At 37.8% G+C, this 144,179-nt stretch overlaps 1 protein-coding gene across 8 annotated transcripts; it reads left to right on the top strand.

Moving 5' to 3' along the window:
- The first annotated feature begins 28,059 nt into the window (after positions 1-28,059).
- Positions 28,060-119,794, top strand: KCTD1 (potassium channel tetramerization domain containing 1). Of its 8 annotated transcripts, none has more exons than XM_058176415.1 (6): positions 28,061-28,268; positions 86,418-86,541; positions 87,011-87,189; positions 111,915-112,059; positions 115,222-115,527; positions 116,836-119,794. In XM_058176415.1, exons 2-6 carry the CDS (start codon positions 86,527-86,529, stop codon positions 116,992-116,994), a joined length of 804 nt encoding a protein of 267 aa, XP_058032398.1. In that variant the 5' UTR covers positions 28,061-28,268; positions 86,418-86,526; the 3' UTR covers positions 116,995-119,794. The 8 variants fall into 8 exon arrangements, with proteins under 8 accessions (XP_058032399.1, XP_058032398.1, XP_058032397.1 ...); XM_058176414.1 differs by lacking the exon at positions 28,061-28,268 and adding an exon at positions 63,139-63,844; XM_058176413.1 differs by lacking the exon at positions 28,061-28,268 and adding an exon at positions 63,139-63,844 and having other exon boundaries at positions 86,443-86,541.
- The last annotated feature ends 24,385 nt before the right edge of the window (positions 119,795-144,179 follow it).

The raw sequence follows: 144,179 nt of genomic DNA on the forward strand, positions 1-144,179 counted from the left end.
GGCAGCAAACTAGCGAGCGTCTGCCAAGTGTCTCTGTTATCTCTCTTGATGCCAATGAGTCAGCCAGGAAACCAGGAACAAACAGGACTTCAGCTCTAATTCTCCCTCTATGCAGTTGATTTGCTTGCCACAAAGTGGTATAGCAGCCCTTGCTGCTTTTATATCCTGTGGGGTGTGGCTCCATGACTCAGCACTTCCTAGGCCTGCCCCACCCCTGCTTCTGTTGTTCCTGCCTCTCCTGCCTATGAAACCTAAGGTCCAGCCAGGTCTGATTGCCATCAGCTGGGTCTAGAGGCGTGGCCTGGGGGGGAAGAGTCAGGGGACGAAGGCCTCGTTATCTCCTCCACCTGGCCTGCCTTTGGCTCCTGGAGCTGAGCCAGGGAAGCCGGTGTTTCAGAGGTAAATCCTGATGGCCCTTCTCCCTCACTTTCCGAGTCACTTTCTGGCAGGGGGCCCAGCTTGGGGGGCGCAGACACAACCCTTTGTTACATTTACTTCAATAGTCACGAGAGTTATTGTATCTATCTATATTATAGAATGGCAGCATAATGATGACATAATAGAAAGCTCTTTCTGTACACAAGATATGTCAACAAGACATACAATAACAAATGGTTCTTTCAACCCAATTTATGTTTTAAACATAAATTGTAATAAATTTTAAACATAAACATGGTAAACCGATCCAAACTAGACTGCAGAAAATACGACTTCAGTGACAGAGTTGTCAATGCCTGGAATGCACTACCTGACTCTGTGGCTTCTTCCCCAAATCCCCAAAACTTTAACCTTAGACTGTCTACTGTCGATTTCACCCCATTCCTAAGAGGCCTGTAAGGGGTGTGCATAAGCGCACCAGCATCCTACCGTCCCTGTCCTAATGTGCTCTTTTATTCATATCCTTTACATGTATTTATAATTATGTTTACACTTGTATCTGTCATAAAATACTTGCTTGACGAAATCAATAAAATAAAAATAAAAATATGTTTCCAACTTCGGGGTGCTCTTCTTGATGTAATTTAGAAACCTAGATGAATTCCCTGAAAAATAGATAAAACATTCACAGATAGTAATACAATATTACAAGTGTATCTAAAGCTTATACTGCAGTTCTTTGAAGGTTTGTGCATAATTTTAAAAAAACATAGTTTGGCATGACAGACCTATTTTTTCTTAACAGTCTCTCAAAGTAAAAAGAAAAGAAAGCAGAAGATTAACCAATTGGGATTATTAATTTTCAGGCTTTCGTTGTTCCTAATCAAATGCAGGAAGCAGGTTCACATTTTTATCACAGCATTTGATATAAAAAAAATAGATGTATCCTATTATTCAAAGCAGCAAAATGTTCTACTAATATTGCATTTAATTCACAATGTCAACTAATATACATTTACCATAGGAAAAATAAGAAATGATATTACTTTATTATATTTTCTGCACTTGTTAGAATATGGTTGTTTCCTCATATTTTGTCTGGTAACTATTATTAGCATCTGCCTACATAGATGTTTACCATAAGTTTATGATGTCTCCCCCATATATCTAGGCTACAAAGATTATGAAACAAAAACTGAATTGTATTCATGGGTATCAACACTAAACCAACAAATGTACTACATAACTACAGGATACATAAGCCAAAATAGCTCTATGAGGGTAGTGGCTTCCATTATTTATCTTGACAAACAAGCATATTGGAAACACTACAAGCATATACTGTAGATGTAATTTGATCTTAAATGTTCCAAATCAATTTGTGCTTTTAATATCATTGTAATGACCAAGCATGTATATAATTTAGTTTCATTACTGAAACCAAGGTATGGTTAAGTTGGTTTTATCAATTGCCACATCTCCTGTGTCAGCTATCTCAAAGAGAATGCTGTATTACTCTATTCAGTTCAAACACACATGTTGAAGAATGCTAATGCCACAGCAACTAAGATTAAGAATTGGCCGTAACTCCAAATAAATAAGCAGCTTTCCAAAGATAAGGATACATAAAACCCTGTTGCAGTGGTGAAAGATTCTTTTTGTAAGAATATCTGATTGTTGTATGCTTTACCATTGCTATGAGAAGAAATATTCTATCTCCAAGATTGCAAGAACTCCTATGAGGATTTTTGGATTGAAGCATTAGTGTACTGAATTTGATTCCTTGTTTTTACTGACAACTTTGAATGTACCTACTAGTCTTTGACCATTTTAAAGCTTGTCATCCTGTTGATGTTTATTTATTTTAAATATTAAACATTAATATATCCGCCCATCTTGAACTTTGGCGGGCTTCCAGTCAACAAATATCCCTGCTTTGTTTCTTTACTTTGCTCTGTGTGTGCGTGTGTGTGTGTGTGTGTTTAGATTTATCACACTAAAGTATGCATTCAAACAGGAATCTAAGAAAGAAAATAAATTTGTTTTCATGGGAAATACTTTATACTTTTGTTTATTATACAAGAAATATGTGTAGAAATATCCATCTAACTTTTCCAAGAGAGTTTACAGAACAGAACAGAAACATACTGTGCTGCTATAGACTATAGACAATGCTTTCAAATAGTAAATTACATTTTTTTTTAAAAAAATGGATATATGGATTTACTTAGATTATTTGCTGTATCTATTGTAGTTTTAAAAATATAAGCATGATATAAAGTAATATAAATTTTGGATAGTCTATTTCTTAATTTTTAATTTGGTTACTTGAATTGATGTTTGAACCATACAATATACAAAAACTAATTTGTATAAATTAAAAGTGTTCCATGATAAGGAAATGATCATGTAGGTACCTTGTAATTCATGATGCCACGTGCTATTATTACATAATCTGCAGCAACTTTTGTTGTTGTCAAAAACCTATGGCACATTAAATACTTTTATTGCCACATTAAGTTTATATAGATAAAAAAAGATATTGTTAGGGGTGAGAGGGAAAAAAAAAGCATATACTTAAATAAAGGCATATAGTTAATTACTAAGGGATAATTGGGTAAAGCAGTCCTGATTATGACTGAAGGTAAAATCTCCTTCAAATCATATCTGATTAATAGTGGGTTTCATGGACAAATTCATGTTTTTGTTTTTGTTTATAATCTTAGTACTACCACTATTACTACTACTACTACTTTCTTGTAAACGCCATTACAAATACTTCTCAATGTCAGCCAAGGTCAGCTAGATGCTGGTTACCTTAGCAAGAGCAGTCATTATTTCTCCTAAATAATATGGATTGCATCAAACGACTGGAAGATTCTTTCAGGATAGCGTTACCTATTATGCTACATCAGCTTTGATATTCCTCAGCCTGGATTTTTTTATTTTTTATTATTATTATTATTATTATTATCATCATCATCATCATCATTATTATTATTATTATTATTATTATTATTATTATTATTTATTTGATTTTTATACTGCCCTTCTCCCGAAGGACTCAGGGTGGTTTACAGCCAACATAAAACAAATTATAAATAGAATTAAAAGCATTTTAAAAATCTTATTCAATTTGGCTAACCCCATTTAAAAACTATAATAAAAATGATAAAAAACCCAATTAAAACCGTAGTGTATCAGGCCAGCCCTGCACGGTGAAACAGAAAGGTCTTGAGTTCACGGAGTTTATTTCCTAAAATGAATATATTTTCTCAAAATTTGAAGATGACTCTAACCCGCATAAGCTAATAACAAAAAGCTTAGTGATCAGAACCTGCCTCATGCAACACAAAGGCCACTTAGCTGACTGAGAGTTTCAGTAGATGCTGGAGTACATTAATGTACAAGCAAAGAGAGACAATAGCCAAGGCTAGCTTAGAAACCCACCTTTAACTTCAGCTCATTCATATGCAGGCCTAGCAAGATTATTATTGTTCAGCTGGGGGCATATTTAATTGCTGAATATTCTGCAGATGTCTTGCAGGCTACAAAGATAAAGGCAATGAACTTGCTGGCTTGCCACAATATGTCCTTTTTTTTTTGGTTACTTCAGTATTTCTCATATTTTAAGGATCTCTAAAATTCAATACAGAAAAAGAAATACTACTATATTGTTTGATTCCGGTACTTCAGAGAATTTTAGCAGGGTGAAAAATCACAAAGTGTTTTCATTTTAAAGATAAGCTTTGATTTGAGGAATGTTGCAGTTAAGAATCATTATGATTCATTATTTAAAAAGAAAAAGAAAAATGACCCACTATTAAATGTTGACAGGCACTATCCCTGCACAAAATTATATGCAGATGTCACCACAGACAAGCATCTAATTTTATTTCTTCTATTATTTAAATTATTAAAATATATAACCTCCCAGAACATGGGAGAAATAAAATATGGACTGAGAATGACTTGATTAAAAAGAGAGAAAAAAGCTTTGAAACTACATATTTTGTTGCACAAGAATTCAGATGTGTTGCTTGCCTGGCTGCATGGCATCTTGTGTTTTGTTTTTTCGTCAAGAATCCAATTCTTTTTGGAAACAGCTGCAAAGCCAGTCACTTTGGTGACAGCTAGGAATAAGAGTACATTGTTAAGAGTGGCAGAAAGATTCTGAACTTCCTATTTTGATTAATTTGCAGAGAGCTATGCTTCTTGCCTCTATTGACTGGATTAAAGAAAAGTATTTCTTAAAGAACTGCTGATGAGGATAAATTCCATATTATGTCCAAGTCACCATCAGTTATTGTTCAACAAGGGTACCAGAAAATTAGTTAGTCCGGGCCTTGTGTTTAACAATATCAAGAAAGATTATTTTTAGTAGTTTTATTTCTACAAACGATGCCCCCTTGCTTTAGTAGATTTTTTTCCTCCAGACAGCTCTGAATCAGTTTCATAGACAAAAACTTTTCTTCTATATCTCAACAAGACTATTCATCCTTTCTCCTGCTCAGTTTTGAACATAGACTTAGAGAGATTGTGTATTTTTTGTTTGGAAGACTATAATTGCTTTAGAGTTCAAGATACCAATTCTGTAACTTGCTTGCTTCCATGCATAGAGCACCAACATATTTATAGATTTTAACTTAAGATTAATCGAGACTTAGTATTGTTTCCAAGCTCATTGCGCCTGGCTCTACTTTAGGGCTGAATATTTTTTTCAGCACTAAAGTGACTTGTTTATTTTCTTATACTATCGTGTCCCTTCATTTACCTGGAGGGATTATTTTCATTATTCATTTCCAAAAACAACAATCTACTAACTATCAAAGTTCATGTTTGCTGATTGTACATACCTATATCATGATCTTATCATCAATTTTTTTGCATTTAATAAATCCTTTCCATGTTTCCCATCCTTGCACTACACATAAATAACACTACTTTGTTCCATCAAATTCCTTTGCTAGTAATTTACGAAATGCAAAAAAGCAAAGAAGACATGGGGGCATGAATAGAGGAACCGCACAAGTTCCCAAGGCTGCACTAATTGGCTTCTTTGACAGTGGAGCTGTGACCAAACCCACATAAGCATTTCCTCTTTTGCTCTCTTTGGTGGTCAGCAGCTTTGAACTAGGAATGTAAGCCATGGTTGCCAATATGTGGCATTAATCACTGGAGCTATATTTTCGGTTCCAAAGATGTGTGGTAGCATATTGTCTGGCAGCAAAAGCTGCAAGAAAGTTCTTGGTTTGGATTTCATTTCTGCTGTGAGCTGCCTAAGTAGCCTTAGGAAAATTATGCTTCATTCAGTTCTGTCACTCATCCTGATGTACTGGAGGTGGTCACAAGGGTCTATCGGGCAGTGATAAAACTTATCAGCATATCCGTGAAGAAACTGGAACATTAGGCACAAGTACTTTTTAAAATTAATTATCATGACTTTGTTTTGCAGTTTTCCTATTAGGAATGAACTGTGTCAGAGAGATATAGATAATAGATGAGAGAAAGAAAAAGATGATAGATATGATAGATAGGTGATAGTTAGATAGATATAGAAAATAGATAGATAGATAGATAGATAGATAGATAGATAGATAGATAGATAGATAGATAGATAGATAGATAGATTGATTGATTGATTTTATAATTAAGCTTTTAACAAATTAAGATAGATAAATATTTGAATTAATGAGAAATTATCAGAGGAGGGAAGGAGGGGTCTTTGTTTAGTAGTACATAAATGACAGCAAGCGTCTTTTCCTTTTTTTTTCTTCCTGTAGCAGATTCAGAAAAGAAGCCTTTTGTTATAGTTACATAGGTGTCTGAGGATTTATCAGAAAGCTAGCCATAACTTAGGTAGAAAACTGGACTCCATTAAAAAAACATAAAAGCAGAGGGAGGGGGAGTGAGAGACAACTTGATGTGGCATGGCTCCTAGCAATGAGGAAACATGAGTGCCTACTGAAGCTTCGAAATATAAAGTGATGTCCTCATAAAAATATGGCTCCAGGCTGGTGTGCCACTAGAAATTCTTCTGCCAGTTTAGAATTATTTAGCTCAAAGGGATCTCTACTTTCAAATGTATCTTTTGATGCAAAATAGGCTGCATGGAGTGAGAGAGATAGTGTTCAAGATGAGAAAAAAGCATTTGCTCTCAATTGCCATTTGGGTAAACTGAAAGTATTTGTGTTTGGCTTATGAAGAATGGAAGGGGCAGGTGGATTACCTTACTGGTGTGATGTGGGTCTCCTCCAGGTCCTTGCCTTACAGTCAAGTGTCACTGATATGAGAGTAGTTAAATAATATTGAAAGCTTCAGTGCTGCTGGTTATCAAGGGAGCCTCTTAGCCTAATTTGAAAGCTCAGAGCTTCAGGCAACTGCATTTTTTCACCTTAGTCCCAGCCTGTGTGTTATTTCAATGCAGTATATCGAATCAGTGATGGAATATCACGTACAATGCCTGTTTAATGGGTTTATTTTCTCCCCCTTCTGCCATGTGGTTTATATTTGACTTGTTAAGCTGCCCTCTCCCCCCCACACACACACACACCAAAGAGCTGAGGATACAAAACAGAAGAAGGAGAAGGAGGAGAAGGAGAAGGAGAAAGGGCGAGGGATTAAAAAAAGAAAAAACACCTCAGGTCCCTTGCTGCCAAAATTTCAAACAAGCAAACACATAAGCCTCAGTGCTCAAAGAAATGAAAATAGTGGAAAGTAGAAATACATACATATGTATAGACTTGAACAAAAACATGAGCTGCCGCCATGGCAATCTGGGCTCTGATGTACCAAACAAAAGACGTTATTACTGCGAGCAATCTTCCTACCCTATAGCTTGGGCAAAACAAGAATGAATTTTGATCACATTTGCAGATTTTGCTGTAGAACTCTATAGAACTAACATAGTAAATTCAGCTTGAGATTAAAGAAAAGAGTATTTGCCCAGACTCTTTGGGGTCATCAGTAAATAAGAGAGATCCTTTGGCTCATTTTAATAGAATGACAGTTTAAAAAACTTAAATGGAATATGGGGAGGGGTCACCTTGCATTGAGTACCTCAGGAGTACATTCATTTATTAAAGCAACCTTCTTCAACTTGGTACCTTTTTAAAATGTTAGAACTGCCAGGTCCCAGGATTTCTAGCCAGGATACTCAACAGATGGGCTTCTTGATATAATGACATTCTTCTGCTCTCTTGTTGGGGTTCAGATAATCATTGAGGCTCTTGCCATATTTCAGCAAGCAAATTATTTAGGGAAGAAATTAAAATCATATAGAGCAGGGGTGGAGAATTATGGCCCCTTCATGACCTCTGGACTTCAACTTCCAGAATGGTTGAGCCAGCCATGTTGAAGTCCACATGTCATAAAGGAGCCATACTTCCCCACCCCTGATATAGAGGAACAATTTAACATAAACTATGTTCCTCACCACAAATAAATGTGCAGTATATATTGTTCTTTAAAGATTTAAGGGTTGTTTTCTTCTATTTCTATTGCTTCTATCCCCAATGTGAAAATTCTCTATAATAGTTTTAGGGAGAAATGCCTACAGGCCATATTCACTTCTCCTGCTATAGACATGTGAACTTAGTGTGAACTTAGTGCTGTCTGAACTAATATCATCCTTTAATTTCATGTTAATGATAGAAAAGGTGTTCTTTAGAATCAAGTGTAAATCAGTCTAACATTTCAGAAACAATCATCCTTTTGAGTTTAACGTGGGAAAATATTTCTTTAAAAAAGATCTTCTACTTCTAGTTTTCTTCTAAGATTCTCTAACAAATCCATCTGAAAAAGAAGTTGAAAATGTAAATGGTACCTCTGGACCAAGACTTTTTGCAGCTTAAGATAAACATCATAGGTGACACTCCCCCCCTCCCCAACTTACCAACCTACAAAGAGACTATCCAACTTAATTTGATTTCAAAATTAGTGATAACCAGGGATAAAATGCTCCTGATTCGGACTGGATCGCCTGATCTGGTAGCGATGGCGGCAAGTGGTCTGGAGAACTGGTAGCAAAAATCCCCCACCCACCCCGCATGCCCAGCTGAGTCACGCGATCATCAGAGGTTTTCTTTTTTATTTATTTATTTATTTATTTAATCAAATTTTTATACGCCCTATCTCCCGAAGGACTCAGGGCGGTTTACAGCCCGATAAAAATACAAATATAATACAAGATAAAACACTAATTAAAAAACTTATTTAAATAGGCCAAAATTTAAAATTACAATTAAAATGATAAAACCCCATTAAAATTAAATTTAAAAATTAAAAATCTAGTCCAGTCCTGCACAAATAAATAGATGTGTTTTAAGCTCGCGGCGGAAGGTTCGAAGGTCAGGAAGTTGACGGAGTCCTGGGGGAAGTTCATTCCAGAGGGTGGGAGCCCCCACAGAGAAGCCCCTTCCCCTGGGTGTCGCCAGTCGGCACTGCCTGGCAGACGGCACCCTAAGGAGTCCCTCCCTGTGAGAGCGCACAGGTCGGTGGGAGGCAATCAGTGGCAGCAGACGGTCCCGTAAGTAGCCCGGCCCTAAGCCATGGAGCGCTTTGAAGATAGTTACCAAAACCTTGAAGCGCACCCGGAAGGCCACAGGCAGCCATTTCTTCGGCTGAAAAAATGCTTTTAAAAGTAAAAAAAAGCCTCTGATGATCACGCGGCTCAGCTGGGATTGTCAGATGCTTTTAAAAGCATTTTTTCTACAACCTCTTCGGATGAAATGGTTGTAAAAAAATGCTTTTAAAAGGCTGTGACAATCTCAGCTGAGTTGCCTGATCATCAGTGGCTTTTTTTCCTTTTAAAGACAAAAAAAATGTGTTTAAAACAAAAGCCTCTGATGATCAGGCAACTCAACTGGGATCATCACAGCCTTTTAAAAGCATTTTTTACAACCTCTTCAGCAGACAAAAGCATTTTTTTTACAACCTCTTCAGCAAAAAAAAAAAAAAAGTTGGCCACGCTCACCCAGTCACATTATACCCCCCACCAAGCCACACCCACAGAACCGGTAGTAACAAATTTTACATTTCACCACTGGTGATAACCTAGTTTTTTCACTGTAGTTCAGGCCAGTATATCTGACACAAACAGTGAAGAAAATGTAGCAAAGATAGCTTTGTCCCCTAACAATGTCTGCAGAATCTAGAAAGTTATCTTACATGTCTAATGATAGTTGATTTTTGAGCTCTTATTAGTTCTTGCTCAGAGATCAGTCATAAACTGGAGATAATCATATACTAGAATAGGGGTCTCCAACCTTGGCAACTTTAAGACTTGTGGACTTTCTTCAATTTACCTTACATCTGTCAAATAACATTATTAAAATTATAACTTATATCCAAAATATTAATATTAGCAATGTTATTTGATGGAAATATGAATTATATTTGGGACACTGTTTAAGGAAGAAAGGTATATTATAGAAGAATTTCTGATGAATACTGGAAGATGGAATATCGTTTTGGTCTTGATCGATGAAGATTGGATATTAAAAACTATAAGATTCTGAAGACTTCAGGAGTGGAGTGGATTGATATATATTTGATGTTAATTGATGAAGATTGGATATTAAAAACTATGTATTTTATTGATGAACTGAAAATACTAATTTAATTGGAAGATTCTGAAGATTTTAGGAGTGGAATGGACTGATATATAATGGACTGGAAGAAGAATGTACTTTTTTGTTTCTGGAAGGGGAGTTAAGGTCTTAGAGAGAGGAGTGACTATGGATTTGACTTATGTTGTATTTTAATTTATGATTGTTAATTTTATACCCTGTACTTTGTTCTGGGAAGTCTCGGGGTGGGAGGGGAGGAGGGAAGGGGAGAGGGGAGATGAAGGATCAATGTAAAGGAATGATTGAAGATATGTAATTAAGAAATAGAAATAATTTGAAATGAAAGCGGGCTGCTCAGCTGCCATTTCAGAAGGAATGGAAAGGAGAGGAGGAGTGAAGGAAGAAAGTAGGTAGGAAAGAGAGGTAGAAAAGGGGGAAAGGAGAGGAAGAAGAAAGGGAAAAGAGAGAGGGTTAGAAAGGGTGGAAGAGAAGAGTAGGGAAGGAGGAGAGGATGTGAAAAGCGAAGGAGAGGAAGGACGAAGAAAGTAGAAGAAAGTAGAGAAGGGAGGAGGAAAGGTTTGTTAAGGAAGGAAGAGGTAGCTGGGCAGGTCCGAATAAGTAACAAATGAAAGTTAATGACTAATGTTGAATAAGAGACTGTATATTGAATAGGTTGTTGGAAAATGAAAATAAAACTTTTTACAAAAAAAAAAAAAAAAAGACTTGTGGACTTCAATTTCCAGAATTCCTCAGCCAGCTTTACTGGCTGAGGAATTCTGGAAGTTGAAGTCCATAAGTCTTAAAGTTCCTACGGTTGGAGACCCCCTGTACTAGATGATTATATTACAGCACAAGAGATTGCAAAACTTCACAACTTAAGTTTTCTTACATCTATTGTATAAAAGAATCATAGGTTTATTAACCCTAGAGAGAAGTGGTGGCACAGTGGTTAGAATGCAGTATTGCAGGCTAAATCTGCTGACTGTCAGCAGTTCAATCCTGACCAACTCAAGGTTGATTCAGACTTCCATCCTTCCTAGGTTGATAAAATGAGGACTCAGATTGCTGGGGGCAATAGGCTTATTCTGTAAACCACTTAAAGAGGGTTGTAAAGTACTGTGAAGCGGTTAGAGGCCTTGATCACACAAGTGATCCTGAAACTGAAATCTCACCCTTTTTGGGTGCCATGTATACAATATATGTAAAAAGGGGGGTTTCTATTGTATGGTCATGGCTTGTATTTAAATGTTTTTAACCATACTAAGGATAGTCTGATCATCATATGGTTTGCAAGATATCTATGCAGAGATCTGATTGCAAAATGTGATTCACAGTGTATCTAGGCATGCATGTTGCACCTGTTGGGAACACATTCAAGCAGCCAGCTGCCCTCACCAGCAGATGCATGATCAAAAATACCATTTTGCCCTTCAAATCCAAACTCTGCACAGACCTGAATTCCAAAATATTTTGTTTCTTGCTAATTTGTTCAACACTTCCATTTCAGAAAATGATGATTTATGGCAATTAATGGGCAGAATTGATTCTTCATGTTACTCATCATTAAAGGAATGTTAGTCCTACAAAAAATATTCTCCAAACATTATCAGATTGCCTCTATCCTTTAAAATATTTTTAATTTACTTACATAATCAATTCTTGGTAAAAGTACCACTTCTGCTTCCTCCCCACCCACCAAAACACACAACACACACCTTCCAAATGTGAGGAATAATTCAGATTTCCTTCTAATGATGCTTTAGAGCAGTGCGTTTCAATTTTGGCAACTTTAAGATGTATAGATGTCAAGTCCCAGAACTGGGCGGCTGGCTGGCTGCATGGCTGGTTGGGCAATTCTGGAGTTGAAGAACACGGTTGCCAAGGCTGAGAAACATCGCTTTAGAGAGAGGAGAAAAATGAAGGGCATTGTTGCCAAACCCATAGGAAAACAATTGAGACAATAAAGAGAAATTCATTTTAAACTTAACCCAGCCACTAAAGCTGAATAAGAAGCACATGCAGAAACTGAATCGCAACAGAATTCCACCAAAAGCAGAGGAGATACAAACCTTCCTTATGGCAAGATATGACACAAACGCCAGAGAGGCGGTAGAGGAAGACTGTAAATTCCCTGGCAAGACCAAGTCATGGACACACCACAGATATCAACCTGCAAATAGAAAAGCTATAGAAAGGATCCTTCTCTGAGGGACAAGGGCAGCTTAGAAATAGAAAATTTAAATAAATGAATTAAAATAATTTCCCCCCCAAAATCAAACATGCGATCTGGACCTCTGGGTGGGGCATGAATTCACATAGCCCTCGTGTTTATCTTTCATAAGTGCAGTAAAGCATTTTTCACATGAAAAAAAGGGTGGGGGGTGTCAGAGGAAAGTGACTAGCCAGGAGGATAGGCGTGTGAGCAAGAGGGGGGAGGGGGAGGAGAGCGAGGACAGCAAATAAGTGAGCAGTCAAGGTCTGCAAGTGTGTGGGGAATGACGACAAGCAGCCTCCGGTTGAAAAATGCATGGAGAGGCATGTGTGTGGCCCAGAGAGACAGCAGCATTAGAGATGGCAGTGACAGCCTGGGAGGCAAGCATAAGAGATCTAGAGGGTGTGTGTATGTGTATGTGTGTTTTCTAGAGAGCAAGTCATGCAGGAGATCAAGACAGGAAGGGTAGAAAACATAAACCTTTGTCTTCTGAAGCTGTCAATGGCTCTTTATATACTTCTCATGTAACTATATTAAAGGAGGTTCAAGTTGGAAGTTAATACTTCCCAAAGCAGAACTGCATTTGCATTTTTAAAGATAGTTTAATCCTTTTCTATTATTCATTTTATGTTTTTCGTACGATTCTATTACTGTTCTCTAGCCTATTTGGCTTATGGAATTCTGGGAGCTCAAGTCCACACATCTTAAAGTTGCCAAGTGGGAAAACATTGGGATAGAACATGGCAACTCTATGAATAACCAAAGAATAAACCCCCAGATATGCTGAAATATTTTCAACAGTAAATGACTTTTATAGGGAGGCTTCTCAATATACTATCAGCAAATAAGGGCCGGTTTAGCTCACGCTGGTAAAGCCTGTTATTAAGAACACAGTAGCCTGCAATTACTGCAGGTTCGAGCCCGGCCCAAGGTTGACTCAGCCTTCCATCCTTTATAAGGTAGGTAAAATGAGGACCCAGATTGTTGGGGGGGCAATAAGTTGACTTTGTAAAAAAATATACAAAATAGAATGAGACTATTGCCTTATACACTGTAAGCCGCCCTGAGTCTTCGGAGAAGGGCGGGGTATAAATGTAAACAAAAACAAAAAAATGTAGCTCACCTGCACGGAAAGACTGTCTTTTCACACATAGGTTGCACGGAGCAATTATCAAAAGCCAAAAATAAAATATTGTATGAGTTTAAATGCCCACGATTAACAAAATCTAAGGAAAAGTAGAGCATCAAGGAGATAATTTAAATCCATCAAGGAAATATATTTAAACTCTTTATTGGGTAAATAAAGCTCCTTTGGGGTTCTTCCAGGCTGAGAGCTTTTTAGCTTTGCCAAAATAGATTGTACAGTTTTGGGTTGTTTTTTTGCCCTTTCTTTAACTGATTTTCTATGGTTAAAAAAAAAAAGGAAGAAAGAAAAAAAGATGAAAAAAGTACAGGAGATATTCCAACAAAAGGTAAAACCATCTGAACCAGAAGTGGGTTTCAGCAGGTTCTGACCAGTTCTGGAGAACCGGTAGCAGAAATTTTGAGTAGTTCAGAGAATCGGTAGTGGAAATTTTGAGTAGTTCAAAAAACTGGTAAATACCACCTCTGACTGGCCCATCTATTCTCTGCTTCCCGAGTCCCAGCTGATCGGGAGGAAATGGGGATTTTGCAGTAACCTTCCCCTGGAGTGGGGAGGGAATAGAGATTTTACAGTATCCTTCCCCTGCCTTTGACAGATAAGGAACCAGATATGACCATGTAAAGTTTTCAGCATAGATGCTTAATGTATTGGAAGAGTAAAACCTTCTGTACGTCCATTTCAGGATTCGAGAAAGCGAAAATCAAAAATGAGCGAGATTTTAATAGAATAGAATAGAATAGAATTTTTATTGGCCAAGTGTGATTGGACACACAAGGAATTTGTCTTGGTGCATATGCTCTCAGTGTACATAAAAGAAAAGATACGTTCATCAAGGTACAACATTTACAACACAATTGATGGTCAATATATCAATATAAATCATAAGGATTGCCAGCAACAAAGTTACAGTCATACAGTCATAAGTGGAAAGAGATTGGTGATGGGAACGATGAGAAGATTAATAGTAGTGCAGATTTAGTCAATTGTTTGACAGTGTTGAGGGAATTATTTGTTTAGCAGAGTGATGGCCTTCGGGAAAAAACTGTTCTTGTGTCTAGTTGTTCTGGTGTGCAGTGCTCTATAGCGTCATTTTGAGGGTAGGAGTTGAAACAGTTTATGTCCTGGATGTGAGGGATCTGTAAATATTTTCACGGCCCTCTTCTTGATTCGTGCAGTATAAAAGTAGAAAAAAGTAGAAAAAAGTAGAAAAGTGGAAAAAAGCAGTCACTCAACCCTAACAAGATGTAGTACTTTTGGATCGCCCCACCCCCCACAGCCCACCAGATTAAGAGATTTTTCATATATAACTGTCAACAGGTAGCATTCCCCAGATAGAACTGGTGCACAATTTGGGAGTCTTCCTGGGTTCAGAGTCCCTGCTGAAAGATCAGGTGACAGCCATGGCTAGGAAGTCTATTGCACAAACTTCGTCTGAGACCATGCGAACTGTAACTCATGCCTTAGTCATCTTCTGATTGGATTATCGCAATGTATTCTGCATGGGTCTGCCCTTGAAAAACACTTGAACTGATCCAGAATGCAGCAATGTGCACAGTTCTAGGCATACTAAGGTTCACCCAGGTTTCATCACTGTTGTGCAAATTGCACTGGTTCTCACTGGGCTTCCAAGTAAAATTCAAAGGTCTAGTTGTCATCTTTAAAACCCTGTATGGCAGTGGTGAGTCTCAAAATTTTTTACTACTGGTTCTGCGGGTGTGGCTTGGTGGGCGTGGCAGGGGAAGGATACTGTAAAATATCCATTCCCTCCCCACTCCAGGGGAAGGTTACTGCAAAGTCCCCATTTCCTCCCAATCAGCTGGGACTCAGGAGGCAGAGAATAGATGGGGGCGGGGCCAGTCAGAATTTTTACTACCGGTTCTCCGAACTACTTAAAATTTCCACTACGGGTGCTCCAGAACTGGTCAGAACCTGCTGAAACCCACCTCTGCTGTATGGCACAGGACTAGGTAATTTACAGAATTACTTGTCTGCAGCTCTGACAAAGGAGTATGCTCCAGGTCACCTTTACTAACAATGCCAATTTGTGGGTCCAAGGAGCTGTGTGTTCTGCGTCACAGTGTTGGTCCTGAAACCCAGAAAGCTTGAGCCCTCTTGAAAGGCCATGAAGACCTGGCTTTTCCCTCATGGATCAAGTTGGAGTAAGAGGTAATGGGCAATATAGGTATGGTTGTATGGTTGAGTTCATGATCTGTTTCCTTGGTTATTGGACTTGTTTTACTTTATTGGTTATTTTAATCTTGTTTTCTGCTTGGCGTGTAGAGGTTTTATTATATTATTTTTGTTCATTGTTGTTAGACTCCCTGAGTTCGTATGATAGATGGGTGGCCATATAAACTTTCTAAATAAATAAATGTTCTACATTTTTCTAAATAAATATTTACAAGAAGTACATTATAGGAACTGATAAAGCCTCATGCATAGCTAACTACTTCATATCAGGAGACAACACCAGGAGTCTGGCAGCACCTTGTCTGACTAACAAATTTTATTAAAAGACATATGCTTATTTTTTTTAATATATGAAACCATTTTTGACATTGATTCATACTGCAAATTTTTTATACACCAATGACAAAATTGAATGTAGTTTTTAAAGAGCAGATATACCAGCTGTTGAAATGCCAATTTGCATACTTTGTGGCAATATACTGTAATTATTGGTGAATAGAAATGTTCCTGACAAGAACAGAATTTCTGTATTTAGAGTTTGTATCATTCTATAACTGTCTTCCAGAATTGCTGTGCCTTGTGACAGTGCCATCAGATATTAAAGAATGATCCAACTTTATTATTACATTTCCAGCAATTTTCTTTATATTAGATATTTTGGTAATTAAGACTGGAATAATACCAGCAAATACCAGTTTTACGTTAGTGTAATACTCACTGTAAATGTGATTATTTTTCCTCCATAGTTTCTATTTCTATTGTTTCACATCAATAATTCTGTTTAAATTTTGCATTCAGAGTTTATATTTTATTTTTTTTATTTTTTTATTTTTGTCATAACAATATACATAAGCATCACATAAAAAGATTATATAGTATATAAACATATATATGAGGAAATATAAGGAAATATAAGCATATATATATATATAAGAAAAAAACAATAGGACAGGAACGGTAGGCACGTTTGTGCTCTTATGTACGCCCCTTATAGTCCTCTTAGGAATGGGGTGAGGTCAATAGTAGAAAGTTTTTGGTTAAAGCTTTTGGGATTATGAAAAAGACCACAGAGTCAGGTAATGTGTTCCAAGTACTGATGATTCTGTTACAGAAGTCATATTTTCTGCAATCTAGATTGAAGCGGTTAACATTAAATCTATTGGTTGCTCTTGTATTATTGCAATTGAAGCTGAAGTAGTCTTTAACAGGAAGGACATTACAATAGATGATTCTATGAATTAAACTTAGGTCTTGTCGAAGGCGACGGAGTTCTACGTTTTCTAAACCTAGGATTCCAAGTCTGGTGGGAGAAGGTATTTTGTTGTTTTCAGAGAAGTGGAGAAGTCTTCTTGTAAAATATTTCTGGACACGTTCAATTGTATTGATGTCAGAAATGTGGTATGGGTTCCAGACAGGCGAGTTGTATTCAAGAATTGGCCTAGCAAATGTTTATATATATATATATATATGCTGATAAAATATGATTCAGAAATCAAACAAGTCAAGTATATATGACAGCAATTTTTATGGAGTATGTTGTGTTTTCAGTTTTTCCACATTTCCATTTCATTTTCTGAATTTTCTTGAAGAAAGTACTAGATTTTTATTTTACAACAGAATATAATCAAAGGAAAGCTTTGACTAAAAAGTCACCAGAATACTCTAAAAGTACAATGGCTCTTCTTTTAATTCTGAATTGACCACTTTTTGAATTCTCACAGTATCAGTGATGGGTTTCAAATTTTTTTTATTACCAGTTCTGTGGGTTTGGCTTGGTGGGCCTGGCAGGGGAAGGATATTGTAAAATCTCCATTCCCTCCCCACTCCAGGGGAAGGTTACTGCAAAATCCCCATTTCCTCCCGATCAGCTGGGACTTGGGAGGCAGAGAATAAATGGAGGTGCGGCCAGTCAGAATTTTTACTACCGGTTCTCTGAACTGCTCAAAATTTCCACTACCGGTTCTCCAGAACTGGTCAGAACCTGCTGAAACCCACCTCTGCACAGTATGCTAGGTATTGAACTTACCCAAAATAAACATGTTGTGCAAATGCATCGAGTAACATCAAGCAATAGAAAAAAATTAACAATCTCAAGGGCAACGTTTTTAAAAAGGAATTAAATCTACAAATTTTGCCCTGAGCTATTTTAGAATATCGTATTAAAGAAACAGATGGTTGATATACTTCTGCACAAAATAAAATAAAATATAACTAAAGAAAAATCCCAGACTGTTAAGCAAGAAAAACATACTTATGAAAAATAAGGTTAGTGGGCTTTTGTCTTAAACAAAAAACATACAAGAAAGATTGGAATTCACTAATAAAAATGAGCATACAAAGCATGTCTTGTACACACTATTTTTGAGAATTGATGTGTAGCACCTCCAGTTAAAGGACTTTGGACAGTAGACTAGGAAAGGTCAGGGTGACTTGTATTCAGAAAAATCGTGATTTATTTCTATTTTATTTTATTCACTTATTTATATGCCACTTTTATTATTTTTGCAAATAACTCATGGAGGCCAAGATATCCAACACACCTTCCTCCTCCTATTTTCTCCCCAACAATAATCCTGTGAGGTGAGATGGGCTGAGAGAGAACAATTAGCCAAAAGTCAGCCAGCAGACTTTCATGGCTAAGGTGGGACTTGAATTCATGGTCTCCTGCTTCCTAGCCTTTCTAACCACCAGAACTTACTGGCTCTTAAGTATCCTATAATAGGGTGCATAACATGAGCAATTAGGTGTAGGGCGGGATATTTACATATACATAAGAGGAAACCACTGAGAAGAAAGCGTCCAGCATGATTGCATCACAAGTGTAGAATACGGGGCAAATCTGCTATGTACCCACTCAGTATGAATACTGTATACTATGGACATTGACAAAAAAATACTGGATTAGACTCTGGAGCTATATAATGCAGTATTCTATTCCTATAGTGCAGAGGTGGAGATACCATAGTTTTTCAGTTATGGTGTTGCTGAACTAGACCTCTCAGTGTTTTTCATTACTCAACATGTCAGTAGGGCTACTGGAATTTGTGATTCAGCAATATTTGGATGATGACAAGTTCTCTACTCCTGCATACAGTGGAAAATGACTTGTTATAGGAAGTCCACAAAGGCACAGTTTAGGATTCTTGGCTGCTAGTATTGAAAGGCATAATTGCTCTGATACTGGAATTAATTACCATAGCCAGCAGCTACCGGTATTGATAATCTTCTATAAATTGATGAAATTCTTTTTAAAGTTATTCAAACTTGCAATCATTTCACTATGTTATAGAACCAAATCTGAGAATTCAACCATATACTGAATGACAAAGTATTTCCTTTCATTTTTGTGAATGTCCTATCCTTCAGCTTTATTGGAAGGCACACATTATAGTTTCATATAAAAAAAAAAATCCTTGAAGGACGTTAGATTACTAAAAGGGTTTGCATGGTGAGTATACATGTGAAACATTCAAAACAGGAAAGATGGTTCTAAAATAATTTACTTGTTAATTGGATTAAATCTTTGTTTGGTCTTTTTATTTGTTATATTTCCCCTGTTTCAGTCCCTTGTGGAAGAGAAAAAAAGTCCATTTTATTTATCCAAATACAATCGCTGTTTGCTTGGATATGTTAAATAGGGTTTGTTCCCATATAGATTTGTTCCTTCAGAATTACACACCAATACATTAAATAAACAGCTGTTTTAAAGAGACTTCCAAATGTGCTGTCTTAAATAACTTCTTTACTCTGTTGACTTTCTCTTTCAGAAGCTTTCATTCATGTAGTATATTAGACCATTACTATGATGTACTTTCTGCTTTTCTGTTCCATAATAAAGATGTGCTTCTATTATTAGATGATAATAAACAATAATATTTTTTAAACTGCTTCCTCCTTAATGCAAGGTATCAAACACCATCCATTGTATGATGCCTGTAGAAAAAACATCAACTTGATTTTGAAAAAATCTAACTTTTGAAGTATTTATATATTTGAAGCTTATTCATTATTACTCTACTGTACCTGTTAGCTCAGTAATCAAAAGGTTGAGTATTGTAATTCTACTCTCTACTTGTTCTGATGTTGCTTTTCTGTTACCTGTTATGATGTTTCAGAAGATTAAGAGTACAAAATACTGCATAGAAAATTGGGATAATATATTTAATCTTGTTGAATGTATATATAGTGGGTAGCTGATAGACAGACAGACAGACAGACAGACAGATAGACAGACAGACAGACAGATTATAGTATGTACTGTATGTATGTAGTTTATATAGTATGTATGTGTATTAGGATATAAGTATATATATATTTGTGTATGTGTGTGTGTGTGTGTGTGTGTGTGTATTATATTATATTATATATAGTATGTATATTATATAACCATGATGGCGAACCTATGGCACGCATGCCACTTCTCTACGGGCATGCGAACTATCATCCAGCTCAGTTCCATCATGCATGCGTGTGCACCTCCCACCAGCCAGCTGATCTCTGCGAGAGTGGGGTGCATGTGGGAGACATGCATGCATGCGCGTGGGGAGCGGGATGTGTGTGGTGTGGGCCGGGGTGAAATCTAAAAATTGTCCCTACCGGTTCTGTGGGCATGGCTTAATTGGTGGGCATGGCTTGGTGGTCAGATGACTGGGTGGGCGTGGACAATAACAATAAATAATAAAAATAATAAAGTATAAAAAACAATAAGAGGTACCAAAAACCAACTTTCACACTTTACACACACACAAAACAAAACAACACAACACAACACAACTGACTACATACAATGTAAAAGCAGCTGCACTTCACATTTCACACAGCCACAAAAACCTCAAAAACCAACTTTCACACTTTACACACACACAACTGACACACACACACACACACACAAAAAATACAACATACAGCTTTCTGAGATTTTGTGTGTTTGTGTAGTTAGAGTGAAACACTACAGAAACACACCAAATCTCAGAAAGCTGCACAAATATTTTATTTTATTATTTTATTTTATTTTATTTTATTTTATTGTGGACTTCAATTCCCAGAGTTCCTCAGCCAGACAGCATTAATCACTCAGTGGTGAAATAGATTAGCTAAGTTTAGATTAGTTCTGTCTTGTGCTAAAAGCGAAACTGGGGCTTTCCGGTTGTGAGCAGAGCCATGAGGTCGATCAGTAATCAGGTAAGTAGCTTAGACTCTTTTAAAAGGAGTTTTCTACATGTTTTCTACAGAAAACATGTTTTTTAAGGTTCTGCTGATGAGGAACTCAGGTGAGATCCCCAGAGTAGCCTTTAATTTTAATTTTAAGTTTTAAGTTTAAAGGCTGCCGATCTCAGCTGAGGGGCGGGATCCTCAAAGGCTTTTTTTTTTTACTTTTAAAGGCCTGTTTCGGCTGAAGCAAAACCGGCTTTTAAAAGTAAAAAAAAAACAACCTCTGCAGATGGTGTGGCTCAGCAGAAGCAGGGAGGGTGGGGCCAGGGATTTTTGCTACCAGTCCTCCGAACCAGCAGCCACCATCGCTACCGGATCGCGCTATCCCGTCCGATCCGGGAGCATTTCACCGCTGGTGTGGGCCCCAAGGGACCCATTTTTGGCCCAGGTTTCAGGGAAGCCTAGTAGGCCCAAAATGGGCCATGGGGAGGGTCACCGCGCACATGTACGGGGAGAGTGTGGGGGAGTCATGCATGCATGTGTGGGGGTGGGGAGAGCACAGGGGGTTGTGTGCACATGCGCAGGGGTGCAGGGCATGCACAGGGAAATTGTATTAGGGTGTGGGCACGCGTGCATGTGACCCCCCCTCCCCCCGCTTTTGGCACACGATGGCAAAAAGGTTAGCCATCTCTGTTATATAGTATGTATATTACACAGTATATATGTGTGTATGTGTGTGTATTATATATACAGTATGTATATATAATATAATTTTGCACCTATATTGGAATTACATGACAGTTATTTTCATGGTTAGCTAAACTGAGAATTTCTAACACCCAAAGGATACACAAAGAGATACACTTACATAAATTTATATAGTGCCTTCAAGGCAACTCTGTTGCATTATTAGGTATCTCAGGAACAGTTCTGGTTCAGGCAATAGGACAATGAAGCAAAGCTAAGTGGTTCTATACCAGATGAACTGCAAACAAGACAGATTGTGCTACAAACAGAACTGCCTTCAGATACTCCATAGTATCTTTAAAGTGCTAGATAAAATATATCATTTACACTACCCCCAAGTCGTGAATCACTGTAGATATAGCTGGTTCTAAGAATGGAAGGAGGGTAGTTACTTTACACACTGTAATTTCCATCATTGTATAATTTTTAGACTAAGCTGATTGTCATTTCCATCCCACCCCCAGGATTCAAAACCCCCACCAGAATTTCTTCATGAAATAAATCTTAGTTTACATTAGAATATTATCCTCCTCTGATTTGTCCATTGTACAGTATTTTTTTTTTAAAAAAAAACAAGAACAGTATCCGTTGATGGTTATTTGGGGGAAGTAACTTGTTAAGTAAAGACACTGAATACTGGAATCAGAATGCCAGGAAAAGCCATGGAGTTTCTATATTGGTCCCTGAGAAGCCTGAGGGTAGGAGGAAAATTTATGTTGTCTATAGTGCCAACTTAGTGAGGGCCAGTCCTGATTGCAGTCTCTAATTAGAACCATCTGTCACATAAATCCAAGCTATGTACAAGTGTTTGAACCAAACCTGAGACACACACTAAGCTCTTGCACATTTGGAGATTACAGTTTCATTAAGGACCAGTGGAAAAAATAGTTCTTTGTCATATATAGACATGATACGATATGATATGAGATATGATGTGATGTGATGTGATGATAGAGAGACACACAATGGAGTTGTGTAGGAGGGGGCAAAAGTTACATTCAAACCCGGAATTATATCATTAAGATAACAATTGCTTGGCCCTTGGTTGAAATGGCCAGAAAAGTTATATAAAATTGAAAAGTTCTAGGAAAATATTGGTTTGATACAGCTCCTTTGCTTTTATAATAACATAACATGAGAAGCTCCCTATTATATGTTAAGATTAATAATAAAGGAGGCTGTTAAATCCCATATTTGTGAATAGTCTGCCACCTTCTATTCCATCAATGTATTATCCTTCTTTCTGCTTGGAGGTGGTCAGTACTGTGAACAATCCAATATGGATATCCTTTCTCCAAAAAATAAGTGACATTATTCAAGTTGCATCTGTGTAATAGTGAGAAGTCATGCAACTGTAAAGTCTGATCTCATACTTTATCTTCTTGAATACACATGAGAGGCTAGAAGTGAATAATGACAACTGGTAAGCAAATGTAAAAAAGGAGTAAAAAAGGATCTACTATAGCGGTTCTCAACCTGTGGGTCAGGACCCTATTGGGGGTCGAATGACGATTTCCCAGGGGTCGCCTAAGACCATCGGAAATATGGGAAGTATACTTGCGAGTCGAAGAATCGCGAATTCGGCTTCAGGCACGATGAATTAAAAAAGAGAGAAATCTTTGCTCTGATGTCTCCCTCTCAAGCCAGCTGCAATCACTCCCAATTGCTAGCCTAATCTGGCTTCAGGCACGATAAACTTAATAGGGGAGGAGTCTCTGCTTTAATGCTGCCGTCCTCAAGGCAATCGCAAGCAGTTCAGATTGCTAGCCAATACGGCTTCAAGCGCGATAAATTCAAAACGAAAATAATTTTATGGTTGGGATTGCCACATCGTGAGGAATTGTATTAAAGGGGTCGCCACATCATGGGGAATTGTATTAAAGGTGTCCAGCACTATAAAGGTTGAGAACCACTGATCTACTACCTCATGCTAGCTGGGGGAAGAGATGCTGCCTCCATAAATTTGAAGACGAATTTAGAGAGAAAATTGAAAAGAAACATAACTACTTTATAAGCAGCTCTTAAACGTTAAAGTACACTTTGGACATAGATTGTTAGAGAGAGGTGTTTGCATTTATTTGTATGTTTTCTACTTAAGTGTCATATATTTCTGAGATTAGAGTCAGGTTAATATGATAATATAAAAACCATTGTGACATACTCATAGAGTTAGTTTTGATATTTGTTTTTTTCAAGAAGGGCCAAATAAAAATGCATGGGTTCATATTGTCTGTATCCTTTACAACAGTTTTATCCTAATCTAGTGTCCTCTTCACGCAGTAGGGCAACATCTTCCAGAATTAGTCAAACCCCCTAATATTTGAATGTTGTAAGTACTAGTAGAAGGCTAAGAAAATTTTCTCTTTGAAAAAGTTTCCATTTTGTTGAGGGTTAATATTGATGATGACATATGGGTTGGAGGATATTAGTTTTCCATGAACTAATTATAACCAGATGAGACTTTTTGTAAAAACTCAAAACTCAAATACCTCTCTCAGTTTGAGTTCACAGATTGTTTCACAAACATGTTCCAGATTTATGTAAAATCTACAGGAGGAATGTCCCTTCAAAGTTAATGCCAGATAAAATAAAATTGAACATAGTTTTTTAGTAAAATAATATTCAATAACTAAACAGTACCTAAAAATAGAAACACAGAGCTATGGCAGTTGCTGTCAAGAATAAATTAACTCTTGAATAACAGAGTAAATTATTTCTGCAATAACTATGCTGGCCTTAGTAATGAAGATTTTTCTTCAACAACTTCTGCCTATTCAAAATGCATTCTAGCCATCTTACTGATTTCACATATCTTCAAAAACATCCCCATATGTGCAGAGATGAGTAAATTAACATTTGAAATTAGAGAGCAAGAAGACAAGCAATATTATAAAATATGGGATTTATTTTATCATTGATTTGATGGAAAGATATATTAGAAAAGATAATATAAGATATATGTATGAAAGAGATGTTTATTTTGTGAATGCACAAGAAGATATGTTAATGCACAAGAAGATATGTTAACACCCATGCAGCACATTGTAAATTGTTTTGATTGATTTGATGAGTTTTTTTCCTGTTAAGAATAAATAAAAATATTTTTCAAAAAACAAACAAACATCCCCATGATTTCTCTGACATATTAGGCTACTATATGCTCTTCATTCTCCAGAAAAGCAAGCGTGCCAGAATCAGAAGTACATTACTCTTGAGTAAAGAGATGAGAACTCTTTTAACTCAAGCTTGAGCCTCAGCATCATATGAATACAACCAGATAGGTTGATAGGATATTTGCCAATAGCATGTAGAAGCTGTTTGTCATCACCTTTTTCCAGTATGTTTATCCAACCTCCTAATTTAGCCTAAGCCTTAGGATTTGCAGGGTATTTTCCATATGAGTACTAACAAAGCCCAATCCTACTTCTTTTTGAAGAATACCAATGGTTAGCTACATGCTTTTGGTTGTTTGGATCCAACCGAAAAGACATCTGTCAAAATACAAATGGAAATTAGAATTGGATCACTGATCCTCTCACCCAATATTATTGAAATTGATTGGCAATGACTCTAAGCTTTCAAGCAAACCTTGGGCCTCTGTGGCTCAGACTGGTAAGACAGTCTGTTATTAACACAGCTGCCTGCAATTACTGCAGGTTCTAGTCCCACCAGGCCCAAGGTTGACTCAGCCTTCCATCCTTTATAAGGTAGGTAAAATGAGGACCCAGATTGTTGGGGGCAATAAGTTGACTTTGTATATAAATATATAAATAGGATGAAGACTATTGCTAACATAGTGTAAGCCGCCCTGAGTCTTCGGAGAAGGGCGGGATATAAATGCAAATAAAAAAAGAAAGGTTCATTTCTAGGGATACCAAAGAGTGATAAGTGGATATTCTGTATGCAAATGTATACACTGAGCTCCAGTGCTAATTTTTCTTAAATTAATACACATAAATTGCTGTGTAAATGGAGATAGTCTCATAGAGGTTTTGGTTCCTTGGAAGAAAGGCAGGTTGTGATGGAAATAGTAGAAACAACAGGATGATCTCTCAGGTACCAGACTAGAATCCCAAAGAAAATGGCATGCAGGGCAAATTTCTTGTAAATCTGCCTTAGAGAAATGTATGTGAATACCGATAAATATGGAAAGCTAATAGTGAATCTGCAAGAGGGAATGTATATAGGACAGCACAGATGTCGAAGTGGGATACCCTACTTTAAATAGTGCAGAAAACACAATGCCTGCTGAAGAAATACCTGCAGAAAGGACAAAAGGAATTTATTGGAGAAGCTATTTCTCAATAACGACGAGATATCTTTGTACAAGGTATTGATTGGTGACACTAGGTCTGGTATATTCTGTGTCATGAATTCCAGGCAAAAATTATGAGTTGTCAGGGACAAAATTGGGAGGTATGTAATTGTCCTCAGATGTAAGATCTTACCTTTCCTTGGTAAAATTCCAGTTAATGGAGTTTTACTGATGTTTGATTCACTTGTTCAGTACAGAAAAGATATATGATGTATTAGAACAGGGGTATCAAACTCTTGAGGCAGATGTATCATGCGCTGGCTATGGCTACCCCCAGTTTAGTGAAGGGGGAAAAGGTTGTGATACATCACTTGACGTGTCGTTGCGAGTTTGATACCCCTGTATTAGAAGTATGCTGTTACTATTGGATGCAGAATGTTACATCAGAAAGACAAACTCTTTTGTTTTATCCTCCCAAACTTTGATTCTTTTCAACAGTTTCTTTAGAAAATATGTATATATTTGTGTTTTAATGGCTAGAAGAAATTAATAAACTATTATTTAAATTGATTTTTGTATCAATTATTTGACTAGCCACAAAGATAAAAACAGCATTTTAATACAGTACTTTAATTTTTCTTTTATTACATTTAAGTTAATATATTGTAGATAAACTGCTACTGTAAAGCATGTGTTTAAATTTTCATTTACTTACATGGAAAATAATCTGATTTATTAAATCTGTTCTTGTAAATAACATTGACTAACATATTGAAGTGTACTTTAAAACCATTAATTTCACTCCCTTTTTATTACTTTTCATAATTTAAAATGTTATTTAAATTTTGGGGGAAATAGGGTCTAACATTAAGTATTACTTATAGTAGCTTTAGATGTCCACTTCTAAGACCTTTTAATTATAACAGAATTTAAAATCAATTATCTTTACATGAGATTGGATCATCTAATCCTATCCAAGACTATTTATTAGGTACCTTTAGCTTGAAAAGTTGTCTTACTTCAAGAAACTCAAACTCTTTGCACTAATCAGGCACAATAACACTGCTGAAGAATACAGGAGGTGGGAAGTGACATTGAATTAATAGGAAAAATCCCATTGCACTTGTTTTTAATCATGTTACCTGATTGTGCAAATATGCTGGAACTGTGCATTTAAGTGTTGCAATCAAGTAGTGCTTCTAAGTTTTCCATAATACATGCTATGCACTGTATATATTTTGAATACTGCAATATATATTCTGGTCAATAAGCTGTGGTGAGAAAAATTCTTTGATTTATTTCACTCTGTAGTTACTATAAAGCAGGACCAAGGCCATGGTCACATTTACCCTGCAATTTTTGTCACATCTATGTGCTCTTCATATTATAAACTCAGGTAAAACTCAATCATTTTAAAATTAAATATTCCAGTGACTATAGATTTTAGACAAGTTTAACTTTTGCTATAGGGAAAAAAACTTTAAAAGTTAAGTATTGGGGTAATCTTATTAAAATCAATAAAATCACTCAAGTAGTTAACCGCAGGTTCTTCAGGAAGTAGTTACCAGCCCAGAATAGTTGGAGAACTCTTCCAGTTTAATTAGATAATTGGAGAAAGTTAGCCACAATTGATGACAGGATCATGTCATCCCCTCACGGTGAATTCCTGAGAAGGCTTACAGAGATTTTGTTCTAATTCTGCTGTTTTGGAATAAAAATTCAGTGGAACTCCTTCAATCTTTTTGCAATTCTGCATGGTTGAACATTCAAAATGAGTTTGTGTATCACCCCCAGGCACTGATTCAGACTTGATTGGGGCAAAGCAGACTCCATGTGCTCGTTTTATTTTTTTATATACGTCATTTGGGAAGTCATACAGCCAAAGGATCAGAAAATGCCTGGCTCCTTTGCCAAATCATCACTTATCCTTTATTCAAATTAGAAGGGCATCTTAATCAACAAGTTAGGCGACCTCAATGCAGTGGTAACGTTAGGTCAACTGGGAAAAGCTTACGGACCGATCTAAATGCCCTTTTAGAAAAAGAAAAAGAAACAACCAACAATCCTTATAATTATCATCATCTGCTGCTTTTCCCTCTTCTGGCAAAGAAACACGCCATCCATTTGCAGAAATCGCCCGCGGAAACGTTACATCAAAACTAATCACAACGATTAAAATCAGCTTTTCTGTGCAAGAGGAAAGTAAAAAGCAAGTTGGAGGCTGGAATGAGCCTGCTTTTTCCAAACCAAAAAAAAAAAAATTATCTGGAAAAAATACATACATGTGCGTGTGCATTTTGAAAGAGATCAATTCAATGCCCGTGTGATCAGTTAATTTAATTTAAGTTTTATTTTGGAGATTGATTTAGACTGGAGGTAGAGACATGAGCTAATTGTATCCTGATCCTTGCCTTGAGGGGTTTCAAAACCCCTGGAGCAACTATTCTTTGTATTTTGTTCTGTCTACCTTAGCCAAGCTATTGCATTTCTCTCTGGTATAGCGAAGAGAGCAGATCGCTGCCGGGAGAGAGAAATATCGGAAGGAAGGAAGGAAAAAAGAGAGGGGGGACAAAAAGGACTTGGAAAAAGAGATATACACACTTCGCGGCGTCAATGTTTCAGGTAAGATCTGGATGGGTTTGTTATTATTTGCTAAGAAGGGTCTGCTTGGGACTCTGGGCGCAACTCGCTTTTACGCATGTGCCAGGCAATGGGTGAGCGCCGCACATTCCTAGAAATAGACGAGGAGAGACACCGGACTGGCAAATCTCCAGCCTCCCGGTTCACTGGAACTAGGGCGCTGCGAGTTTGCGAGGGCGGGCTGGGCTGCGACTGGAACGCTCCTCCTGGCATCTCTCCCAGCGGCTTCTCGCGCAGTCTTCTCGCATGCCGAGCTCGCCTGGTCCGAGCGGCTACCGATTTGGAAGTGATCACTTTCTCTCTCTCTCTCTCTTCCCCGGTTCTCCTAACCCTCGTCTCCCCTCGCCGCCCTCTTCCAAAAGGGTGCAGCCAATCCATCCCGTTGCGTGGCGCCGCCATAAGCGGCTGCTTTTGCAATTAGCCGGGCTACCGCGCGCCCGCGCCCGCGCCCCAGCCTATCTCGGTGGCTTTTCCCGGCGGGGCTTCGGGAGGGTTGTTTTTCGCTCGCTCTCCTTCTCCTCTTCCCCGCACACACGCAAGCCGCCTCCCTTTCCGAAGAGCGTCGGAGTAACAAGCGGGGAACGACGGGCCGCGAGCGGAGCCTTAGACTAGTATTGTTCGGCGGCTCTCTCCGCCCCCAAGCGCCCCAGCTGGCTTGCACGAGAGACGCCATTATGGGCGAAAAGCGCGTGCGTGTGTTCAGCTCTTGCCCCGGGGGCCCTTCGCTTTCTGTGTTAGCAGGAGGCACCTTCCCCACTAGGCGGGCTGGCGGGGGCGCGCTCTTCCCCGCGCGCGCGCCAGCTAAAAAGTAGCCCCCTCCAACCCCGCCCCTTCCCTTCCCCTAGCTAGCTTCGGACGATTCTTCCTCTTGCCCTGGTGCAGGTTGAGGCGAAAGAGTAAGGGTCGCCTTCTGCAGGCCGACGGCGACCCGAGCTTTCTTGGGAGAGCCCGCTCCTCCTGCGGCGTCCCTTCGGCTCCCTTTAGCGCGCCGCTCGCGGCTGCCCCCTTCTGGCGGGTTCCTCGGAGAACGGACGCCTCCTGCAACGGCTCGGCGAGTCGCGGAACCTTGGCGAGGCTACCGCTGCCTGTCTTCCTGCTTGCCTGCCGAGCTGTAATACCGGGCATCTTAAAGGGCCAGAGCTTTGCCTTGAGGGAACTAGGCTTGTACGAGAAGACCAGAGGCTGCTTAAAACTCTGAGGAAGGAACTACTAAGGAATCGGCGCAGGCTTTATTCGGTTGCATAGTACGCTACGGACTGTGGTGGAGGGAAGAAAGCCTATTCAAAAACTAGCCGCTGAAAGTGGTGGGTGGTAATCTGTCGGGGATGCAACGCATTCGCAATGCGTCACTGGAGATAGAAATTAGTGGTTTTTAATGGACCTGAATAAGGAAATAACTTGTGGGGGATTTCCTACGGTATAAACATGCTCAAACACGTGTCGTAGGGTAGGCTGGCCGCGCTGGCGAAGTCAAGTCACAGCGTTCCTGATCGTAGGCTTGTGTTTCCCAACCTATTTCTCGTCTAATTACAAACACCCCCAACAATTGTGGGAGGATGATTTGACTGATTGGTTTATTACATTTGTCCGGCTGCCCAATTCAAAACGAGTTTGGGAAGCATACGGGGTTAAAACCAGATGAAAAACAATGATCGAAAGAGATTAATTGCTCGGTACTAGTGGCTGCGTGTTTGCAGGATATTCATAATTTAGTTAACCGCGATTTTATTCCTATCACAGAATATTTATCGGTAAATTAACCACGCATGGTAGGCAAAAAATGGTGGTAGGTTGGTTTCTTGATTTGAGTATTGATGAAGAAAGTTGAAAAATTGAGGTTCAGTATTAGTCAAATTGGAAAGACCGTACTTTTAACAACATACATTTGAAGGCAAGTTTAATATTTTACTGTGACTGAGACTTTTAAGGAGTGCCTTTCAGATCAGGCCTAAAGTGAGGAGCTACATATTTAAGATTGGATGGAGCAATGAAAGTTGCTGCTTGAAGGTAACTATAAGTGGATATACCATCCAGTATAGCTGTGGCTTAAGCTTTCTTCAGTCTCAGTGGCATCAGCTCAATGGATAAAACACAATTAGTTCAAATGAAATGCCTTAATGTTCTTTGGAAAGCATGCAAACAGTTATCTTCAAATAAGTCTTTGCTTGTTTTCCCCCCCTTCTCTCTAATTCCTTCTTTTCTTGAAATAAAGGAAACAGTTATAACATCACAATTCTCTCAGAAATGTTCGCCTTCTGGTTTCAATCAACAAAACTGGCAGACACATACAAGTTTATTTGAGCATACCCTCTGGGCACCAAGCATGCTTGGATTGTTTGAGCAAATTAAAAATAAGGAAAACGGCTTTTACCTTCTCAGCAGTTAGACTCCTACTTTGAAAGTAGAAAAACAAACCAAAAAAATTAGGAAAGAAGGGGATTTCCTAATATACCTAAAATAATTTATATAGCAGATTTGTTTATATAAGTATTTCAGATGCACAGTTAATGAAAGAGTGTAATTGTACAACTTACTTTGAAGTAAGGCCATTTGAATTTAGCAGGACAAGTAAACATACAAAGATACAAGCTGTTGTAGAATTACCTAACACACAACTATGGTAAGTCTAGTCTGTTGGGTGTGTATATGCATCCATAAGACATACCGTACTTTATTCCATAAAATTTAATTAAACCTTTTCTGGATTAATATGCACATCTGGAATTTTGAGAGTGTATTGTGGATTCACTCACAAAATAGCCATCAGAGTGGCCTTAACCAAAAAAAGCAAATTTCTCTTGTTTCCTACCATAATCTCCACCCTCCAGGATGTTCTGTGCTCTCTTTTGAATAAGGATGAGGCTGTCTTTTTTTTTCTTTTCCTCAATGAAGAGCAATTAAACCACAACAACAAGAAGAAAAGTAGAATTAGCATTACAGAACTCAACTATAAATTAGGCAGTTCCAGTGGGGGATATAGGAAATGGGGATTAACTAAAACACCTGAGCCTGAAATAATTACTTTAGTTAATTTGCCATCCTTCTTTTCTATTAAGGTAATTTCCCAGTTTAATAATGGCAGGAACAAGGCACACACACACACGCAAACCAGTTCCATGTTAATACATCTCTGTCCTCCAGAAGAATTTGGAGACTGACACTCCATGTCTTGTGTAGAGTGAGTCCACAGGACTTCCCTTGGTACCCACTAATTCTATTTTTCACATTTCTTAAAGGGAGTCTGAATGAATAAAGTGAAATAATGAGAGAAAAAGAACAATGGTTGGATGAATAGATAATAGGTAGGACACTGGTTTGCTACAATGCACGGGCTCTGAGATATTTCTTTATAAGAATACTTTAATACCATGTTTCCATTGGATGGGAGTGAGCTACTTTCAGGTAAATGGATATTTTATGGCTGGAGATGCTGTTATAGCACCCACTTCCTAATTACATATACCTCATATGGCAGCCATTTTGCACGTTGAGCACAGTCTTTTACAACTTCTAATGTTCTTTGGCCAAGGAACGGTTCAGTGGTGGGTTGCTACTGGTTTTCCCTGGTTCGGGAGATCCGGTAGCGGAAATCTTGATATGAGAGCGAACCAGTTCGCTCCTAACATCAGCTGGGCCCTCCCACCTGTCCCCGTGCTATACCTACTTTTATTCCTTTGTTTTTAGCTCAGCTGTAAGGTGTGGCAGAGTGGATTGCCATGCCTCAGCTGTTTTTTTACTCAATGCACTTGCATGAAATGCTAAGTGCGTGCACGATGCGAACCGGTGGTAAAACTGGTTAGAACCCACCACTGGAAAGGTTGACTATTTTTCTTCTATGTTCTGTGTTTCCTTTTGGCTCCTATGCTCCCTGCTTATTGGAATTTCTCTCTGCTTCTCATAAGCTTCCAGTGAGTCTTTTGAGGTAGGCCAGGTCAGGAAACAGTATTTATTAAGATTCCAAGAATGCTTTATTGTTCTAGGACAGGGGTCTCCTGGAATTTCTCTTTATTGTTCTAGGACAGGGGTCCTTGGAATTTCTCTCTGCTTCTCATAAGCTTCCAGTGAGTCTTTTGAGGTAGGCCAGGTCAGGAAACAGTATTCATTAAGATTCCAAGAATGCTTTATTGTTCTAGGACAGGGGTCTTTAACCTTGGTCCCTTTAACACTTGTGGACTTCAACTCCCAGATTCCCTCAGACAGCAAAGCTGGCTGAGGAACTCTGGGAGTTGAAATCCACAAGTCTTAAAGGGACCAAGGTTGGAGACCCCTGTTCTAGAATATAATAATAGAACTTTGAAAGTTTGCCAAAGCGTCTCCTTATCCCCTCTTATACTAATCAGAATCAAGGCAGACTTCTTGAATTTTTTTTCTCACACCTTTTAATTTTACAGGACTGAGTTTATTAATCAAACTTGTATGCTGCCAATCTCGCCAAAGGTAGGCGGCTCAGAGACATTGAATAAATTGCACCAGAAAACATTAAAATAACAAATAATCTTAAATTTAAATTCAATCAAAATAAAACTAAGCAGGACAGAGAGGGAGAGAGCAAATTGTGCATAGTGGTGGTGTTACCTACTCCATTAGCCACTTCCAAAGTGTCACACTCCCATTGGGACCCCAGACTAATTAACACAACCATGATTTCAAGACCTTTTGGAAGGCCCAAAAGGTGCAAGCAGATCTGACTTGGGGAGGGGGGGAGATTCCAGAGCAGGGGTCTCCAACCTTGGTCCCTTTAAAACTTGTGGACTTCAACTCCCAGAGTCCCTCAGCCAGCAGAGCTGGCTGAGGAACTCTGGGAGTTGAAGTCCATAAGTCTTAAAGGGACCAAGGTTGGAGACCCCTGTTCCAGAAGGTGGGAGCTATGGTAGAACATATTCTTTTAGACCAGGGGTGTCAAAGTTGAGGCTCTCAGGCTGGATGTGTCACACACTGGCCACACCCATACCCGGTTTAGCGAAGGGGAAGTCATGATACATCACGTGATGACACAAGTTTGATATCCCTTTTCTAGACCCTGGCAGCTGAAATTCCTTGGCTGGTAGGGTCTGCAGCATGCAGTGTCTCTTATTTTTCCTTAATGACTCCCACACACTTTCTCCAAACTTGTGATTGCATTTGTCTACAACAATAACAACAGCACTTGGACTTACCGGTATATATCGCTCTAAAATGCTTTACAGCATTCTCTGGGTGATTTACAATGTCAGCCTATTGCCCCCAACAATCTGGGTCCTCATTTTACTGGCCTTGGAAAGATGAAAGGCTGAGCTGGTCAGGATCGAACTACAGACTAGGGAGTGTAATGTAATTCTAATGTAATACTGCACTATCAGGGCTGCCAAATATTTGTCCACATTTCCTTAACTCTGATTGGCCACTAATGTCTTTGTTTTCTTTTCATCATCTCCATTCTCCATTCTTTGAATAAAATAGAATAGAATTTTTATTGGCCAAGTGTGATTGGACACACAAGGAATTTGTCTTGGTGCATATGCTCTCAATGTGCATAAAAGAAAAGATACGTTCATCAAGGTACAACATTTACAACACAATTGATGGTCAATATATCGATATAAATCATAAGGATTGCCAGCAACAAAGTTAGTCATACAGTCATAAGTGGAAGGAGATTGGTGATGGGAACGATGAGAAGATTAATAGTAGTGCAGATTCAGTACATAGTTTGGCAGTGTTGAAGGAATTATTTGTTTAGCAGAGTGATGGCCTTCGGAAAAAACTGTTCTTGTGTCTAGTTGTTCTGGTGTGCAGTGCTCTATAGTGTCGTTTTGAGGGTAGGAGTTGAAACAGTTTATGTCCTGGATGTGAGGGATCTGTAAATATTTTCACGGCCCTCTTCTTGATTCGTGCAGGTCCTCAATGGAAGGCAGGTTGGTAGCAAATTATTTTTTTCTGCAGTTCTAATTATCCTCTGAAGTCTGTGTCTTTCTTGTTGGGTTGCAGAACCGAACCAGACAGTTACAGAGCTGCAAATGACAGACTCAATAATTCCTCTGTAGAACTGAATCAGCAGCTCCTTGGGCAGTTTGAGCTTACTGAGTTGGCGCAGAAAGAACATTCTTTGTTGTCCTTTTTTGATGATGTTTTTGATGTTAGCTGTCCATTTTAGATCTTTCGATATGATAGAACCTAGAAATTTAAAGGTTTCTACTGTTGATACTGTATTGTCTAGTATTGTGAGAGGTGGAAGTATGGAAGGGTTTCTCCTAAAGTCTACCACCATTACTACGGTTTTGAGTGTGTTCAGTTCCAGATTGTTTTGGTTGCACCACAAGGCTAGTTGTTCGACCTCTCGACTATATGCGGATTTGTCATTGTCTTGAATGAGACCAATCACTGTTGTGTCATCTGCGAACTTCAGTAGTTTAACAGATGGATCGTTGGAGATGCAGTCATTGGTATACAGAGAGAAGAATTTTGATAGAAGCTAAACTGATGATCAGAGGTTTTAGAGTGGACAAAATAGACATGTGATTATAAGCTATGACCTATATGTTATGGGATTGCTATCCTTATTTTAGACCCACATTCCTCTGTAGGCTCAATCTCTTTCAGTATTTTTATGGCCTAATAATTTATAGTTGTTCGTTGGAAGTTTTCTATTTAGTTATGCTTCCCTATCATTTGCAAATTTACATTTATGATATTCCAATTATGTAGAAATCTAATTACACTGGGATACTGCAATTTTGCTTCCACATTAAAAGACTTCCTGGATTTAAACACCCACCCCCCAAAGTAAGTCAGATTTAAAGCGGGCATTAATTTCAAATTCTATTTTCTTTAGTTTTATACATGCATACTGATTACTGGTCATTAAATAAATCAGAGACCAGTTATTTTAAATCCACCCTACAGCATTCAATGGGATAAATGCTGTAGATTTATAAATTGCTTTATTTTTGACATTTTGCTCTGGCAGGAATATAAGACACTGTTAGGCAAAGTATTTGTGGTCCTGGATACAAAGGACTGAATACTGCTGGTGACCTTTTGATCATTCAGCTATAAAAATCCAATCACTGAAACTGATCAGACATAGTGCAGAAGGAAAGGTTGAGTTTTTATTCAGTTTTAGTCTGATGCCATTTAAGTTAAGCTGCACACTTAGGAGGACATTTAAACTAATTCACTCTGAGAGACACTTATTTGAAATTTAATATCATGTATGCAAAATGACTGCAGTGAGATTGGTGTATTAATTATGCCTGAAGCATGACACAAGATGTTCTAGCACACACTAGAGGTCTCTCTCGTAGCTAAGATGCGTCTTGTTTACAGTTATTTCTAATCTGAGTTTGAATAATATCAACTAGAGCTGTAATCTTAAAACGCATACATTTATTTCAGTACTTTTTACATAGTGCTGCATAGCATGAAGGTTTATACACATTCACTGAAATATACATTCAGTATATATCCATGAAAGTAGTTGGGAAATACTGCACCTTTAAAATGAAAATACTAGCCATGATTTTAAAAAAAGCCAGGGGAATCTAGTAAGTGGATGTTCTGTATCATGAATATATAGAAATAAGTTAACAGGTTCAATCCAATCCACCTCATAACAAGCATACATAACAATGTATTTTGTTTGCAATAAAGTTCAAGAAAACTAGGAGGGAGATTTAATTATTTATTGTTTACATGTGACTGGATGATTGTTTTAGTCTTTATTAATAATGTTTAGTGTTACTTAGGAATGTATGCAGATGATTTAAAAGATGCAGGTAAATTGTTAACTAAAGTAAATCCAAAGCAATACATCTTTAAGAGACGCAAACAGCTGTTTCTCAAGAACTAATGGATTTGAATTCAGTGATTACACAGTTACAAGATTGTATCATCGCAACTAATACTAACATTTAATTGTAGTTCTTGTGCTTCTTGCATTTACTATCAGCCATTTCAGCAGAGTAAATAGAACAGTACCTACCAGTTCCACATTCATGATGCTACAATATGACTATTTATGTGCTGCTGTATGTACTTTGGTACTCTACATCAGTGGGAATCTTGCATAATTTATGTTTCTGTTGGTACTGAGAGCTATTCAGTGCATATATTTATAGACTACTTCATCACCACTGATTTTCTGTTGTGTGTGCAATAGTGATGGAAAGGTAAAGTGAACTGTAGGCCTTACATTCAGTATATTGTGAATAGTGTTATGAAAAATAGCTCTAATCCATGCCATGCCGTGGGAAATGATAGCTGATTTTTGCAGAAAAAGTTTAGTTAAAGGTACAGGAGCAAGCATACTGTCCTGCCCCTGATCTGTTACATATTTGTGTTTTGCACATGTTCAGATGCTTTCATCCAGGTTTATTTGCATTTTTCTCCTGCTGTTACAAAGCATGCATAAAGAAAAGGCAAAAGATGGCTATTGCCATAAATCCATCTAGTGCACCATCCTGTAATGATGAACCTATAGCTAACTCATAATCCTAGCATGTTGATCCTGTATTTTTCCTGAATTTTCACCACTGCTATGGCATATTTCCTCCTTACATGAATTTATGCAATGAAAACTTTTGTACATTATGAAACCCCTGCCAGTATCATTGGATAAGCAATGTCTTTTCAACAATTATGCTCATGAAGGTATAATCATTTATAAAGTAAGTGAGGGGTTTAAATGTGCCATTTAAAAAAAGTTCCAGCTGTTATGGCATATAGTAAAAATGCTGAGAGTTATAGTTGGGTGAAAGTAAAATTCAGCCATTGCACCCTCTGGCAGATTCATGCTGTGCTACAGTTCAGCAAAAGACAACAAAAGACTACAATGTTTGTAGATTGTCCTTCATGATCTCAAATACAGAATGATCAGAAACACAGATTGTTACATATTTTGCCAGCAATGTTGTTCTTGTAGTTGTTCAACTGTTTATTCTGCATTTGAAGGAAAAAAAAGTCAAGAAAAAAATTATCTCTCCAGTCCCTATTTTCATTCATTCATTCATTCATTCATTCATTCATTGCTACATAGAAGCTCATTGGACTGTTCAGAAGAAGGGGGAAGGCCTTATTTTTGCACCCAGACACACAGTTATTTAAGTGCTTGCTTTCATTATAATTTTACATGTAAGGTTGGATAGCATCTTACTTTTTCTTGGAGCTTCAGTCAGCCTTAGTGTAACAGTTGCTAATGCATAAGAATTATTCTGTCCTACTCTATTACACTTTATTTCCTTGTCCTACTTTTTCTAGGTTATATTCTGCTTTAAAATGCAAATTTTATTGTAATTTTAACTACTTTTGCCCCTTCCCTTTACTGGGGGTCATGACTTTTGCTTCCTGCTTTTTTCTTGAATCTGCTGGCATATTGCTGCCATCCTTGAACAAAAAGAGACAGTGCTCTATCTAGCCCACTTGAACAGCAATACTTAGCAGCAATGCCAAGAATGGATCTGAAATTGAGGCCTGTGCCTTGACTTCAGCCTTGACACCACTGCTGCCACTCAAAAAGGCCACCTTGAATCACTCCCTAAGCCTTGGGTTTTCACGGGTGTTTGTATGTAGGTCTTTGGTTGTTCGGGTTTTCTCCCGTGTAAAATTGGAAATGTCTTGGCAACGTTTCGACGAAGTCTCATTCGTCATCTTCAGGCTTCAGCTTTCCCAGAAGCACGAAGCTGAAGCCTGAAGATGACGAATGAGACTTTGTCGAAACGTTGCCAAGACATTTCCAATTTTACACGGGAGAAAACCCGAACAACCAAAGACCTACATATATATATATGCTTATACCTCCTAATATTTACTCATATATATGTTTATATACTATATAATCTTTTTATATGATGTTGTGACAAAATAAATAAATAAAAATAAACAATGCCCCTTACCTTCAAGCACTCTTTTCCTTCTTTTGACAGACCTCTGTGGCTACCAGAGGCTGCTTCAAGTTGCAGAAGGTCTTTGCTCTTAAAGCAGTTTCAGAGAATGTTTTTCTGCAGGCTCTGCAACCTCTAAAAACTGCATGGAAACACACCCTGTTCTCACACAATTTCAGAGGCCACACGAGAGCAGGGCCTTCTCAAGCAACTTCTGCAGATTCCAGAGGCTATGCAAGAGCACACTCCATTCTCACACAGCCTCTGCTGCCTCCAAAAATCATGCAAGAAAAAAGTGTACTTTCAAGAATAATCATTGTTGGGTGTTGGCGAATACTTGTGTGTTACCCAAAACATAGTGTGTCACTTTTGTCATGTGTGTCATAGGTTTTCCATGACTGATTTAGGGTGTGCAGTATGAGGTTGGTCTAGGAAGTCACAATTTGACTGAATTTTTGAACTGAAACTATGTGTGTGTGTCTGTCTTTGTGTATGTGTGCGCACGTGTTTCAGTTTTTTAATTGAATTTGTCCTGGCAATTTATAGGACTCTTTCAAAAAAGTAGTCAAACAGTTTATTCTGAATCATATTTTCATTAAAGTATGGTGTGTTTTCCTGTATTTAAGTGCAGTTCTGTTCTGTATACTCTTTATCATAAATTGCATATCGATATACAATTATTTGATGTAGAATTTGCAAATAGCCTGATCCACCTTACAGACACCAGGAGATTATTCTTGCTCGCCATCTCCGTTTCAGAAGCATGAATCTGGAAAAATGGATCTCACTGTTTGTTAAAGATAATTATCTCTCCTCTACCCCAATCGTGGGTGCATCTCCCTTAAAATAAAAGTTAGAGGAAAATTAAATGAAGTAAAGATAAACACGAATGGAAAGATTTCTTATTTGGTGATGTTTCTATTTTGTACTGTTTTGGGAACTAAGCTGCAAACCACATCCTGTTGGAAGGAAAGCAATGCATTTTACAGAACAGTTCACTTATGAGATTGTAGTATCTCATAAGCGAGAGCAAGTATAAAGTGCATATGCACAACACTGCTCAGAAGCAAAGCAGTTTCATGAACCATAGCAGCTTCCCAGGGAATCTCGATATACCCATTTGCCCAAAAAGCCTAAACAGTTTAGCCTTCCAGCCAGGGGTGGGTTCTACTTATCTTTACTACTGGTTCGCAACGGGAACACACACACTCGCTCACTTCGCTCATGCACGCTTCTGCACATGCGCAGATTGCCAAATACAGTATGACGTCAGGACGGGTGGGCGGAGCCTCTTGCCACTTTTACTACCGGTTCGCAAGAACTGGAGAGAACCAGGAGCAAACCACCACTGCTTCCAGCCCTTCTATAATGTTTTGACAATAGCATCCTTTTCTTGAGGTGACTTGCAAGAATTTCTCCCAGTGTCAGAAGAAGAAGATGGAAAAGTCCAGACAAAAAGTTTGTGTGATTTTCTCAGGCTTTGTGAGGGAAGGTACTAAGCCAAAGAAATAGCAAATTTAGAACCAAACTATTTTTCCCTCTTGATGCCCTCACCTTTAAAAATATAAAACTTGAAAAATGCTGCTTAAAGTCAATCCTTTTTTCCTTCCCAAGTTTTGGCGTTGCATTACCACATTGCTCTGCCGCTGCAGTTTATGCTGAGGGGTGTCTGAGTTTGACCCATCCTTGAATTAAGATATGGGTGTCAACTTCAAAGAGTGAATGGGCCATATATATATGTATTTTGAAGCTGATCAGAAATAATTTAAACATTAAAAAAAGTTTTATTAAGATAAATTTCTGAAATCTTTTAGAAATTGGGCAACCAGCTACGATGACAGAAAGATGGGAAGGAAAGCCTGGTCTCAGTTCAAAGAATTGCTGATTCAAAAAGGAGCAATTTTTTAAAGCTGCATGAAAAACACATGAAAAGTGAAAAACAGACAGACTAATGCACATTCATAAACAGATTATTTTATTAAAAATAAGTGCACTTTGCAGCAACCAATAGCATTACCAAAAATACATGGCCTTGCTGGAAACCTTATTTTTTTCTACAAGTTATGTGCTTTTCTCTTTTTTTTTTAGTTATGTGCATTTCCTAAATATGATATTACACTGTACTATGTGAATATAGAGCACCATTTGCATATTGGAAATCTCATTACCTCCCACTCAGAATGAGTTCCAAATGTTCTAATCAGATTTGGAGACCTGCTTATTAAAGATTTGAAGGAAATACACTATACTTGAACAGTATTCAAACTTTTTTTTTTGGTTGAAACAATTTCAGGTGAATGGTTTTGAATGGTTATAGCCCATGGACAAGTGAATTGAGCCACATCAATAGTATGTACTTTTATCCAATTTTCTTTTGTTATGCTTTCTTTTTAATCTGGGGGAAAATATGTATGTGTATAAAGAAATCCAAATACTTTTAGGGTATCATATACCAGCTCAGGAAACAATCCTGAGAAGCAAAAAGAAAATCTTTTTTTTTTTTTTTGCTCCTTTTCTGTGTAATGCCTTGTCTCATGGGCAGCACATATTCTCAGTAGTTCAAACTTCAATCTTTGCGGCTAGAAGGAGTGAGATAGTAGAGCTATTTGTAGACAGTAAAAGTTAAGAGTACCAGATGGTCTTATAAGATAGCAGGGCCCTAAGTGTAAAAGGATGAATGAATGAATGTTAATGCATAAAGAGATTCTGACTTGGCAGTTTTTCATTCCATTCATTATTAAGTAAAATTTTGCTAATTTCTTTTTTTTAGAAGTCCTGTATATTTAAGTATCTTTGTCCATTAAATGATAAAGAAAAAAGAACTCATGTTATAAACACTTGATTTATGTATGTAGTCACTGAAAAATAAATTACGATGTGATTTATTAGAGGCATTTATCTCCTTGTCCTACTAGAGTAGAAAATGTCTTAGATAAATTATATAGGATCCCATAGGCCCATTTTTTTCTCCATGATTATGTGCAACGGGCACATAAAGAAGAAACAATCCTTAAATTGAATATAATATATGATCCTATACTTAACATTTCAAAGTTGTTCCGTGGATTGCTGAATTATGGAAACAACAAAGAATTGTGTAACATTCTAAAAATGAAAACATTCATTTTGGCAAAACATTATACAGTCTGGCATCTACTCCATCAAATGTGTATTATCCTGGGTTGTCAAGCATGAATTCATATGGGTGTAGAGAAAGAAAAAATGATAAATAGTACAGTCAAGGGAATCCAAAGAATATAATCTCAACAATTCCATTAATTGACCATTCACAAATTTATGTAACTGGTCCAGAATTTTTTTAAACATCTCTTTACATTCAGTTGCCACTTTACTTGATTATTTATACTTTTCGCCCTCGGGAGCTACCTGTACAAGTACTATGAAGTGATGGTAATGTTTATGCATTTGGATAGACTGTATTCTGTAAGGTTTCAATCGGGTGGGATTCAGTCGGTTCGGACCAGTTTGGGTGAATCGGATGCTAATTTTACTTCTGGTTCGCAGAACAGGTAGTTGCAAGGACTGGCTGGCCCTGCCCACCCTGCCTCTCCCAGGAGTCTCCACGCAGCCTGTTTTGAATACCAAATAAGTGCAGGGCCCGCATGGAGGCTCCGGGAGGGTGAAAAGCAGGCGTCCCGGAAATTCTGGAAGTCCGGAAACTGGTCCGTTCCTTGCCTCCAGGGAGGCCTCTGGATCCTGGGGGAGGCCATTTTTGCCCTCCTGGAGGCTCAAGAAAAGCCTCTGGAGCCTGAGGAGGCTGAAAACGCCCCCCCCATGGTGCAGGAGGCCTAGTAGGCCACGCCTACCATGGCCACGCCCACCTAGCAAACAGGCAGAGAACTGGTTGCTAATAGTTTTGAATCCTACCCCTGATTTCAATATATACATAACTTGAAAAAAACAGGCAAATGAATGTTTGTCTACTTTTGCAGAGGGGCAGGTTCTTTGTACACAGCACTCCTTATCTTTAACCTTTTAAACTGAAATTGGAAGAACCATAGGTCTTCCTTCATGTACCTCAATAAAGATTAACTTACTGTATTTCAATGGCCATAAAATATGTGAGAGAGTAGAGCCAGGGCAGAATTGCAAAGACTGTAGTTAAGCTCACCCCATGCTAGTGTGCGGAGGTCTTCTAGTTCAACCACCTGCTCAGGCACGAAATCCTATACCATTTCAGACAAATGGTTGTCCAGTCTCTTCTTAAAAACTTCCATTGCTGGAGCATCCACAACTTCTAGAGGCAAGGCATTCCACTGATTATAGGTAATTGTTCTAACTATCAGGAAGTTTCTCCTTAGTTCTAGATTGCTTCCCTCCTTGGTAAGTTTCCATCCATTGCTTCTCCTGCCTTCAGGTGCTTTGGAGAATTGGTTGACCCCTTTGTGGTGACCCCTTAGATATTGGAACACTGCTATAATGTCACCCCTAGTCCTTATTTTCATAAAACTAGACATACCCAATCCCAGCAATCATTCTTTATATGTTTTAGCTTCCAGTCCCATAATCATCTTTGTTTCTTTTTTCTGTACTCTTTCTAGAGTCTCTACATTTTTTTACACTGTGGCGACCAAAACTGGATGCATTCCAAGTGTGGTCTTACCAAGGCATTATAGAGTGGTATTAACATATTCTAGTTTATTAGTGCACAACATAAAATTATCCAGATGTTGCTACATGCAAGTAGCTCCAGCTAGGAGATTCAATTTAGCAACCTGTGGAAAGCATTTATGCTTCCTTGCTTTTGTCCAGGGATGAAAAGCATATAATAGAATGTGAAAGATCTTGGAGATCATTTAGCTTATCCAACTGCCCAAAGAAAGGAATCTATAATCTCAGAATACCCAACAGAGGTATGTGACTTCCAGTCTTCCAAGTGTATTACGGTCATTCAGAATTATAGGTCAGGGGTCTCCAACCTGGGCAACATTCAGCCTGGCGGACTTCAACTCCCAGAATCCCTCAGCCAGCAGAGCTGGCTGGGGAATTCTGGGAGTTGAAGTCTGCCAGGCTGCAAGTTGCCCAGGTTGGAGACCTCTGTTATAGGTGATATCAGGGAGACCTGATCAGGGAGACTTTTTTCCAGTCTGTTTTTGTTCATTACTTCAATATGGAAATGGCAGTAATTCACTGCCAAAACAGCCTTGCACTCTCAAAACCTATGGTGATTTCAGATTATGAGAGTTAGAGGTCTCCTGATTACATTCACACCCTTAAGAAGAACATCAAAGTACAGCCACTTTACCACTGAATTTTAGTAGCAGGATTACAGAATACAGCTGGGTTCTTATCTCAGATTAGTCCATGGAAGCTTACGATATCTATCTGTTGTAGTTTTTTAACGGTAGCAGAGTAACTCGGTTACTCTCTAGTACAGCATTTCAAAACAACCATCATTACATATTGCCAACAACAACACTCCAGCAAAAATAACAAAGTTCAAAGTCTTCTATTATACCAATTTATTTTTATTCCACTGTATTATCCCTCTTTCAATACTTTTGCTGGAAAAAACTTTCTAGAGATAAAACTAGAGATAGCTAGTCCAATGGCTTTTGAAATTAATGCTCAGTGAAACATATTCAGAATTTACTCCAAAGTTTTATGCAACAAAGATTATACAAAGTGATGGCTAACCTTTTTGCCATCACGTGCCAAAAGCGGGGTGAATATGGGGGGGGGAGGTCATGTGCGTGCATGCCTACACCCATAATTCTATGTGCCTCCACATGCAGGTGCGTGAGACTCCCCCGCGCTCCCCTCACTTTTGGCACGTGGGCCCGATAGGCCCGTTTTTCGCTCTACCCAGGTTCCAGAGCCTTTCTAGGAGTCTAGGGAGAGTGAAAATGGCCTTCCCCACTCCCTCCAGAGGCCGGAAACAGCCTTTTTCCTGGTGGGCCCAGAAGGTCCCAAACTCAGCTGGCCAGTGCACGCATGTGCACCAGAGCTGAGCTCGTGTGCCCACCGATATGGATCCGTGTGCCAGCTGTGGCATGCGTGCTATAGGTTCGCCATCATGGACATAGACAAATTGAACTGGGATTCCTATTTAATAGCTTCCCAAACACAAAATCAAATTTATTCAAAGGTAAATGAAAATTCTTTGCTGCTTGTGCCAGAAATTCCAAATTATACAACATTATCCATAAAAGTAAAACATACATGTCAGTACAAAATAATGGGTTTCTGACATAAAATGAACACAGCTTCAATGTAAGCTTTGAGAAAATAGCAGATTTTGTAATCAAAATATTAACAATAGATAAGCTACATGTACTGTATGTATGTATGTATGTATGTTTTATTAAATGTGTATGCTGCCATTTCCCCGATAAGGAAACTCTGAGTAGCTTTAAGGTTGTATATTTGATACTGGAGACCCATTCAACATAATGATCAATAATTCTTGATTTAGCTCTCAATTAACTAAATGGCTGTGTTTAAACAATACAGTTCTATAGCAAGGTTTACAAAGTACAGTATCTGCATATATTAATCCCCACCATTTATTATGCTTAACGGAATGCACTTACTGAATAAGTTCATGCTATATAATGTTTTCGGTAATCAAGTTTTGTTTAAGCATGATTTCTTGAAGTCAGAATTAATTGGGTATTCCATAAACCATGTTTAATAAATCATAGTAACTAGATTAATTAAAAATGAATAAAAATCTTTCTGGGAATGAAAAATCAACTTAATAAATGTAGTTTAAAGGGCACAAGAAACAAGGATATTCAAAGATGGACACTTGAAAAAGGAATTTTAAAGTTTTTGTCAAACCAGGGTTTAATAATGCACATAAAACAGTGTACTTTGACTCCTACTACATTAGTTCAAATTTGACCAAGCTCACAGTAATGGGAACAAAATGGGGATCCTTAGTAATCTTTATTTTATTTTATTTTTTGCTTTGCAGGACAGAAGGCAAGCTTTAATAATGACAATTTTCACACCGAATGATCTGTTTCTCTAATATAGTCTCCTGCAATCTTTTGCCCTTCAAATATGTTAAGATCAGTGGTGGGTTTCAACTAATTTAACAACCGGTTCTCTGCCATAATGATTTCTTCCAACAACCAGTTTGCCAAACTGCTTAGAAAGTTAACAACCGGTTCTCCCGAAGTGGTGCGAAGTGGCTGAATCCCACCACTGGTTAAAATGATAACTTCCTGAATTCCCAGCCACCTTTGGCCAAGATAACATGGGATTCTCAAATCTACCCAACAGATTTAGAAAAGATGCTACCACACAGTACTTGTATTTAGTTAGATACAAGTGATAGATCTAACTTCTTTACTTAGAGCTGTCCTGAATCTTCTCCTTATCTGACACAATTTTTAAATCATCAAGTAATAAAATCTGCAAAGCTTTGGGATCCATTACTACAATCACTAATATCTGTGTTATGGAAATACTATATATAAGAATCAGATAATAATAAATATTTTGAATATTTGTTATCGGTCTTAAGCATACTATATGGCCTTGAAATCAGGGATGAAATGCTCCTGGTTTGCACCGGCTCTCCCAATTAGGTAGCGATGGCAGCTGCTGGTTCGTAGGACCGGTAGCAAAAATCCCTGGCCCCACCCCCCGCCTCTGCTGAGCCCCACCATCTGCAGAGAATTTTTTTTTTTTACTTTTAAAAGCCGGTTTTGCTTCAGCCGAAACATGCCTTTAAAAGTAAAAAAAAGCCTTTGAGGATCCTGTCCCTCAGCTGAGATCGGCAGAGACTTTAAACTTAAAAAAGAATATATTTAAAGGCTACTCTGGGGATCTCACCTGAGTTCCTCATCAGCAGAACCTTAAAAAACATGTTTTGTGTAGAAACATGTAAAAAACTCCTTTTAAAAGAGTCTAAGCCACTTACGTGATTACTGATCGACCTCATGGCTTTTCTCGCAGCCGGAAAGCCCCAGTTTCGCTTTTAGCACCAGACAGAACTAATCTAAACTTAGCTAATCTATTTCATCACTGAGTGATTAATGCTGTCTGGCTTTGCTTGCTGAGGAACTCTGGGAATTGAAGTCCAAAATAAAATAAAATAAAATATTTGTGCAGCTTTCTGAGATTTGGTGTGTTTCTGTAGTGTTTCACTCTAACTACACAAACACACAAAATCTCAGAAAGCTGTATGTGGTATTGTGTGTGTGTATGTGTGTGTCAGTTGTATGTGTGTAAAGTGTGAAAGTTGGTTTTTGAGCTTTTTGTGGCTGTGTAAAGTGTGAAGTGCAGCTGCTTTTACATTGTGTGTGAGTCAGTTGTGTTTGTTGTGTGTGTGTAAAGTGTGAAAGTTGGTTTTTGGTACCTCTTATTGTTTTTTATACTTTGTTTATTATTTTTATTATTTATTGTTATTGGCCATGCCCACCCAGTCATCTGACCACCAAGCCACGCCCACCAATTAAGCCACGCCCACAGAACCGGTAGGGAAAATTTTTAGATTTCACCCCTGCTTGAAATCCAAAGCAAGTTAATTTAATTTATATTATTATATTATTTTCATGTAGTTACGATTCAAATAGGCATGATTGCTGCAGGAAGAACATGAGGTTTGCTGTTTGTAGGTATTATTTTAGCTATATGAAATGTGTTATGCTAACAGACAGGATTAGTAATATCCTAATTTTATATTAAGGACATGTTTTCATCTCAGAGATGCAATTGTCCCCTCCCCAACAGTATCTGTTCTGGATGGACATATAGGTATGAAGTAGATATATGATCCATACTGAGAGATCAATGAAAAGGATGATAATAAATCATCAAATGTGAATTCTTAAAATAAGGTCCATTATTTATGTTTCTATCTATGGCAGTGGCCCCCAACCTTTTGGGCACCAGAGATTGGTTCCGTAGAGAGGTTTTTCTGCACTGGAAGGGCCAAGGTTTTGTGTGCTGCTTGCATCCCGCAGATGGGCTTTACTTATTTGTGTAGCCCAGTTTCTGGCATGCCGCAGAAAGGTGCTGGTACATGGACCAGGATTTGAGGACCCCTCATCTATTTGAAACAAGTCATTCTGAAACCTAACATCCCAGGCAGTTGATATGGCAGTACCTAATCATTCTGCTTTCTAATTTCATGTCACTCCTTCATATTCTTTTAACGTGATGAAGCAAGTAGGATGCAAGAAAAGGAAAACTCATGCTGAATCCAAATAAACAAATAAGAACCTCTATTCTCTGTATTTACCGGGGTCGGGGTGGGTGGGTGGGCGGGCAGGGAAATCCATTGTATCTCCACATTGTTATCCAGCAGAAGTTTTCTGTTGATGATGAAGTCTGTTTCTGTTTCTTTCTCTCATACCTTAAACCTATAATTAGTATAATTATACCAGTATATATTCTATAGATTGTATATAGTCTACAACATTTTGTTCAGATGTGTTGGCTTTCTGTTTCTGAGTTCTGACACTGCAGCTAATGATAAGATACTTAGTTAAGTTGGATTAATCATTTGCAGTCTTGACCTTGAATCTCCTGGCAGTTATGTACCTTTGAAAAAGAAGCAGTGTCAACTTCTTTGAATGAGGTAGTGGTCAGATTAGAAACCTTGATCAGATTAAGAACCTAATCTGTACCATATCAGGAAAGCAGTTATAATTGATTACCACCTTTAGCTTCCTGGCAAGCTGCTTAAGTAAATAGTCACTAATAACTGCAGGCTCACTTGGATGAAATTTATTTTCTGGATCTATTTTAATCTGGAATCGAACCTCAATTTGAAACAAAGTCCTTTGGATGTCATATGTTGAAAGGGGGATATGGGATTACAACCTGTTTGGTTTGTTTGTTCTTTCAGCAGCTTGTTGACATCATCAACGTTAAGTCTTGATTGGATCTCTGGGATGACTGATTCAGGAAGGTAATATGGGAGCCTATTTTTCTGTCTCTGGCAATTGCTTTAAAGTTAATCAAGACTTTGTTTATCTCCTGCCCTTTATCATCTAAAACCTCTGAAATGATTAATTTAAGATGATGGTAAAATGCAATTGTACAGATAATATCTTATTCAGCATTTACTTGCAGTACTTGTATGCAACATTGCAATAAAAACAAAAGAATTGGAGTTTGTATTCTGATGTCACAATGGGTATTTCATAATTTGACCCACTCTGTCAATGCCCATGGCACTATGGCAACAAATGTTTTGTATTCTGTCCTTGTGGTTGGTAATGGACATCTGTGGGGAGTGGTTAAGTAATCAGAACTGAATGTAGGAATGTTCTAGCAATGTAGTTCAGTTTTGAAAATAATGCAAATAGTACCTTGAAGAATGCCAAGTTGTGAGGTATTATAATTCTGTGACTTTGTTTTGTGATCTATCAGTTGGATTGGACATTTATTGAAAAATATATGTGGTCTTATTTTATATTCATTTATATGGGAGTAAGCATTAAATTGTGATTTATCGAACCATGTTGCATGTTTTGAATTGTAGCTATGAAAAAGATGGAAATCTTTTATGCACATATTTCTCCTTACATGAAATGAATCTACCATTTATGGCTTTTGTGCTTAACAAGTCACATGTTTATATCAAATAAGTAGATACAACTCAGTTCAAGGGTAAAATGATCAGACTAAATAGTACTTAAAAAAATAGCTTAAAATATTCAGGTGGAACTATGAATAAACGTATTTTATTTTTCAAGCATTTAGTAGATTAAACTGCATGAATTTGTATATTTTAATGTAGCTTATGTTTTACATTTTACATACTGATGAAACTACTTCTGAAATCAAAAACTTTTCTTTAATTTTAGGAATGTTATAAAAAGCATACGAATGTTTAAAATAGGGCTTTACCATGTGTGGCTATTATATTTATTTCTGCAATCTTCCTTGATTGTCAGATAAGTAGAAAGCTGAGGTGTAAATTAAATAGTAAAGATAAATAATACAATGGCATTAAAATATCTGCTGACATGTTAGCCATATAATCTGAGTACTTAGGACTTCTCTAGTATGGTTTTCATAAGCTTTTTGAAACAATTGAGCATGTTCAACGTGAAGAAATAGAAACAGTAGAGCTCCTGGTGCCTTCTTCAATAGCTGTAGCAATCAGAAAGGAGAGCAGTCAGACTGAAGGAGCCTAAAAGTCACTGAATTTTTTTTTTAAATATTAAAGAAAAGTATTTTTTCCAAGGTAGCCAAGATGATTGGTTTATAATGATGTTAATATTAACATCTTAACTGAAAGTTTACTTCATTACAATAAAAGAATTGGCAAGAATCCTGTGGTTTGGTTGCATACACAATAACTTATTTGCATGCTCATGTTCTTAACAGAAAGCTGGATGTGAATACTGTAGCGGAAATAATCTGTAGTGATAACAGGAACAAAACCACTGCCAAAACTTTGAGATAAATTGTTGATGTAAGAGTATTCTACCACATTCTCTTGGATCATTTGGCATTTTTGGTTGTTTTCAAAGACAATAGAGAACTCATTGTGACAATGAAACTGGAATTACCAGAACATTCATGATTCTTGTAAAGCTATTTCGGGACATGTTCAGCTATTTTAGAATATGTCATTCATTCATTGGGTTGTTTTGAGACAATCACTTTATCTACCTCAGACTACCTAACAACAGTCTTGAGAGGGGGAAAGTTATGATGAAGAAAATACATAAATACAAATAAATGAATAACCAATCAACCAGCCAGATATTCATTCGACCCTTAGATTTTATACTAAGCTTATTGCTGAATTTCAAGTATTAAGGAAACATAGTCATTGTGCTATTTTTAACTTGGGGCAGGTTGAAACAAGTCAGGCAGACTAATTTTGATCATTCTGTCTGCCAAACTATATGGCAGTACTTTGTGGCTCATAAGCAGAAATGTACATACAGACCACAACAATTGATATGGGTGGGTGAATGAATCCCAGTTCATTTACTCACAGGTTCTTTTGAATGCACCAGCCAAGAGAAATCCATCAGAGAAATAGAGCTGCATGTCCTGTTTTTATCTATGTTTCTTTGTAATTTGGACAGCTAAATCAGCTTATTCTTCTGAATAATGGAGAAAATCATGCTCTGCTTGTGATGATACCCAGGAAGTAGAAGGTGGAGCTTCCTTGGCTGTTGATTATGTGATTGATCTAAGACATTGAATACACAATGGATGTTCAGAAACATGTAGGTACTGTCATTTTTTCTGATCGCCTCAGCATGTTATTTACTTAATTTATTGATTAGCCTATAGGCCATATCAAAACACTATATTTACATATACTGCTATATCGGTAGAGGTTTCTTTATTGTTTTATATCCTAGATTAAAAAATGGAAATCTAATGCAAAATCCTAAATTGTATGAATAGTGTTGGTGAAGGATAGGTCTTTTTATTTAAAATATATAATTTGAAGAGTTTTTTAAAAAATTCAGTTGCCAAGTTCCCCAAATTAGATTGCATGACTGCAGGGGGAGGGGCAGTTGTAACTTAAAGGATGATCAAAGCTCCTTTTTTTAAAAAGTGTGTTGTAATTTTGAACGGTAGTTAAACAACCAATCATAAATTGAAGACTATCCGTATAGGCTAGGTTAAAATAAAATAGGTGTCTTAATCTGAACTGAAATATGTAAGTGAACTTGCAGCAAACAAAATGAGGAATTGATGACTGCTCCGGTTTATATTGAAGGCAGCTTTTTTATGGCATTCTATTTCTCTTAGCCGGCACACTGTTGCTTCCTGGTTTGTTTCTTAAATTTACAACTTACCGGTATGTTGGTTTAGTGGACACACTTTGAACCAGGCATAAAGACTTTAATTTGTCTGTGTATTTTAATGACGTTTACAAAAGCGTATTTGCAAGCTCTTGTGTTTTTATGGAAAAAACATTTGTTGAGCATACATTTGATTTTTATCCTTTGTAGCTGAAATTCTACTGATTTCTTCGCATATGGTTTGTGCCCTGGTTAGATCAAGTAGTACCTGTGTTGTTTGTCTTCTGATCTCTGACAAGCGATGGCAATAGAAGCACTGATGCCAGGTCTGTGAGCTATACTTAAAACTCTCGGGTTTTCTTGCCCTCAAGCTCCAAGATAACCTAATTTTCTCTCAGTGGAAACAATGCAATCATTTGACTCCTTGTCCACATATAATTGTTCAGATGACCTTTCTCTCTGAAACTGGAAGGTAGGAAGGAAAAATGAAGGAGTCACTGTAAGGTTTGCTTTGTATTCCCACCTTTGCCTTCTTATTATTTTAATACTTGCTTCTATCTCTTTGTCTAATCTACCAGATTTGTCAGGCGCCTACAAGATTACCTTTATTTTGCATGTCTATACATTTACAATTTAGCTGCTCAGTGTTTCAAAGATGTCTTACTTTGAAACGTGTGTGTGTGTGTGTGTGTGTGTGTGTGTGTGTGTGTGTGAGAGAGAGAGAGAGAGAGAGGGGGGGGTCTTTGTTTTTTAAGCTTCATATCATAGGACAGAAAATTACTTTTTGAAGTACTTTATTGTACCACACATATTGCCCTGAGTTAACTCCACTCCCCTACTTGCAGTTTGCTATAGCTACATAAATAAGTATTTGATGGTTAATCCTTGTACATAAGTACAAGTTTAAAATCTGTAAAGTGGCATCTGTTGCCTTCTTCCAAAAGTTCTGTGCTTGTTGGGATTGGGTCAGAAGTGAAATGCTCCCAATTCGGACCGGATTGTCCAATCCGGTAGCAATGGTGGCGGGTGGTTCGGAGAAGCGATAGCAAAAATCCCTGCCTCACCCCCGCCCACACCCACCCAATCGCCCGCTTGCCTCTTCTTTTAAAAAATGCTTTTAAAAGTAAAAAAAAAGGCTCTGACGATCACAGCTGAGCCATGCGACCGTCAGAACTTTTTTTTTTACTTTTAAAAGCATTTTTTTGGTTTACTTTTAAAAGTAAAAAAAAAGATCGCGCGCCACAACTGATCACCCTCCCCACTTGCGCTGTTCTACTCCCATGCCTCCTTTTGGCGTGCACTGCACATGCGCGCAACTTGCATTTGGTGCGTGGTAGGCACTGCACATGAGCACACAACGCGCATGCGCAGCCAGCGAACCAGTAATAAACCGGTTCAGATTTCACCACTGGATTGGGTGTAGCCTCAGTGTGGTTGCCCTTCTTCTGGTTGCTACAAAGCTCCAGCCAAGCTCTAAGGTAAGTTCCAGGCAGGAATCATACCACATTCCATATCAGTACCACAATTGGCTGCTTACCAAATAGCTTGTAGACCTGGACGTGGAAGGATAGGTCTCTTGCTTGCCTGGAATAAGTCATACATTTGAGACATCGCTTCTTGCTTCCTTATCTGCTTGTTCTTTTTCTGCTACACACTGCATTTTTGTACGCTAAGGGCCTGGGATGCTGAAGCTACCTATGGATATCGGCAAGTTCCTGAAATGTTCAATTAGCCAGACACCTGGAATACTGATATGGATGCTTATGAGCAAACTGTGAATGGGGGAATAAATGAATGAGCCCACCTCTTTGCAGGTTTCTGGATCTTTAAATATTTACTGCCCTTTGGGCAATAAAGAAAAAATAAGATTAGCTATATCTGGGTAAGTGGGAGTGGGAAGTATTCTGCATGATTGCAGCTACTTTCCCCAGAAATAAACAGCAACCCCAACTTCGTTCTCCCACAGTGTGGCTCTCTAGATTATGTGAATAGGGGGGCAACATTAAAGTAATACTCTGGTAAGGTTCATGCATACTGCTAAGCTAAATGTGGTTTGCTTGGACTTTTTTGTGTTGTGTGAACCCTGTTGCTAGGATTGGTAAACTGGATTAACACTTATCAGCATGTTGGTAAGAAGGTGCCATTGAGATCCTGCACATAGTCAGTTTGTGCCAGAAGTGAAATGTGAAATTTAGGAACTATTGCAATGAAGCTGCAGTGAATTATGTGTTTGGTAGATCTCAGTATCACCAATTATGAAGGTTTGGGTCTTATAATTTTTGTTATTAAACCATGGATCTGAATTCCTCTAAACATATCAGAGGATATAGAATTCCAAATCTAGAAGAAAATAACAGTTCTGGAAGTGAAACAGCAATTAACAGCATCTTTCTTATTTATCACAGCATTAAAATAAGTAATATTATGCATAGTACATCATCAAACGGGAGAATTATATGTTTTCAGTGTTGATTTGATGAAAGACCGGTTCAGATTATCCATTTGAATAGCTTATTTCAGACATAAAAATATTTAGATCTTCCCTCACATAAATGTCTTACCCCTGAAATGTTATTCACCTCTATTCCCCTAAGCAGTTTATAGGTCAATAGCAGTTTGAAAGACAAAATCCTGTCATCTCCTCCTCCCTGCTCTCTTGGGTCTTAAGAGAAAAATGCATGTCTTAGATAATTGATTTCAATGGCTTAACATCTTCTTTTACAACAGTTTTTTTTACTGCTTGTAATTTTGGTGTGACTACCCAAATAGTGCTTTGTGCATTCTATTTCCCCATGAGAATTTGTGCTGCAGACATTACAAGACATTTGTAATGGTTCATATATTTCATAGCGCACTAAAAAAGGATTTAAGATTAAATAATTTCTATAGACTTTCAGAGTCTGGTTTGATGAATACTATGTATGCCTAGAATGCCATATATAGGAAGAAGGTCAGAAGTTTATGGATGAACTATTCTAGTTCCTTTTCAGGATTTTCCACAAGGAATGAATCCAATTGCATTTATTTTTCCAGGACTTTGTGATATCTTTATAGACTATCAACCACATAACTGTGCTTTGTAGATATGTGGATCAAGAAAAAACCTTTCTTAGAAGTATGCAAAATGTTTCAAATTCAAAATGTTTCAAGTTCAAAGTCCTACATTTTAAGGATTCTGGAAATGTTTTGATTATACGGAGCTCAAAACATGGTTACATTAACCTTGGAACATCATTTAAATAGTTGCAACTATCTTAAACTTAAAAAAAAACCCAGACTTTAAAAGGCTACATTCTCAATAGAAAGTGATTGAAATTCAAACTGTTTTAAGTTTAAAATGCTCTGTCCCAAGTTTGAAACAGATGTTTTGATTATTTCTTGTTCTGAATTTTAAGTATTTTTAATTTGAAATGTTTTTCACATCACCCTTTTGTTTGAAGTGAGACTACAGTATCCTTAAAGACTTAGTTTATATACAGCGTTGGTTTGTTTCTTAAGCAAAATTTTCTATATGACGGCAGGTGTTGATGCATTATTTACAGTTATGCTTAAAAAGAAAAACATCTGGCTATTTGACACATTCCCTAGTAAGAAAGCATTATAGTGGCAAGTTTTAGGTAGGGCTGAATAGGTTTTATCTATCATAGCATAAAAATATTGTGATAAATATGCTTATTTCTTACATTGTGCAGTGATTTATTTTCAAACTACATCATTCATCACATATTCTTAATATTGTGATCTTTTTAAAATGAGTAGTTCTAAACTGAAAAAATGTTAGGTACAGCAATATGACAAATACTGAAATTCTGTTAATATTGCCAATGTAAATTGGTGGAACTCTGCAGCCTAAATAGCTGTGCATAGAATAGTTTTGTTTTTTGTTACTTGTCATGCAGTAGTTAAAAAACTGATTCCCTTTTTATACATTTATTAAATGGTATGCAAGTCCTGTTAACTTTTGCTTCTTGCACCAACATCCAGAGTGCATGGGAAAATAACTTTTAAGGAGAAATAATACTTTTAAGGCCTTAAGAGTTTTATAGGAAGCAAGTAATAACATGTTACAGTTAAAAACAAGGCTCATGTTATAAAGATACATTAAAATAGCAGCCCTTATATATGTTATTGCATATTTAATAATAATAACAAAAAGCTAGAGGTCTGGCTTGATATTAGGTAACTTTCACTATGATTGGCTGAATTATAGAAATAACCTCATACACAATGTCTTAAATGCTTCAGGAGTCTAAAATAAATAATTTGACATAATTTAATGCATCTTCTCCCAAGATGTGTTAATGGATACAATATACAGCTGCAAATTTTAATTGCAACATTGTGTTTTTCTTGGAGATTAATAATTGTCGTTTGCTTATTTTACAAGCAGCTCCTATGAACTTAGAACTTGCAATGAAAAAGATTCTATAACTATTTCAGTCTACATAACTGTCAACTCATAGCAATGAAACAGGTCAGCTTCTTACTGTTCAATGTTATAAGATCAGATCATCAAAAAGAATAAAATATTTAATTGTTATTGATACTGTACACAATTCACAAAGCAAATATATAACATCATAAAATACAAAAATAATAATGGATATAACATTCATTCCCTATCCAACATCAAATAAATTACTTTTGCCTTTCTTTATCTAATTTATAATCAATATGTGGAATTCACTGGCATCAAATAAGGTGCTAGCCATCAGTTCATATAATTATAAAGAAGATTGGTCAAATTCATGGAAATTTAGCCTATCAGTACATCACAGGCAATATACTTTAAATACTAGTACTGCTGAGAAACTATGCATCCAGTTAACCACCATGGGGCATATAGTACTGGACTAAATATAACTGATCTAATCTAATCTATCAAACCTCCTTATGTTCTTAATAATTTCAACAGCAACTTTCCAAAAATTTGCACTATTGGACAGGAATACTTTTATTATGCTAATATAAAGACAACATTTAAAAAAGAAAAAGAAAGAAAACCAGTTTGGCCTAGTGCAGGGGTCCCCACTCCACCCACCCACTCCACGGTTCATAGACCGCCATCAGTCTGTGGCATGTCAGAAACTGGGCCGTGCAAATGAGCGAAGCCCATCCATGGGATGCAGGCACCGCATCCCTCCAGTCCATGGAGAAACCTCTCTCCATGGAACCGGTCCGTGATGCCCAAAAGGCTGGGGGCTACGGGTCTAATGATTAATCTAAATCCAACTGTTGACTTTGGACCAATCACTCTCTCTAAACCCAATCTATCTTGTAGGTTTGTTGTGAAGAAAATAGGAGAAGCAAAGAGAATTAAGTATGTTCACGCTCTTGAGTTATTAATAAAAAGGTGATATTGAATGAATGAATGAACAAACAAACAAACAAATGAACAATCAAACATCCAATCTTTTGAATCGTTTTCATTGGGCAAAATGAAAAATAAAACTGGGGATGGAGGGAAAGGGAGGAACAAGAAGGTAGCTGAAAAACCTAGAATTACTGTATTTTTCACACTGTAAGACTCACTCCCCTCCCCAAAAGTGGGTGGAAATATCTGTGTGTCTTACAGAGCAAATATTGCAGCGGAGGGGAAGGAGGTTGGTGTGGCGGTAGTGAATGCCTATCAGCTGTTCTAGGTGGCATGGATCGCCGCCACTTGCTGCCAAATGGCAGCAGTGAGTGGCAATCCCCTCCGCGTAGAACAGGTGATTGGTGGTATTCCGGGAGGCCAATCCAACCACCAATCCGCTGCTCAGCAGCGAAGGTTCCAGCATTTGCCAGCAGCGGCAGCAGCTTAGCTCAGTTGACCAGTGGTGGGTGCAATGGAGCAGAGCCCTGATGAGCCACATGCTGGGGCTGCAATAATGTGCTGAAGCTGACCAGGCTGTTTGCTATTTGCTGCAAGGACACTTGCAGATGGATGCAGATGGATGCTGGGACGCAGAGGCAGATTTTTCTTTCTTGTTTTCCTCCTCTAAAGCTAATGTGTGTCTTATGGTCCGATGCGTCATAGTGCGGAAAATACGGAAAATGCGGTAATTATAGATCATAAAGTATGAGAAGAGAAAAATCAAATATTCAGTATATAAAGTCAAGATGTGCACTTCACATTCAGTTCTAAAGTTCACATCTTGGCTTCATATATTTGCTTTTTATCCGCTCCTCCTTCAGATTCAAACCTGAAGGGAAAATAGTGCTTCAGATCTGAGATAGATCAAGTGTAATTTTCCTGTTTCAGTTCTATAAACTGCATATTATGGCAATTATAAATGTATGATCATTTTAATGTGATTGTGTGGAATATAAAATAAATAGCAAGCAGTAATAAAAATAAAGCTTTGGCTTACAAAATACAAATATAAATAAACACAAGCTTTGTTGCTCTAGATTGGAAGGTGAAATGAATTGCCCAATTGTAAATCTTCAGCTCATATGAGTTCCAGGCATACTGTTAAGCAAACAACCAATTATCACCCATTCACCCACAAAAATGTGTTGCAATATTATTCACCACTGCTTTGGCAGATAAAATTTACAGCATTCATATTCCATTCTGTTCTTTCATTTATTAATTGAGTCAGTTTTTAAACTTGAAGAAATAATTTATTTCATGTTTCATCTTAGAAACTTGGAATAAAACTCTACACTGTAAAGAACATGAGTTCGTTTTGTTTGTCCACAAACCATGTTCTTAATTTTAAAACTTTAATATTTATTGTAGAGAGCTTTGGCTCACCTCCTCCCCACACTGATTCCTGTAAAGATTATCAAGGAAATCATCTAGGAAAACTCCTTGATATCAATGGTAGTAAACCCCTAATGAGGCTTCAGTGTTATTTTTCTTATTACTAAGTTCCAGTGTATTTGATTTTTTTTTGGAGGAAGTTTGTTATTTAGGTGCTATGAGGTCAATACCAAACTCCAGTAACTATATGGACAATTGCCCAATATTTCAATTTGTCCAGGGACTACCTGTAACAATTACAATAAGTCTGTTCCAAGGATATTTCTGAGCCATCCATCTGGCTTATCTACCTTGGCAGTTATCTTTCCTTTCTTCTATTTTTGTCAATCTTGCCAAGCATTCATTTTTTCTATCCCATCATAAACCCACATTGTATGTGCAAAGTTTCTACTTATGTACTATTCTGTCTGGGAAGCATACTTCTTTTTGCAATCTATGAGAGTCTTAGTAAAGATTTCCATATTCCAGATATCATGTTTTTCAGAGTATAAGATGCACCTTAGTTTTTGGGGAGGAAAATGTGTGGGGGGGGGAATTTCTGCCTACCAGGTATTCCATCTGGCTAGTCCCAGCACATTAGTTCGCTCACTGGTTTTGAGGTTGGGGCTGATTGGGGTTGTGCTTCTAAAGCACAGCTGATTGTTGGAGGGAGCAGCAATTAGAAAAGCAGGCAAAGCACGGTTAGGGATGAAAAACAGCTTCAAAAGCACACCTGATCCTCAGAGGAAGCTCCAGTGACTAAAGCAGGCAAAGTGCGGAAGGGGTAAGAGAGGGCAGCAGCTGTTCTGGGTAGCCATTTTGGGCATTATGCGGGGTTACATTCGGAGTATAAGACACACCCAAATTTTCAGCCTCTTTTAGGAGAGAAAAAACTGTCTTATACTTCGAAAAATATGCATGCTTTCTTTTTCTCTCTTAATGTTCAACTTTCACAATACTTTACAACTGGAAAACCCAGTGCTTTAATTATTTTGATCTTTGGTTGTCAGAGAAATATCCTTAACTGCACAATTTGTCTAAGCTTGATACAGTCTTATATTCTTATTCTTATATTTACTTTCTAAGTTAATTAGATAGTATGATGATATGCAGTTTTATCCTAACCTTTCCTATTCTTAACCACTCTGCTTCCACTAACTTCTAGTTCATTATGAAGGCTCCATAGAAGCAAAAGAAATATGAAAAGCAATGAATAAATATTAACCCTCCCATACCAAGGGGATAAAGAATAAACCTATTCTTTCAGGAGGAATGCAACCCTAACCAAAATCAAATCAGGAATCATTCTAGTATGGAATAGCTTCTGAATCAACAGCCACTTCATCTTGTTACTATTAGACCTGAATTTGTTTCTTCTTGTGGTCTGCCAGCAGCCTGTGGACCTGGCAGTGGAGTCAGACAGTGAGGAGGTTGGGGAGTACAATGGGACAGTCCTGGAGTCAGGGGAAGGCCCGGACGAGGGCTCTGCGTCGGAGGCAGAGATGGGGCCAGGGCCATCTGGGAGCAATGCATGGACTCTGGAGCCTCCAAAGGCAGACAGCAGAGAGGCAGAGGAACAGGAGGAACCTGTTCCTAGTGCACACATGAGAAGAGCTGCCAGAAGGCAAGAGCAGCTGAAGCAAAAAGGGCGACTTGCGAGTAAGGCCAGAAGATGATTGGCCACTCTCATAAAGTTTAAAAGAGCAGCAACGAGCCATTGGGTTCTTCGTGGAAAAGCAATGTTGATTCCATTGCTTCGTGTCAGCATCTCTTGGACTTTGTGGGGTTTTTGCCTAGAAAAGCCTTTGGCAGGTTGCCAAAGACAACAAAGGTTGGTGATAAGGCTGCAGGATTGTTTATGAAGAATTTGTTTTGGACTAAGCCGAGAATGGATTAATTCTCAGCTGTTTTAATAAAATAAGTTTGTTCAGGCCTGTATTGTGTTTGGTAATCACTATTTGGGCCTCGGTCACAACATTTCTCTTCCAAGTGCTTGCTGTTTTCAGATATTAGGTCCAATCTTCCTTCACCGTACTACTGGGTTTCAGCAGCATCCTCATACCTCATCCCATATTAATGGACGACTTCTTCCAGCAGCTTCAGGTAGATGTGAAATAGTATGACAGAAAGGGCAGAGCAATGGGGCATTCAATAAAGGAATCACCAAGGGCTCAACTTTTCTTTCCTCCCTAATTCTGGCAACACTTGCTCAAGAGTGATCAGCCACTGAAAAATGGTGTCCCATTCTCAATCCTTGTTGATAGTACAACACAGCATCTATATATCACAGACAATGGAAAAAGTCCAACAAGACCGAAGAGCAATCTAAGTCCCACTGCGATCAACAGGAATAACCAATATAGTTTTCATCTCATGCCAAAACCTCAATCCAGACTGAAAAGGGTCTTTATCCAAGAACTCCTGTGGGTACAGCCCTACCATTTAACAATTTCCCTCCCAAATTCATAATTTAAATAGTGGTAATTCTGTAGAATGATAGGTGTCTAATATGAATGAGTTGAAGGAGCATCCATGAGAAAGGTGCGCTATTGCATCTTTAAGCCTGGTGACATTCACTTTTCATTCAAAGAGGCATTCAACAAACCCAGCTCCTCATCTCTTCCTTGGTAGGCTATACCAGGATTTAGCCTGAAGGGAGAGAACTTGCCTCACAGAGATCCTATTCACTTCATCAAGATCCATAGACTCACATGAATCCCAGAAAACATTAAAGACATCGCCTCATTATCTCTTTGGCCTTCATGCCTGGCCAATTGAGTAAATATGATGATTGTACTCCAAAATGCTTAGCAAAAAGATTATTGTTCTCTATATATCCACTAATTCTAATAACTATTATCCTGTTGTTTACTGGGCTATATAAGCAAGGCACATATTTAGTGATGTCATTTTTAAATATCATTGCCACTCCATTCTTAAAGTTTCATATTCTAGTTCTTGCAATATATACTTAAAGTGTCCCGAAGCACCATATTTTACAGGTATATCCATCTTTTCCACTTTAAGAATTTCAAATTCCCTTGGTTTGTGCTTCTCATATTCCATGCTTCAACTGCAAAGGAACTCTTCTTTTAGTATAGACAGTATCAATGACCAGCCTTTTTTGTGATCTGGACTATTGTTTCCAGACCTATTTATAAAAGTTCAGTTTTTTTATCCCAGTAACTTGTATCTTTTGACATGGAGAGATAATCATCTGGCACCCAAAATTGTCTAGATGTTTTCAGCCCTGTCTATATGGGGAGTATGCGTGGGGGGGGGGGGAGTTGACAACAGTACAAAAGCTGTCAAAACGTCTATATTTGCCTTTTGAGTTCCTCCAGATTTGAGTTTAGAGTTCCTTTTAAGTGAATTGCCTTACTTCATGCCTTCAGTGCCTCACCTGCTCTCATTCTGTCAATTGTACTTATAGTCCCTGTTCCTTTATGACCTTAGCAGTAAGGGAAACCCAACCAAGAGCTCCTTCTGGGGTGATGCTGGGTGATGATGATGCTGGTGATGACTCAAACCAGCTTACATTAAAAACTTAATAAAAATGATCAGAATGCAAGATATGCAAATGAAGTGATGCTTTGGGGAAGTACTTTTTTTTATAACCAGTTTCAGTCATGACATGGCAGGGTTACAAAAAACTTCAGCACATGACCTGTTTGAAATGTCAGGTTTTTAATGCCTTTTTTAAAAAGCTTAATATAATCTGTCTCAGGAAAAGTGTTAAGAAAATAAACCTGTCTCTTATTCTATCAATTTTGCCTTTGTTGGAGAGCAAAGACAAGAACATGCTGACACAATGCTGCTATTCTCCCTTGGTCTTTTCAGTTGTTTTAATACAAGATTTTAGCACGTCCTGGAAACTTGCAGGTTTATTAAGGTGATTTTCTGAAGCTTAAACTAAATACCTGTTTACTGTATTTGAGTATCAGTTTGACTTTATCAACTAAAAATATAATTCAGACATGGTTTTCCTTATGACAGGAACTTTCCATTGGCATTAGCCAATATTCATGAAAGCAAACTATACATGCCACCAAGTTTCATGCATCACATATCACATACTTCTCAACCAATCTTCTTTTGGTTCTTTATTGCAGGTTTACATATAAATGGCATGAGTAGTTATGCCTACTGTATATTAATACAGGTTTAATAACCCATAATAAAACAAGATCACTGTATGAATAAATATACTTCATTCTACTGTATATAAATAATTTCCTGGCATTACAATATTGTTATAAATTGTAAGACATATATGTAATGATTGGGAGTTGATACAATATTCTTATATGAATTTTTTAACCAAATAATTATAAATAGCAAAATTCCATTGTAATACAAAGTCTTTCCCTATAAATATTTCATATTATTTTTATCTTTTTAAGATAGGAATATCTTCATTAGAAGTAAGTTTGCTGGCTGATGAAGCTCCTTGCAGTTACCAAATATAATTAGGCTCATGTTCTACTACATGTTCAAATCTCTGCTGAGAAAAAGGTGATTTAGTTAAAATATATAAATATTGAATCATATGCAAAACATTCTCAGTAGAAAACATTGTGAGTTCAACATGTGTTACACTAAGTTTGAAACAGTTGTTCCAAATTTGAAAACAGCTTTTCTCACCCTACCAGAAGCCTTCCAAAGCTATTCTCGCTTTGCTGGAAAGACTGAGTTTTGTGGTTCTGTTTATTCACTACTGCAAAATGGGATTATTTCTTTGTGGAAGAAAATGAGTATTTCTTATAGATACAGTACTATCCTTTTTGCTTGAACTTTGAAAATCAACTCAAGCATGTAAGTTTGTGTTTTGACTTACTTCTTGAACTGCTGTCATCTACCTTTTCCCAAAATACTCATCTCCATTTTGCTTTTTCAAACGCACGCGCGCGCGCGGGCTCGTTCACAGGCGCACACCCATGGAAATTGTACTCAAGTATGGTTAAAATTATCTCTTGCCTATTTTAAGGATCAGAAAGAATAGCAATAAACTGTCATATCGGTCCTTATCTGTGACTCATATCTGGGGTGTTGCGCTGGCTTGTTGTGACTTGTCTGCCGCTAAGCAAGATTTCCCCACAATTTTGTTCACTGAAGCACATCGTCGGGAGGCGGGTTGTCAGTGTGTGTGGAAGGGGATTTTGCTCCATCCAAGGAAGCGCAACGACACGGTGGCGTCAGTTTGATACCACCAAGTTTGTGAGCAGTGCGCGTTTATGTAAAGAGTGGTGGGAAATACTGTACTGTCTACTCTTCTGTGCGTATGGAAAAAGAGAGCAAGCGCCCAAATTCAGACTAGCTTCCCCTGCTCTCGCAGCAGGGAACCGCGAGGACGCCCGTACACACAGGCTTGCTTTGTAGCTTTTGTCGAGAAGCCCACTGCCCAAGGGCACCATCCTCCGCTGTCGTAAAACAGCGAAAGGAGTCAAATCGAAGGAAAGCAGGCCGGCCGGCACGCCCCTCTTGCTGAAAGTTGGGCAGGAAGGATTGGCAGCATCCTCTGGAAATGTGCGGCAAACAGAACTTGGGGCTGGCGGGGAATCGACGGGGGGTTCGGTAACAGGGCTTCAAGCAGGTACTGACTTGAGGGCGGCTGTCGGCAATGCAAGGGCTTGCCGAGTCCCGCCTGGCCCGAGGGAAGATGCTAGAAATGGTTTTGAGGACTGTGGAAAGTGAGGCGGGAACCGGGAGAAGAGGCGAACACGAGCGTCTGTGAGAACGAGCCATGTAGATAGCGATGTTCTGCAGGGCTAGGCTGTGCCACGTGTGTGTGTATGTGTGTGCGCGCGCGTTTGTGTGTGTGAGAGAGACAGCCTATGTGTGTGCGCGCGTGTTGCAGCTGCCTGTCCCCGCAGGCTGGGGAATAGCTGTAGATTTGCCTTTTGGCTGCGGACTGTGTGGGCTTTGCTAGCCCTGACGGCTTCCTATGTCAGTCGTTGCTGGCTTCCTTCGACTTACCAGCGCCAGCCAGGAAACGAGCAGGTTTGCTTCTTTTGTAGCGAGCCCGGTTTACTCGCAGGCTTCGGTTGCCTCCCGATCTGCAACAACGGCGGCCGCTCGGGGAGGGACGGAGAAACCGCCGGGGATCTGCTCGACTGTCCCCTTTGGCTTCTCGTTTCGGACGAACCAGCCGCTGTCTTGCGTGATCTGCCGCCTTCGACTCCGCTTGCAGCCTGTCGCGTCTGGCTGCTCGTCGAAGACCGCTCGATGCCTTCGCCGTGAACTCGAGGAGGAGCGAGATCGGCGCGCCTGGTATGCAGTCGGAGCAATCCTCTTTTTTTTGGGGGGGGGGAGGCGGAGGGTTGGTGGGATGGTCTGAGGGAGGGGGCGGTAGGGGAGTCGTTTCGAAGTGATGATGATCCGAGAAGTTTCTCCTTTGCTGGCGACAACTCCGAACCGCTGATTCGGGGGCTGCGAAATATGCCGTGTTTCCGCGCCCGGCTGCCAGAATTCAAAAGGGAGGAGCTGCCTTGTTCGGTATAGCTGCCTGCCCCCTTTCTTCTCCCGCTCTCCTGGTGGGTCTCACCTGCTGCTGCTGCTGCCGCCGCCGCCGTTCCTACAGCTGCTCTTTCCCTAACCCATCCCTTTCCTTCAGTCGCCGGTGGGTGTGGAGTGGGGAGCCCTTCTTCCCTGCCTCCCTAAGCAATGAGCGTGCCGGGGTTGCCGTGCTGCTCTTCGGGCATCACTTAACTGACGGCAGCTGGCACCGTACCGAGGCTTTGGTAAGTGAATGTCAGTCTTTTTTAAGCGGGTTGCTTGCACGGGCCAATATAAAGTAACCTTATGCAAGACACTAGCTTTCCATACGATGAAGCAGCTGTGCCTATTTGGGTGTTCTCTGTCCTCACCACCACTCCACGCTTCCTTCCCAGTTCTGGCTCTCTCCTGTTTCCCCACCCCATTCATCGCACAGCAGCCACCGCCACTGGGAGCGCGCGGCCCCTTTAAGAGCCCAGCTTTGCCTCCCGGTAGCTGAAGGTCATTAAACACAAAAGCTCTCCAGCGCTGCGGTCCAATATAGCGCATGCGCCCTGCCCGAGGACTGGCAGGGAGACGGCAATATGGCGAGAATGCCTGGCAGCGGCGGCGCCGGCGGAGACTGGAGCACCGGGGGCGGTAGCGGTGGTGGCGGTGCAGGTGGTGAGCACAATGCGGGGGACCGGCAGCCCAGCCGGGGTGGCCCCCATCGGCCTCTCCACTATTGCAGCGCGGGAGAGGACGAGGACGGGGAGGACGAGGATGAGATACAGGAGGTGCAGATAACGGGGGACGAGGAGGGCGCCGATGGGGGAATCCTGCTGCTGGACGACGACGACGAGGAGGAGGAAGAAGAGGACGATGTGATGATGGGACTCGCGTGGGACCCTGAGGAGGAGCCGGGCCATATGATTCGTATGGACCAAGGCTCCAGGGCGCTGCTGGATAAAGCTGCGGCTGCTGTTTGCAGCGTCAGGGGCCGCCTCGGAGGAGTCAGGAGAGGGGGCACAGGGGCCATCGGGGCGGCTGCAGGTGGCGCCCCCTCGGTGCCGGTGAGCGCCCGCGGTATGGCCACTTCGATCGTTAGCAAAGCGGTGGCACCACTTGCCGCCGAGGACTCGGACCCGGAGGCGGAGTTGCTCCTGCAGCGCCCCGAGCGGGCTCGGCTGAGCGAGAACACGCGCTTGGCCACCCGGTACGCGGTGCGCATCTTCCGCGAGTACCTGAGCGAGAAAGCCCAAAGCCCCGACTTCGAGACCATGGACAAGGGGGCGCTGTGCCGCGTGTTACGCTCTTTCTATGCCGAGGCGCGCTCTAAAAGCGGGCAGCTCTACTCCAAGTCGTCGCTCATCAGCATCCGCAGCTCGCTCAACCGCTACCTCAACGAACCTCCTTATTGCCGCACCCTCGACCTCACCAAGGACCCGGAGCTGCGCGCCGCTAACCTGACTCTGGCCGCCGTCATCCGGAAGCTGGAGGAGCAGGGCGCCGGGCCGGTTGTGCAAAAGCAAGCCATTACGCGCGCTGACCTTCGGAAGCTCTACACCTGCAACGTGTTCAGCACGCAGAGCCCCTTCGGGCTCCTGAACAAGGTTTGGTTCGAGACGTGCATGTACTTCTGCACTCGGGGCCGCGAGAACCAGCGCGAGCTGGAGGAGGACTCCTTCGGATTGGCCATGGACGAGGATGGACGCAAGTTTGTCTACTTTAAGGCCCTGGGGCCGTATCACAAGTCGCGCTCGTCGTCTTGGAGCAAAAAGCGCGCCGAGAGCAACGACGAGGAGAATTTGCCGCGCATGTACGAAACCGGCACGGAGTTCTGCCCTTACGCCAGTTTTGTGAAATACTTGGCGAAGCGCAATCCTCTCTGCAAGGCCTTTTTTCAGCGCCCGCGGGACCACTGCAGCGAGGGCGACGTCACCTGGTACGAGAACAAGGCCATCGGCAAGAATCTGCTGGGCACCCGCATGCAGATGCTCTCCAAGGCGGCCAAGCTTTCTAAGACTTATACTAACCACTGCATCGGCGCAGTCTCCATAGCCACCCTCAACAGTATCGCCGGCATCGGCACCAAGCTGACTTCAGGGGCCGCCGGCGGAAGAGGTATCTATGGCCTTAACGGCAGAGGCCGCCTCCCGCCCGTTCCCGCCAACAACACTTACATTCTCCCCAAAGACGGCGACAACCACCCCAGCGTGAAGGCCGAAGCGGCTGCTGTTCTGGTGCCGACTAAGCGCTCCCATGAGGCCATGTATGCTGCCGGGGGCGGGGCCGCGGTAGTGGGAGATGCCTGCGGCCCTTCCTCGTCCCCCAAAAGACTTTGTCTCAGGCCTGCCGAGCCCCTCGACACCGCCGCCGTGGTGGTGGTCTCGGTGAAACACGACCCCTTGTCTCTCCTCATACCTGAAACCAACGGGCTGAGAAGCACCAACTCTCCCACAGTCATTTCACCTGCAATGGTTTCCCCCACACAGGTAACCAAAAAGAAAATGTCTCTTCCTCCCCCCCCCCTCCCCACATACACACCTTTTTTCTCCTTTTCTTAGGTTTGCCAATTGGTTTAACGAAAAAAATCTCCCCCAAAGTAGATGGCTCTCGAGTTTGCCCTTGATTTCAAGCAGGCTTTTTGGAGTATCTGCTAAAGCAACTTTGGGAACTTTACTTGTTTCCTTCATCTCTTGTGATGGCAGTACTGATTCACTGCGTTTAGCATTAGGTATCATTAAACTGGACAGAGTTTTTTATTATTATAATTATATATGTCCCGTCAGATGATGAAGAAAAGACTTGGGAAGTCTGGCATCTTTGCGAGAGAGAGTCATACAACTTTGTGTATATTATGAGAAAGTTATGGGACTGGTACCTATTAGAAAATTGACTTTTTTATAAATTTTAGAAAAGGGAAATATTTCAGAAAATTTGAGGATCGGATCTATACAGAGTCTTGTCAAAATGTTAACAAACTTATGTATCTGAAATTGAGCAACTTGATTAGTTTTCTGCTTGCAGTGGCTGGTAATATAATTTCAAAGTTTGAAAGTCCTCAGCAGTTGATATGTCAAGAATCATTCTTAGTTTTTTAAAATGGAGTATGTAGATTATTTTGAAGAATTATATTAAGTACTTTGATTGTAATCAGATTGGTTCCTATAGCATCAAATTGCACTGTTCTTTGTAGATCCATAAAGTAAATTTGAAAAATCAGAATCATTGCAGTTGATTCTTCCTATTATCAGTGATCTGGGCTTCATTGTTAATCACATTCAACTGAGCTTTAAAAGAGCTGTGCTCTGCGGATACAGGTATATAACATGTCAGAACAATTTTCAGAGTAGAAATACCAGTTTTGTACAAACTGACCCTTTCAGAGGAGTTTGCCAACTAATCAGCTAGCCTGAAGGCTGACTGAAGAAAGAGCCTTTTTGTGAATGGCTGCATCAGCATCTGTCTTCCGTGAAATACATGTGACCTCTCAGTTTAGAGTTTGGAGCCACTTAAGTAGAGTATTGTACAGCATAAATGATTAGAAATCCACTGATGTATAGGTAAAGTTGGTATATGAAATATTCTGTTTTCCTGCATAAAAGTATTTCAATTAATGAAGTTGTGAACAACTGAAAATGTTTTTTCTCATATTTTTGTTCTTGTGTTGCATGTCTGCTAATAATGCAAAGGAAATCTGTTTTGAACAAGTATACTGGAATAAAATTAGTTCATTAGTGTAAACCACTGATATTAGGAAGAAGCTCTTTAAGCTGAGAATAATTTTTGCTAGATAATTTATATAGATTTTAATCTAATAATGCATAATTATACTCAATAACTATATACCTAACTTGTCTAAAGTGAGTGATATTTAAAGTGAGGTTTAGTCAGTGTTCATGCCAACAGTTTAAATTAGTAATTTCAAATAAAATAAAAACATATGTTGTACTGATAGTACCTGTCCCCTGTCCCAATCTGTTGTAACAATTGAACATTTAATGAGATTTATAGATAGCTTAATAATACTACCATCTTTCAGATGAAGCTAATTTGCTTATTTGCCCATTTCTATAGAAAACTATTGGAAAGATTTAAAAAATACTTCATTTAGGGCATGGCAATGAGGTTTAATTTAAAATGCTAATTATCCACAATTAATTTTGCCTAATTAACTGCAAAATCTGTCACATTTATAGATAGCTGTACTAATTTAAGTACAAATGTCAAAATAGAAACAATAATAATAGATACATGTTCTCCCTTTTAATATAAACAAGACAATGATATTTTCATTGAGCATTAAAAGAAATAAATGACTGTTTGGGTTAATAGCTTTGAAGTATTGCCAAAGGCCAGCAACAGGTCATTAACTGAAAGAAATGACCTGGCCCATAATTGTTATCCTTAATTGGAAACATAGATGTTTCAGGTCATAACTGAATTGACTTCAAGTATCATGCCACTGAATTCTATGATAGACACATATTGCTGCTTTCATGATGGCTTTTGAGATATTGAAGGTCATAGAATGAAAGCTTTATTGATTGACAAACTATAAAAATATACTTACTGCTACTTATAGGTAAATCAATCTCCCTAGGTTTAATCAAAAACAGAATTAAAAGATTAAATTCATCTGAAACCAGTAAAGGTAAATCTCACCCAGAAGTACTTAAGGAATTTAATAATTATCTAATTTATTATAATATTGGTATTTAATCCTAATGTGCCTATGCTATGATATATCCAATCAAATATATTACATTGAATTTGATGACTTTATACTGTTTATGCATTGATCATTATATCAATAGTTTTTACATATTGATGGCTCTGATTTGTGAATGGAAATCAAACCATCACTAGTTTCTCTGATTTAACTCTACTGGGCAAGAAAAGGCACGTGGGTGTGTTTACTAGATTCTTTAGCATTACCACTAAGTAAAGATAATTCTATAGTTTCTGGGGAAAATGCAGTGGTTTCATGCATTACAGTGATTTCCACATATGTAATGTAGATTTATGAAATAGTCACCATTTGCAATTAGATTTAGGAGTCATTGTGTAAATTATATCTGCACAGAGAAGCATGTATATGGTTATGTACAAGATTTTCTAGCTTTATGCAAATTTGCTATTATGTAGTAGATCATTTTTGCCCAAGCATTCACTTTATTTCAGAAAAAAATATGTTATGCAATTTACACTAGCATAGTTAATTTGCATCAAAGGTCTGGAAATGTGCCAAGACTTCTTCCTGCCAAAAAACACTTGACTAATTTCCAATACCAGGCTCCACATCCCTTTGTTCCCATAGCCACACATCTACCATTTTGTTTGAGTTGTTCTAATTGTGTCCTATTTCTGACTTATTTTTATACCTGTAATAGCCACTACTGTACTATTGCTATGCAGTCAAAGTGGTCATGAACGTTTTGTCCAATCCCTATGCCCCAGAGGGAAAGGTTCTTTCTAACACCAGAAACGGTTATTATTTGTTATTAGATTTGTTTGCTGCCTATCTCGCCTGAAACCAGCTCTGGGTGGCCTACAACATTAAAAGTTGATAAGTTGTAATAAGTGGTGTCAATCTTAAGCATTCAGACAAGATATTAATCCATGAAACTACCATGTGCGATAACAAATAGTGCTAATAGTTGTAGTGCCATGATCCATTCTATCTCTTTATCTGCAATTATAAACATTCACATTAAAAATCAACTGTAGGAAGATGGAGAGAATGTTTTTCACTTGTATATAAGTAACAAGGCAAGAAAATATATTTGAGTAACATAATATTTAAGAATAAGCCTTTTTAAAGCATATTTGTTAGCTTATTTGTTAATGCGATTGGGTTACAAAATTGATATTATACCCCACAATCTTTTTTCCCCTTCTGGTTTATTTCCTTGTTTTATGAAATCTGCTTTGTGCAAAGGTTTTAGAGAATGTAACTCTAGCATAAAATAAAGGATGGTTACCATACCATAGTTTTTAAAACAGAAATTTTATTACAGAACATAATTACAAACTTCTCAATATGAAAGTATGCTAAAAGTTCAGAAGTCATGTGTTCTGACCTTAATAGAGCATTTTCCTTTATTCTTTCATGCATGAAGGGTGAAATAGAAACCACGTGACAGCAGTTGAATGTTGAAAAGGCATATTAAAATGTTTATCTAATTTTAGCTAACAAGCACAAAAACTTTCTAACATTTTAATTATTAGAAATCATAAACTGAAGAATACCTTCAACTTAAAAGCATTGCTAGGTATAGAAATCCATCTGAGTGACATTACACTTTCCATGTGCTCTTATGATTGTTGTAAATGATTGTTCCAGTATTTGTATGCAAAAGAAATGAGAGAGCATGTTATTTCATCTTATTTGTCACAAATGTTTTTCTTGCTGTTGAGGAAGTATCAGACAAGTTGTTGTTTTGCTAGAGTATGCCAATAATGCTTTATCATGTTGGGATCTGCATATAAGGAAAGCAGGTTTGCCCCAGGTCATAAATATTTTACATTAACCATTTAACAATACTTGACAAGCTTTATGTACTTGAGTATGCTGAAGAAGAGATCAGTATTAAAAGAATATTTTAATAATTTTAAGTAACATATGTAACATTATAATAGTTTTATAACTATTTAGAAGACCAAAACTGTCTTAAATTTCTGTGAAAAGAAATGCTAAATGTGAGCTTGAAAAACTTCATTTGAAGGTCTATTCCAGAGTCATGGTACCATTATATAAAATGTCCTAGTCTTCTTGCTTATTTACTGATTACTATGGTTCATCACACAGACAGATGTTTAGATTTGACATTTTTATCTACCTCCCTGGTACTTCCCAAGGACCTGGGACAGACAGATGTGGATGTTTGATGGCCTTAAAGATATCATTGCAGGATGTACTTTCTTTTGTCACAGTCATTATTATGGTTTGTTACACAGTCAGCCAGATTTTTAGACGAGACGTGGAACTTCCATCAACCTATCATGTCCTTTCCCAGGACCTGAGATAGGCAGATTTTGTTGTTTGATGATATTAAAGGTGTTGTCACAAAATACAAGCTTTTCCAAGTAAAACTGCCTTTTGCAGTTGACACTGTTATTAAATTTATAGGCTGCTCAACTTCCAGTGACACTGGTGGTTTACAAACAATGTAAAACATGAAAAACATGACAAAGCAACAAGAAGCAAAAAAGTGTGGAAATGGCAGGGTAGGAAAAAAAAGGAAAACAACCTAAATTAAAATAGGCTTCAGTCATCCACACAAAGCCTTAATTTTTGGGCCCCTTCTTCAGATTTTCAGGCCCCTTCAAAATACCATCAGGGCAGGGCCATTCCTATTTCAGGAAGAACCTCTGTCCAGAAACAAACACTGACAGAGAATGTACACTTCTGGAGTCCCAATAGATGCCATTGCGCAATCAGAGGAATTTGGAGGTCACCAACCCTAACAGGTTGAATTGTACAAGAAAACATTCTCTTACCTTAAAGTTATACTTGTTCTAAATCTTAGTGACTGAGCTAGCACCTCTGGTTCTTAGAAAAAAATAGCGAGCTAGTAAAGTAAGTGTTAGAGTTAATGTATTTTGATCTATGAATAACTCTGAAGTTTCGGTACTGTAAATGCATTTTGACTAATTGAAACTTACAGGTGATCATGAAAGATAACCACACACTGAATATATTATAGTAAATTAATTTAGATATATGTGGATTTAAAAAAAAATATCTAAGGGGGCAGAGGTGACACTTCTATCCTCCCTTTTAAGAGTATTTGAGATGATGAAGTTCAGGAGAATGGTGGCATGTGAATCATTCTAGTGTGTTATTTTAGTCTTTTCACTTGTAATTGTATTTCTCTTAAAGTAATTTCTTTGCAACTTCAGTCATAATAGTTCATCAACATTTCTCTTTAAAAATGGATAAAACTATTAATTTTATATTGTTTTAAATTGAGACAATCTGTGGAACCTATCAGGTGCGCTGCAGTGATTTCTCATAAATTCCACTTTTTCAAATAGTTAAATAATTTACTACCCCAGTATACAAATATCAAAACTTCACAGACTAGCACGCTAGGTGCCTGAAAGCATTTGCCTATTAAATGAGGATTCTCTGCTTTTGCTGTAGAAAAAGATTCTTTTTTGCTCAGTTCTTTTCGCAGAGGCCAAGAGGTCAGGAAATGTTCAGTTTTAATTGGTGAATTTCTATGACAGTAAGATGCCTTATTTTATGTATGGTCTAGAAATAAATGAGTGGCTAAACTCTTTGAAATGTGCCAACTGCTGCAAAAGCCATGAGCTGTAATTAAACTGAATGTAGGGTTATATTGTCTGCTTGCCTTGAGCTATAAACTTGATAACAAACCCTAGAATAGCAAGTATTGTGTTAGAAGTTGGTATGTAATTAGTTATGCAGTTTTCAATCACTTTGGAAGACCTGTCTTTTCTACCACTTTTTATTCTTTTTTCTTGCCTTTTGTAATATCAGAAATATGTGTATTCTATTCTTTTTCAAAAGGGAAGAAGGCAGGGAACATGGCTCTGAAATATTAGTATACCAGTTAATGTTTAATGGACCATATGTTGTTAATTCTGTGGACATGATATCAGTTCAATTTGGATTCAGTGTCATTTGAAGGAATTTAAAAAGTGTATACTTGAAGGAAGTTCTGATGTTTGAATACTGGTTTGGTAAAGTAGTAGAAGTTTCCTGCATTTATTATTTGTATAATGCAGTAGCAGATTTATAAGACTGTTTCTTTAAATGGGGTGGTAGCATTGATGACATGAATATATTTGAAAGAAAACCCTTTTTCCCAACCAACTTCATTGTAGTAGGAAATATAATGTTACAAGAAAAAAATAGTCATGCGCAGGATTAGGAGCTGCCCAATGCTTTGGAGCATTACTCCTGGACACAACGAATTGGTGTAAATCTTGAAGCCCCTTTTGTGAACAGGAACTCTCATGAATATATTTGATCTAGAACTGAGAAAAGGATGGAGATAGTTTTTGCCTGTTCTTCATGCAGGTTCCCTAACTGGAAGAATACTCCAAGCCTTTCAACAGAGATGGGCAGAGGCTGTCAACTAAAATTGTCTTCTTGTTGTCACTGACAACATTATTTTCTGCTCATGGATGTTTTACCAGTAAAACAGATCTGGACATTAGGTTGTTCCTATCCAGTCTGCAGAGGTGGCGATGGGGGACAGTGACAGAGCAGGGGCAGCGACAGCCCTCCACAGCAATCCTACTTTCTCATGTGGCCCCTTGGGAAATTGCCCACCCCTGCAGTAAAAGAACTTGGCATACAGAACACATGTGTACAGCTCCTGCACATCTTCACTAATCATACCTTGGGAGATAGATTTTGTAGTGAAGAAAAGAAAGAGAAAGTAACACTTAGTGACATATGTAAGTAGTTTTTAGTTTTTTGGTTTTTTTTTACATTGATGAGATTGTGATTCTACTTTTGATTGAATCATATTGTCTGGATAATGGAATTTTCCAGAATTAGCATTCTTTGCAATTTATAGCAATATTAAATATTAGGGCTGAGATCTTACGCTCTAGTTCTCTAACAGGGATCAGCTCTGAATTAAAAGAGATGATATTATGACAGTAAAATGTGCTTAATGTACTGGCCTTAATGTTTTATCTATGGTTCCCTGTGGGTGAACCCAAAACATTCAGTAGAGATAATTAACCATGAATAAGCATATTACATTAACCCAGTCTATACCTAGGCCTTTGGTTCTTCTTGCTAATCTTATCACTCAGTCATGTTGAAATTTCTCCCAAATTGGATATAATGAAGACGTAGTGACGCGAGATTTAGAAGAAATCATTTTAAAAATATCAATATAAAATAAGTATTGCAAATTTAATTAGCGTTTTTGTATTAATATTAATTAATTGCCACATTTTTACTTATCTCCAAGCCTCTATGCATTTGTCTGTTCTGAGAAGCCCCTGGCTTTTGGCCTTTAATCGATTAAAAATTCCATTACAAATCATAGTAGCTAGCAGAGAGAGATTGTGGTGATTTATTATATCATATTATATTTCATTATGCAAGTGTAATTGAAACATGTTTTTATTTACTGTTTGCAGTAAATCAAGTAGCCAAGTGGCTATTGGTAGCCAAGTATGAATGGTATGTATCGTTTTGTCAGTCCAACAGTTTTTTTAATTCAGAGAAAAATTAAATTGTCAGTAGTAAAAAAAAATCCTGCTTATTCCATTTCTGCTAATGTTCAAGAAGACCAGTAACTCAGAACTATTACAGAAATGGATCTCTTAAATATAGATTTAACTACATTATTCTTAGCTTTTGTTTTTGTGCATATTATGTAAAAATGTGCACAAAATGATGTCTACTTCTTTTGACTTTGAGGAATGACCATCACATCTTAACTAAATTAGAGTCTACTGTATTGAAGCACTATGGAAATTTCATAAATAAATGTTCATATTGCATTGTGACACAATGCAGTTTGCCTGGTTTGATTTAGCAAAATGCCAGTATATGCAATTGTGACCTGTTCCACAAATAATAGTTAATAAAATCTTAGCCTAAACCTTGAATCCAGATAATGTATACAGTAATACCTGGGCATAACTAGAACTTTGTTCTAGTGCATATGGCAGAGTGAAATTGCTTGAATGCCTCTGTTCTTCCATAATTAGTTTTCCCAGTATCTTGGATAACTATATAAACATGTAGTAAAACACATGTAATATTGTTAAAAATGTGTTAAATGTTTAAATGTATGTACATTTTATAAATGTACATTTTGTACAATATTTGCACAAATATTGTACAAATATACAATAGATGCACATTTTATGTAATTCATTTTTGACTTCATGCATTCTTCGATATTAAAGTTCTTTATGATAAATAAAATAATGATTTCATGGACAGTTGGCACATACTAATGTGGCAAAAAATGTTTAAAGGTGTGATTAGACTGCTCCAAACTTATTTCCTTTGTACAGATAATGCTTGCATTGTCCTTGTGCATATGTGTGTGAAAAAAGTTGGCATCTGATTATTAGTTTTTAAACAAACGAAAACTATTGGGTAGAGGAAATATGTCATCTATTATTTAATTTGCATGCATTTGTATGTGCACGTGCATCTTGTGTGTGTTTAAAAATTAAAGAGTTGGCATTGCAGTGTTACATCTCTCATTGCTAATATTGCAGTTATTGATATGAAAAAATAGAGGGTAAGTTATAGATTTAATCATTAAAAACTAATATGTAATTGTTATTACTCATACAATGTTATCTTGCCACTGCATGTAATTCTGCATACTTTATCTAATGTAGTATTTGTATTTCATGTATTTGATGTCAACTTTATTGAAACATTTGGTCCAAATGAAGTAATACCTTATTGATTATTGGACGTTTATGCCATTGTGAAACATACATATATACATTCCTTTGCTTATTTTCTTGCTTATCTGACCCGCAATGATAATGGCTCTGATTGGTAACAACAAATCTACACAATATAAAGAGTCAACAAATTACAGTTAAAATCAGTTACATAATATTTCCGATACAGTGCATCACACTTTAAGGGTCGGAAAGTCTTCATTTATCCCCCAAAGCCCTCTTGAACAGCCATATTTTTACAGTTTTTCTGAAAATGATAAAAAAGGAGTGCTCCAGACAGTCCAAGGGAGGGAAGGTAACAGAATGTTCAATCTCACATGTCTGAATAAGTCTTCTCTACCTGATATCCCTAAACTGGCAGAATCAACCCAGAGAAGTAATCCCGGAGATATCTAGGCACTGAGTCATGTTAGGTTTCAAAAGTGTAAAACAATATCTTGAATTGCAGCTAATTGGCAGCTGGTACAGTTCTTTTTGTAGTGATAGTTATATAGGCAAATCTAGGCACACCATAACTATTCCGGTCATTGCACTCTCCACCAGCAAAAGCTTCCAGGTAGCCTTCAAAGCCATGTAAAACGCATTGCAGTAATGCACGTGCAAAGTGATAAGAGCAAAGTATCCTATTTTGGAAATTGCTACAATTGGTACACAAGTACCAATTGTAGTTTGCATAACATGTAGTTTATGCAAAACCTCTTCTGGAAACAGGAAATGCAAGTTGGAATCGGTTACCTTTTAAATACATTGCCACTCCATTTTCTGGGATTAAGTCTAAGTGAGTTTTTCCATGTCCACATCCTAACGGTCTCTAGGCATCAGGATTTCCTCCATATTTCCTACTCAATCTGATATTGGCATTAAGAATCTGGACAAACTAATTGAATGGATCCATCTTCCCTGGAGATGTCCATAGTGCCAAAACCAAAGAATGATCTGATCATAACCAAAGATAACACTGTGTCCCCCCCATACTTGCTGTGTTTCAACTTATCTAAGGCAAAACCTAGATCTAATAGGTACAGTACCCCCTTTGTGGTTCAGGTCCATAATCTGGGAAAAGTCAATGGTTGTTATTGTTGGCCCTGAACTTACCTCTCCCAAGAGAGACCAAATTAACCAAGTTATTTCACAGCCACTGACATCCACTTACATTACATTAAGCTTGTTACCTTAATTCTACTAATTAATGAATGACAATATAGATATATACTGTGTAAGAATCTTTGGGTAATATTCAGGAGTGGGAAAACTGTAACTCCAAATACAGACAGTGCACAGAAATAGCTTTCAGGGAAGTTTCACCTACTTTCTCCTGTAGTCACTATAATTTATTTATAGAATTGTGTTGATCTGGCAAGATGAATTAAGCTGGTTGAGTTGTTTAGAGAAAAATAATAGCTTCTGAGTAACTATTTTTTGTTGTTATTGATAAGCTACATTCACAGTTAACTGAAGCAAGAGAAACCTTTTTGAGAATTTCAAGACTGTCTGTAAATTGGTTCAATATATATTTTAGGTATGCCTTTATATCTATCTATAGCTGTCTTCCAGGACTGCAGGAATCCCCCAAAGTATGTTGAATAGACTTGTAGACACCCAATTACTGATACATATTCTAATAAAAGCTGTAATTCAGGCCCACACAAATTATTTTCTTAACTGAGCATAATCTATGAGCTATGTAGGATGCCATTATGGAGCAATCATATGCTCTTGCTACGTGCGTAGGACTGAAAAAAATAGAGAAACTGTCAGGTACTTGGTAGGCCATAATTCAAAGGCTACTAGGTAGTTTCAGTTTGGTGTGTTACAAAATAGAAGTTCATGTATGTGTTGGCTGCCTGACTCAGGAAACTTTCCCAGGAAACATAAATGGTCTTGAGATATAATTTTATTTTACACAACCATCTTCAACTATTTAGTGAATATAAAAAGTATATATTTACTTTAAATACTTGATGTGTTGTATTGCTTTTCCATAACACTAGAAAGGTCTGAGGAGCCCAGTGATTGGTTTAGAGTTTGGAATCAGCTAGACTGCTGAGAGATCAGAAAAAGATAGGTTAAGAAGGAGAGAGAGTGTGTGTATGTGTGTGTGTGTACACACCTAAGAACCAAATGCAGTCAATAGTTGCTGGCAGCTTGTGACTCAGGTTGCTTTTGTGCACTCCAGGAAGACCCAACTACCTCAGTAATACCCCAGAAGCCCCAGGCACCCCAGTTCAGTCCCAGCCACAGTTACTCTCTCCATCGTGTACCCCACAGCCCATGCTACCCTGTGCTGCATACTATCTGACCTTCATTATCTTCTTGGTCCCACTGCTGGTGAGGTGTGCCTGCCCTGGTCTGCCCTGGCCCTTCATTTTCTTCATGAAGAAAACTCCCATGTACAGCCTTGCAAAGAAAGCCTTGTGTGGTCAGCAGCCGCTTCACAAAGGGCCAAGCCAGGCATTCTTGGTCAGTAGAAGGAGCAAGAAAATGTCAAAGGTCAGTAAGGGTGATCTGGACTGAAGAATGCAGAGGGCCAAAAGGGCATAAATGGGGGCGGGGAGATTGGTGGGTTGGGGTGGTTTTAGAATTATTTTTTAATTTTGTTTAATAGATTAGGTACAACCCTGGACTACTGCTTTTTTGTTAAAAGGTGCATTGGTAGTTGATTTTGGCTTGAGGGAAGGATTCCTATCTGCTACCTAAGACACACTACTTTGCCCTCCAAAACAGTAAGGTTCATCCAGCAATTTCTTTCTCTTTAGGCAAATTTAAATGTATACAGAAGGCAGTGTAATATTACAAATTGTCTATTTGGCAGTGAGGCTAAATAGATATCACATATCCATAGTTTTTTAACCATGGTTGGTAAAATGATTAATATAAGGCAGAGTTCAGAGGTACTAAACTGTAAAACAGAGTTTGTAAATGACCATCGCTGAGATTAGGCAACATACTTGTTTAAAATATAATGTGCTTATTCTGGGTTTAATTAAAGTTGTAAACCTAGTCTCAGTGATAGCAGATTTTGTGCTATCTTGTATAAACCTAACAGTTTCCAGGATGCAAAATACAAAGCAGCAATAATTTTATACTCTTTGTAATTGCCTTGAGAATGAAGCAATATTACTTCAGTGCTAAGAATAGCATTTCACAATTTTTTAACCATAACAGTTTATGATAAGCAGCATGATGAAGTTTCCAAATGAAGTTTTCTACTGTAATAAAAATCCTTTTTCAGGTGTGTTTCTTATAGTGTTCATTTGTTTGCAGTAGCAGATCCACTGCTGTTAAAATCCAGGCTAAAGAATAGAGCTGCTGATTGCTGTTGGGTACCAGAGAGTTCACTTGATCAACTTTTCATTCTGGCAGCTACAATATTTTTTCATTTACACAGACCTTTGCCTGGCCAACATTATTTATTATTTCTATACAGTCACAGATTATTTTCTGCTTGATATTACTCAAAACAGGAAAAATGGAAAGTTATTTGCTAAAGTATAAAATCCCCCAAATTTAGTAACCTAGCCCATTTTTTTTAGCTTTACAGTACTTTCTAATAAAGTACTTTCTACAGGGTAAATGATCAGAACACAGCATTTATAAATCTACAAAGACATTGTAAAATGTGATATTAAATTTTACCTTTAATTTTAAAGCACAATATATGGCAATGTATCTGAAAACTGAAAGGATACATCACATTGAAACACAAATTGATTTTACTGATAACAAAGCCTGAAGAGGAGAAGGTTTATAAAGCTTATAAAGAAATTTATAAGTTATAAGGACCTACAGTCCCTTTATAGAAGTAAACAAATTAGAATATGCATGCAATTTTATACAGCAGCATGGTATTTGACTGGCTATAGACAAGTATTTGGATACAATAGATTGTTTGGTGAGGTCAAAGAGGCAGTTAAGATATAATTATGAGGTAATGGAGCAACACTGCAAAGATAATGAGGTTTTGAAAGAACAAAGAGGCATTATTTCATGAACATAATACTTTATTTCTAGGGAGGTAGCCTTCTTATTTTTTTCTCAGCTTATCAGCATTCCTTAGCCTTCTAAATGTTTTATGACAGAGTTTACTTGCCCTGGAAAAGTGTATTTGGGTTAAAGTCTTTTAGCTTGATCACCCAGATTCTCTTTCAGGATTAACTATTTAATCTAGGATAATAACCAAAACACACTCTTTTTCTACCTTCTTAGAGAGCTGTGCCATATTCTGGAATTAATTTTCATGACTATTTTTATCTTTTCTAAAATATTTTGGAAATGCAATTCAAGACAGTATACAAATACCTGGGCTGAAACACTCTTTCCTTCATTGTGGCAGTGAAATCAGTTTATGTTAGTAAAATGTGATATCAACCTGTCTTGATGCCCGTTGGATTTGTTTTTATATAAAAAAAGAAAAATATAAATCTCATTGTCAGTGACATAATTTGATTTTAGATTTTGGCTAACTAAAACGTTACAACTGGCCATTGATTGGTTGAATTAAATAATGAAAAAGTTAATTTGTTTTCTTTTAAAATTATTAAGCATGCTAAAATATACTGGGGAGGAAAACAGTGAATACAAAGAGTAAAAAAGTGACAATATTACAGAGGCATGGATTTTTATATTACTCAAAAATAATTTTTCTTAATATTTTTAGATTAAAACATGATTCATCTATGTTATTTTTAAGGTAAATTATCAAACAAAATATTGATTAGTTCAGTTAATCTGGAACTAAGCCAAGTTGGAGGATAAACTTAAGTCAAAGTGTCAAATTGTGACTTTTCTAGTCATAAATTTACTGTTACACATTACCTATCTGCAACTTCTGAACTAAACTGTTCTTTCCCAGGATTGCAGTGTAGCTTCTCAGAGAAAAGAAGAACCAATGTGCTCTCAGAAACATCTTTGTTTCCAAATCCAAATTGCTGCATAAACCTGTTATATGATAACGTCTTTTTATCAATTTTAGGTGATAGAATAGGTTTTTCATTCTTTCTCAGTGGAAGACTTATTAAATCAACTTTTAAACCTCAGTGATGTTAATCTTTAGAAACCAATGCTGGTGTGAATGGTATGAATGTTGATTGGAAGCTGATTACATGATCCGGACAATGATAAACTTGTTAAGTCATTTTTCACCTGCATAACTATAAAGAGAAACCAACTTGCAAAATAAAAAAGGATTATTGCAACATTTTTCTGCTTTCCCATAGATTTCTTACTACTGATTTTTACACCGCTTTGCAGTAATTCAGAGGTTTTTTTTCTTAATGCGGGTAAAGAAATTTGACATGCTATTAGGCAACATTTTTAGCATAACTAACCATTAGAAAAATGATAACAATTAAATTCTATTAAATTTGTTTTGACAATCTAAATATAGTAATCCTTTGATACTTGACCTTACCTCATACACTACTGACCTATACTAAGTAGAAATATAGAACTGCTTCTGGTCACTGAGGTTACAAGTGTTTTAAGTGATAATTTGGCATCCAAAACATCCCCAAAACCCATGTCTAGTCCTGAAGGGGGAGTGCTAATTTATCCAACAATAGGATTGGGCCAGTTTGTGGATATGAATATTATTTGACCAAACGTTTATCCATCATGCAGGGATTCAGCCTTCCTGTATTGAATCTCATTGAGCCAATCGCAGCAGTTTCCCTGTCACTCCTGGTTTGAAGGGAAAAGAGAGAGTGTGTGTCACTTCCTTATTGATGATACTTCACTCCAGCCGCCTCCCGATGATTTTTCCCAGTGGTTTCATATCTATATTAAATAGCATGGGGGACAATATTGAGACTTGTGGAAGCATACAACATAACTGCAGAGGGACCAAACAGAAGATGCCCAGCACTGCTGTGGGGGATCCTTCTCTGGATAGGAATTCAATCACTAAAGTACAGTGTTTCCATTTCCCAAGTCATGGAGCTAGCCCAATAGGTTTTGGTGAATTACAGGGTCAAAAATGCCATAAGATCAAAATATGGATGACTTTCCCGTTGTCTCTTTAAAAGGCCATTTGCTAAGGTGACCAAAATAATTTTTGTGCTGAGACCACCTCTAAAACCAGTCTGAGACAAAAAAAATCATTTTATCCATAATTTGTTGCAGTTATCCAGCCACCACACTCAAATTATTTTGGCCCAGAAGGTAATGCTGGGAGACAGCTAGAATCAGAGAGGTTCTTTTTAAGAAGTGTGTATCATTTATACTTTAAATTCTATAAACATCATTCTTTTCATTATTGAGGTGTTCACCATTGTTTCTATGCACTCTGACATACATGCAGGCTTAATTAAAAATTATAAAGGGCAAGGAGCAAGCAAGCAGTGCCTGCCAGGACCCTGTCCAGTTTTTCAGGCCTCAGTGGATGAAAACTCATCCCTCAATAAATAATCATATAGTTTCTCTATTTCTGATTTAGCTCTCAGTTTAATGAATATTTGGGCATATGGTCAAACTTGCAATGCTTCTCAAAATTGGGATCCAATTGATTTGTTTCACCAACACTTGCCACATCCTTAACTGCCTAGAAATCTCTTCTGAGAGATTCACTACAGGCAAATTGTTATAAGGACTGAAGCTTATATCTTTTAATTTGGAAAAATGCCTCTACTCTAAACTTCTAATAGATCTAGAAATGTGCTCCTCAGTAGGTAAATCCTCTTCTTCTAAACAAATTCATTTTTTTGGGGTACGCAATAAAGAAGTGATCTATCCTTGACATGTCTGTGAACTTCTACTTAAACAAGTTTCTCAATACGGGCTTATCTAGAATATCAAGATGTATTGCTGTCATACCTAATGTCCTATTTCTCTCTGTAATTGCAACATGCTATGCATTTATCTGTGCTCAATCATATTCTGACTAAGTATGTGCCATCTGTGCTCTGTATCCTCCATTGTTTTGTGCTCCTTAATAAAAATGAAAAGTCCTATGAGGGAGTAAATGTCTATGGAGGTTCTCAATCATCCAGGTCATGGTTGTCCCAAAGGTGCTTTTTTCAAGAGACAACTGGACTTTCTGGGTTTTATCTTTCTTTTTTTCTTTTTCTCCCCCCCTTTTTTTTATTTAAGAAAAAAGGGGAAAAAACAAAGTCCAATTGCCTCTTGAAAAAAGCACCTTTGGGATTATGAAGGGGTAGCCTGTAAATCACCTGAGCCTTCTTACAGATAGTCCTTGACTTACAACCATAATTGGCATTGGAATTTCCATCACTAAATGGATGCGATCATAAAGCAACCTTAGTTACTAAGTTACGACACGTTACTTAATGACCGCAATTCCTGTATTCCCTCCATTGCCTTTGTAACCAAAGACAGATGAGTTGTTAAGATAAGGCAGAAGTCCAAGGGATGCTATGGGAAGGTGAAGGAGTCCTGGGAGGCCACTGCATGTCACATATAATTTGGGGGGGGGAGATGCTGCAGCACAGCACAAACTAGCAAAGCCAGGAAACAAATATGCTGCAGCTCACATGCTTCCTGGCCCACTGTGGTCCTGGAAATTCAAAAAGCCTCTCAGCTGCAGTGCAAAGCTTAGCCCCAGCCCAGCCCAACAAGGGATTGTTGCAAAGCTGCCATACACTAGGAAACCCTAGCCCAACCCAGGCACAGTTGCCCTCGCCACCCTGCACTTAGAGGTCCCTGATGCACTGTAATTCTGCAACTTTGCAACTGCAGTTGACCTTTGCTGCCATCTTCCTCCTGCTGCTGGGCTGGGGATCATCAGATGCTGGGTAAGGGTGTAGTCCTGGAATGCATGCTTCACCCCGAAAGCATCTCCTACAAAGCCTCTTCTCAAACAGCAACTCCCACACAGCCTTTACCTTCATCCTGGTAGTCAACTGCTGGAGTTTCATCACCTGGCGATAAACAGGCCGCTGCCCTAAGATGCTCACCATGTGAATTCCAGCACTGCACTTTTCACCTAGGGCCTGAATCCTGGACCAGCAGCAGAAGGAAGAAGATGGTGAAGGGTAGCAAGGGGCAGCAGGGATATGTCATGGAGTGCAGGGCATCCAAAAGGAAAGAGATGGGGAGAAGATAAGTGGGTTGGAAATGCCCTTGAGATTTTAAGTGGTGGTGGGGGGAGTTTTGATCACCTGACCATGGGGGCACTGCAAGAGCCATAACATCAGGCACTGTGAGTTCATTTTTTCCTAGCACTGTCACAAGTTTGAATAGTCATTGAAAGTATGTCAAAGACTACCTGTATTGCACAGTAAAGTTAAGGCTTCAGCAGGAACACCAGTCATATCCATTGAAAAATCCTCCAAAACATTTAGGAATTGCTCCACTTCTGTAACTTTTCAATTCAGTTTACCTAAAATGGCTGAACAGATGCCATTAAACATTTGTTATGCTTGTTGCTTGGCACCAATGTTCTTGAGGCCTCTGAAATTCCAGGGGTTTTGAATGTATTGGCAAAGTCTTTTACCAAGACTAAACTGTTCATTTCACCATTTCTTTAAAAATATCACAGAAATAACCCTGAACAATATCTAAGAAATTTAGAACTGGAGTTCAGGTAGTCCTTGAACTACCTTAAACCATTCATTTAGTGACAGTTCAAAGGCTGTAGAAGCATCCCCACATGATCAAAATTCAAGCACTTGGCAACTGGCATGTATTTATAATAGTCACACCATTCTGAGGTCATGTGATCACCATTTGTAACCTCAGCAGACCTTTGACAGGCTAAATCAATGGGGGAAGCAAGATTCACTTAACAATCACATGATTCACTTAACAGTGATTTGCTTAACAACTGTGCCCATAAAGATTCACTTAACCACATGGTTATCTTAAAGACTGTGCTAAAAATTGTCATAAACTCTGGTCAGGTCACGTGATAATTTGCTTTCAGTTTTTATAAAGGTTTATAAAAATGATGATATATTTTATGATTATTTAAAAGGATGTACTACAATTAGTTTTGTCTAATTGAATAAGTTTAACTCTGGTATTTGTATCATGGTTTATATACTACTACTATGTTATGGTGGAATATGACAGTTAAGACTTTGTGATGTACCGTGTTTCCCTGAAAATAAGACCCGGTCTAATATTTTTTTAATTAGCTCTTGGCCTTATTTTTGGGGAAGTCTTATTATTTTGGGGTGTGTGGAGCAAGATGGGGCTCCTCTTGCCGTCTTACCTGATTTCTAGCTCCAACTTTAACCAGAGGAAATGGCAAGGACTAGCTGCGCATGCCTTAAATATTTTTGGGGAGGGCTTATATTAGCTCTCAAAAACCTGATTGGGCTTATTATCCGGGGAGGTCTTATTTTCAGGTAATCAGGTAGTTATCTAAAGTTCAATTGTGATCTGTTTATTAGAAGAAAAAGAGTTTTATAAAGGAAATCATGTTTTTATTCTATAGGGCAATTTTTTCTTCGTTCGTGATAATTTTTTATGAAATCATCTCTAATCTCCAGATACGTTTAATTTTACTTTGTGACATTTTCAAACTTTACTCTTTATCAGTGTCATCTCCTATTCTTAATACTAAGCATATAATCACATGTTACATGCTGGTAACAGTCTTCCCACGCACTAATGATTGCTTGATAAATAAAATGATTTATTTCCAGATAGATCTTTCCAGCATTTCTGGATCCTATGTTCATAGTAGTCTGCCAATAGGGATAAATAGAAATAACAGAATATATTTTTATTTACACAGATTTGCTTGTTTGCTCTCTTTGGAATTCATTACTTGGATCTAGTGTTACATTGCTGTTTATCTGGGGATCCTTAAACATATCTTCAATTATGGAATAAAATTGCTATTCTTTCTTTGTTTTTTTTTTATTTGAATTTATATCTCGCCCTTCTCCGAAGACTCAGGGCGGCTTACACTGTGTTAAGCAATAGTCTTCATCCATTTGTATATTATATACAAAGTCAACTTATTGCCCCGAACAATCTGGGTCCTCATTTTACCTACCTTATAAAGGATGGACGGCTGAGTCAACCTTGGGCCTGGTGGGATTTGAACCTGCAGTAATTGCAAACACCTGTGTTAATAACAGACTGTCTTAGCAGTCTGAGCCACCAGAAAGAAAGAAAGAAAGAACTTGATATAAAATGTTATAATTATTTTTCTATTTATGCATTTACTTATTTGTAATATCTTATAGTGTGATCAGTTATAATAAATGGCTTGTTCAATAGAAGATTTTGCCTATTTTAACCAGAAATGATCCAAATGATTCAGCTGATATGCAGGTCTACATCATACACTTAGATAATGCATCATAATTCTAGCAAAAAGATATTTGTAGCTGTGAGGGAGACTAATTTTTTTAAAAAAATCTTAGGATTTTGAATTATTTTAAGCATTCCACTTTCAGAACTAGAAGTCCTGCTTCATAATTCTTATTCTGTAATCCCTGTAAATCTTTTGAGATAGTCTTCAATCCTGATCTCTGAATGAACACAAATGTTCAGTTGTTTTCAGGAATAATCCTCATTACATTAACTGAGAATGCAGTAAACCTATTTTTGAATGGATATATATATGATTACACAGTTAGAAAAATTCACATGCTCAAGGTCACTTAAGAAGTGTTCCTTTTCATCACTGAGTATATACGTTAAGAGTTAGTAAGACTGTCTTACAAATGTGACCAGATTTAGATCTGTTTACATTCCATAATTCTGAAACTGGTCTGCCTTGCTGGCTTCAGCAGAATGCTTCCTTTTGCTCTGCCCCACCCTAACTTCACAGGTCTACTGCTTGCTTTTTACTGACATTGCATTTCCAGTTTGACTGAGGTGTTTGTTTCATCTGCATTTTGCTTGTGGTGCTCCTTTTTGGAGATTTCTTGGGGAAGCTGCTGGGAATAGTGGCTTACTTGGGCAGAGAGGGGCGTCTGTCACAACTTGTTTAATATTTACATGGAAAATGTCTTTCTCAAAGGCTTTCGGTGCCCCATGTTTTACAGTACATGAACAGTTGGCTAGTCCAGGTGTTTCCTCTACTCTTTGCGTGATATGTGACTTGGAAATTCAAGAGAAGAGTTGGCAGAATGGAAGAGCTGAGGGTTTGTATTTACCAATTCTAACTGCTTAGGAGATAGAAGGGTTTGGGGCACAACAAACAGCTTCCTCTCCCCCTTCCTGGAAACTATATTTTTGAACTGGGGTGTTAAATCAGTAGACTTTAATGACTTAACCAACCTCTGCAATAAAGTATTGATCAGTTTCTGTTTTTAGCCAAAAGCCTGAAAACACTGCCTTACCATCATGTAGGTTTAAATGCCACAAATAACTATTGGACGTTACAATTGTAGTGCACCTAAATTTCAACTTTTAAAACTAAATAATTCTTAAAATTATATTTAAATATAAAATTTGATGGTATTTTTTTGTTTTATTCACTCCTAAATGTGAGTGGTTAGTATTTTATTACTGTTACTTTTTATTCATTACTGTTGTTGTTATTACTGTTATTTTACTGTTAGCATTCCTAAAATAGCTCAGATCCCTAACATGCTTTGTGTCTTTTTACAGGACAGTCGGCCCAATATGTCAAGACCTCTGATCACTAGGTCCCCTGCATCTCCTTTGAACAATCAAGGCATCCCCACACCAGCACAACTCACAAAATCCAATGCACCGGTTCATATTGACGTGGGTGGGCACATGTATACCAGCAGCTTGGCCACACTAACTAAATATCCTGAATCAAGGTAATTCTGAGGACTATGTTGCATTTTTCCAGAAGTTCTGTTAACTTGCTCCCTTTTTTCTTTCAATTTTTATACTAAATCTTTATCTGGTATTAAATCTTTTCACGCAAAAGTGTACCCCAAGTTTCTGGGTGCTTTAAACTGGTTATTGGAAAACATTTTACTAAAGGAAATCAAACAATGTTTCTTTATTCAAGAGCCACTTAATTAGCATCCTCTGCCTGAATTGCATCACTCCATGTTGATATAATGATATTTTGGGGTATTGAAAAAAACTGAAGATATTTTAAGGATTGACTGAACATACTTTCCATTGCACAAAGGACAGTGCCAGGACCAGTGGATTAAAATTATAAGGACATAAGATCAACTAGGCATTGGGAGGAACTTTGTAACTGTACAAGCTATCAGCCAGTGGAACAGACTGTCACATGATATAGTGAGTTCTCTTTTACAGTAGTTCTTCAGATAAAAGCTGATGATCATCTGTTATAGATACGCTAGTGGATCCTTCATTGAACAATGGGTTGGACTAAGTGACCTCTGTGGTTAATCCCAATGCCATAATTGTATTATTCTACTTTACAATAAAGTGGCTTTTGCACTGGATGGATGTCTGGATTTTTCAGACAACAGATGTATTAAAAAGGGTCTGCCCTAAAACATCCTCTTGCTATCTAAATCAAATATCCAGTCAGTTATAACAAGAAAGAGATGGTGCTACTTCCTTGAAGCTATTTTATTCCAGAAGCTCCTTAGACTAAGCTGCCTCAAAATAATTATGGTAGTTGCTAGACTTATCTGTGTTGCTCCATAAAACTAATAAACAAAAGTATCTGGGAGGCAGCAAGTTTGTAATACCAGCAGCACACAGTGTTTAAACTATTCAACCAAGCAGCAAAAGAAAAAGCAGCAAAAAGAAAATGGAACAGGTCTCTTACTCTAGAGTAACAGCACAAACTTTCAGTCTCAAAAGTTCATAATCAAAAGATAATAATTCAAAAGAGATTATTAATTAAATAGTGCTTATTTCATTGGATTCTCAAATAGCTCACAAATTGATGGCTAAATGAAACAATGACTGCTTACTTCAGCTTTCCTTTGCTTTACAGACCTACAAAGGTCATAAATCCAAGGATTGGTTGTAGAGTTCATCACTTTCAGAACTGTAAGCAGTCACTAAATGAGGCTATCTTTAAAGGAGGATTGCTTGTAATATTACTTCTGCTCAAATCACAGTAAAAATCAGCTGTGCCTGTTGTATAGAAATGACTGACTGTTCTTGTTACATATTTTTGCTGTTTTAATTTGGCTAGTAGTTAATTTACAAAGTGTTTATTTAGCTTTGATAGATAAAAGCAAATTGTAAAGTAACCAAATATATTAATATATTCCCTTGCATCAGTTTCTGCAGAAATATTGCATTTTTTATTTTCAGAAAACATTACTAAAATCTGTTGATGACAGATTGGGGAAGGATTGTAGATTTCTAGTATTTGGATTTGGAATTTACTTTTTCCACTTCTTTTATAAAATGTGAAAATTGTAGGATTTGTAGGGAGAGCATAATATAATTGAGAAACAAAAAATAGTAACAGTCCCTGAAATACTTGACATAATAAAGTAACAGCAGAATGGAGTACTCAATTGAAAAAACTCAAATTTTATCAAGCTGTATTGTATTGTTCCTCTTGGGTAATCCAGTCTGACAAAAAATTCATAATATATACTATATTATATAATTAACATAATATATAACGCTTATGTAAAAATAAATGTAAGTAAAGTGACTGGACTCTTTTCTGACTAATAAATATGCATAGATGTTAAGGTAAGTGTGATGATTTAACTCACTAAGAGAACTCTATTAGCTATTTTGCTATGTTAGTTTTCTACCCTATTGCAACCAAAATCTTGGAATGGTTTTTCACAATATAAGTTGTTTACATTTAGTCTTACCTTTACAGTCCAGCTGGGTACATCAAATATGCCTTCTGGCAGTTAGCATACATTTTAATTTCTAACATTAGTTACATTATTCAATTTAACACGCTTTCATTTTATAACAAACTATATAAAAAACTATATAATGTGATTTTGTTTTAAATTTCTTGTTTGATCTTTGAAATATCGATATTTCTCTTGTTAAATTTAATACCACTATTATAATTGGGAATAAAAGCATTACACTGTTTCCACAAATTAGACTGTCTGCCCTTTTCAAAGAAATGTAACATTTTAGCTCTATATTCTTTGGCATTAATTTTTTGTAAAAATCATCTTAGCTATGACTGATAGAAAAGAGCTACGTCAAAATGGGTAAGTATTATACAGGTAGTTTTCACTTAATAACTGCAATTGTTGGGATTAGCAACTCTGTTGCTAAAATGGCCGTTAAGCGAATCATGACTGTGACTGTGGCAGACTCATGACATCAGTTCTGTTGCAATTGTTAAGTTAATTACCTTACACCATATTGAGTGGTGACCATGACTTAAAATTTATTGCCTGCTTCTCAATTGACTTTGCTTGTCAGAAGCCAGCTGTGAAGCTCACAAATACCAATCTTGTGAGGGCAAGGTTGCTACAATCATCATAAGTTTGAGGATTACTTTTTCAGAGCCATCATAAGTTTGAATGGTTACTAAAATAGGCAATCAATAACCAAGAACTAGCTACAGTGCCTCCTCAGAAACTAATGGCTGGAGCAATTAATGATTCAAATAGCAAGTTCTGCTTTGCTGATGGAAATTGCAGTGACTGAGTATTTTCAGATATTAATGAGATGTAAAAGTTTGGAATTGTAAGAGGCATATGCTTTTGTTTCTGAATATAGGCATATTGAGAACTGTCGTCCTGGCTATATATTTATATTCCTAAACCAAGTATCCTGTGTTATCTAGTTTCTGTCCTGTTCCTGCTCCAAATATGATTTTACTTTATTTTTGCAATGGATTATTTATTCATTCATTGTATTTCTTTGTCTTCTCTCTAGAAAAGCTCAGACAATTTATATAATACTTTTATCTCCAGTTTTGTCCCCACAATTCTTCTACCGCTAGTAGAGCTTTTTATAAAACTAAAGAAAAAGCAACTCTCGCTTCTTCATGACTCTTCATTCATTATTCTGCTCTCCCCTTCCTTTGCCATTGATTGTGAGGAAGTCGGTACATATGCCTTTTACTATATTTCAGACTTTCAATCCCAATATTTTAGAAGATATAAGTAAAAGAATTTAAATGTTTGTGGAGAGTCTCAGTCATCCAGGTCATTCAGCTTTCTTTGAAGACGTCTCGCTTCTTCAGAAGCTTCTTGGATGAGAAGTGAAATATCTTCAAAGCAAAACCAGAAAGTCCAGTTGCCTCTTGAAAAAGCACCTTTGGGACAAGTAAAAGAATTGTGATACTTTTTCTCTTTTCCTGTTTCTTTTAACATGTAGTTTCTATAAAAGATATAACCTCTACAGATGCATTGAGTAGCAAATATTTATAGGGCTACTGTCAATAAGTAGGATACCTTCTATTTACAGATTTTGGTCATAATTCTTTAGTATTTTGAAAGATAATAATTAAATATTTGATTCTAAGAAATATTTCTAAACTGCATTGAGTACATTTCCAAATGAAAAATCTTATGCAGGATATTTCCTAAATTGCTATAGTGATGCTAAGTAATTTAATGTACAATGTGTATATAATTGCAGTACTAAACAGACTTGGTAGCTTTGCAGCCAACACCCATGGCCACCCACAGGGCATGTTTGAAGCTTCAGGATATAGCTGCCAAGTTCCAGAATGTTTCTGGCTGGCTCTAGTTCACTTTTTGTTGGCTTTGTGTTTGGAAAGGTTTATCCTTTGGGAGATTTGTTTACAAGTGCTTAGTTAAAGTAGATTGTGAAAAGATGAAGATCTTTTGGGTTGGATGCCATTTTCTTCAAACAGATATTTTAACAATCAAAACTTTATTTAATCATATGTAGCGCTGATTATTACATATCAGTCACCTCCTCTTTTTAGTTTTTTAAAAATTGTTATTGCTACTGTTTGCTAGCCTACATGGTTTTTATATGCTTGCTGTTGCAGGCTCATATATGTGCCCAGGATAATTCTCTAGATTCTAAAAGTGTATTTTTGAAAGCACCATTAATGTAAATTTTAATCTCAATTATTTTGAAGTCTGTTTTTTTTTTTTAAAAGTACTCAAGGTGATCAAAATTTTAATTACCATTGCAAGTTTTCCTTCTAATGAATATAACCTTTAGAATAAATGAACTTTAATTCTTTGGGTTTTTAGCTTGCAGGTGAGAGTTGGTCCATATAGCATCAAGTTTGGAAAAGCTGCTGTATTCATTTTAGAATAAAATAGAAGCTACAAAGATGACATCTATAGATCTTGGAACAGTTATGCTTTTTTACTGATAGTTTTAAAAAGAGAAAAACTGTCATAGATTGGGATAAGTCAGATTGAATAACTTGAGGTACTCCTGAATTAGGGAAAGTTTTAGTAACAAAGCAAGCCCATAATAGGCAAATGGGCAGAAATTAAAATAGGTTTAGTTGGAAAAAAACTGAAATAGAAAGAAAACAGTACATTGCGTTAAAAATCTAGATTAAAAATTGAATGCAATTGATTGCAGACAGGATTATATGAGAGATCTTGGAGTCCTACTTAAATGTTTGATTAACTAGAATCTGGTAAGTGAAAGCTAGTTGCTAATGGAAGTGGTTTGAATGACATGTTTAATTTCCGATGTCAACAGTCTAGTCAGTGAATCAGAAAATTATTTACCTATTGATCTCAGCTCTGCTATAATCTTGGATAACAAAGGAACTGAACTGTTCTAATTGAATAAAATAACTCTTTCCTTTGTATTACAAGGAATGAGGGTGGGGTGGGGTGGGAATTGAACCAGATACTCTGAGTGGATTTGGTGCTGTATCAAAAGAAAAGAATTGTCACTAGAAGAGAAAGCTGGCAGGGCATTTGAAACAGTTAGAATATTCTGAATTCAGATATACAATCACTCTCATAAGATGATAAATATTATAATCCTATATTAATAATGCAATTAAATATGCCTTTTGAAATGTGACATATAAAATGTTATTTTTTATTTAGTAAACAGTCCGTTATATTTTTATTCAACATTTAGTCAGTTTTTCCTTCTGGCAATTGCCGGGACAAGTCCTCTTTTTTTTTTGTTTTTGCAAGATTTCAGAACTGGTGTGCTGTTAACTGCTGCTTAGGGCTGAGAGACTGACTGGCCCAAAGTCATCCCCTGGCTTTGTGCTTAAGGCAGGAATAGAACTCGGGGTCTCCCAGTTGCTAGCCTGGTGATACAGTTTGGTGCTACACCTTTATGTAATTTAACTCAATTTGCAGTTTCCTGGGACTAGGAAAATATTTTTACCAATTCAAACATGTTTTAAAGTTTTTCTGAAATCCATATTTGAGGAATGAATTGTGAAAATAGGAATTGAATTATTGAAGATTTTAACCAAAAAATGAGGAGTCTAATAGCAACTTTTTCTAACTAACAATTTTATTGGAAAGAATAAGCTTTGGTGAACTGCCGTTTACTTCATTAGGTGCATAGAGTGGCATGATAGACATAGAATTTAAATTGGGATGACCTGGGGGAAAGCTAGGGGAGGACCATATGTAGATTGTAACATCTTAAGAAAACATTGTGCTGTTTGTGACCTTTTGAAATAGTCCCAAACCTTTTGATGTTTGTAACTGCAGCAATGCTTTGCTTAATGGTGCTGTTGAAGTCTTATATTTTTAAAAAATTGACACTTTGAGATCTGTAATAAAGTATCCTGGAAGTTTGAAATGTTTTCCTTTTATTTTATCATAGTTTTGAGCCCTATTTTAAACTTATAAACATTTTTCTTGCTGTTTTTTGCAAAGTTTGTTCCCTTTGTCCTATATAGAATCAGAAGGACATTGCTTGCTGATAATTGTATGTATCATATTTGAGGAAAAGCATTCGTACTGTATGTACTGGTGATTATGTGATTATGTTGTTGAATTAGATGTGGAATTTGGATTTGTGGCAGGGTCTGGTTCCTATGTTAGCATGTCGTTCCTTTTTTACTTGTTAAAACTTGCTTCAAGTTGAGTGGTTGCCTACAGTATATGCAAGTATGGACTTGGCACCCAGTCCCTGAGAAAGTGCAGTGTAATTGTCCAGTATGGACTGTAGTTTATTAAAAGTAAACTGGAATGGCTTGAGCAGTCAGGATAAATAGCTAAGAAATAGCTTATGCTATAAACTGTTTTCTTGTAGTTGGTAAGTTGACCATAGTTAGTAAAAGGCTGTCCATGCCACTATGTCCATCTGGATCTCTAGTTACAAGTGATGGATCTAGGAACATTGCCAAACTGCAAACCTGCTTCTTTAGGATGAATGTGAACCACTCTAGGATTGACTCAAATGGACAGATACATCACTCATAAATAGTAGCTTCATCTTGTGTCTCAGAGATTGTGTCTCAATTTTTTGGCCATCATCTAGTCCAGGAGTCACTAACCTTTCAGACCTCAGGGACCACTAAATTAATAATTTTAAATTCTGTGGACCACTAATATGATCTGCCTAATGACTGGCTGGGTGGGCGTGACAAGATGGTCATGTGACTGGGTAGGCATGGCCAGTTCAATGTCACTCATGTCAAGGGGCACCTTGCCAGCCTCTACACTACTCCTCACCTGCCTGCCCGGGCTCTTTAGGGCCCCAACGGAAAGCAGTTGCTGGAGCTAAGCAGCCACCATGAGAAAGAGTTGGCAAAACAGCTGGCTCAGTTCATATCAGATTGAGCAACAAGGAGGCTCAGCAGAAGCACCTCATTGAGGACTACGAGCATTGAGGACTAGGCTTTCCAAGCAGAGGGAAGACCTGTGAGAGTGCAAGGCCAGGTACCAGCGCCTGGTGGCTCAGCGGGCTGAGATGATCAGACAGTTCCAGGCCATGATGCAGTCCCACTGGAACAAGGCCCTCCGGCTCTTTGCCACCAGCGGCGCTTCCTTCCAGCCTTTGCCCAAAGCCCCACACCAGGCAGCTGAAGCAGACCCCAAGTCAGAATTTTTGCCCCCTTCCAACCCACACAAAAAGACTCCGGAGGGGGAGACTCTTTGCAGCAACACAAACGTTCATTGCACTTATCTGGCCCAGGGGGCGTAGTTTGAGGACCCCTGATTTACTGCAATATAAAAAAATGCAATTAATTTTTCTGGGGACCACCAACATTTTCTCACGGACCACCAGTGGTCCACGGACCACCAGTTAGTGACCGCTGATCTAGTCCATTCCCTGTCCAGGCACTAGTTCAGAACACCAAATGCCTCCGTTGTGTTAGATGAAGAAAAGGGTAAAGCTGAGTATAATCTGCATATTAATGGCACCTCAGTCCATATTGCTGGATTACTTCTCCCAGTAATTTTGTATAAGAATGGAGGATAAACAGAGCCGTAGGCCAATCCATAACCTAACTGCCCTAAGGAAGAATTTTAACCTTAGCACCAGTTTTTGTAAACAGCCTTCTAAATAGAAATGGAACCTCTGTAATACAGTCCCCCTCCTGGCAGCCTGTCCAGGATGAAAACTGTCATTGATCATATTGAAAGCCATTAAGAGATCCAGATGGACAAACAGGGTCATATTTGGTCATTTCACAGCATGACCAAGGCAGTTTCTGTTCCCACAGCCAACCTGAAATTGTGCTGATATGTATCTTAAAAAAAAAAAATCAACAGAGAATGGACTTGAATGACCAATACCCACTGAAGCATCTTGCCAAAGAAGGGAATGTTTGCTTATTTCTTTAGTTTATTTGTTCAATTTATTTATACGGCTATTGTTTCACATTCATGATTCAAAGTGGCTAACAATATTTGAAAAATCACATAAAAAACAAAGACAACACATAAACCAGGGTAAAAGAACAAACTCAACAATAGCAAATTAACATAACTAATGTTGTGGTTTCAGATTTGATTTCTTCAGAAGTGGCCCAAGCATTGCTTCTTTTAAATATATTTAGGAACCCAAATGCAGAACGTCCTCAACTTCACTCATCCACCATATTAATTGAGCCATGAGTGCAGTTAAGCTATTTGTGTTCCTTCTGCTACAGTTTTCCTCAAGACATTTATATTGGGCAGATTTTCCTGTCGGTGGAAAATTTCCCTTTCTACAGCCACAAAGTACACATCTGGTATAATTTAAAAGAGGCTGTAATATTATTTGAAAAGAAAAAAGTCTGAACAATGTTATGGCTGTTTTGTGAAGTTATCCGAATATAGGGACAATATGTACATGGTCACAAGAGACAATATTTTCCTCCCTCATACATAAACATAATGATCCAGTTTGCACTATTGCTTTTCTTTGTATTCTTGTTAGAGGTAGCAATTAATTTATATTCTTGTGCAAGTAGACATTATGTTTTGGGTGACAGTAATTCATGGCTTCAGTTAAGGAGCTATAACCACAAATTCTAAAAGTAGCAACAAACATTTCCCCGCCTACAAAGTCTCTTGGAAGTAGATTCTAAACTTGCCTGGCCATATTGTTAAAATGAGATCCAGGTTTACTCAGGTTCGTCAAGACTTTTCTAGGCTTTTTTATCCATCTGAAAATTGATTTCTTTTTAAATAGCTTAAGATGATGCTTCAGGCTTCACAACTTATATTAAAAAAATGAATTCTCTTCCTGTCTTAGAGCACCCCAAATAGTCAATACTAAATTGACAAATGATCCTTTAAGTATATCTATTGAATCTATTTTCTTCAGGCCTTTGTGGGAGATAATTCATCAAAAGTATCACTATCTTAATGATTCATTTCAGAAGAAAGAAACAAGGTGAAAATTGGATAACTTCCCACCTCATTCTTAGCTTTATAAGGAAAGAATTACAAACATTAGAGTAAACTAGTATTAGCCAGAGTATGTGCTAAACTAAAATGTTTGGGATTGCATTCATTTTTGCCCTCACTGTGATAGCATTTGTCATATTTTAAAATAGAAAGAAACAAGGTTTTATGTTGCAATCTTTCATAAGATTTATATTGCAACCTTATAAACTATAAAACATTTTACAAAAATGTTATTTGAAGGAAAACTTCAATTATTTCTTTCAGGAATAGGTTTTCTGTTAAAGAAGGCTATATAGCAGATGTTTTATGAAAAGGAAGCGAAGGAATGGGTAATTGCAGGTATGCTTTCTGTCCCTAAATTGCCTGCCTTTTATTAGGAATGCCTTGATATTCCAAGGAGGATATTTGGAAAAAAAAAAGTATTTTTTGGTTTTAATTTTAACATGATTATATTAGTATTAACTATTTTTCTTTGTTATTTATTTAGTTCATTTAGGACACATTTATTTATTTTTATTTATTTATTTATTTATTTTATTTGATTTTTATACCGCCCTTCTCCCGAAGGACTCAGGGCGGTGTACAGGCATAATAAAAAACCGACAATACAATATACAGATTTAAAATACGATTTAAAAAACTTATTTAAATTAGCCCAGTGATTAAAATTTACCATACTAAAACCCCGTTTAAAATTAATAAATTTAACATTAAAATCCCGATTTAAGCCAGCCCCGCGCGGACACATGGACACATGCTATCTTTCTTTCAAAGTTCAAAGAAATGTATATAATAGCTTATTATAGCTTCACAAGAATTGTGTCTCCAGGTTTCATGATTAATAGTAGGTCTAGTATCTCCAGAATTAATCCAGAGTTATAACCACTACATCATATTGGCTTTTTTAGTGATTTAGTCTTTCATGAATCATGAGCATTCTGTTTGCATGTCCATTTGCTTTATAAAATGAAACACAGACATCAGGATTCTTAAGAACCTTAAGAACCTAAATTCTTAAAACCAACCCTTTTCTCTACTTGGGTGATCGGACCAGGCAGCATAGAATGGTGGAGAACTTTGTTTCTGCAGGCCTGATAACAGTAATCCAACAGGTACTTTCCCTGTAGTTTTGTTGTTGTTCTCTCACATTTGTTATCTATCTCAAACTTCTTTTTCAGACATTCACCTATTTTTTCATCAACCAATCTTAATGCACAGCTGTCACAAAATCTGCAGATAGTCATGTGTTGCTGCTGTGGTTCCCTTTCACCATATTGTGGTTTTGCTAACTGTCACTAGACTTCTTAATGAATGACAGAACCAATTGTTCATTATATTTTTAGAATAATAGTAGTAGTAGTAGTAGTAGTAGTAGTAGTAGTAAACTCAGAAAACTATGTTTAAATACAAAACTGAAACATGCTTGCCTAATCTGCATTATTCTGAATGTTAGACCTAATGAGATTTGCAGATTATTTAATAGTGAAGTGTGGAGTGTTTTTCATTCAGTGTTACAAAATTGATTGGTTAAAATATGGTTCCAAGGTGTGTCTCAGGTTTTTGGAATGGCTTCAGTGGACCAAAAGAAAAATAGAGGTTATATTGATATAGGGTGCTAAAAAAATGGAAGAAAGTACTCAAATGTTCTATCCTTAGGCCTTTCTTTAAAAGACTGAGTTAAGAGGCATGATAATCTCCTTAATTCCTATTCCTGAGTCCTATTAGGCTGATCTGATAACCTTTCTCCATGACTTGTTGATAGTTGTAAGAATAGTTTAGTAGAAACAGTCATTTAGTGTGTTCAGAGTGAAATTCATAGTGGAATTGAACAGTTTTTCTATTATTACTCATATTTTCAGTCATATTTGATCTAAATCATTATTTGGGACAAAATGTGCCCTTATTTTGAAACATCTAGGATGCAAAAGAATGTCAAGGGGACCAATTCATTTATTTCATTTTTAAATTCATTATTTGTTTATGTGCTTGCTATAAAAACAACTTTTTAAATCTTCAATCTTGTTAATTTTGTGAATAGTTTATTTTCCTATAACTGTATAACTCTTTTCTGCCTTGAGCCACAGTGAAGCTGACAGAAATTATCAATTTCATCATGCATCTGCTTAGAAGTTCAGAAACAAATGTTAAACAAATGCAGGCATGTGTGAGAAAGTGACCTTTTGAGAAAAGAGGATGAGGTACAAAGAGGGGAAGAAGCATTAAAGCATAATTTAAGTATGAAGAGACTTTATAATGAAAGAACTACTTTCACATGGTCCTGGAATGTAGAAAGAAGTTGGACAACATAATTGAACTAACAATAACAGTTTTCTATAGGTGAAAATATTGAATAAAATGTCTTTGTTATCAACAAATGCTAACACTAGTACAGATAGTTTTATTTTCTACTGTTTAGCATAGGCTTGGATAAATAATGCAGGTTGGACATTATGATGTGTGGTAAAATGTTGAATGTTTCCACATGCTAAAGAGTGTGTGTGTGTTTTGTGCTAAAATAGAATGGCAGATGTATAAAGTATGTTTTTCACAGTCCTGTTTCCTAATGCAGTTTGAATGGAATGGACACCCTGTGAATAATGAGAATCTGCTCTTAGAAGTTCATTTTGCTAGATGTGTGAGCTCATAGTTGAACCTTTATGTTATTGTAGTGAATTCAGGTAGTCCTTGTCTTACAATCATTTGTTCAGTGACCATTCAAAGTTATTATGGCACTGAAAAAAGTGAATTATGAATAGTCCTTTCACTTATGGCTATTGCAGCATCCCCAAGGTAACATGATCAAAATTTGCTTGCTTGCCAACTGGCATATATTTACAACAATTGCAGTGTCTTGGGGCCACATGATTGCCATTAACCACCTTTTCGGCCAACACTCAATAAGCAAAGCCAATGGAGGAAACCAGATTTGCAACTGTAGCGATTTGCTTAATTGTGACCAAAAAAAAAAAGGTCATAAAATTAGACACAGCTCACTTAACCACCACCTTGCTTAGCAGTGGAAATTCTGGTCCCAATTGTGGTTGTAAGTCAAGGATCTCCTCTAACAGTTACTAATGAGAAATAGAATAGTGGATAGGGAATAAGCATAAGTTGGTGGAGGGAGAGAGGTAAGTAAAGAACTTTCTTACAGACCTGAGGAATAGAATTTTGAGTTCATGTTCCATTCATTTGAAATCTTGGGAAAGTTGTAGAAAGCCTTTCATAGCAACAGACCACAGAACATGACTAAGAATGAAACAACAGCCCAGTCAAAGAACGCCTAAGACCATTTCCACCAACACTGACAGGGCAAACAACCACTATATAAAAGGAGAGCAAATCCCACTCCTTACTAGTTCTGTTGATATTACCTTGATTGGTAATGAAATGTCTGCAACAAAACAACCAAGCTCAGAAAGCACAATCGAATTCAACTCTGAGTGACAAATATTCTCTTCTGTCAGTACTATGTTTTCTGCCAGAGCAGGTATTGTGGATGTGACAAAGCCTCCAATATTTAGCAAGCCCATTAAGAATTATTTCTTCCGGCTAATATATATGAGGACAAATCATCTTAGACTCCCAAAGTTTAGGAACCAGTCTTAAGAAGCTAATGGCTAGTGAAAACTTCAATACTCCAAAGGGGGGGGGCACAAATGAATTGCTGATTGTGCAAATGGTGTCAGCGGGAGTTTAGTTTTTGAAATCATGGTATGAATTATCTAAGTGATGAATTACCAGCATCAGGTTGGTTGCACTTCTTAAGGACTAAGAAAAATATATTTGGCTAAAGCATGGCAATTTAAAGTGGGGACTTTAAATTGAATTCTGTGAATGGTAGATGAAAACTCAGAGGTAAGGCCCTTACATCTAAAGTTGTGCTCTATAACCTTTCTTCATAGGCCTTTCTTTCTAGTTTCCTTACCATCTTTCTCTTAATTTGGTTTAGTCATGAATTTTCTTAAAGTGACTTGTCCAGAAATGAGCTCTGTACAAGGTAGTGCTTGACCAAACAAAATGTTTTTACAGAAACATTACCAAGCCATGTATTCTCGATATTGTGCATTTGAGTAGCCTTTCTTTTAAGGTATATTGCATTTATCTCTATAAAACAGAATTTCATTCTGTTACTTTGATTAAAAATAAAAATAAAAGTACGCTAGATACAGACCAGCATGTTGGTTCCAGAGCATTGTGTGAAAACTGCATGTTCTTTTCATTTTTTTACATCATATTTGCATAAAGCCATCTAAAGGAAGTCTAAAGGCGGAGCTCTATTTTCATCTGACATTCTGTAGTGGAAATTGTAAAATGGCTAGGAAGAAGGGTCTGAAACAAGAACATTTTAAGAATTTGGGGATGGACTGATTACAATCACCAAAGTGGAAAGAAAATAAGAAGAGGAGCTGTAATGATAATCTCAAGATCATTGTCCTGAAACAAGAGTATTTTGCAAGCTGCAGCTTTTTAATAGAAGATTAAAGTTAGGATTAAGATTGTTAAATTGCTAGGCAATGAAACACCATTTTTTTCTTTACTTTAATGGAAGAGATGCTGTTTTCAAGCTGAAACTCATATAAAATTGAACAAATTCATATCTTCCCTTTTAAAATATGAATTCAAATAGCATTGGATGTTGGTGTTTTATTTCCATGAAATTGCATTATTTTAAAAATGGTAAGGTTGTTACTACTAATTTTGTAATGTGAAAGGCAAATTTAGAGGAGACAAACCAAAATTTTGAATTCTATCTGGAAAATTATTAGAAACCAGTGCAGTTTATGTAGTAGTGCTACAAGGGCTTATCAAAGTATATCCATATGTAGTTACTCAGACTTTGTGGACCAACTGCAGTTGTTGAATTTCTTCAAGGACAGTCCACATTGAGTACATTGCTTAAATTGAAGCAGAGGTAAACCAGAAGAGTGGCTACGAGTAGGGCCTCCCAATCCAGGAGTGAGTACAGTTAGTTTTTCCTCAACACAAATCTTTGCCCCACAAAAAACTGGCTGAAAGACACATCTCTGTTTTATCTTATGCAGATGATGCAGCAATATTTTCAGGAAAATCTGCTGGCCTTAAAAGAGCATTGAGAACATTAGCACAGTATTTCAGCAAAGCCCAGCTAGTATTCAGTTATCAGAAAACCAAAAGCATGGTCTTTGCCTTTCTTTCAGCTAACCCCCAGAGATGGGATGGAGCTGAAACCCAAGTAGGAAGTCAGTGCAATGAGTGTTGGGTCCATAGAAAAGTGGGGAGGCCCTGGGAGCCCCAGCTCGGGCCACTTTTTGATTAGGGACTGAAAATCCTTGGATTTCAGCAGGAAGGATTTTCAACTCCTGAACTGAGCTTCGCAGAGTCTTTCCCCAACCCCACTGAGGAACCCTCTGCTCCTTACCTGGGATTTCATCCATTTAACCTGTATGATCATTTAATGACCACAATCATGAGTGCCAGGGCTGTAGTCATTAATCAGAGCAGTTAGATGAAGTCTCACATAATAACTTCTAAGATCAACAACCAAGATTCTAGTCCCAATTTTGGTCATGTCAAGGACTATCTATAGTCAATTTTAAATATACTATTATGTATATATGTTTCAGTAATATACAATATACATTGTACATAACACATACATTTAAGTCAATCAAATATTGACTTCAAATTCGTTTTAAAACTAGAATACTTTTTCCTATATTACTATATATAATATATAGAATTTATCATGGTCACAGACTAGAGTTACGTTTATAGTAACTGCCTTCTAAAATGAAACAAAATGAAGTAAATAGATTTTGATAATCAAACCGAAAAAACACTTTTATTAAGTTTAGTAGTATGGTAGTTCCTAAAATCTTCCTAAATTTTTATATTGTATTTTAAATAATTAAATTGAACCTTTTAAATAAAATCCATTTTACTTACCATTTAGTACTTTCTGGTTGCACCCTTTCTAGCATGAAAATCAAAATAGATGTTCAGGAAGTTCAATAGAAGGTCAGTGATTCCACAAAGTAAAGACAGATGGTTTGAAAATACAGTCACTCACTTTACATTTTCCGCTACTTCTCCTTACTTTAGTTGATTACTACTGAAAATGACCTAAATGAGAAGTATACATAGAAATTGCCTGAAGAAGCACATACAAGGATCAGAACAATGGATAATGTTATATTCTAAAGGTGGGGCAATTGTTAATAAGAGAAGCAGCAGCAACAGTGACATAGTATATGACCCTTTTTAAAAAAAACAAAACAAAAAACTTTTTGATATTTATGGAAAACAGATAGATTCTCCGTTATGGTGGAGACAGCAGTCAGAGTGGGTGGAGCTCCTCTGTTCAGATTGGATAACTGAGTCTGTTGAAGCTGAAAGTCCCGCCCCTTGCTGCTGGGAACCCCAGATTTTGACTCAGTTGTACAGCCTGGACGGTTGCGTTGTGGATTTCTCCCTGCCTGACTTGCAGGATACATACTTGTGAGTAACATTTTTCTTATTTTTTCTCCGCTGGCTGCAGAAGTTATTATTACTTCTGCTTCAATCCTGTTGAGCTGCAGGCGTTCCAGGATATTTTTGGTGGGGTTTTTAGCGCCCCCGAAGCCAGCAGGGATTGGATGAGTGGAGTTATTCACTCCCGGTATCGTTGGGGCAGCTTCTAGCACTGCCGAGGGCTTGCTGGGCGGTATAGAAATTGTTTGGATTAGTTTGCCGCCCGGCTTTAATTCTGATCGCTGAGGAGTTTGGTTTCCGCTCCCACAGGGTAGCCTGCAATTTACCCAGCCCTCCGTCTCCTATTTTGCGCGATCTGATTTTTCCCGCCCAAAACAGTTTAAATGGATTGCTTATTGCAGCTGCGGAAGGAGACGCTTAGAGCTTAGTGCTCACTCCGCCCCTCCCCTATCCAAACTCCGGCGGCCATTTTGAGCACATTTGGAGTGAGTCTTCAGAAGATTAGTCCTGAAGTTTACATTAGGCGGAGTTAGGGGCTAATTTGGGCGTGGAGCTTTGTGCTCTCATTATTTCAGCTGCAGTTCTCCTCCAGTTCGGACTTTATTAGTCAGTTTCTCCCTCTCTCTATTGGCGGCCGCCATTTTGAATTTAAAAAAAAAAGAGGAGAAGTGATTCTTTGGCCTTATTGAGGTCTAGAAACTTAATATTTCATCATGCCTAAGGCCTTGGCAAAATCCAACAAACGCCAGGGGTCTCCATTGCCGGAGGAGCAAGGTCCATCAGGAGGGGTCTCTCCCAAGGCCCCTATTGCAAAGTGCAGCCGTGTTTCCAAGCAGAAAACCAAGGCCCCACCTACTTCAGGCCGCAGTAAGTCGTCTAAAGCATCTCTGAGGGATGAGCAGAGAAGAGATGAAGCAATACAGAGAATATGTAGTAGGGCAGTCTCTAATTTACCCTCTTCTTCAATGGCCAATCCAGAACCCAGTACTTCTGCTGGGTCTCTTATTCGAGAGGGTATTATTTCTACCTCTCCTGGTCAAGCTTCCTTACAATGTTGCCCAGTGGATATTCCTACAGACGCATTATGGGGGGGATCCCTTCCTCCAGTTTCTCATACAGTTGATGCACCAGTTATTGAGTCTCCTGAGGAGTTTTCTCAGATAGTTCCTTCTACTGCAACCCACGTTGTTGGTCAGGGGGCAGAGCCTCTTTTGCCTGTTTCGCCACATATTCAGGCAATCATTGAACAGACGATTCAAAGGACCCTTTTATCGGGCATGCAGATATCTGAGAGGGCTTCCTTGTCCCATTCAAGGCTATCAGTGAGGAGGAGGATCCTGAAGAGGAGGAAATGCAGTCACAGCTGGGTACAGTCTCGCCTACCCACTCAGTAACTAGCCATCCCTCTCTTTTGGAGGGATTAGAAAGGGGAGATCCTGACCTGTCTGAAGATGAAGGGTTATTACCTGACCAGCCGGCATTTACTGGTCTTTTTCCTCCTAGTCTTTTTAAGTCCTTGCTTTTCAAGGCAAAGAATGTGGCTCAATTGAGTTCTTCCTCGGATCAACCTGTGGCATCATCCTCCAAGGGTGCATCTGACATTCTTTTTTCTGAACCTGGCCGAGTTCGGATTCTATTCCAGCACCCCCACTTTTCATGGACGTAATCAAACGCCAGTGGACAGCCCCTGGTTCTTCTACGGTTCCTTCCTCAGCAGACAAACGTTTCTTCAATGTGGACCCCAAATTAGCTTCAGCTCTACAGACACCCACTGTAGATGGTCCAGTTGCAGCTCTGGCATCTTCCTCATCCATTCCGGGCCAGCCTGAAGAGAACCTTCGTCCAGAGGATAGACGGGCGGAGCAAGTCCTGCAGAGAGCTCATCTAGGTGCAGCTTGGGCAATCCGGTCGGCTTCTTCAGCATCTTTCTTTAATAGGTCCACCTTGTTGTGGCTCAGACAATTACAGGATAAACTTCCAGCAGAGGATACTGGTATCCACCAGGACCTGAATAAGATAATTGCAGCTGTTCAATTTTCGGTGGATGCCACTTTACATGCCATAGGTTTTGTTTCCAAATCCATGGCTTCAGCTTTGACGGCTCGACGCTTACTCTGGCTTAGACATTGGCAGGCGGATGCCCGCCACAAATGGAGGCTGGCATCGGCTCCCTTCGCAGGGGAGCTACTTTTTGGTGCTGCGTTGGACCCTCTATTGGTCAAGACTAAAGACAAAAGAAAGATATTACCTTCAGTCTATCGCAGAGGGGAAGCCAGATTTACTCCCTTTTCTCGTCAATCTTCCTTTCGAGGTTCTGAATGGGGCGCTGGTTCTTCCAAGTTCCAGGGGTCCTGGGCTCCTAGACAAAGAGGAGGTCATGATAGAGTTTCACGGGGTAGGCCCTTTCCTTCCAAGCGGCTCTTTCGTGGAGGAGGAAGTCGTCCATTCCGGCGTCATCGATAGGTGCATTGCTAGTCCTCCCATAGGGGGCAGGTTAGCCCATTTTGTGGATCAATGGGAGTTCACTACTTCTGATAATTGGGTTAAGAATACAATTCGATACGGTTTGTCTCTGGAATTTGTTTCCTTTCCAAAAGATTTTTTCATTCGCTGTCCGGTATCTAGGAACAGGGATAAACGGGTCCATATGGCGGCAGCAGTTAAGCATTTAATGGAGATTAGGGCTATTCAACCAGTTCCCGTAAGGCAAAGGGGACATGGGTTTTATTCTCTTTGTTCCTAGTTCCCAAATCTTGGGGCTGGAGGCCCATTTTAGACCTCAAGAGACTAAATCGTTTTATTGTTTATCATAAGTTTAAAATGCACTCTCTTCGTTCGATTCTAGATGGCGTTGGAAGGCGACTTCCTCACTTCCATAGACCTCACTGAAGCTTATCTTCATATCCCTATTTTCCCGGATCATAGGAAGTTTCTCGGTTTTGTTATAAGGGGTTCACTATCAATATAGGGCACTGCCCTTTGGGTTGTCTTCTGCCCGAGGGTTTTCACCAAGATCTTGGCTGCTATGGCAGCTCATCTTAGGTCCATACCTATTCGACTTTATTGTTATTTGGATGATATTTTAATTTTATCATCGTCAGAGTCAATGGCCAGAAGGATTTACAGATTGTAGTTCAGACTCTTTCTTTACATGGCTTCTCTATTAATATAGAGAAAAGTCATTTGACCCCCTCAACCTGTTTACTTCACTTAGGAGCAAATATTGATTCCATATTAGGTAGAGTCTCTTTATCTCAGGAGAGACAGAGTAGTTTAAGATCTTTAGCTGGTTCTTTAATAAAGGAAAGCAGAGTTTCCTTGCTGTCATTATCCCAACTCCTGGGAAAGATGATTTCAACCATTTCCATCGTTCCATGGGCGAGATTTCATACTAGAGACCTCCAGTGGTTCCTGTTGCCATTCCAAAGAGCGGGCACAGGCAATTCCACTTCAAAGTCCTACTGCCCAAGGAGGTTCGCAAGTCCTTCTTCTGGTGGTTGTCATCGGCGATTTCCAAGGGATCTCCTTTGCACGAGCCTCATCGTTTGGTGGTAACTACGGATGCCAGTCTTTTCGGTTGGAGTGCACACCTCAAATCGCTGCTGGCTCAATGGAGCTGGTCCATCACTGAACGCCGTTTTCCTATCAACCGGCTAGAGCTACGGGCTATTTATCTAGCTCTTTGTTTTTTCCAGAACCATCTATCAGGCAAGCATGTACTGGTGCTCACGGACAATATCACAGCCAAGGCTCATGTCAACCGACAAGGGGGCACCAGATCCAAGTCCTTGATGAAGGAAGCAAGGACCCTATTCCTGTGGGCAGAACGGAATCTTCTGTCCTTGACTGCAGAACACATCTCAGGGGTGTCCAATATTCAGGCAGACTGGCTCAGTCGTCAAGTCATCGACCAGGCGGAGTGGCGTCTGCATCCAGATCTGTTCAACGACCTCTCACATCGATTTGGCACTCCAGTGGTGGACATGTTCGCAACACGGCAGAACACGCAGCTTCCTCGTTTCTTTGCCAGGTTTCCAGATCATCTAGCAGAGGGAGTCGATGCTCTTCGCAGTCCATGGCCAGAGGGGTTACTCTACGCGTTCCTGCCTCTCTCAATCATCCCGAGAGTGGTCCGTCAGATTCTGGAGGAACAGGCAGAGGTCATCTTAATCGCCCCTCACTGGCCTCGGAGGTCTTGGTTCGCAGATCTCAAGTCGCTGTCAGTGGCTCCCCCCTGGAGGATTCCTCCCAGCAGAGTGTCGTTATCTCAAGGGGCTCTGGTTCATCCAGATCCTCTATGGCTCCAGTTGACCGCCTGGCGCTTGAGCGGGGCGCCATGAGAAGAGACAATATGTCTGCCAGGCTTATCCGGACTATGTTAGCGTCCCGGAGGCCTTCCACTGAACGCATTTACTCAGCCTCTTGGCGGGCTTTTTGTTCCTGGTGTCAAAGGGCGGAGGTTTCTCCACTCTGGGTTTCCATTTTGCATATATTGGAATTTTTGCAGGAAGGGTTAGACAAGGGGTTAGCTCCCAACACACTTCGTAGACAGGTAGCAGCTATTTCCACGGTTTTATCCTGTGATCCACTGACTTCCTTGTCTCAACATCCTTCTATCAGGAGGTTTTTCAAAGGGGCCAAAAATTTATGTCCTTCCGTGGTCCACAGATATCCCACTTGGGATCTTTCGCTGGTCCTAAATTCCCTAACATGGCCTCCTTATGAGCCATTGAGGTCTACCTCTCTGAGGCTATTAACTTGTAAGGTTGCCTTTTTGGTGGCTATCACCTCTGCCAGAAGGATTTCAGAATTAGCTGCCCTCTCTGTCCGCAGTGATCTTTGTGTTTTCCATCCGGATTGAGTAGTGCTCCGTTTGGATCCTTCATTCATTCCTAAAGTAAATTCAGTTTTCCATCGCATGCAGGAACTTAATTTGCCTAATTTTTGCCCTCACCCAGTTCACGGGTTAGAGCGCCGTTGGCATACTTTAGATGTTCGAAGAGCTTTGAGAATTTACATTAAGAGAACAGCAGAGTTAAGGAGAACAGAGTCCTTGTTTGTGTCTTTCCTTCCTGTTTCTTTAGGGCGTAAGGTGACCTCGTCCACTATAGGCAGATGGATTAGGCATACGATAGCTAAGGCTTACGAAATGAGATCCCTGCCTAGGCCCCCGCGTTTAACAGCGCATTCCACTCGCAGTGCAGCTACCTCAGCGGCCTGGTCTACTCAGGCATCCTTGCCAGAGATATGCAGGGCAGCCACCTGGTCGTCGCCTCTCCGTTTATTAGACACTACAGAGTGGACAAGTATGCTTCGGCTGAAGCTGCCTTTGGCCGTAGGGTGCTGCAGCAGGTACTTGTATCTGAGGTTGAATCTGTCCAGACCGATCCCTCCCGTAGTTAGGGACACTAGGCTTTGGTATGTCCCACTCTGACTGCTGTCTCCACCATAACGGAGAAGGGGCGTTGGTACTTACCTGAGACGCACCTTCTAGTTCAGTGGAGACAGCAGTCAGCCCCTCCCTATTTCGGTCTGGATCCTCTTTTGTTTGTTTTGGATAATAAAATTTGTTTCTCTATTTTCCACGACGCATTGAGTCTGGTTTTTCTCGCCTTCATCAAAATCTGGGGTTCCCAGCAGCAAGGGGCGGGACTTTCAGCTTCAACAGACTCAGTTATCCAATCTGAACAGAGGAGCTCCACCCACTCTGACTGCTGTCTCCACTGAACTAGAAGGTGCGTCTCAGGTAAGCACCAACGCCCCTTTTCCCAAAATACTATATTCTGACTTGAATGTCTGAAAATGACATTCAACATGCAGAAGGATGCTACTGAACAGATACTTTTTAGATGCCTGTACATTCTCCCATTTCACTCTTTTTCCAAATAATTAAAAAAATAAAATGTGACAGTGACATAGCAATAGCATGTAGACTTACATACCGCTTTACAGTGCTATACAGCCCTCTAAGTGGTTTACAGAGTTAGCATATTTTCTCCAACAATCTCATTTTACCCATCCCGGAAGGATGGAAGGTTGAGTCAATCTTGAGCCTGGTGAGATTTGAACTGCCAAATTGCAGGAAGCCAACAGGCAGCAGAAATATCCTGCAGTACTGCACCTACTAACCACTGCACCACCATGGCTCTTACCTTTTTTGACATGCTGCAAAACACCAGATTGAGAACCATCTTTATTTCCAAGGATTTTCCTAGGTTTCACATAGGCATCCTAGCCATTATTTGGGGGGGGGGAGAAATGATGGAGGATTGCTTGTGTTTATAAATGTGTCCATATACTTAGCAAAGAGACAGGAATAATCTATCCTTGATGTCAGAGAACACAGCAGGGAACAAGATCAACACTTTGGTTTTTTTGATTAATTTTGTAAATAAGCAGTAATTAATGGCAGTCGGTTTCTTTGAATTGTATTGCCTTCTTTTAAAATAGCAAATTTGCTGACTAAAAAGAACATGAAACTTAACGTTATAAATTAGGCTAAATTTGTTCTAATGTATTTTTAAATATTTTCTTTATGAAGCAGATGTCATTGGTGGTATTGGGTATGGGTTGATAACCTTTTAGTGCAGGAAAATGTGTCCCTTTTATAAGTGATTAATTATGTTTTTATACCTGATTAGCTAGACATAATAGAAAATGGAACCCAGAATGACTTTACTGTTACATCCTTTCTCAAATCTGGCAATCAGAACGGTACATAGTATTAAGATTGCAGACGTGCCATAAATATCTATGAGGACATTTTAATTTTAAACGCTTTCCTAATGCTGATTTTTAAAAAATATTTAATTTAATATTTAATTTATTATATTTAAAATATTAAATTAGTTTTCCTAATTATGATATTTTGCCTTTTTCACAGCTATCATAAACTAAGCCAAAATATCTATTTGTTAATTACAGTTACATCAGAGCTTGGCAGTTTATATGTGAAATTAAGTTCTTTTGCCTCAGGATATATCACTTTATATTTACTTAAATTGAACTATATTTATCATTTGCTAAATCGTTCACCAGTATATCGGTATCCGTCATAATTACTTTTGTACTTTAGCATCCTGAATATTAGTGTCAAATCACACAAAGTTGACCAAATTGACTAATCCCCAAGTCAAGGATATTTATAACAAGTTAAATTTGCTATGAATTGGGGGACTCAACTTTTTATTCCTTTCCACTGAGATTTGATTGCTTGATTATATGCCATGCTTCATAGCAATAGCAATAGCACTTGGATTTATATATCGCTTCACAGTGCTTTATAGCCCTCCCTAAGCGGTTTACAGAGTTAGCATATTGTCCCCAACAATCTCATTTTACCCATCCCGGAAGGATGGAAGGTTGAGTCAATCTTGAGCTTGGTGAGATTTGAACTGCCAAATTGCAGGAAGCCAACAGGCAGCAGAAATATCCTGCAGTACTGCACCTACTAACCACTGCACCACCATGGCTCTTACGTTTTTTGACATGCTGCAAAACACCAGATTGAGAACCATCTTTATTTCCAAGGATTCTCCTAGGTTTCACGTAGGCATCCTAGCCATTATTTGGGGGGGGGGGGAATGATGGAGGATTGCTTGTGTTTATAAATGTGTCCATATACTTAGCAAAGAGACAGGAATAATCTATCCTTGATGTCAGAGAACACAGCAGGGAACAAGATCAACACTTTGGTTTTTTTGATTAATTTTGTAAATAAGCAGTAATTAATGGCAGTCGGTTTCTTTGAATTGTATTGCCTTCTTTTAAAATAGCAAATTTGCTGACTAAAAAGAACATGAAACTTAACGTTATAAATTAGGCTAAATTTGTTCTAATGTATTTTTAAATATTTTCTTTATGAAGCAGATGTCATTGGTGGTATTGGGTATGGGTTGATAACCTTTTAGTGCAGGAAAATGTATCCCTTTTATAAGTGATTAGTTATGTTTTTATACCTGATTAGCTAGACATAATAGAAAATGGAACCCAGAAAGACTTTACTGTTACATCCTTTCTCAAATCTGGCAATCAGAACGGTACATAGTATTAAGATTGCAGACGTGCCATAAATATCTATGAGGACATTTTAATTTTAAACGCTTTCCTAATGCTGATTTTTAAAAAATATTTAATTTAATATTTAATTTATTATATTTAAAATATTAAATTAGTTTTCCTAATTATGATATTTTGCCTTTTTCACAGCTATCATAAACTAAGCCAAAATATCTATTTGTTAATTACAGTTACATCAGAGCTTGGCAGTTTATATGTGAAATTAAGTTCTTTTGCCTCAGGATATATCACTTTATATTTACTTAAATTGAACTATATTTATCATTTGCTAAATCGTTCACCAGTATATCGGTATCCGTCATAATTACTTTTGTACTTTAGCATCCTGAATATTAGTGTCAAATCACACAAAGTTGACCAAATTGACTAATCCCCAAGTCAAGGATATTTATAACAAGTTAAGTTTGCTATGAATTGGGGGACTCAACTTTTTATTCCTTTCCACTGAGATTTGATTGCTTGATTATATGCCATGCTTCATAGCAATAGCAATAGCACTTGGATTTATATATCGCTTCACAGTGCTTTATAGCCCTCCCTAAGCGGTTTACAGAGTTAGCATATTGTCCCCAACAATCTAGGCCCTCATTTTACCAACCTTGGAAGGATGGAAGGCTGAATCAACCTTGAGCTGATCAGGATCGAAGGAATCGAACTCCTGGCAATGTGAGCAGAGTTAGCCTGCAGTATTGCATTCTGACCACTGCACCACCACAGCTCATGGTTGCTCCTAGCAACCTTATAGGTAGATTTTCTCCTTATTTATTCCTATTCTTTGTTAGTGACCCATGAAAGGATCCATCTTCTTATGTTATGGCAATTTACTTAAGAGCCTTTGATTAACTTGAAGTTTTTTGTCAAATTTTAAGAATGAAAAAGTAAATATTTTGAGTATAACAAAAATAATTTCAGGTGTTAAATTCTTGGATTGTTTAGATGCAGAGAACATTATTGTAATCTCTGTCCTGGATATTTATGTTGTAAGATATTTTAACTAAAGAAAATGGTTAAAGGTCCTTAACATTGATAGGTCTTCATCGAGTAATAGCAAACGCTTTATTGTACAATCCTATGTATATTTCCCCAAACAAAACCTTCACTTAGCTCAATTGGTTTATTCCCAGATCAGCGTTAAGAAACTATAGAAAGAGAGATGATACCCTTGTTGCTCTGTTTTCATTGTAACTAGCTGATTAGACATTGAAACACTATGAAATCAAGCCATTAGCATAATAGGATTTATTTCTTGCTACGGGTGATGGCTATGTGTGCTGATGGCAAATTTATGCTGGTCTTGATTTCTCTTTTATTTTCAGAATTGGGAGGCTATTTGATGGCACAGAGCCCATTGTTTTGGATAGCCTGAAGCAGCACTACTTCATCGACAGAGATGGCCAAATGTTCAGATATATTTTGAATTTTCTACGAACTTCAAAACTACTCATACCGGATGATTTCAAGGTGAATTATATTTATTGTCATCTTCATAGTAACAGAAGGATTATAAAGCAATTGTTTGAGTAACACTAGTTAACTATTGTAAAACACTTGGAGAATAATTGTTTTGATTGGTTTTGGCAAAGTATAGTTACTTAAAATGGATATTTGAAATTAGCAAAGCAATATTCAACTTCTAATTTTAAAAGTATGGTTGTGCCAAATGTATACTATCTTGGGTAGCTGTGCCTCAACCCAAACGGTTTCAGAAGTCTTGGTCTGTTTGAAACAGGGCTGTTTTTCTTTATATGTAGAACAAGATGGGATTGGTTGTTTTGGGGCAAATTCACTTGAAGGTGTTAGAGAAAAATCCAGGATATTGAAACCTGAGGGGAGGAAAAGGAATCCAAGGTGCTAATAGCATTGAGGGACAGGGGTGCTGCAGCACTGGAACATTGACAGCGGAGGAGGAAAAGCTGAAGAAGATGCAGCCTGGATTATTTTTTGCTAAAACACATTTGCCTTGGAAGCTTAATCACCATTTTATCAGCAGCTTGCTTCTGAAAATAAACTTCTGGTGGACAATAATGGAAAAAAACTCTGCTGTTTTTATATTTATCACCTTGCAGTCTTCTTGGGGTTATTATTGGAAACAAAATGCAGAGTAAAATGAGTCATTGACATGAACCAGTGGACCTTTTATGCAATTTATATTTCATTTAATCCAATTTGAATAGATACGCTTTATTTAAACCATATATGTGGCTTGTTTATTAATGTGACTTACTGTAGTTGAATCAGTATTATAACATATGATTCAGGAAATCATAAATGTATGTATTTTTACCCAACTTTTCTTCAGATAGTGAAATTGGCATATGAGATTCTTTTCTCTTCCATAGTTTTATCGTCACAACAATCTTATGATCTGATCTGAAGGCTCTTCTGATTTTGAATGTAATCTGAAGGAACCACATGATGGAGTGGACACTAAATTCAGGTCCTTCCAAAGATAGAAAAAAAATATTACTGTCCAAATCACAAATTTAGACTTAAAATCCTAGAGTTGAAAGGGACTGTTTAGGCTATCAAATCCAATCCTAAACTCAAGATTTCATTTAATTAATTTAAATTAAATTGAACTATCCAGCATCTTCTTAAACACAGAGGTAGAAAAAAATGATTCCTGACTTTAGCCTGGACTAGTCCCTGCAGTTTTTTTGGCAATATTTTCAGAAGGGGATACTTTCCTTCCTAGGATTCAGAGAGCATGATTGGCTGAAGATCACCCAGGTGGCTTTGGGTCTAGGATGGGACTACAACTCAAAATCTCCTGTTTCTTGCCTGGTGCCTTAACTACTACACCAAACGTTCTACTCAATTAGTAACTTACTGTTAACTCCATTTATTCTATTGTTTTTTAAAAAAATAACAATTAGCTTTATTTCTAGTTGGACTTTTAAGTATCTCAAATTTTGATAAGTAAAATAAAAATTACTTTATTGAATCCTAATTTATATCAGTTAAAAACACATATTTAAATGGGAATAATTTTAATTCATTCCTAAGAAATGATTTCAGTTAAATTTTATTCTGAATATCTAGAATCTTTGTGTGTAGAATTTTAGATTCTTGGACTGTGGTGAAAAAGGTGATTTTGCATTTAAAACATACTTCAATCCCAAACTTTAAATATTAGTTAATTGAAATTTGTTAAGTCTTTTTGTGAATTTAAGCACTTGCTATGAATAATACTGACAGAGTCTTAGAAATCAGAAATGTAGAGATATGTTGTTAAAAAGAAATAATAGTATATTGGTTAAATGGAGACAATGCATACCTTTCTTGAGCAATAATCTTCAAATTATTATAACACTATGAGTCTGCCTCAGAAGAGCACTTCCTATTGTACTTAAGTTTTTAGTTTTCCAGATGTGACATACAAAAGCACATCATGTTAAATGTATAAAGTTTAATGTGCGTATATATGCACACCAATACAGGACTAAACTAAAACTTAAAATTTCAAACTTAAAATTTGAAACCATAAATGTGTAAATTTTTATTTATTACAAAAATAAAGATTTATTATAATAAAAGTCTAATAGTAGAAATAGAACAAGTTGAATATGTTCAGCTTGGATAAGAAGCGAAACATCTTCAAGGAAAAACAAAGAAAGTAGTTGCCTTTTGAAAAAGTACCTTTGGGACAACCATGACCTGGATAACTGATAATCTCCATAAACATTAAACAAGTTGAATGATTAGTATTGGGAGCCTTTTTTAAAGATACATTTGAAAATATTTTATAATTATTTGATAATGCAGTCCTATTTATTTTTATTTGTGAACTCACTGAACTTTATTTCCAGGTAGGCCTGAATACGTTTGTTTGTGATTAGCTTGCTTAGAATGTCACACCACATTACATACCAGGTACAGAAAAATACTTACCGAGACCAAAAAAAACAACCCCCATATCAAGGGAATTCTCTCCAACCATAGTCTTATTTTTAAATCATTTATGGCAGCTATTAGCAATTAATATACTTCATTTTAATACTTTCAAAATAAGTCTCACAATCTTGCTATCCACAATCTATTTCTAAGCTTTCACATATTTCTTAATGATCTAAACTGGAGAATAATTGTATGTCAACATTTATTAATATTTTTAATAATATTTATTATATGTATTTTCTCACACCCGATTCTCTTTGGCATGTATGAATTATGAACAGAACTGTATGGAAGTCATGTAAAAATAACCCCTTAGTAATTAATGGCATCATCCTACTGTTGGACTTTTCACTCCAATATCTCCAATATTTTCTTTCTCTTCATATGATAAAATGTAAAGCTACATGTGATAAATCACAATAAAAAATGTAAATGTATATATGTGTATGTGTGTATAATGTAACACAATGTTCTGAATAATAACATAATAAGTGTCTTACATACAGAAGAGAATAAAAATGCAAAACAGTACAGTAACCTACCTGTCTCTTTTAATGTGAAAATATCTGTAAGCTCTTAATTGAAAAAAAAGGGAGATTTCCGTTAATGTAGAGTTCTCCATAAGTTGCTATTAGCCTTTAACGCATTATATTGAAATAAAAGTATTCAAATACTATATAATGAGATTTTTTTTTACTGTGGTTCTAAACATCATGTATCTTTCAGGATTACAGTTTGTTATATGAAGAAGCAAAGTATTTTCAGCTTCATCCCATGCTAGGGGAAATGGAAAGATGGAAACAGGATCGAGAGACAGGCCGGTTTTCGAAATCTTGTGAGTGCTTGGTTGTACGTGTTGCTCCGGATCTTGGAGAAAGAATTACTTTGAGTGGAGATAAATCTTTAATAGAAGAGGTTTTCCCAGAAATTGGTGACGTGATGTGCAATTCGGTCAATGCAGGTTGGAATCATGACTCAACGCATGTCATCAGATTTCCATTAAATGGATATTGTCACCTCAATTCAGTTCAGGTATGTAATCAGTGTATTTGCTTTTTTGCTTTTTTCCCCTTTTTAATATTTTAATCTTTATTCATAATAATGTTTAACTAGATTGAAGCAGGAATAGCTCCCTTCTATATCACATAGTACAGAGCAAGGCAGATTTAGACATTTGGAATACCATTTATATGAAAAGAGTTGAGGTTTTAAGACAATAGATGAAAAGACTTGAATAGAGAGAAGCAAAAATATTCTGTTTAACATTAAATATTTAAAAAAAGCACAAATATATAGGTAGCGGTAGACAAAGATAATCAGAAGTACAGATGTATTACTAAAATTCCCCTTCATATGGTTTTGACTTTCATCTTGTCTTTTGTCTTTTTATTTATTTTTTATTCTTTTGCACTCATTAATCTTATGCAGTATAATTAAAATGCATTAGTTTATAAATAAATAAATGGGTGAAACAGTCTAATGAAGTTGTGAAGAGCCATTTATACCATGAAATGCAGCCCCCTGATCAATGCAGGAATTAAAATAGAAAAACTGCAAACAGATAGATAGATATAACCTCCTCTCAAACATACACAATGAAGGAGAGCTTATCAGTAAATTCATGTTAAAGAGCATTTCTTGTTCTTTAACTATAAATCAGAATCAAGTAACTTAAATACATTATTTCATGTCTTGCATTCGGGAACAAGCGAAAACAAGTCCTGGATTGCTATGTGGCATTCTTTCAGTGTCAATGCCAGTTGCCTTTTTTAAGGCTATAAGTATCCTATACCTTCAACCTTTCTTCATAGGCCTTTCTTTCTAGTTTCCTTACCATCTTTCTCTTAATTTGGTTTAGTCATGAATTTTCTTAAAGTGACTTGTCCAGAAATGAGCAAAGTACAAGGTAGTGCTTGACCAAACAAAATGTTTTTACAGAAACATTACCAAGTCATGTATTCTCGATATTGTGCATTTGAGTAGCCTTTCTTTTAAGGTATATTGCATTTATCTCTATAAAACAGAATTTCATTCTGTTACTTTGATTAAAAAAAACTATTTTTGAGTTTTTAAAAAATTAAAAGTGATGTGTGTGGATACTTCGATTAAAAATAAGGCTATGGCATAATCACTTTATGTTTCTTATTTTCTGTTAAAATTCAGAAGACTCTTTCAGAATTACCATGCAATCATGAATAATTATTGTATCATGCTTTGAATACCAGCTGTAGAGAAACATTTCAGAGTTACATTTTAATAAGGTTGGAATGGATTAATTTGTGATTTCTGAATGACATTTTTTGCACTTAGGCAGCTGCTTGTATTTTTTATGTTTTGTAGGTACTTGAGAGATTGCAACAAAGAGGATTTGAAATTGTTGGCTCATGTGGGGGAGGAGTGGACTCTTCCCAATTCAGTGAATACGTACTTAAGCGAGAACTCAGAAGGACATCTCGTTCATCTTCAGTCATTCGAATAAAACAAGAACCTCTGGACTAAGGACACTTTTTCTTATGCAACACAAGGGGAACCATTTTCATGTGCAGTTGGGACACCAAACAGCTTTAGAATGAAAAGTTGAATAAAGATATGTTTATATCAGATATAGAGACCATGCCTGTATTCAGATGAGAGCATTTGGAGTAGTAATAATAACTTCAAGGTGTAAAATATGTATATGTGAAAGATTACGTTTGCAAAAGAAAATAAAAATGGGTAAGTGAGGTCGGTGCTGTGATGGCCATTAAGTCTCCTAGGCCTTAGTAAGGCCTGCTTGACCGTGAAGAAGCCATTGCCATTACTGGAAGTTAACATCTCTTTTCTGTTTTCCATTATTAAATGGCAGTCTGCTTTTCAGTGTATACACCTTGAATCAAGTTTACAGATGCCTGCTTTGGAAGTGACTGAACAGAACTCCAGAAGAGTTTTCTTCATCCATTGCAAAAGAAAAGGTTATAAACAAGGATTTAAAATGTAGCTTGTACAGAAGTCATACACTTCTGCCCACTTGACAGATGTGAACATTTTTCTCTCTTTCTAAAAAGGATCTAGAATTTATTATTATATAGTAGAGTGGCCCTGGTTTGAATCTAATGAATTCAAAAGTGGTTTTTTAAAACTTGATAATATATGAAGTACAATAAATTCACTTAAAAGGATCTATTAAAATCAGCATTAAACAACAAGATAATTTTTTAAAACATAGCTTTTACTGTTATACATTTTACGCATTTACAGGCTGCAAATGCTATACAGACTTATCTGAGAATCAGTCTTGCTGATCTCAGGAGATATGTATAGAATTGCACTGTAAACAATGATGAATTCTATTTGGAAAAAATATGAAGGCATAAAGAAGTTAGTAAAAAAAAAGTGGTATTCTCTAATCCATTGTAGCAAAAGAAAATCTGTTGCACTTTATAGTGCTTCTTTCTCTTCATTTATTTAAGCCTTGTTTGAAAAGGTGGCTGTATGGTAAAATCCCAATGCTAGTCCTAGAATTTTATAGATTTTTTAAACACTTGTTACAGCAATTAATTGGAGGTTTACAGAATTACTTCAATTACACCTAACACCTCTGCTTGGTATAGCTTCATCAGTGTTTTTAGATTTGTCCTCTTAAATCTTATAATCAATTTTTTTTTACAAAGTATGCTTCCATCTGCATTGTTTTGCCTTTCTCAAAACAGGAAAGATAGTTCCCTACCACCAGGGATCCCAGAGTTACTGGGACTTCATTCACTTTGTACTAATTCAGTAATAAAGGAAGCCATTAGTTAACCACTTCCATAGAATTGCCAAGAAAATTATGTGGACATATTCATGAAGTTACTGGGAGTCAAGTTTAACTCAAAGGAAATAATGCATTACTTTGTTACTTCGATATTTGAAGTCATCCATGTTTAATCTATACTTTTATTAAAATAAGAAATGCCAAATTGTCAGGACCCATAAGAATAATTATTGGTTCTTTTTCCCCAATATGAGTCGAAAAATTACTTTTATTAGTAGGCCAAATATGTACTGCCTTATAATGGAATATATTGCAGTTGGGGTTTCTCTTATTTTATTATCTTTTTTTTCTTTACCTATTTTTTAATGTGAAGTTTGGAAAAAGAATTGAATGTCTTTTTTTAAAAAAAGTGAAAAAGTAGGAGCATGAATAAATCCGTAAAAATACAAGAATAGTGCATTGCTTAAGTTGGTCTTAATAAGACTTTTATGTTATATGTTTTAAATATCCTCTTCTCAAGGACCAACATAGTTTCCCCTTTTTTGTCCAAGTAATATTAACTAAGTAGGTTTGGAAGAGATTGCAAATTATACTACAGAAGCCCCAAACTGTTCAGAAAATGATGCTTTCCTTGCCTGCTCCCCATTATTACAGTATCCTTTCCCACAAAGAATTTCTATATACAATCTAACATTCATCCAAGATAGCTCTAAAATCAATAAAATCTAAAAGCATTACCAGTGAGTTTTTTTTAAAAAAACGTGAAATAACCTAATTACATACCGCAATTGAAAGAAAAAATCCCTAAAATATGTTGATGGACAAAAGTAATCTTGTGCTATTCCAAAAGTGAAAGCTTGTAAAATTAATTTCATTTATCCAATGTCATATGTCATATGTAGCAGTTAAGGTAAAAATGATGGATAACAATAATATTAACACATAATTTCATTGAGAAGGTATACTGAATTTGTGTTCCCAAATCTGTGAATTTGGACAATAGCAGTAATACTGCATTGCTGTATTTGTATTATTGTTAAATTCCCTTATTTTTTAATGGGAATTCGTTTTAATGGATGTGCATTTTTATCTTATTTTGCACTAGGGTAAAACGGAAGGAACAGAAAAGTTGAAAAAATATTCCTTTTTAATCAGAAAAATCTACAGACGTATAAAAAAAATAAAATTCAACAACACTATCTGTACTTACCGTACATTTAATATACACATTCCCCTATTTTTAAAGTAGGTGGTCCAGACACTGAATTTTAAGAATGAGATGATGGGGAAATGTTATTTTGTTCTATATGTAGCACACTGTTCATAAGAACCAATAGGCTTTATCTGGTTAAAACTCTAGGTAGGATATTTTGATAGAAAAATGACAGCACTTATGTGTTGTTGAAAGTTGTTCTTCCCACTTACAAATGCTGCAACTCAAATTACTGTGATTTTTGTGTTCGATGGGATATGGAATCTTTCTTGGCAATTTGTTCTCGTTCAGTTGTCTGAAATAGACATTGTATCACATTCCTTTCTAATTCTTTTATTAGATAAACATTTCTTCACTGAATGTTATTAATTGAATTACATATTGTGGAGGACTGGAATGTCAATGACATTTTACTTTAGGTCAGTCACAGAATCCAAGGTTATGAGCTGAGTAAACATGATGCAGGGGTAACAAAATGTAGACTTCTTGGTAAGTCTGATTAGCTATATACAAAGGGAGCAGAATCTGTTAAATGTCATTTGTTAAATCAGATTGGTAGATACGAGCAATAAATATATTAAATAAAAAAATGAGCAGCTCTCTTTTTACCAGGTAATAATTTCTGAAACACATGGTGGTTATAATTTAGCTTTTTGGAAAAAAAACCCTACATTTTATTTCACCAATGGATGCTATATATTGCTGTAACTCATAAAAAATGGAACATCAGCTGCCAAGATTATATATTATTTCAACATGATTTAAGTGGTAACAAAGGGTCATACTGGAAAGAGCAAACAATATGACTTCCTCAGAATAATGTGGCTGGAGTTGCGAACGAAACAAATTTCTGAAGGCAAACTGATCATTGCTGCTTACATTGATTTTGAATGCATTTTAACCAGTGCAAATGCCTCTTTCTAGTTCTCTGATGTTTAATCTGATTATTTCTTTAAAACATACTTAGACCACTCATTGTCTAGTGTAGACATTTTGACATGTCTCAGAAATGAGTCTAATCAATAAAATTTATAGAAATTTGTTTCTTATTTGATAACTCTTAACTGCAGTGGTGAACAGACTATTTCTCAAACTGGTATACAAAACCATAATATCAGAGATACAAAATTGCTGCAGCGTCCAGGGAGAACAGCTTATAGCAGTGAGGGCAAACTTTTTAGACACCGAGTGCCCAAACTGAAAGATGTGTGCAAATGTGTGCAAGCATGGACATGTGCAAATCTGTGCATGCATGGACATACGCAGCATAGACCCAAAGATCAGCTGGCTGGCAGGAGGCGAGGCATCCCAACACTGGCAGCAGGTAAGATCTTTTTCTTTCATGAGCTTCTGTTTTGTCATTTGTAGGGAAACAAGCTCATGAAAGAAATGCCATGGAGCTCTGATCTGGGGCGACGGCACACATGATGGGTTATTGTTTATGTTGATGATTGTATATACTGTTGTGACAAAAAAAAGAGAGAGCTCTGTGTGCCGTCTCTGGCACGCGCGCCATAGGTTCCCCATCACAGGCTTTTAGCATAGAACCATTCACTGAGAAATGCTCCAAGTGCTTGATGCAGAAACAAAAGACATCAAGTTGAAAGTAGAAAGATGAGAAGGATGTAATTTTTAATACTAGTTTTAAAGCTCTAGAAGTAAGCTAGACCTCATTGATCTTTGTGCAGTGGAGAGGACAAACGGCAATTAGGAGTAAGTGTATTTGCTTTACACATACTGCAATTTCCTGTTGAACATGTTTGAAGTATCAAGCAGAGCAAATGCGGCTTTGTCTATTCAAGGGATTCTAATTACAGCTCTTTAAGTTATGGAATCTGATTTTGAACTTTACAAGTAGACTAAATATTAAGGAGCATGCTTACCTAAATTCTGTATTTTTTTTATCAATGTGTTTGTCTTACTTTGATCACCAGCTTGCCAAAGAGAAAGTAAACTAAACTGATATTGGGGAGGGAAATAGATTTTTTAAAACTCTGCAATAATATTGACCATTGTTCTTTTTTATTATTTCTTTAGAAACTAAAAACCAATTATTCTGTCATTCCTGTCCTTCAAAATTCTCTATTAGAAATTACTTCCATTGGACAAGTGGCATTTGAATACAGACATTCCTGCAGCCTGAGGTTTATTTACAGTGGAAATGAAACCAAGAAAGCTCCAAGCCCCTCGGGCCACTTAAATATTTCAGACTTCAATGTGAGTGCTTTATTATTTCTTGTGAGAGTAAGAGATCACCAGGAGTAAGATCAATACTTTACATTAAAGTTTCTTGTCATCTTTGGCTATTTCCTCACTGATTTGATTACCTACACCTAAGAAAAAATTGACGTTAGATCACATATTCTCCATCTGAGGCTGTTGCTCCCTTCAAGACTTGCAATCTTGTATTTTTAATTCAAAATTATATTGCAAAATTGGATATTTTTGTTTTATTTATCAATGTATTTCTTCAAGAAAAAATTGAATCCCTTAAAAAGTGTTGATCCCTTTCTTTTATATCATACTGACCACTTTCCAATTCAGCAATGGACATTCAATATAAAAATTATATCTGCAGTCATTTTTGTTATACATGAGTACAAAGGGTAAGAGCAACAGGGTCCCTCTCTGAGAGACATGCGTAATTTAGAAATATAAACCAAATAACTAAAACTAGGTTATAATTTTAATTTGCATTTTCTTCATTTCAACCAAGCTCACATATACAATAGACATGAATTATCGGTTGTTAAGTTTAGCATTAAGGAATTATGAAGTTCCCAATTTAGTATTTCTAACTTAGAAACAAACTACAATTTAAAAACAAGTCCTGGTTGATGCTGAAAAATTACCCTCTGTAAATTTCCCTTTTCCTATCTATAAATAGCTCTTTATAGCTCAGCTCTTTTTCTAAACATTATGACAGTGGCCTATTCCTGTGTCTGTTCTTTATTGCTGGTTATAACTGTCAGGGAATTATACTAATGTTAAAACACAGGATAAATTGAGCTAGACATCAAAAGAAGAAAGGGAAATTAAATTGCCATTTTCTAGCTAGTAGCCCATAATCTTTATGATGCCTAGTTCTACCTTATGTTTTCCTGAGGTTTCCATATAATCATTTATCCTGTATGACATTTGATCATCATTGCATCCCCCAAAAGGGGAAAGTCATAAATCTATGTCTGATTAGAAACTGTATCAACATATAGATCCCAAAAGAATCTCATGGGCTTAGGGTCTCTGAGTTATTACTAAATTACCAAGAGAGCATTTGTTTCCAGTGAGGGAATCATAGAATAATAAAAACTTAATCTTGAATTTTTATTAATGCCAATTACCATATTGGCTGTAAATATCAACCAATCAGTAACTACAATTAAGATTTTACCATGGGTGGAGAGTGGAATGGGAGTAAGGGTACTGCTGTCTCTCTAGTTTGAGTTGCAGTTGATGACAATAAATGAATCCCTTCAAAATACAAGCATAACAAGGTTTTATTTTGTCAGTGTTGCCTTTCCAGGAGAAAATGTTCATTATGAGATCCCTGGCTTGGCCTAGTTTTTGGTTCCAACAGTGTATAATTTATAGCTGTATACTTTGTTAATTTAATTCTGTAACACACTTCACATATGTTTAGTTTTAACATTAGCATTAAACTAACTTGACCTGGTAGTTTTTCCCACCTTGTTTATTGATATAGCTATTCTACTTATTGGTCCCTTTATGGCAGCGGTTCTCAACCTGTGGGTCGCGATCCCGTTGGGGGTCGAATGACGATTTGCCAGGGGTCGCCTAAGACCATCGGATATATGGAAAGTATACTTGCGAGTTGAAGAATCGCGCTCCAATGGTTGACTCCACAAGCAATCATTCCCAATCGCTAGCTTAATCTGGCTTCAGGCACGATAAACTTAATAGGGGAGGAGTCTCTGCTTTAATGCCTCCATCCTCAAGGCAATCGCAAACAGTTCAGATCGCTAGCCAATACGGCTTCAGGCGCGATAAATTCAAAAAAACAGTTTGCCGCTTTTTTCCCCCTTCTGCGGCTGCTGAGGTGCGCTGAGATCGCTGCAAAAATAATTTTACGGTTGGGGTCGCCACATCGTGGGGAATTGTATTAAAGGGGTCGCAGCACTATAAAGGTTGAGAACCACTGCTTTATGGATTACTGCCTTGTCGTGGCGAAGGGGCTTGTATAGCTCAATGAAGCTATGAACTATGCCGTGCAGGGACACCCAAGACGGACAGGTCATAGCAGAGAGTTCTGACAAAACGTAATCCACTGGAGAAGGAAATGGCAACCCACTCCAGTATCTTTGCCATGAAAACCCCATGGACAGTGGAGGAATGTTGTCCATGGGGTCGCGATGGGTCGGACACGACTTCGCAACTAACAACAACAACAACAACAACAACAACTTATTGGTACCTTCAGGACCGAGCCATATCTTTCAGGAAGATTTGTTTGTGAGGCTAGTTAGTTTATTTGATGAGAATGGATAGCTGGTAGTAGTTTGCAAAGATTAGTTGCAATAAATATTTTGCGTTTTCATTGGATATTATCGATAAAAACGAAGCAAGCAATTCTTTTATCCTATATATTTCATACACATATTCATAGTTATGAAGTTGAAATTATTTTTTAATTAAATGGATTATGTGATGTACAATTGCATTAAACTTTCTTGTTAAGTTTGGCTAACATTAAGCCCCATAGTTACAACGTAGTAACTATCTGGCTTAATGTTATGTGTACTACAGATGTTCAAAGCATAATAGTTTTGTTGTGGCAGTAGAATCCATATATTTTAATAATTATCTTAATCCTTTTTTAAAATAATCATTCTTGCTCTGCTGATGAAGAAACCTTCATCAGAAGAAACCCTCCTTCTCTCATTGGCTTATACAGCAACAAGCTTAACTAACAGTAGTTCTCAGTTAATTTTCATTCAGTATATTTTTAAAAAGTATGTGAATGAGCAGTTTATGTAATCTATGTTCAAAGTCTATTCCAGAACTACTCAAATGACAAACCATTTTGACTTAGAGAGGTGAGACAATTCCAACTGGTACTACTAGAAAAATAGTACTGTAACTTTTCCTGGTACATTGATCATTAAAAGTTAAAGCCACAATGCTTGCAGCATTATCAAGCAATATCTACTAAATCCTGGAAGCATGGAAGATAACTGAAATGTAATCTACTGCACAGCAGCTCTGCTAGTGATGGATAGTAAAACCGAAGCAGGTCTAATGAAAAATTAATGAAAACAGTTCCATAAGAAAAATGATCTGTTTTCTCCCACCTTTGTATCGATTTGAACTGCCCCTGTAATTGGAAGAGTATAATTTTGTCCTAAGGTAAGTATGAGAGGGGAGGGTTGAAAGTGAACATATAATTCAGATTGTATTGCTGACATACTTTCAACTGGAGAAGTATGGGTTTTGAGGGTACTTGTGATTCAAGACTTCAGCACCTATTTTTCCTGCCATGTATTTGCCTGAAGCTATGCATGAATAGTGGATTCTCAGTATTTTGTAGGTAAATCGGTAGAAAAGTATTTAAGATGAATAGCTTTCATGCACTATAAAGAACAAGGTCAACATGCTTTGTGTAATCTGGATTAATATTATATTAATCTATTCTACATAATTTCATAACTGAAATTATATTTCAAAATGTTGTATATGGTAGATGGAAATGCAATAACTATATCATGGACATTTAGGCTTAGGAACAGAAAAAAGCTTGTATTGGGATATCATTGTTGCTCTTAAGAAATGGTTACAGGGGACAAAAATACATATGGTATCAAAATCACCATCTTTTCACTATTTATTTATTTATTTATTTATTTATTTATTTATTTTTCAAATTTTTATACTCCCCTTCTCCGAAGACTCAGGGCGGTGTACAGCAGATAAAACACCAATAATCCAAAAATTTAAAATACAATATCCAGTTTAAAAATCTAATTCGATCGCTGTAGGTTAAAAATATTAATTAAGAAAATTACAAAAATAGAATAAAACCCCTATTTAAAAGCCCACTAAAAATCCACAATATTAAAATCAATCAGGCCAGCCCCACTTGGTGAAAAAAGAAGGTCTTGAGCTCGCGCTTAAAGGTCCGAAGATCAGGGAGAAGACGGAGTCCCACCGGCAAATCGTTCCACAAGGCCGGAGCCCCCTGGTGGCCGCCAGCCGACATTGGTTGGCCAACGGCACCCTAAGGAGGCCCTCCCTGTGAGAGCAGACTGGACGCATCGGACGATGGGAGGTAACTGGCAGCAGCAGGCGGTCCCGTAAGTATCCCGGTCCCATGCCATGGAGCGCTTTAAAGGTGATAACCAGCACCTTGAAGCGCACCCGAAGACCACTGGCAACCAGTGCAGCCTGTGCAGGAGAGGTGTTACATGGGAGCTACGAGGTGCTCCCTCAATCCCCCGCGCGGCCGCATTCTGTACCAGTTGGAGCCTCCAGGTGCTCTTCAAGGGGAACCCCATGTAGAGAGCATTGCAGTAATCCAGACGGGAAGTAACAAGGGCGTGAGTGACTGTGCATAACGAGTCCCGATCCAGGAAAGGGCGCAATTGGCGAATCAGGCAAACCTGATGAAAAGCTCCCCTGGCGACGGCTGTCAGATGATCTTCTAAAGACAGCCTTGCATCCAGGAGTACGCCTAAATTGCGCACCGATTCCCTGGGGGCTAACAATTCACCCCCCACAGTCAACAATGGGGTTAGTTGACTGTGCCGGGACGCTGGTATCCACAGCCACTCCGTCTTGGATGGGTTGAGTCAGAGCCTGTTCGTCCCCATCAAGACCCGAACGGCCTCAAGACTATCATTTTTGTCTCACAGATTTGTGAGTAAACTTAGTATAGCCACTACTAAAACAGCCCTTTCAAATTGTGTTCACTATTAAAAATGTTCGCTGTTTTTGCATAATGAAATTATAGAATAGTCTTGGTTAAATTGTGGAATAACAGAATACCAATCATTAGAAGTTGTCAGTTCCTTCAAACAGCAGCTAGTGAGACAATTCCAACTTCTAAAACTTTTCCCTGAGAATGTGGAAGAGGACATTATTGGTACTTTTGTGATATTAGAGAGGAAGGAGATTACACTGGGCATTGGGAATGTGTTTGGAACGGTTATGTATCCACAAAGTGCGAAGCTGTCCTATTCTCCCGATATGTAATCAAAAGAGAAAATGATTCCAGCTCTGGAGCTAGGACAGTTCTACTTGGATCAATCGAGTGGAAACTATTTTAAAAAAAAAATCCCGCAACATAAAATGTGAGGGGAGGGAGGAAAGAATAGTCCATTTCCCATCTGAACTTGCTCCATTGTATAGTGTCCATCATGCTCAACTTTCTGCTAAATAGGCATACTTTCCTAGAGATGATTTACTCTAGTGTTAGTGTGTAAATGAATAGTCACCCTCACCACAATAATAGATTGTGTAGTGGGTTTGGGTAGAATGACTATAGTGTTATATAACATTCCCAAGCAACCTCCATTTGCTTCAGCAACTAAAAGGCATATGATTAGATTATGTCTTCTCTTTTTTTTTTAATTGAAAAAGTTTTAAAAAACAAAAACATTTCCCCCCCTTTTTTCCCCCCTCCCTCCCAGAAAACCCCCTTCCCCCCTCCCCCCCCGGCTTCCCTGGTCAATCACAAGGTATTGTTATACATAAACCAAACATAGACTAAAATTTTCCCTTCTAATCCAATTAACCTCATCCAAATCTTTTCATCTCCCAACCCCCAGATTATGTCTTCTCTTGATTAATAAATTTTTGAGAGAAAATTTATTAATCAAGAATGTCTTCTCTTGATTAATAATATGTTTGAGAGAAAGAGATGACTATTTTAGAAACTTGTAGGTTAAAATGTGAAGTTAAATAAAGCAAGGAATGCAGTGGCAAACCATTACCATATTATTGTCAAAATAATAACATGGACATAAAGCTGAATTTAAAGAAATTTCATAATTTTTTAAAAGGAAGAGTCCTGTACCATTGAGAATAAGTTTCAATAAATCCTTTTATAAATTTGTAAAGTCCTCAACGTATGACCTCAATTGAGCCCAAAATTTCTGTTGTTAGTGAGATAATTGTTAAGTGAGTTTTGCCCCATTTTGAGACTTTTCTTGTCACAGTTATTAAGTGTATCATTGCAGTTGTTAAGATAGTTGTTAAGCTGTGACCCTGAGTTGTGACAGTTATTAAGATTACATAACCCTGAGATACTGCAACTGTCATAAATATGAGTCAGTTGCCAAGTGTCTGAATTTTGATCACATGACCATGGGGATGCTGCACTGGTCATAAATGTGAAAATAGTCCTAAGTCCCTTCCTAGTGCCATTGTAACTTTGGATGGTCACTAAACTGTTGTATGTTGATGATTACCTGTATAGATTTTCCTAAGAAGGTTTTGATTGGAGAATAGAGCAAATATTAAACTTGTTAAAAAAAGTTGAGATACCGCGGATAAATGAAGAGTGATGGGGAAAAAAGGAGCATTATTACTTTGCTCGTAGTTGTGTATTTAGGAGCAATAAAAAGCAACCATTATTTTACTTTCCTGAATGCTGCTCTTTATACTTACACTTTTTAGTGTATAGTATTTTCAACTAAGGAATATAGGAAGTACAGCATCCGTTTGGTGAAGGAAAGAGATTTCATTTCCATTTTCCCCTTTCCATTAACATCTGTCATTTACAATTTCAGTATTAATCCATTTTTCTAAAAATAATGGCCTCCTCAACACAGCATTAATGAGTTTCCATTAGTTAGTTCATCATTCTTGAAGCCTTCCCCAGGCAAACAGTGACAGTGCTTTCTCTCATCTATGGATTTCCATTCTGGGTTTTTTGTTTTTTTTCCTTTCTTTTTAAGGAGAAAACACAGGTTTAGGGCAGTAAACACATAGATGTTAAACTAAAGATGAGAGATCAAGCCAAAATGTGCTCCTAATTTTTTTGTCAGTCTTTACCAAAGGGTCTAATCCATACCCTTTGCTCTGTTTTAAATTCATGGAAGGACAGAAAATTGTGTGTCTTCTTTATGTCTCTTGCTCTAATAGAAGTATTAACCAAATGGGAACTGTCTAATGTTAGCATCAACTAAAAGTTTCAATAATATTTTAATTCGTGAAACTTGGAGAAGAAAGCAGGAGTGGAATGCCTGTTAGAGGTGGAATTACTGTATGTTTCTTCCACTGGTTTCAGCAGAACTCTTCAAGATTTCTCAAGACTAATACTGACATGAAAAGATACTTTATATCAGAATCAGGCTTTCTCTATATAATTTAAAAACAAAACTCTGATTGGTTTTCTGGAATCTCAGGCAAAAAGTGTTTATATTAACTGCCAGGTATCAAGTCTTCAACCTTTTGAATCAAAGTTTGTATCTGTGCTCCCAGTGAATTGTGTTATTTCCACCACCCAATTATCCCAAGTTATAAAAAAGGGGGGGGGAACAAATTTTGCCAGTTAGCTTTATCTTCCAAAAGGAGAACATTGTTGTCATTTGTTATCAAAGGATGTATGTTTGTATGTGCATATGTATCTTCTTAAAGAAAGTTCCATATAGAGTCTTTTGAGGATAGTAAAGTTTAAAATGATTCATTCCACCAAATGTTCCTTCAAAGTTTCTGGATTTCCATACGAAAGTCAACATGCTTCTGGACACATTTATGTGCTTATGTGCTTCTCCAAGACACTCCATAAGTCTCTGCTCCACCCACTCCTTCATTGCTGCAATGCTTCCTTCCCACTCTTGCCTTCAGCTCTTTTTCCCACACTGCTCCCTGCGCGTGGAAGGACCTGCTGTTCTGCTCTACAAAGTTTCCCTTCCTAAATTTCTCTTAAGGCATCTCTCCCAGCCTTTTTTTTCCTCCCTAGGTTTGCTTCTGTCGACGGGCATAGATTTTACAACAGCCTCCTTGTTTAAATAATTTTTGCTTACTATATAAAATAGAAGGCAGAATACTTGAATTCACTTTTTATCTGCAGCCTTTCAAAAGAGTTTGCAGATACAGTCCAGGCTTCATAGGCAGGAATGAAGCAAAGAGATATCATAGATTTACTAGTTTCTTTGAGCCATTCTTTGGCACTCTATAGACCCATGATGGTGAACCTATGGCACACGTGCCACAGGTGGAATGCATAGCCCTCTCTGTGGGCACACGAGCCGTCTCCGAGCTCAGCTCCACCCCACATGCGCATACGCCTCCCGCTGGCCATCTGGTTTTCGGGTCTCGTGGGGTCACACGTGCATGCGGGGGAGCACGGGGGGATGTAGTGCCCCCACACACTCTGTTTTGGGTCTAGCAGGCCTGCCTGCTAGGCTCAAAACAGGGTGGAGGGGTCGTGTGTTCATGCGCAGTGGTGGGTGGGTAGGTGGAGCATACGTGTTGCATTATGGGTGCAGGCAAGCGTGCGCACTTTTGGCATGCGACAACAGAAAGGTTAGCCATCACTGCTATAGACAAATTAAGCACTGGTATAGGTAAGACTTCCCTTACTTGAGTATATGGACAGCTGTTGTGCCACTGTCCCATCGCTCAAATAAGTGAAATTGAGATACATTCTGACTTTCCTATTCTAAGAGTTGCACACTTAGAAAGCTGACAAAAGATAATGTACTTCTCTGCCTTGGCTTTTTTCCCTCTGTGAACAATAATTAATAGTGAAGCCCAAGGCCATTTATCTTTAACATGGGAATATCTCGGGCTGAGCTAAGATGGCCATCTTTTTTTCTTCACATTTCTCATAGGAAATGAGAAAGAGGAGCAGCAGCAGCAAATGCTCAGTGCTGCTCCTCCCTACTCATTTGTGCCGTTCAGTTTTTCCTATGGCTCAATTATTGTTATTAGTGGAGAGTACACATTTTCTTTTTAAAAAAGGTAAGTCATTTGGCAATGCAGGGTAGAGGAGAAATATATTACATTTACAAAATGATCAGGTACCCTGACCAGGTTTTCAGTGTTTTAAGACCAAAATTGTTAGTCCTTTCAGATTCCCAGATCAGAAACCAGGCTCCACAAGAATACTACAACTAAGATTGATTGAGAATCAATCAAGAAGAATCTTCTTGATTGATCAAGAATATCAATCAATCTTGATTGATTGAGAATCAAGCTAGAAGAAGACCTCTTGAGCACAAATTCCAATCGTGCTTTTTATAATTTTGTGAACAACAAACTTAAAGACTCAAGATCCATCCCACCACTAAAAGATTCTAACGACAAAGAATATAATGATGAAACAGTTAAAGCAAACCTCTTCAACACATTCTTTGGCACAGTCTTTGTTAATAGTAATAACTTATACCCAACATTCCCCAATCATACCAACAATGAGTGCAATGACCTAACACACACAGATTTCACAGAAGATAATGTTGAAAAAGCTGAAACCATCCCTATCTATTGGATCAGATGGACTATGTGCATACTTCTTAAAAAAGATTTCCACTAATATAGCAGAACCCCTAAGCATAATTTTTGAAAAAGCTTTCACGACCAGTTCCCTTCCCAAACTTTGGTCACTTGCCACGGTCATCCCTATCTTCAAAAAAGGAGACCCCAGCCTAGTTGAAAATTACAGACCTATCTCTCTATGCTATGTCATCTGTAAAGTTATGGAATCTATCATCAACCAATCCATTACCCTCCATCTAGAAACAAACAACCTACTCTCTAATAAACAATTTGGTTTCAAAAAAAAACATGGACTACAAATCTTGATCAGAGCAAAGCAATAGATGCAATCTACATAGACTTCTGTAAAGCCTTCGACTCAGTAGTACATGATAAACTTCTCCTAAAACTAAAATCATACGGCATCTCAGGACCCTTCCACAATTGGATAACAGCTTTTCTATCAAACAGACAACAAGTGGTCAAAATTGGCAATGCTCAATCAAACCCTGTTCCTGTTAAAAGTGGCGTTCCCCAAGGTAGCGTTCTTGGACCAACACTCTTCATATTATACATTAATGATCTCTGTGACCATATTACAAGTAATTGTGTTCTCTTTGCTGATGATGTCAAACTATTTAACACCACCAACAATACAGCTATCCTCCAAAAACACCTGGACTTCTTATCTGAATGGTCTAAAACTTGGCAACTCCAAATCTCAATCAGCAAATGCTCAGTCTTGCATATTGGAAAAAAGAACCTAAACACTAAGTGCAAGCTTGATGGACATTACCTTACTGATGACCCCCACCCTGTTAAAGAGCTTGGAGTTTTCATATCAAATGATCTAAGTGCCAAAGCCCACTGTAACTACATTGCAAAAAAGGCTTTAAAAGTTGTAAACCTAATCTTGCGTAGCTTCTTCTCCAAAAACACTACACTACTAACCAGAGCATATAAAACATTTGCTAGACCAATTCTTGAATACAGCTCGACTGTTTGGAACCCACACCACATTTCTGACATCAATACAATTGAACATGTCCAGAAATATTTTACAAGAAGAGTACTCCACTCCTCCGAATATACAACAAAATACCTTATGCCACCAGACTTGAAATCCTGAGTTTAGAAAATTTAGAACTACACCGCCTTCGACAGGACCTGTGTTTAACTCATAGAATCATCTATTGCAATGTCCTTCCTGTCGAAGACTACTTCAGCTTCAATTAACTGCTCCAATCTTGATTGCAGAAAATATGACTTCAGTAAAAGAGTTGTTAATGCTTGGAATACACTACCTGACTCTGTGGTCTCTTCCCAAAATCCCAAAAGCTTCAAACAAAAACTGTCTACTATTGACTACACCCCATTCCTAAGAGGTCTGTAAGGGGCGTGCATAAGAGCACAAACGTGCCTACCGTTCCTGTCCTATTGTTTTCCTTCGTTATATCCAATTAATATAGTTATTACATACTCAAACTCATATATATGCTTATGTGCTGTATAGTTGTTTCATGCTTATGCTTATATATACTGTGCGACAAAAATAAATAAATAAATAAATAGGATGGCTATATTAAAAGAATCTTGCAGATCCGGTTGTATTTTTCCTCCTCCCACCCCCACTCCTTGCTCTTATACCTCAGTGGATGAGAGAAGAGCAGCTCAAGTCTGTCCCTAATCCTACCTTAAGGAGTGCTCCTGGGCTTTTTCTTTTCTTTTCTAATGGCTTCTGAATATTTCCCTCAAGACCATCTCTATGGTTCTCCACAAAAAACAAAAAAACATACTATTTATAACTGAGAACATCTTAGCAATTAGGTAGAAATAGATCAGTATTAAAATTACTTCCAAAACGATCTCTACAGCCCACTGAAGGGAGCCAAGAAGGAGTGAATCTTCTTCAACAAGATTTGCATATTTAGAAAATCACAATCCAATACTGTATTTTGTAGGATTGTATCTATGAGATTTATTACAAGCAAATTGATATGGAAAGAGACAGGCTTTAGATATTCTTCTAAAATTATCTGGGTTGGGTAGGCACTCTTTTTGGGAGAAATATCAAAATCAATGGTCTCAAAAAAACTATCCTTGGTAATAATACAAAGACTGGGCAAATTATCAGCCTGGAACACAAAGTTAAGAAAGATCTATAGCAGTGGTTCCCAACCTTTTTTTGGCCATGCCCCACCTAAGCAACTCTAAAATCCTAATGCCCCCCCCATATAATTCTTACTAATCAAAAAGTGAACTCACAAGGAGGAAGCCTAAAAGGTCATTAACTTGGTTTAAAAAAGGTTCCAATTGCCCCCATTAAAAATCAAATTGACCCCTTGTGGGGCATGGGCCCCACGTTGGGAACCACTGATTATAGGGTTGCCTATATGTTTCTATACAATGAAGATCTCCTGAAAAAAACTATTTTGACATTTCACTTTAGGTTTTCTTGCTTTCTTTCTTGTAGTTTAACTATAGATTATTTCATGCAAGCAGATTTAGTCCAAAATACTCAAATTCTGTTTGACTCCATATCTGTGCTTTCTTGTCGAGCAGAAGACTATACCTGCCCTTTTGTATTCTTTCTTTGTGTGCTATGAATCCTTTGATCATTTTACCACATCACTAAAATTTGTTTACTTTCAATTTTTTCTTTAAATAAAGTATCTAATAAAAAATGCCTAACAGAACCTGAAATAGAAGAAACAATTGATCAAAGCAGCACAGAAATTTAAGGGACGGTGGATGAAAGTGGATGTAGCAATGCATATATATGCATCCCCTTAATTTCATATTTTTACCTTACCCACTAAAAATAGGAAAAAAATATGGAACCACTCAGGAGCACATAGATGAACTGTTCAGGAATAGATGCGTGTACCAGTATAACAGCACAACCATATAAGATAAATTAGCAGCTTCTGAATTTTTAAGAAGGCAGACTTAAAAAAAAAGAAGTCTGGGTGCTGTTTGCTGTGCCATTGGTCAGGATTTGGTTTCCACACCAATTATTGCAGCAGCTGCTTCAGGCTAGGCTGTTTAACAAGCTTTAGCTATTTCAAATGCTATCTGTTCTTCTTGAGGGTGCAGGAGACAGAAAGCCTTTCCGTTTCAGCTTTTAAAATTGTTCACAGTACATTTGAAATAATTCAGAACCCCAATTTTGTTACAAAGGTCCAGCATGCCACTTTGTCTTCCTCTAATAGGACAGTCACAATTAAAGCAAACCAGCAGCTTGAAAATAAGAGGGTCTGGGAGAAGAAAAAGAAAGAAACAATCAGCCAGACATAAGGAATCTGGGGCAGAAAAGCTGAATTTCAGCTGCTTGCACATACATCTGCCGGCTGAAACCGGTTTCGCTGGCAGTTGCCCAAGGACAAACGCCACAGGACTGCTGACTCTCGGATGCCCTTTGGTGGTATGCTTGAGTAAGCCAGATATTTTTTAAAAGGTGCTTGCCATGAAGGGAGATAATGCTGAGCACTTTATGCCAGCTTCAGTTCTTTGTGTTCTGCAAGCCTCAATTAAAAATGCCCAAGTCTTGTTTTCCTGGCTTGCCAGAGGACAGGGTGGAATTTGCTTTCTTTCCATCACTCCTTAGATTGCTTTTTATGAGACAAAAAGTTGGCATTTGCCTGCAGCGTGGCAGCGCAAGAGAGAAAAGCACTCTGCTTTCAGGCTGTTTACCCCCTTGTGCCTCTCTTTGTACAATATTACAAAGAAATGAAGGTATTTGATGTCTTGGCTCAGAGAGGCACTGAAAGAAGCTGTAGTTAATTTGCAGCATTTTTCAGCAGCACTGCCTGCTTCAGCAGGTTACAGCACCTCACCCAGCTTGGCTGATCTCTGAAACAGCAGGGTCGGCCCCTGTTAGCGCCTGGGAAGGAGAGGGCTGCTGGCAAAACCAGGGAGGCAAACCACCAGAGTGGCAAACCATTTCCATAAACCTGCCAGGAAAGCCACATTGATGGCACCCAGTGAGTGTAGCAGGGGCATCTCTGGGCTAACCTTGCTGACTCTTTCAACTGTTAGCAAGTTATGTGGGCCCTTTAACCTGGCCTCAAAGTCACGTCTCATTAACCAGACATCACAAAGCAGGTTGCATACTACTGTTGCTTTACCCGTTTTGGCTGAGGTAAAAATGTTAGGCTGTTCCATAAAGAAGTCAAGGGTAACATGCTCATTTTTGAATGAGGAATGCCAAAATAATCCCCCATGCACTTATTCTTTATTAAAAGGGAGGCAAAGAAAGCCTTTAAAAAGCTAAATTTATTTTACGAGAAAAATGTTTTCTGGCCATATTTTGGCCCTACGCATTATATCATATGTTATTAGGAGCTTAACTGAGCTGTCCAGGCCTCAGAACTGCTTCCTGTGAAAAAAATAAAACCATAGCCTTTATAAAAAACAAACAAACCTTATGTTACACTGGCACAAAAGTCCACCCACTATTTTGCACATACACGAATTACATACCTCCTTTTATCAAAAGTCCTTTAGACAGAACCACATACAAAAATCTATATTTACATCTAGTAATCTATCCTTTACTGCAGATAATGAGAACTGTACCCATGAACCTACTTATGTGGGACCCTTACATCAGTGGTGGGATTCAGCCAGTTCGCACCACTTTGGGAGAACCAGTTGTTAACTTTCTGAGCAGTCGGTAAACTTGGTTGTTGGAAGAAATCATTAGGGAAGAGAACCGGTTGTTAAATTACTTGAATCCCACCACTGCCTTACATCATTCATTTCACATGTGAAAATATTTGCTATGCACCATGTAAATAATTCAATAAATAAAATTCATAGGAGTCTGAAGTGGAGGATACTCTCTTGTTGCTAGTATTAGTATGATTCAATTATCCATCAAGACCATTTCTGTACAGTGGAGAAGAAGAAAGAATGTGTCCTTTTGCTTAGATAGTAAAATATTTCTGGAAGATGTAGGTGGCTTCTACAGAAGAAGACTGAATTCTTTTTGAAAACTTCTTTGAACTTTGTTTAGTAGCTATTCACAACCTGAAACCATCTTTATCTATTGGGCCTGATGGACTATGTGCATACTTCTTAAAAAAACTTTCAATTAATATAGCAGAACCCCTAAGCAGAATCTTTGATAAAGCTTTCACGACTGGTTCCCTTCCCAAACTTTGGTCCCTAGCCACAGTCATCCCTATCTTCAAAAAAGGAGATCCCAGCCTAGTTGAAAACTATAGACCAATCTCTCTATGCTGCGTCACCTGCAAAATAATGGAATCTATCATCAACCAATCCATTACCCTCCACCTTGAAACAAACAACCTACTTTTCTAATAAACAATTTGGTTTCAGAAAAAGTTATCATGTAACTTACAACTTCTCCACTGCAAAAACATATGGACTACTAATCTTGATCAAGGCAAAGCAATAGATGCAATCTACATAGACTTCTGAAAAGCTTTTGACTCAGTAATACACGATAAACTTCTCCTAAAACTAAAATCCTACGGCATTTCAGGACCTCTTCACAATTGGATAACTGCTTTCCTATCAAACAGACAACAAGTGGTCAAAATTGGCAACGCTCTATCAAATCCTGTTCCTGTCAAAAGTGGCCTTCCTCAAGGCAGCGTTCTCGGACCAACATTCTTCATACTATACATAAATGATCTCTGTGACCGTATCTCAAGTTATTGTGTTCTCTTTGCTGATGATATTAAACTATTTAATACGACTGACAATACTACTACCCTTCAAAAAGACCTTGACTTTGTATCCGATTGGTCTAAAACATGGCAACTCCAAATTTCAACCAGCAAATGCTGTGTCTTACATATTGGAAAAAAGAACCCAAACACCAAGTACAAGCTTGATGGACATTACCTTAGTGATGACCACCACCCTGTAAAAGACCTTGGATTTTTCATATCAAATGATCTAAGTGCCAAAGCCCACTGCAACTACATAGCAAAAAAGGCTCTAAGAGTTGTAAACCTAATTTTGCATAGCTTCTTTTCCAAAAACACTACACTACTAACCAGAGCATACAAAACATTTGCAAGACCCATTCTTGAATACAGCTCATCTGTCTGGAACCCATACCACATCTCTGACATTAATACAATTGAACGAGTCCAGAAATATTTTACAAGAAGAGTCCTCCACTCCTCTGTAAACAACAAAATACCTTATACCTCCAGACTTGAAATCCTGGGATTAGAAAACTTAGAACTCCGCCAACTCAGACATGACCTGTGTTTAACACACAGAATCATCTATTGCAATGACCTTCCTGTTAAAGACTACTTCAGCTTCAATCGCAATAATACAAGAGCAAACAATAGATTCAAACTTAATGTCAACCACTTCAAACTTGATTGCAGAAAATATGACTTTTGTAACAGAGTTGTTAATGCTTGGAACTCACTACCTGACTCTATAGTCTCTACAAAAAATCCCAAAATCTATTGAATGCTTTAAAATTCCAAAGCTAGAAGGCTAGATTGAAAGGTTGAAAAAACGTTTCAGAAGATAACAACAAACAGCTTTTTAACATGCACAGAAAACTGGAGCTTCCACAAACTGAGATCAACTTGAGGGTATCTTTATTTAAAAGAGGAACTTATATATATATATATATTAGTGAGAGTGTGTAGTTCAGTTTTTAGGTGTTGTTCGTCAGCTAAGCGTTTTGTTCTGGAGATTTGTTCTGGAGATGATACACACTCTCACTAACGTACTAACATCCAATGGATTCCAGAGAAATAAGATTACCAAACTAATCCAAAAAGAACCCCCCACTAAAATCCAAGACAGAGAACAAGAAAACGGCACAGCCCTCCTCCCATATATAAAAGGCACCACAGACAGAATTCCAGAGAAATAAGATTACCAAACTAATCCAAAAAGAACCCCCCACTAAAATCCAAGACAGAGAACAAGAAAACGGCACAGCCCTCCTCCCATATATAAAAGGCACCACAGACAGAATCAGTAAGATCCTCCACAAACACAACACCAAGACAGCATTCTGCACAAATCAAAAAATATCCACCATCCTAAGAAACCCCAAAGATAAAATTGAGTTAGAAAATCAAGGAGTATATGAAATCCCATGCACCGCCTGCCCCACCACATACATTGGACAAACCAACAGAAGAATAAGTGCACACACTGAAGAACACAAGAACTCAGTCAAAAAAGAGGAACCAACTTCTTCCCTGGTCCAACACCTTAAAGCCACAGGACACGATATTGACTTTAAAAAGACCAGAACTATCGCCAAAACTGAACACTTTAACAACAGAATAATCAGAGAAGCCATCGAGATAGAAAAATGCCCACACAGCATGAACAAACGAGATGATACCTCCCACCTACCAGCCATTTGGAAACCCGCCCTTATTGACAAACGAGTCCCTAACATGAGGAATGACACCAGACCCACACTCACGAGGTCCACACAGGATGTCACCATCACACATCCACCCAGAAAGCAGACCCAAACCCACACTGATCATGAAGACGACCAAGGACCAGAAGCCATACCACAGCTGCAACATTAGCCATTTCAAACCCCAACAATCCATACATGCAGCAGACTGACACCCACTATGAAGATGTAGCATGACCACGAACACGAAGCCAAACAACAGCAATGCAGCTCACCAGCTCAAATCCCCCTGCAACTCAGACTAATCGGAGCACAACCAAGCCCCCACCCAAACAGGACACACCCCCAGCCAATCAGAGCACAAAAAAAACCCCATCCAATCAGAGCACAGCCAAGCTCCCACCCAATCAGTTCAAACCCCCACTAGCAGTTAAAAAGGAAGAAACAGCTGCAATCACATATTGCTCCCAGAAGCACGAAGCTGAAGCCTGAAGATGATGAATGAGACTTCGTCAAAACGTCGCCAAGACACTTCCAATTTTACGCGGGAGAAAACCCGAATAACCAAAGACCTACATACAAACACCCGCGAAAACCTCAAAAAACAAACATATATATATGGGCTAAATACAGCTGTGGCTGGAACTGGTTTTATGAAACTCCACTCCAAGCCTGAAATCATCCTATTAGGATGACATCCTTTATATGTGCTTAGTCTATTATGAAGACACCATATTTATAATATGAATAGCATTGTCTTCTAGCAAATTCCTCAGCATGAGCTTACCATACACAAATAAAACATGTATAATATTTAATGTCTCTCCTTATGAGAAATACTAATTTTTAAAAAAATAATAAAAATGACTGATAAGTAGAGTAGCAATCATGTTGGCTTTTACAGGTTGCAGAAAGTGCTTACAAAATTCAGTGGCTTTTTAATTACAAAAATAATCTGATTTAGTCAACTGTTGTTGTATAATGATGTCATGGGCACATATTATGGCCCTGAATTAATGAATGTTTCTGAAGTTTCTGAACTTGAATTGAATATAGTATATTAAGTTAGTAACTCATACCATAGTCCATATCCAGCATAAATCACAAATTCCTCCCTGACTATAGCTGGGATACAGAAATCACAAATATAATCCAATTATACATGAATATTGATAAAACTGCAATTCTTCCCTACATAGAACTGCAGGATCAGAGACTTTTGTCAAACTAAAAAAAATGTGTGGCATTGTGAAACAAGTTGTAGTACTTCGGTATATTTGTACATCATCACAAATGATGTACAACATCACAACATAGACAACGATGTGTTGTAATGGTACAACACCACTTTAGTCCTTTGATCCCCCCTTTGCAGATATCTCTGCCTTTCTGGGTTTTGGAAAATACCCACAAACAGGTTCATCTACTTTTCTGAAACAGACAAATTCCATTTCCACCAAATTAGAAAAAAATCTACCATACTTGAAAATTTCACCCCACTCTGTTGAAAAATAATAAACTTTAAATAATGAAATATTTTAAAATTAATTTTAAATTAATTAAATTTAAATTAAATAATTAAATCATGTTAAATAAAGTTAATTTAAAGCTAAAATTAAAGTTGATTATTTTTATATTAAGTTAATTCATTAATAGTAATTAAAATTAATCAATTTTAAATTAAACAATTGAATTTATCAATTTAATTAATTAATTGAATACCGTATTTTTCGGAGTATAAGACACACCGGAGTATAAGGCGCACCTTAATTTTGGGGAAGGAAAAAAATATTCTGAACCAAATGGTGTACTAATATATTATTTAATAAAATACCAGCATAACAGAACAATTTTTACAACCATGTATACTTTTTATAACCATGTATACTTTTTATAACCGTGTACACTTTTTAACTTCAAACGTGGACTTCAACTCCCAGAATTCTGAGACTTAAAGTCCACAAGTTGACAGTTTTAAAACTAACCTGTCAGGGAGAAGCTTCTTCAAGCAAGTGGCTCCAGCTCCGGCTTCTGAGGCCAAGCGACAGCTGTGGAGGGGCGCGGCTTCGGCTCCAGCCCCGGCTTCTGAGGACCGGCGGTGGGGGGGGAGATGCGGCTTCGGCTCTGGCTCCTATAGGTGAGTGGCGGCGGTGGGGGGGTGGCAGCGCCTTATCCAGGCAGGCAGCAGTGGCTCAGATGGGTTCTACAGCTGAGGGGCGGCTGTGACAGTGGCAGGGCAGCAGCTCAATTTACAGCAAACAGTTCCCAGAACCGTTTGCTTTTCGCTTTTCTGATTGGCAGTTGGATCCCAGAATACCGCCAATCAGCTGTCTGTTGCCACAGTTGTCACCACTGTCGCCGTTGCCACCATTCTTGCCATCACACCAACTCCCTCCCCCCAGGTATGGCTGATGCAACATTCGGAGTATAAGACACACCCAGATTTTCGCCCTCTTTTTGGCAGTAAAAAAGGTGTGTCTTATATACCGAAAAATACAATAAATAAATAATAAATAAGTGCATGGACTACCCAACTCCAGATAACTCTGGCAGGTGTTTACAATTTTGAGAAACCTGAATCCCATTTCATTCAGATTAATTGAGTCATATGTGGCCTCTAATTTATTCCAAAATAATCTAAACAAAATATACCTGGTCTCTTTCTATCACTTACCTCTTTCTAGCTCATCAGAATATCTAGATGTGAATACCAGGTTGTACACTGAAATTATAGAAGAAATTATTATAATGAGTAAAATTTTATTCAGTTTTTTTCAACTTGCTTACAAGCAACTGGATATTTGTATGTACATGTATTTACTTCTGTATGCCTTTTACATCTCCAAATAAGCAGGTAGCCTTTTCTTGATTGCTTACTATCATAGGCCAGAGTATGGCCCATTTTATAGATGGGTAGATCTGTAAAATGATTCTCACCACTGGATTCCAAAACTATTGATGAGTGTCATTATCTATCCAGATACAAAAGCTGAGCAATATAATTCCAGTTAAATTTGCTTGGGGAGGTAGAACCCCTCAAAGCTTTCTTTGCTTCTAAAGAACCCACAGTGCACCAATTAGAAAAAGTTTTCACAGAATAATCATTAACTTAGTGTTGTTGGTGACCTGAGGGAGAAAGGAAAAGAAATTGGCCAGTGGCGAAGTTTCCAGCAGTAGTTAATGAATGTGTAAAAAGTGCTTTGCATATATAGTACCTTTTATCAGAAGATCTTCACTTACTACATTTATCTTGAAGGCCCCAGGCCGGCTCACACATACTTTGTGTACAAGTGATACAAAGTCAAGGTAGCAGTAGTTTTACATTTTGATTATATTTTATATTATATGCAAAATACATTTGCTCTTTTATCTAGATCTATATTTAACTGGATAAAAAAATAATGTTTACTGGAGAAGTGGAAGGAAAGACAAACTAATGATCAGAGCAGAAGGAATGATAGCATGCAGAGTGGCACTGAAATTTTGGTTGCACTTCAAGCATTTTGGGGGTAAAGAGGATGGCCTAATGTATCAGATTGCAAGCCAAGAGCAAAGCTTACTATGAATGCTTGAGGGACAAGATAGTCAATCAAGAATTTCATCCCCCAAATCCTTCCTAACCTGTGCATTAGTTTAAACCAGGTGTGTCTAACCTCGCCAAGAGCTGTAGACTTGCTGACATCCACAGGTCTTAAAAGTTGCCAAAATTGAACACCCTGCTTTAAACCTTTTAATCTATCCTGCCCCACATGGATGCCCTATTTGTATTAATGGCTGCACCTAGTCACTTTATAGGCACTTAAATCCTAACATCTTCTGGCAATGGGCAACCTGGATGAAGCCTAATTCCCAGACCCAGGTATCTTCCTTTTTTGAGACAAAAATCACGAGAGATGAGCAGTTGCCTGCATCTGATGACCCACATCCTCTCTTCTAATTCTAGCCAGTTTACCATTTCTCAACCATCTCATTTCAAGCAACCTGCACCTCTTGCAGGCTAAAAAGGTGTGCATATCTTTTGTATTATGAGTTAAAATGCCTCCAGTCTGTCTTCCTTGTAACGAAATTTACCCTGGTGATTAAAGAAAACCTGGAATGATATGAGTTAAATGCTACCTGATAAATGGGATTTCAGATTTGTATGTCATGAGATTAGGATAGGCGTATCATCCATCATCAGCTCCTAATGATCATTGGCAATGGCACGGGCTCAGCAACTTTTATACTAGAACATCTAGGAAGTTATGTTTAAAAAAACCACTTTGGGATAAACAAATTATAGAACACAGTAATGCCTTACAGGCTCATTTAGGATTGTTCTGAAAATCAGAACATCATTGATTGAAGTGCATCATGGTTATACTAGTTGTAGAGGCAGATTCAATAATTCAAGGCAATCTGCTCTCAGAAATATCCATACCAGCATAATTTTCTTCATCATCATAAACTCACTTTTTCTCATCTGAAGATAATATTAAGAATAAAATAGGCATTCGCTGGTCCAATGGAAGCTAACTATATGCTACTAAAATTGTCATAACCTTTAATTCGGCAAAACAGTGCTGCATAGGCCAACCATTTTTAAACCAAGGTAGCTCAAATGGATTAATTTAAACCATTTGATCCAAAATCCAGGATCTTGAATTTTGAACATATCCAAAATCCAAGATCCGTTACTTCTGAGGAAAGGAAATTTGAGAATTGTGGCTGCTCAGTGTGGTGCTTCTGCTGATGTGCTCGTATTCAACATTCCAGGACAGTTTCCCAGTCACTCTCTCAATCCTTGGCTCCTAACCCACCCAGCAGCAGCCATTTACTTGCCTGCTACGAAAGAGGGAGTGAAGAAAGATGAAAGAGAAGAAAGGAAGGAGGACAAGCAGAAGGAACTCTTGCATATTTTTCCCAGGACATGCTGCCCACACCATCCCTAACCTTTATCCTCCCCGACACATGTTCCCCAACTCCCAAGGTTTCTCTTGCGCGCGCACACACGGCTTTCCTAACCATAACTACTGCCACCCACTATTCCCTGTGGTACCTTTTGGGCACTCACACATTCTTCCCAACCCACATCACCTTCCATGTACCATTCCTGACCCACAGGGCACCTCTTGTGTACTCCCAAGCACATTCCGGCACCCTTTTTGGCTCATGCCACCCCATGCATGCTTTACTCCACAGCCTTCACATACCCAACCCTCTCATGCTTCTCAACTCATGCTATCCCCCACATAGCATTTAGCAATAGCACTTAGGCTTGTATACTGCTTCATGGTGCTTTACAGCCCTCCCTAAGTGGTTTAGAGTCAGCATATTGCCCCCAACAATCTGCTTCTCATTTTACTGACCTCAGAAGGATGGAAGGTTGGTTCAACCTTGAGCTGGTGAGAATCAAACTCTGGCAGTCAGCAGAATTAGCCGGCAATACTGTATTCTAACCAGTGTCACCACAGCAGTGTCCCGCATGCACCCTACACAACCCAGATGGCACTCTTCACCATATGTACATGCATCCTTCCTGGCCCACACTTCCTCACCAATCCACACAGCATCTTACACACCCATTGCTGACCTACATCTCTGTATATTCCCCCTCCCCCCCACAGCAGCAGTCATTTGTCTGCCTGCAGGCTTTGAACTTGCAATTTCCTGCTGCCTCAGTTTCTCTCTGCAAACTTTCCACCAGCAAAGAAACCGGGAAAACTGGCAGGAATTCAAGGGAGGGAAAGAAAGAAAGAAAGAAAGAAAGAAAGAAAGAAAGAAAGAAAGAAAGAAAATTTCCTACAAGGAAACTCATGAGAAAGCCAGTAGGAAGTCGCTTTGGCTCCCACTGCTCTTTTGGCCACATGCTGTCATTCTGTTTAGATAAATCTCTTGAAATGATGACCCCACCCCTATTTTCTAGATAGCCATTA

Source organism: Ahaetulla prasina, chromosome 3, assembly GCF_028640845.1.
Source record: "Ahaetulla prasina isolate Xishuangbanna chromosome 3, ASM2864084v1, whole genome shotgun sequence".
NCBI lineage: Eukaryota > Metazoa > Chordata > Lepidosauria > Squamata > Colubridae > Ahaetulla > Ahaetulla prasina.

Coding starts and splice junctions, on each gene's coding strand:
- KCTD1 (XM_058176411.1), top strand. CDS start 64,654: ATGGCGAGAATGCCTGGCAGCGGCGGCGCCGGCGGAGACTGGAGCACC. Junction 112,060..115,221: donor TCATACCGGATGATTTCAAG/GTGAATTATATT, acceptor TGTATCTTTCAG/GATTACAGTTTGTTATATGA. Junction 115,528..116,835: donor GTCACCTCAATTCAGTTCAG/GTATGTAATCAG, acceptor TATGTTTTGTAG/GTACTTGAGAGATTGCAACA.